At 40.0% G+C, this 103,039-nt stretch overlaps 2 protein-coding genes and 2 long non-coding RNA genes across 4 annotated transcripts; 3 read left to right on the top strand and 1 right to left on the bottom strand.

Annotated features, from left to right (window-relative positions):
- Positions 1–372: 372 nt before the first annotated feature.
- LOC146572651 (uncharacterized) lies at positions 373–3,211 on the bottom strand. Its single transcript, XR_014892734.1, has 2 exons — positions 2,225–3,211; positions 373–1,698 (listed from the first exon to the last, which is right to left on the bottom strand). It is a non-coding gene; the product is annotated as an uncharacterized LOC146572651 (long non-coding RNA).
- A 1,063-nt stretch (positions 3,212–4,274) lies between these two features.
- pgm2 (phosphoglucomutase 2) lies at positions 4,275–15,960 on the top strand. The gene is made up of 13 exons (XM_085276942.1): positions 4,275–4,502; positions 7,142–7,309; positions 7,866–8,057; positions 9,774–9,857; positions 10,013–10,206; positions 10,379–10,568; positions 11,051–11,148; positions 12,211–12,391; positions 12,664–12,757; positions 14,280–14,409; positions 14,505–14,697; positions 14,915–15,048; positions 15,361–15,960. The coding sequence occupies exons 1-13, from the start codon at positions 4,428–4,430 to the stop codon at positions 15,461–15,463; spliced, it is 1,836 nt and encodes a 611-aa protein (XP_085133068.1). The 5' UTR covers positions 4,275–4,427; the 3' UTR covers positions 15,464–15,960.
- A 387-nt stretch (positions 15,961–16,347) lies between these two features.
- On the top strand, positions 16,348–70,282 carry tbc1d1 (TBC1 (tre-2/USP6, BUB2, cdc16) domain family, member 1). The gene is made up of 23 exons (XM_085276941.1): positions 16,348–16,486; positions 17,321–17,975; positions 35,929–36,525; positions 40,790–40,879; positions 40,966–41,070; positions 42,054–42,186; positions 42,352–42,443; positions 43,329–43,445; positions 43,682–43,804; positions 44,634–44,776; positions 45,123–45,383; positions 46,460–46,576; positions 46,891–47,004; positions 47,229–47,362; positions 52,280–52,465; positions 55,379–55,540; positions 56,258–56,416; positions 58,756–58,856; positions 59,039–59,182; positions 61,239–61,398; positions 62,407–62,576; positions 68,641–68,817; positions 68,915–70,282. The coding sequence occupies exons 2-23, from the start codon at positions 17,361–17,363 to the stop codon at positions 69,116–69,118; spliced, it is 4,104 nt and encodes a 1,367-aa protein (XP_085133067.1). The 5' UTR covers positions 16,348–16,486; positions 17,321–17,360; the 3' UTR covers positions 69,119–70,282.
- LOC146572649 (uncharacterized) lies at positions 22,505–24,906 on the top strand. The gene is made up of 2 exons (XR_014892733.1): positions 22,505–22,787; positions 23,377–24,906. It is a non-coding gene; the product is annotated as an uncharacterized LOC146572649 (long non-coding RNA).
- Positions 70,283–103,039: the final 32,757 nt, after the last annotated feature.

Here is a 103,039-nt window from a genome sequence, read left to right as displayed (position 1 = left end):
ACTGTTCACTGAAGCCTCATCACAAATGTTCTACGTGGAAGGGTGGGTAGTAAGAAGCCATTCTTACGGAAATGTGGAGAAAGGATAAGGTATTCCAGATTATACAAACGTTTCACTGAAAATCAGTGGCAGCAGGTCACATGGGGTGGTAAGTGAAGGAAACGGTTTCCAAGGCCTAATCCGTGGATCGACTTCCTTCGAGGCGTGGACGTCTATCAGCAGAGAATGTACCTTCACCTATCAGCAGAGAATGTCCCTTAGTCTGTAACACAGTCAAATATATTCTCAAGTAATATTCAAGCATGCCATTCAGCGTGTTAGTACGAGCTCGGGAGCAGCTTGGGAGAACAAGAAAACAGAGACTGCTTCAGGTTGTCTTCCCAAATTGACTCAACTTTATTCACAAGTACAACAGTTTATATAGAGGGTAAAATTCATGAGACAGCAGATTATCAGTTTAAACCAGTACAGACCAAGATAAGGGAGCGTCTTCCTGCCCTTGGGTGAAGAAGCATCCTTTGTGTAGTGTATCAGTTCAGCTACAATTGTGATTATCTCAGCGACATATTTTCAAGGCACAAAACGAAGAGTTCTTACATTAGTGAAATCTGAAACAAACCATTTGGCCTTCAACAGGCGTCTAAAAGATTAAGAAACTAATGTAGCTGAGGGAGTGATCTCTGTGGTATTTCAACCTTGTACCAGCCTGTGATTCTCACACATCAATTCTTGGGTCAAAGAGAAAAATAACTAAAACAAAGGGGCCTTATTGAATGACAGAGTTTTCCTGTATAATGTCACTATAAAACAATATCCAGTAAATGCTCCCATGGTACTAAAATACCTAACAGTTCCACTCTTTTTTTATTATTATTTTTTTTAAAAAATAATAACTCAAATAGAAAGGAAAAATCACAAATGTAATAACATAATATAAAAAGCAAATCATAAAATGTAATAGTTCACAACCTAATGTTCAATATACACATCAGGAACATCATTGGTAACATCTGGCACATCCTCAGGATCAATTTGTGCTAATTGCAAATACATTGAAGTAGCTGTACTGGTAGCTATATGGGTTATCATTGAAAATGTGGCTTGCAGAAATGTGAACAGGGTTGCACTTTACAATACGAAATAGTAAATAAAAATCCTAAGGTTAATGCAGTAGATATGATTAATAACCTAAATATATAAAAAAGACAGTTCTTTAGTCGTCTCCTGGCCTGGTCCCAGGTTCGAGAGACCCCGTATAAGCGTCGTGTGATGACAATGGGCATTTCATTTTCTCCATTATCAGGATGAAACGAGTCTATCTTTATCAGGTTAGACATTGTGTGGTACTCTAGGCTTTCTGTTCCTGCTGGATGTTCGAGTACCTTGTTGTTGTTCTTTCAGGCGTTGTGTGTTAATCAGTGATTGTGTGTGTGTAGGTGGATTGGATCCGGGCGTTGGCTCGCCTGAGTCGTCATCTACTTGATCCGACGCCTTAGGTGGTTTGGTGGGGCTGGTCTTAACCCTGCTGGCATGAATCCACTGAGGTTGTCCATCTGTTAGGATGCTGGTTCTCGTCACTGCAAGTACAGTCTGGGGGCTGGAACACGCGGCCTCCCCGAGTGCCCTTGGTTTTAGCGACTTTACCAACACCGCATCTCCTGGTTTCCACGGATGGGTTGGATCTATGGAAGGGAGAGGCTGAGAGAGACAAACTTTCTGATAGTTATTATTCAGTGTTTCTACCAGGTTATGAACATAGTCAGACAATGCAGTGTCTATGTCCCCTTCCAATAGCGGTGCCCCTCTGGAGGCTAACCATGGTGTTGGAAACGGTCTTCCCATGATTATTTCAAATGGAGATAATTTGGTTGCTGCGGATGGAGTCATTCTAATCTCGCAGAGGATTTGAGGAAGTAGTTTGATCCAGGTCATTCCTGTTTCTATCATTGCTTTAGTCAGGCGATTTTTTATGGTCCTATTCATTCTTTCTAAAACTCCTGAACTCTGAGGATGGTATGGCACATGATATTTCCAGTCTATTGCTAGAGTTTTAGCACACTTTTGAATTACTTCTGATGTGAATGAAGGTCCTCTATCACTGTTAATTTGGTGAGGTATTCCAAATCTGGGTATTATTTCATTGCATTCTATCATATATTTTTTACAGGACTTTTTAATCAGCCTACTTTCCTTATCACAAATAGTATTTAACATTTCTACTGACCTGTTTTCTGGCGATAATCGTTCGGGATAGGGCTCCGGAAATACATTAGGATGCATTAAACTTATAGTTCTTAAGTTCGAGACGAAATCAGTCACGTAAGCACTTCCGCATGTTCTGGATACGTAATCATGGAAGTCTTCATTGATTCGCGAGCGTGGGTTAAACGTAACCGGAAGTGGGAGTCGTACTGAGCCGCTATTTTTATATTTTATTTTTTTCGGTTTTACAGTTAATTTTGATTTTTTATCGGACCCGTCTAAGGTCTTTGAATTATTCTGACCCATGGTCAGTGATTTCCAGAGGGGTTTAGACGCTTTGAAGGATTTAAGTTAGTTTTTATTTTTGCTGTGGCACACCTGAGGTTACTTGATTTTTTTTTGCTAGCAATTTTATGTTTTTAGTGAGCAACTTCTCACTTTTTAACGAGCAACTTCTCGTTTTATGACCCCAGGCAACTTCCTGTGTCCTTTCTGCTGGTGAGCAACTTCTTAGTTTATGACAGCAGGCAACTTCCTGTGTCCTTTCTGCTTTTATTTACAAAACAACAGGCAACTTCCTGTGTTTCTATGTGGGCCACTAAAGAAGGCTCCTCAGTGTATCCCACTTGTTACTATGTGGGCCACTGAAGAAGGCCTCGTCAGCGTATCCCGTTTCTATGTGGATCACTGAGAAAGGCATAACACAGTCTTATAAAATAAAAGACGAGTGCCTACCTTCGTCAGGATCCCACTTCTGACACCAAAATTGAAGGAAACGGTTTCCAAGGCCTAATCCGTGGATCGACTTCCTTCGAGGCGTGGACGTCTATCAGCAGAGAATGTACCTTCACCTATCAGCAGAGAATGTCCCTTAGTCTGTAACACAGTCAAATATATTCTCAAGTAATATTCAAGCATGCCATTCAGCGTGTTAGTACGAGCTCGGGAGCAGCTTGGGAGAACAAGAAAACAGAGACTGCTTCAGGTTGTCTTCCCAAATTGACTCAACTTTATTCACAAGTACAACAGTTTATATATAGGGTAAAATTCATGAGACAGCAGATTATCAGTTTAAACCAGTACAGACCAAGATAAGGGAGCGTCTTCCTGCCCTTGGGTGAAGAAGCATCCTTTGTGTAGTGTATCAGTTCAGCTACAATTGTGATTATCTCAGCGACATATTTTCAAGGCACAAAACGAAGAGTTCTTTCATTAGTGAAATCTGAAACAAACCATTTGGCCTTCAACAGGCGTCTAAAAGATTAAGAAACTAATGTAGCTGAGGGAGTGATCTCTGTGGTATTTCAACCTTGTACCAGCCTGTGATTCTCACACATCAATTCTTGGGTCAAAGAGAAAAATAACTAAAACAAAGGGGCCTTATTGAATGACAGAGTTTTCCTGTATAATGTCACTATAAAACAATATCCAGTAAATGCTCCCATGGTACTAAAATACCTAACAGTAAGACAGAAATTTATTGTTTTAGTTCAAATCATTTCAGTATGTATGTAGGCAATCAGGAGAGAGTTGAAACAGTGAATGTCTACAGACATCTGTAAAACACCTTGGAGGCTCTGTCTTGATTTGGGGCTACATTTCAGCCAGTGGTGTTGGGGAACTTGTCAAAATGAATGGAATTATGAACACAGAGAGGTCCCTTCAGTTTTTCATCCACCATGCAAGATCATATGGAAAGCATCTGATTGGCAGCAGCTTCATTTTTCTGCATGACAATCACTGAATGTAGTAAAGGATTATCTACTTCCCATTTAAATTGTAAAAATGTAAATAAATGAGAGTGGGTTAAGACTTTTGCACATTACTTTAAATACTGGTACCGTGATTCCAGTGACTGCTGTAGTTGTGTAATTATGGTTTTTTTCCTCTAGGAAAACAAAGATTACGCTTTCTGTAACAGTTTTGAAACAATCTTTCAATTAATTTTCTCTGGTTAAAATCGATGACTGTATAACTGTTTTCTAGAGTCATTGGTTAAAATAGTCCATGAAGGCCTCGCGCTTGTTATTAACCACAGTTACGACAGCTTCTGAATGCAACACGCAGGAAGCTCGTGACGCAGAACGTCGCTCCGCCCGCAGCAGCAGGCAGTGGTGCTAACATCTTCAGTTTTTAGCCAGAAAAAGTTACTGAAGGAGCGCGTTGATCTCCCATGAGCATAGACACTGAGCTGGACAGACTGTTGACTCTGGCCAAGAAGAGAAATGGAGAACGGTACGTCCTCAACCGGTGACGCCCAGCTGGACCAGTCTATACGGCAGTGGCTGCAGTACGACAAGGTGAGCTGACAGCTAGCGTGCTAGCTCAGAGTGCTTCCGCTTTGCTGTAGTCATCAAACACATTCAGGGTTATCTTTGTACGAGCGATTTTATTTATTCTCGGGCGATACATGAAGATTCCAGTTAGTAACTTTGTGAGTTTAGTGGTGTCCTTGACTGGTCCTTTCATTTAAGCATGCATCAATGAACTTTTTGTGATAGTGCTCAATTTAGATTTTAATTTAAAGTTGTAAAAATCTGCTACTTGTTTACTATAATAAGTTGATATAAGTTTATATTGACTTGGGTTTTAATTTATCTGTATTTTCTGTTAAAGAAGTGCCCATTTCCCACGAATTACCTCAAATCAAGTATCTGCCATTGAATTACTAAATACATGATTATTATGCCTAAACCAAGAAGCGCAAAGAAGAACTGGATTCTTCTTTCTCTGTGAGAATTAGATGATAGCCTGTTAATAGTCTGGATAAGCATAACAGAAAGTAGATCTGATCTGTCATTTGAAAGCAGAATCTCATGTGTCTTAGATCTCGGCTTATAAAACACTGTAAAGGAGGATGTCCAGTTTCTTTAGCATTGTTTTGTCTTAAATCACCACGGACTTTCTGCTTGACCATCACCAATTTGCTAGAAGATTTTATGGTCTAATATTTGGACATATATAATGATCAGTGTGAAATTTCAGCTTCATATGTCGTTTACTTTTCAAGATGTATAGTTCTGAAAATTATCTCTTGATTCATTTCCACCATATCTTTTTTTTCACCTTGCGAAATCTGAGGCCATGTTTGAGCATGAATCAGAAACTATTAAAGATAAAAGCCTGAAATTTTTCAAATTCTCACCTTAAAATGAACCAGGATGAGATGGATCAAAAAATGTCTGATTATGACTGGTTAAAGAATAAATAAACAAAGAAAGTAACCCGAATTATAAAGTCCAACATTTGAACATATAGTAATAATTGGAAAAGAAAACACACTGCAAAAAAGACAACTTTGTGAATGGGACATAGATGTATTTTACAAAAAATGCCAAATAAAACTTTGCCAACATGAAAAAATGCTGTTTTCATTCAACTTTAATCTGGATGGAGCAAATATGACAAATTTTTCTACAAAAGCAAAAATATAAGTAGGTCCTCTAATCCAAATAACGCAAAATTCTGGAGTTTAATGTACATTAAATTCTAATAATTTCACATCAATCATTACATGCGTCCAAATTTTAAACCATAAACTTTTCAGGGACGTCAGATGTGGACGAACAGAACATATTGTAGAAATTTGATGCTTTGAGATGAGAAAGACCCTTAAGCATTTTAGCTAGAAACCGTCATAATTCAAACTCTTTTTTTTTTTTTTTTTTTTTTTTTCTTAAATAATCTTTGTCAGCTATTTTACATCCAACCAACAAATCAAGTCAAAGAAGCCCTTGTTCACACAAAAATAGAAGAAGTCGTTCTCCGGGTTGCGTAACTCGTGACCACTCCACGAACACTGACCTGCCCTCCCCTACTAAATTAGTTTGAAGCTATTTTACTTCCAAGAACACGAGAGCTAAATTAAAGTCATCATAGAGCCCTTTTGACATTTCACCCTACAGAATTAATACTGATCTGCAAGGTTTTAACAATTACAGGTAGTTTTTCTCTACTTCTCCTCCTGTCTTACGTGTAAAATTAAACCAGTTGTGGATTTCATGGTAAACTGAACTGTGCCTACTTTATGAAGCCAGTCATCTGCTTGTGAGTGACCAGTGGTGTTCCCCAGGGCTCTGCTCTTAGACTTCTCTTATCTTAGACAGAGAAGTTTCCACTTGGGTTACGTATCCACAAACATTCATCACTGCAGGTTTGCTTTCTTTAAAACCAGAAGTCAACTTGTGCTTGTACTCAAGTGTCTGTTGTTACTGAGTCTTTTTCATTTTAATGATTATAAATCCATAACCCTCTGTTTGGTCCCCAAACGTTTGTCCAAATTTTGCAGGAGACTCTTCCTCCTGTCTGCAAGCATCAGTTGTTCCTAATATTATATTTATTTTTAATATTTACGTCATTATTTTTATAAATACTACAAAATAACAGAATTATTTAGTGGAAAATAATTTGAAATTATAAATCAGTAAAACAGAATATGACTCAGATTTTATAATAACCCAGTCAGCTGCTGGTCATACATTCTGGTATGTTGGTCATTACTGAAACAGAACCAGTCACATGGTCTTAACATGCTTACAACACAAATGTATAACCAAACTAACCCGGCTACTACCCGACTATCAGACCTACACAAACACAGTCATTCTTGGCCTTAAAGACATATGGGATGTCACAAATTAGGTCACACTGGAAAAAGACCCCAGATTCATTAGTCTTGAGATAATTGTGTTACAGCGGCTTCCTCAGGGGTCCACGTGGTCAGAAGTGCCGTCCTGTCTGGACGTTCTCATAGTAATTCCTAAGTAGACTGATTCTTACCCTCTAAACTTTCCTGTTGTCTATAGAAGCTTTTGTGTTGGGTTTTTTAATGCTAACTTTATCATCAAGTGACAACACTGTAGACAAGATTTTAAATCTTTAATTGTGTTCGTTTATTTATTTATTAATTTGTGGATAATAAAACATTTCCCTTCCCCAGAACCCCAAAACGAAATCCATGGTGCAGGATATGGTGAAAGAGGGAAACATGGAAGCTTTGAAGAAGTGTTTCTCCTCCAGGATGGAGTTTGGCACAGCAGGTCTGAGAGCAGCCATGGGGCCTGGCATATCCTGTATGAACGACCTCACTATTATTCAGACCACACAGGTGGGTCAATACTGCAGCTCAATACGTTTCAAGTCGCATGCAAAGTTGAATGTTTCCGTTTTTGATTTTTAGTCTTTGTTTTGTGAAGAAGTTGAGGAATGCAAAGTATTTTATTGTCACCCAAAACCCCCCAAAATCTGGTTCACACTTAATTTTATAGCTGAATTTAAGATCGTATAGATTGCTTTATAGCACTTCATAGTTTATTCCTGAGTTGCTGCCTGTGTGTGAGTCAGACCTTCCCCTTAGTTCTTTTCTGGCTCTAGAATAATGGAGATTGCTGTTTTTGCACTGAAGATCTGACACTGCAGGATCGTGAAACTATATATACAAGCAGTCCTTCAAATCACTGATTTGTATAAAAGCTAGCTCAGTTTTATGATGATTGCTTTTATTCATATTGTTCTGAATATATATCCAACTTCATGTTAAAACCCATCCATAGTTTGTGCCTTTTTTGTGAGAGGTGCTGTGTGTATATATATTTATTTAAAGTTATAATCAACCATTCTCAAGACCTTTCTCTTGTATCTTCTAATCGTTTCCTCCCTGACAGGGTTTCTGTTGCTACCTGGAGCAGAGTATTGGGAACCTCAAAGAGCGAGGGGTGGTGATTGGGTACGACGCTCGCGCCCACCCTCCCAGCGGGGGCAGCAGCAAGCGTTTCGCCAGCTTGGCTGCGGCTGTATTCATCAGCCGAGGAGTCCCTGTCCACCTCTTCTCTGACATCACCCCCACGCCCTTTGTGGTAATCACTTGGTTTCCTGTGTTTTCATCACTTGGGTGTTTTTTTTTTTTTTGGATGTTGCAACACGTATTCAACACAGTCAAAAAAAATTAAAGCAAATTCCAATTTAAAAAAAAAATCCGCTCACTTTCCTTCAGTGTACAGTGCAACATGTTGCATAACACATGTAGCAGTCATCAGATTATGTTCACTTTGAAGAAAGAGGATCTGTGATTAGCAATTTAGGCTTTAGACATCAATACCACTTAAGTCTTGTTTGTATTTCCAGGTGATTATTCAATATATCTATTTATCCACTTATTTTATTCAGTTTTTGCTCAATTTTCCTGTTGCATTACTTATTTTCCTTGTGTAATAGTGAGAGCAGCACGCAATATTTATCTTGTTTTTATATTGCACTTTCCAAAGCCAAGCCGTAAAGTGCTAGTCCAACACATGAAAAAAATAAAATACATAGAACAACAGGTTTCAACAAGTGATTTTAAAAAGCCAGCAGATAAAAATAACTTTTAAGAGAAGATTTTAAAGACTGCCTACCTCAGATGTTCAGTCAGGGAATTCTGTATGGCTTAAGAAACAAGCATAAAATGTTTCAATCACTTCTAAAGCTATGAAGTCGTCAGTGAAGAGCTGCAAAGGCTGCTGTAATGCTCCCTCTGCTTCAGCTACGTGTTAGAAGCCTAGCAGCTGCATTTTCATTTAATAGTAGCCTGTTTATGTTACGCTGGTGTAAGTAGTCAACTCTGGAAGAAATAAAAGCAGGACCTTGTTAAGTCATGCTGAGATAGGAGTGAATGGATTTTAGGTGTCTGTCTAAGCTGGATGAAACAGGACTCCATGAAATTTTAGACACTGTGCATCAAAAGATGTCAGATTCAAAGATTAGCCCTGGGTATGAGCCTACTTAGACCAGAGGAAAGATCCACAATCATTCAGCCTTAGTGAAAATGTAGACTATATCTCTGCAGGATTTGCCCAAAGGCCAGCATGCAAACACACAGCAGTGGTTTAGGCCCGTTCTCAGTAGGCATTCATCGATAAGTCAACCAAATATTAGTATTAGCCAATATCTGCCTTTTTCTACTGGCAATCGTGGCTCAAGAGTTGGGAGTTCGCCTTTTAATCTGAAGGTTGCCGGTTCGAGCCCCGGTTTGGACAGTCTCGGTTGTTGTGTCCTTGGGCAAGACACTTCACCCGTTGCCTACTGGTTGCCTACTGGTGGTGGTCAGTGGCGCCAGTTTCCGGCAGCCTCGCCCCAGAATTTCATAAAAGCGTATTCCTCGTTCTCACTTTTTCATCCTGATTTTATCTTTCACTGCAGTTTTGTGGGAAAGAAAATCTTTGTGTAGCACAGTTTTGTTGTGAGTCTTCAGACAAAAGGAAAACGAGGGAAAACGTCTGCTGCTCAAATTCACCTGATGTTCTCCCAAAGTAATTAAAAAAAAAAAAAAATTATATTGACATTTTCCTTAAGTGCACCTTGATTACGAGTAATTGCCTCCATGATGGCGTTATAGCAGAAAACATTTTAACCATTTGGCTCTCAGTAGAAATGAATCCAATCCCTCATAGTAACCAACTATAACATTGTTTTATTAGTAACATTTTCAAATAGGCTTTCTTTGTATTTCTTAACTTTTTTTTGCTTCTGCATGGTGTTCTTAAAATATTTATCATATATGAGGTACTATTGTCTTTCTCTCATTCTCATTGTAGCCTTTCACAGTTTCCCACCTGGGTCTGTGTGCTGGTATCATGGTGACGGCCTCTCACAACCCCAAACAAGACAATGGCTACAAGGTAAGACCTCATCATTGCCTTGTCTTTCTTCCTTAAATGCATCAATAGCTTACTGATAGTTTTATTTATAATCTCTGCTAATTTAAAAATTACAAAGTTCCAATTTCTTTCCCATAAATTTCTGAAACATTTAGTTTTTTCTGGTTTTGTCCTAGGTGTACTGGGAGAACGGTGCCCAGATTGTGACTCCTCATGACAAAGGTATATCTAAAGCCATTGTGGAAAACCTGGAGCCTTGGCCTGAGTCGTGGAACACGGAGGAGGCTCTGAAGAGCACTTTGCTCAAAGACCCCTATCAGGATATTAACACAGAATACTTCAAAGCCATCCAGAAACACTGCCATCACAGGTGCTGCATAGATACACAACTTGCTGAGCAGCATGTACCATTTAAAACATGCTAGCGATTCTACTGTATAATGTTTTAAATGCATAAGCTGCCATGTAGGCCGTACAAGTACATGATGCTTCGAGGTAAAAACTGTGGATATTCATAAATCATGTTTTGACTTTTTTTGCAGGGAAATAAACAAGAAGTCAGAGGTGAAAATTGTGCATACATCTGTGCACGGTGTTGGTCACACGTTCGTCCAGTCAGCATTCAAGGCTTTCGATCTTCGTCCTCCGTACGCAGTGGAGGAACAGAAGGATCCAGACCCCGAATTTCCCACCGTTAAATATCCTAATCCTGAAGAGGGAGAGGGAGTCCTGGTGCGTAGTCAACATTTGTCACACCCAATCATATGTACAGTTGCGTCCGTAGGTTTTTGGACAGTGACACAGTTTTAATGTTCACGATCATGGTGGATTTTAAATCAGATCATCAAGATGTGATTGAAGTACAGACGGGGAGTCTCAGTTCAAGGGTTTTTACAAAAGTATCGCATTACTGTTTAGGAATGACAGAATAGCCCTGTACACTTAAGAGTTCATCCTGCGCCTGTTTCACTTTGTTTGACGATGACACACCTTCCTCTTTGAGAGTATTCTTGACATTTTGTGAAGTTGTTTTTCTTAACTAAGGAAATAATTTTGTAATCATGCACTTATTCTTCTTGTATTGAGATTTCCAGTGTACAGAAACCAAAATGAAAGTACAACAAATGTTTCACTGGCCTAAAACATATACAGCTGACTGTAGTAGATGACTGGTTTTGGTTGATTGTGTAACAAGTGATTGGTTGTTCTTGCAGACATTGTCATTTGCACTGGCAGAGAAGGAGGGGGCCTCTGTGGTGCTGGCGAATGACCCTGATGCAGATCGACTGGCCATTGCTGAGAAGCAGGAGAGGTGTGTTTGTGTGCATATACAGCTTTAATAGTGTTTGCAGCAGAGTTTGACACAAACTCATTGGGCAGGTTTATTAGGGTTGAATGAATAAAAATTATGGTGACCCACACATTTTAGAGCTACTCAGGACCTCCAGCTGCTCAGTTCCGGGTCTTCTTTGTCATTGTTTTACATGATGATTTCATCTTTTCAGTTGGTGAATGATCAGACCACTCTGCACCCAGACTCTTGTAATAAATGCAGTGTGTAGTTCGGCATCATCTTGCTGAAATATGCAAGGCCTTCCCTGGAAAAGATGTCTAGATAAGAGCATGTGCTACTCTAAAACCTGTATATACCTTTTAGCATTGATCATGCCTTTCCAGATATGCAAGGCACCAATTCAGAGATGCAGCCTTTTGAACTGACTGCTGATAACATGCCGGATGGTCCCTTTCCTCTTTAGGCTAGAGAACAAAATGTCCATTTTTTTTCCCAGAAATAATTTAAAACTTCTATTAATCTGACCGTGGATCAGCCTTTCTGGATCTTCTTCATATGTAGCTTCTCCTGATTAAGCTTTAACCTGAATTTGTAGACGGCGAGGTGAACAGAAGGGGGTTTCTGAGCCCACGCAGTAATTTCCATGACAGATTCATGCATGTTTTTAATGCAGTTCTGCCTGAGACCCACTGAAGATCACAGGCATCCAATACTGACTTTTGGCCTTTTTCACGCGCACATAGAGATTTTTCCAGATTCTCATAATCTTTTGATGACATTATGTGTTGCAGATGAGAAGATGTTAAAAGTCTTCACAATTGTTTCATTGAGGAAGATTTTCGCAGTTTGTAAATGCAGCTTTTTGCAATTTGGTGAATCTCTGTCCATCTTTACTTGTACGAAACTCTGCCCTCTCTAAGATCTTCTTTTTATACCAACTTATGTGACTGACCTGCTGCAATGTAACAGTTTAAACATTGCATATTACAGAATGCTTTGATGATCACAGATCGATGACCCTCTGCATAAGGTATGTTAGCTTGCCTTCACTTCCATAACCTCTGTCTGTGTCTGTGTTAGTGGACGGTGGCGTGTGTTCAGTGGTAATGAGCTGGGAGCATTGCTTGGCTGGTGGCTATTTCGCTGCTGGAGGGAGCAAAACTCCGACGCTGCTGCTGTGAAAAACCTCTACATGCTGTCGAGCACAGTCTCATCCAAAATACTGCGCGCCATTGCCCTGAAGGAGGGATTCCACTTTGAGGTAACAAAGTTGTTTTTAAAATAAGATCAGTTAAATTTCCCCATGCATCAAAAGATTCTGTAAGATGGGCCTAACTGGAGAGGAGTGCTTGTATGGAATTCCTGCTAGTAATCGTATTTAGAAGAAACTGAGATACATTTTTAAAAAAAGGGCTATGAGACTATTTAACAATACTGTTTTAGGTTTCACCACCGCACGTGTTTCAGATTGAATGTTTCAAACCATTCTCCGTGGTTACTGTTAACCAAATTTCTTACATAATGTTTGGACAGGAAACACTAACAGGGTTCAAGTGGATGGGTAACAGAGCCAGAGACCTTTTGGACCAGGACAAGACCGTGCTGTTTGCCTTTGAAGAGGCCATAGGTATTATCACACGCAGCACACACACGAATGACTGTTTTCAAACTGAGACCAGTCCTGATTCATGCTTTGTGGCTAATGCACACAATGATCTCCACAGTGTCACAAGCTGAGTTAATTTTAACTGCCTAAAAGTATTCAAGTAACATAAATTTGTGTGGGATCAGTTGATGACAACAACATTTTTCTGTTTGAGTTTTTGGGAGCTCACAAGATCTAAACTAAAGTTTAAACTCAACCTAAATCTAAACCTTTCAAAAACTTGCTTGAGGATTAAAAAATAGCCTTAAAGTGATGGCAGTAATGAAACTGAAATGTGTAGTCACCTGTTGGTGAACTAAACTAGATATATAAAGTGCACAGTGACATGGAAAAGTAAAGTTACTATGAACGGTTAAGTGAGAGGTGTGTGAGCTGATCGCTGAAAGACATGAAGTTAATTTTTAACTTCTTTTGGGCCTTTCAGCTTCAGAGACCTTTATCCACAAACGTCTTCTGCTGTGGCAGCTGTCAGCAGCCACGGCTTCTCTAAACAGCTACCTGTGTCTATGAAAGTAAAGAAAGCTGGTTCCTCATCTCATAGTTTAATCAAGAAGTGGCAGTTAACAGGAACAGAGGAGGTTAAGTTGAGATCTGTAAGACCAAAAAAGGGAGAATTGCTTGTAGGTTTGCTAAGAAGACCAAGGACAACCCCTGTTTAACTGCAAAAGACCTTCAGAATGAGTCACCAGCAGTGCACTGAGGACTAAACAAATATGACCTTTATGGAAGTGGATGAGCTTTTTGGCTGTAGTTGTTTCCACTTGCAAAGCTGAAAGTATTTGAGTGGGAGAGGGAACAATAGATCCAGTTTAATATCAGCGAATAATTCTGGAAGCAAAGGTCACACCATTTCATCTCTGACAAGGAAAGTATCACAAACTCACCTCAGACTTCACAGTGGACTAATTCAAGAGGTGCAAGATGATGCAGAGCTCTCACAGTCCCCTGAACTAAACACCACTGAAAACTGTGACCAAAGGTTGCATCATTACTGTGAATAGAAGTGCTTCACTTTCTTTGTGCCGTCCTGAAGTATACTTGCATGTATACTGTGCACTGATACTGAAATATTTCTGTGGAAAAAAAACAGTTGCGCTTTACAAGTGAATCTAATCACACAACGTAGCGCAATCTTGGTAATTTGGTTAATGAAAATATGAGTCATCAAAATTAAACATGTAAAAACATCAGATTCATGTGATGTGATCTCAGTCTTGATTATTAAAAGGTTTGAGCCGTGCTGACAGTCAAACACAAAGGCTGAGTTAAAAATAAAAGTTGTTTGGGGTCAATACGATTGTTAGTAAGTCCAACACACACATACAACATAACAGCATAGTTTCCAGCATTCCTATATAATAAGATTATGATACTATAATTGGAATCTCATTCCTTTGGATACACTGCTACTAAAAGAAGTGGCAGCTGACTACAGCAGCTGGAGGTTTATATAGTCTAAGTGAACTCTGTGTGTGTGTTGCAGGGTATATGTGTAGTCCCTCTGTATTGGACAAGGATGGAGTGAGCGCTGCAGCCATAGCAGGAGAGATGATTTCCTTCCTGGCGACTAAAAAAATCAGTCTTTCTCAGCAGCTCACTACAATCTATGAAGAGTAAGATGCACACACTTGCGTACATTTCACCTTAAACTTTGAATAACCTAAAACTGCAGGCTCTAGCTCTGTCTTTGATTATTTCTTATCATCAGGTATGGCTACCACATCAGCAAGAACTCTTACTTTATCTGCCATGACCAGGAAGTGATCCGCAGTCTGTTTGAGCGTCTGCGCAACTATGGTGGCACAAAAGACTCGTATCCCACCGAATGTGGTCGTTTTGCCATCGACGCTGTGCGAGACCTGACCACCGGATACGATAGCAACCAACCCGATAAAAAAGCTGTAAGGGCACAAACTTCACACCTGCAGTTCATACACTGAGAGCATAACAAACCTCTTAATTACACATTATAATTGTGTAAGAGTTTCCTTTTAAAACAGTTGTTAGTTTTAAACTGCAGAAGTTTTGTGTTTTTAATTTTGCTCGTCTTTCCAGTTTTATTTATTTTAGTGTGTCTCTCCCTCTGTCCATCTAACACTCCTTCCTCTCCTCTCTCAGGTTCTTCCCACGTCTAGCTCCAGTCAGATGATCACCTTTACCTTCTCTAATGGGGGTGTGGCCACCATGAGGACCAGTGGCACAGAACCAAAAATCAAATACTACACTGAACTCTGTGCTCCTCCTGGTAACAGGTAGGTTACTTTAGAGGCAAAGCTAATATAAGCAAACTATAGAACTGTTAAATTTTTCTACACCCTGCAAAATGGCTTTATACATCTTCTTTTGTCTGATATCAGCCCAAATCCTGAAGGAATTTAATGATGGGCAAAAACGTTTTTTTTGGGTTGTTTTTTTTTTTTTTTTGTAGGAATAAATAGTTGTTTTATTTTCTCTGAAGATAAAGAAACTCCACAGTTTGAAATGTCATAACTGAACAGTGCAACTCTAGTAATCCCTCATAAATGTCAACGGGTTTTTTGTTTTTGTTTTTTTGTCTCTAACAGTGATGTGCCGCACCTGAAGAAGGAACTGGATGACTTGGTTGATGCCATCATTGAAAACTTTTTCGAGCCAGATAAGAATAAGCTGCAGCCAAAGCCACAGTAGCGCAGATGGGTCTGTAACAACAAGCAGGACAAGCTGGGCTTAATATCTCTGACCAGCATGCCACGTGTTGTCTGAATTCTCCAGACGAGATTCTTTTTAATTCTGGCTTTACATCAATTCATAAACATGTTAGTGACAAGTTAACCATGTGGCTCTTTTACAATTTGGAGAAATCATGTTGTTGTTGATGATAATTAGTCATTTTAAAATGATCTCAAGGGTCATGTGTTCCTATATTTTCAGTAGTCAAAATGTTTCACAGCTTCATGTTTTTGTTTTTTAAAATTCAGTTTACCTCAATGCCGAGATCTTAAAGCGCACAAGTCCAACCATCTTACACCCACAGCCATTCCTGTTTTCACACTATTATGCGTTCTGTATTTCCTGTTTTGATGACATGCATTCCACAGTGTGCTTCAGCATCATTTGCTTTGCTGCTAATGTCAAGAATTAGAGTGTGTAAATGAGAACATTAAAAGTTTATAGCGCCATCAAGTGGAGACACCGACTCCTCGTTTCTTCATACTGTATGTTGTTAGAAGTGTTAGAAGTCAGAGGTTTTTTGTTGTTGTTTTAACTTATTTTCAGTTTAAATTCATTTGATGGAGAATAAATAATGTGCGTGTTCCGGTATTCTTCATGCTGAAAAATACAACTTTACTAAATAAAGATTCTGACTGTACATGTGGAGGTAAACGTGAAGTAACAAAAAAAAAAAAAAACACAAAAAACGAGGGGACACACTATCGATCTGTTTTGTGAGTTCCACGACGCGCACATTTGTCGCCCCTGCATCCTTCGCCAGCGCGCACACTCAGCATGCACTTGTCATGCCCCATCTGAGTACAGAGGCGAGGAGGACGGTAGGATTTGGTCTATCTATATTTAACTCGAGCTGAAGACGGCTCGAGCTGTGTAAAGGGCTCTCTCTCGTTCCTCTGTAGGCAGTTACTCTTACACCATAAGATTTCTCTCGGTGGTGGTTCTGCCGCTAGCCACGACAGACCGGCGTGACCGGGACAGGTAAGGAAGGAGGAGAAGATGAAAATGTTAAACTGATTAAAACCGGACGTTGTGCGCGTTGGGAATCTCGGGGTAAACAATATTTGGTGCGGGGAGCAAATCGCGCAAACCCCCGTGCGTAAAAATAAACGGCTACGTGCGTAAAATGACCAAAACCCCGTTACGATCCGTTGTTTGCCGCCCGCTCCTTGTATAAAAAATAGCTTTCACTTCCGCGTGATGCTCTCGAGCAGCATACAGATCTTGAACGTAGCACCGCTGATGAAGTTAACGATTTATTTATATTAAGGCAGGTATGAAAACGTTTGCCTTTTGCTTTTTCGGGACTTTAACGTGATCGTTTTGGTTAAACGGACAATGTATCTTTACTTAATCTTGTACTCGTGTCCTAGTATTAAGGTTCTGACGCTGTTGTGTAATTTCTCACGGATTTTAAATGAAAAACGTAATGTGCAAACACAGGTGAGCGGTTATGTAGAGCTGTATGATTAGATGAAGTGAGGGGGTCCCTTTCCCCTCTGTGACAACTAACCGGTCAAATATGATATTTGAAGGATTACCATCATTTGTTTGTGTGTCCTTGAGAATGTACCACTGAGTCTCACACACAAATCAGGTGATTCATAGTGTCCTGGGGAAACTGGCCTCATTCTACACTAAAAGCAAAGTCGAGCAAACATCAAGCTACAAGATTAAGTTCTAATTTGCAAAGTAAATGTTTGTGTAGCACATTTGTGTTCATTTGAAATCTCATAAGATCAAGCTAGATTGCAAATGCCTGCGGCTGTCCTTTCAGCTGTTTACTGGCTCTGATCTCTAACTGATATTTTGTAGGTGAAGTGGAGGCAAGCAGCTGCCTCAGGTCACAGACATCATGGAGGGTCTCTACTTTGAAGTGAAGCCAAGAAGGAGTGAAGCTCTTGGACCAGGGAGCTCTGACAAACCCCATTATAATCTAACTCCAAACCACCGCTCATGTCCTTCACTTTCACATCTGACCTCTGCCACGCAGTGTCTTCAGAAGCTTGGGAGGGAGAGGATTGCATCATGGGGGGCAAAGATGGAGGTGGAAGGAGAGGAGGACGAAGTACGATACAAACTGACCATGATTGGTTTTCGGAAAGTCCACCATTTGACCACCATGGCTATGCTACCCTGGGTGGTGGCTGAAATCAGCAGGTCCCAGCCCGGTGAGAGGGAGCAAGGTGGTGGGGTGCAAGCTGGGGGGTCTGGAGGTAGACAGCTGGGTCCTACTTCACGCAGTCAGACAGTTTTTCTGTGTGTGTCAGCATCAAGGGTACGATGTGTGTCCACGCTGGGAGAGAGCCTTGTATGGGACCCTCTGACACACACAGTTCTGTTTGAATGTCTTCCTCACCATGTGACCAAGCTAATTCACAACAGCCAGGAGCCCAGTAGCTTTGCCTGCCTGGTGAAAGGCACACAGACTTGTGCCTGCTATGTCTTCCAGTGCCAGTACAGAACTAAGGTATGTATAAGTGTGTGTGCATGTGTTCTTGGATTTAATTACTTCAATCAACAATCGGGTAGAGCGTTTGAGGCTGTAGAAATAAACTACACATGTATGCAAAGTTACAAAACAAAACGTGTTTCACAATAACACAGAACAGCTTCAGAGCTATGGTAAATAAATGCACATGAGCCAAATTAGAAGTCCAAAAACGTCAAAGGGAGTTCTCTCACGACAAGCAACGGCATATGTCAACCACAAACATATCAACACAAGCTCAGCTAGTCAAAGTATATGGAAACACAGCATGTCAGATAATCTGGAGCACCAAGGTACAGATGAGAATGACACGAGGGGATCACCAGCCGTGTGACGACCTCTTCCTTATGTTTGCACAAATGACAAAAAGCTGCCTGAGCATTCAGTGTGACCGCATCAGTATTTATTATGACAGCCCACAGAGAGAAACTGGATCTGGCTTTGGCTCGCTTGCGGCCCACATGCTCCGTGCTTTTATTCCATTCAGCAACACGAGCAAACACAGACGTGCATTTGATCCACTAACAGTGACACACTGAGGACCAACACACCCCTGACCTCTAGTCCTTTTACCTTTCCTCCACATGACATGCATGGCCAAAAGCCTGTGTGTTCAAAGTGAAGTTGCAGCTGGTGTTAGATCAGGCCCGAGACATTCGATAGCATGCCATGCCCAACATGCCAGAGACTTAAAAGAGTTGGCCAGATTAGGAAGATGGAGACAATGAAGGGTACTCGATGTGAAACGTGATGAGTCAGAGAAGTCAAAATACAAAATGTCACATGTGCACCGCAAGAGAAATACCAGCACGCTTCAGTTATGCCTACAGCCATCATTTACTGTGTGGGGTAATGTAAATATCACTGAGTGTACATCTGTCTTAAATGCACACATGTGTTCTTCAGCATTTGCACAGCGACTGCAGACATGCCTGGATACGCCTGTCTGTTTTGTTGATCAAGAGAAAATGAGCATACTTTACATGAAACGTGCAGGATGTGAAACAACGTTACCATAGAGATCACTTCCTGTCGCACAGATCCTGTTATGATGTTATGTTTGCAGCAGAGTGAGCGCTTGTTGTTTTCATTACCTTTTCGAACATGTGACCATGATGATGTCAGGCTGACCACCTGTTGCTCAGGCTTCTCTCGCAGTTACATACATTCTAATTATAAGTGGCATCTCTACACAGTGCTGCGGGGCTTTAAATAGTGAGATAATACAGTCTTTTCTTTAGTGTTTTAAATGTTGTCAAATAAGTTTTTATTAAGCAGAATAAAAGTGCATACTTTACAGCAAGATGGGAATCTACAATGAACCCTCACCACCAAAAGCACAAAAATCATCAGATTTTGAGTCAAATTAATTTTACATAACCTTACATCACAGACTTCACCCTGCCTCTCGCACTATGACAGCTGGGATAGTTGGCAGGAATGAGACAAGATAAGTTTCTAAATCTTGTGGAGGATCCGGATCATCTGGAACAAGGCACAGACAGCCAGGGGAAGAGAGAGGCATCAGGACAGATGAATGTCAGCACACTGAAAATAGGGCAGAGGAGAGGAAATGGGGAGAATACGGGAGAGGGAGCTTTGAGGACAGCAATTAATCTAATCTCATCTAAATTAGGTGCAATACATTTAATGGGAATGAGACCTGGATTCATAAGCCTCAGCACAAATCCTGATATTCTGATTCCAGAGGAATTGACCGGCTTTGGATAAGGGCATCCAGCCTCGTGTTTTCTTTTCAACTGTGAGGATAGACAGGAGCTGAATATGCTGTGGAAATTACAATGTAATTGTGTTAAAAGATTTGAGAAAATCAGACAGGTATGAGAGGGGCATGCCCAGTCACAAACTGTGTTTCATCCAAAGCATCTCACAGTCTGATGGTGGAAGACGGAGCTGGAAAAAAGTATCTCTGCAACAGGCATGGATCGACTGAGAAAATGACACAGTTGTCAAGAGTCTCTGTTCAACCTGCTGTCTGAGCTGTGTCAGCCACACACACAAACACACACAATATCGCTCTTTGCTTCTGGAGTTCTTGTCACTTGTCACACCGCAGTAACAGCAGTTTCACACAATTTGACACATTTCTCAAATGGGGCATTTCAGTTTGGACTGTTGTGATATGAAATGTGCACCTGAACATACCAGATCAGGGTTGGTTCATGGCTTTCTGGCTTTCTTTATGAGAACCGTGCCAAGTAAAACTTTTGAATCAGAAAAAATATCTGTATTTTTTTCTTTAAGCACATATTCAGAGTCAGAGAAAATAGAAGTTCCTGTTCACTGCAGGGGACAAAGAATGTACCACCATGAAGGATTTGTTCTTGTTGCTGCATTAGTGGTTCCTCTTGACTGGTTACACGGTTATAATTTAACTGCCTCCGGACAGGAAATGCAGCTCTCTGCTCCATGTTGTGCCATGTCATACTGTTATCGCAAAAGAAGCTATTATATTGGATCTCCATATCTGCAACTGAAAAACTGTAGAGTTGCTTAACAGTGCAGTTGAATATACACATCTACTTTTTTTTAGACCACTAATGTTATAGACATTTAAGGTAAGTGTGTTTTTAGATGGTTGTCATTACTATTTCAGGAGTAACACTCTGTTACAGGTGCCACTGTGCTTTGCAGTTTCCCTTGTGTGTTTTGTAAATGTTTGCAGGGACATGGGATCTTTTTGTGGTTAAAAATGAGACATTATGGGAAAAAGAACCACCAGCACTAAATTTAAGTACCTCAGCAAGAAACATAAACTTCCTATTCTCTATCAAGGGAGAGAAATGATCTCAGGAGGTCGGTGGGGCCTCCCCTTTCTGCTGAACTAGTAAATAAGAAAGTAACCACTGGGTGTCACCACAGAGGTGTCTAAAAATCAGTGTTTCGGTGTGAAAATCTGTTTGCATGACTTTGTATTTGTTGCTGTGCTTTTGTGTGATTTCAGCTTTAAATTTACGTTTTACAAGCCAGCTTCTCTTCACTGTAACTGGTGTCCCTGTGCAATCTGTGATTCGTCTGGCGAGTCGAGAGCAGAGACGAAGGTTTGTTTTGTTTGTCAGGTTTAATTTGTTTCTTGTATCTTGGTTGAGAGATGAAGCACAGGGAGATATTATTACATTTTGTTGCAGCTCCAGATCACTTGCATCAAAATGACTAAATAAGACCTTGGAGGAGAATGTGCTCTCTGAGTGCCTTTGTGTTCATTAGCAAAGTTACTAAACCTATTTTTCCTTTAATGTATGGTAGTTACTAAAGAATAGATACTACAGTGCTAGACTGTTTTTATTGGTGTCTACTAATTGAGGAGTTACCACCATTGCACTTACAATATTTTATTTCTTGCTTCGTTGGTAATAAAAAGGTAGCATTCATGAACAGCAAGGGTTTGTTTTAATCACTAATAGGCTACCATTTGTAATGCTGAACAGTAATTTGTGAGAGACTTTGTTGAATAAAATGCATTGCTTTCTTTGGATATAAATTGATGACTAAGCTATGCATAATAAATAGACGAATACGATTTTCATTACACAACTTCCCATTTTATCTTATTTTTATGGGACTGTTATTTTTGCAATTTCAGAAGAATAATTTTAATCCACATTCAGCGATTCAAGTTTATTAGATATCAACAGTGAATGGTAAAAAATGCTATTGCACTTTAATTAATCAGTGCTTAAAATAACTACTTTTTATTTAATCCTATAACTGTATCATTGTACAAGCCGTCCACTTTTCTAGGCATGTGCTGTGAAAAGTAACTAGTTTAAAATGCAGTGTGGTGCTCTAGCAAACTTCAGTATCATCTAACGTTGGTTGTTCGGCGTGACAAAACTGTGTCAAATGTTGACTTTGACGTTAATGAAGACTTGAAACTTTTGCGCCACAAGTGTGCTTTTCATCCCAAATTCTCCTTCAGTGGCACTCCACAAAGGCTGTGCATTCCTGGGTGGAAATGTTGTTTATATCAGCGGTCCCCAACCTTTTTTGCGCCACGGACCGGTTTATGCCCAACAATATTTTCACGGGCCGGCCTTTAAGGTGTCGCGGATAAATACAACAAAATAAAACTAGTACCGGTACCGAAAAAAAATAAGATTTATTCGTAACACACGTGAAAAGACTCAGGAAAACCGAGTTAACGATAAAAACGATAACAAAATAACGATGAAAACCCTGAAAACCATACATTTCACACCTGAGCCTCAACTCTCGCGGCCAGGCCCGGGGGTTGGGGACCGCTGGTTTATATAACGTCATGTCGACGAAAATAACAGATCTGCATTCTTGTAACGGTAATGGGAAATCCACCCTAATTTCTGCCGCCGAAACTTTGACTGCTCCGGGACAGGAACTGTGTCCATTTTCTCAATACGCGGAGGAGGATTTGGCTACGACAAATCACACGCAGTCTGTGGTGAAGGGAAACGGAAGTTACCTATTTGCTTTCAAAATAAAACAGAAATTTCGTTAAAGAGTAAGGGATTTACACGTTGAGCGCTGGAACTGTTTTATTGCGAATGTGTGTACCGGAAGCTGAATGATCTTACGCTTGCGAACCTAACGGCGAACGAACAGCAGGATCCACCTCGGCTTCAGGGAGAAAAATCAACTTTCCAATGAAATGATATTGAAGCGCTTCGCGCTGGCAGGGACGAGTTACGGAGAAGTAACAATTCAGATTTAGTTTTTGTCAAGTTTATGGCGGATGGGATGAAAGCGCGATTCCAGCGATTCAGCCTGTTCAACAACAAACAAGAGTCGAGAGATGTGAGTGGAGTTTGAAGGCGTTGTTTTACTTTGTGTGTCATGCTAAAGTGGACAGTTAGCTAACGTTGAGTAAGCTTTTACATTAGCTAAATTTTCGCAACCTGCTGTTAGCTTTCGTCTGTGGTGGCCTTAGCCTTTTAAAACGACTCCAGCAGAATAGTTGTTACATGTCTAGTAATGTTTTGTGTAGCAGTTAATGTATTTAACACCAAATAATTTCGCTCGTCTTTATTCCAAATGTGCTTTGCGTTGTAGTGACTACTGTACTTCATCCTGTCAACTGGATGCTACCGTTCAGTTCATTGTGACCCTACCATTGGTTCGGGTGTAAAATGGTAGCTTTGGGTGGTCATTCAGGCTCATACAGTTCACAGAAGTTTGATTGAAGCTGGAAAGTGTAATGTGTATTTACAATAGATAAATATGTCTACTTTTGAAACTTCCTCTAAAGTTGTCAGATCAAAATTTCACCTCTACTATGGTGCTTTCATGCGTGTGAGGCCATCTATAGATGTGTTTGTGAGTGAAAATAAGTTGAATTTGAATGTCACATGCACTGTCAGTAATGTATTTACTTTATTCCCTGCAGAGTGCCAAGAATTAAGGCCTGAACACCTCACCTTTTACTCTTCAGAAATGTGATGGGGCTTTTGACACTTTTTTCCTTCTAATTTACATAATGGGCCTAATAAATAATTTGTAAGTGAATCGTCATTCTCCTTACAAGTTTAGAGAAAGATCACTGTGGGGGAACGTTGCTCTTCCCGTCCTCACTCACAGTATTGTTTAGCATAAACCATAACTGTGCTTAAGCACTCCAGTAATAAAACAGGGTTTTTCCTTTCCTAGATGATGTCAGAGCTCCTGCTTCTGTAAATTGTAGGTTACTAATTGTCAGACCCTTTAAAGAGCCGAATACGTGAAAATCCAGTCTGCTTAGCTGCTGCCAACTCAAGCCAAATGTAGGTGTATGTGAGCGTGTGAGTGACTCATGGCGATATCACCTCCAGATCCATTGTGCTCCTGCCAGTGCTGTAGTCCTGGAACAGGAGGCACGTCTTGTATGGCATATTAGTCATAAAGTCTGTCATGAGCTATTACGTCGGCAGTCTGTCTCTTTTGAAACTGCTTTGATTGCATGCAAGCTCAAAAGCTCATACTGAAGTGAAGCTCAACCTTTGTGCTGTAAAATATCAGGGACATTTTACAGAACCTTTGTCACAGCAGCCTTTTTTTGCATGTTATGGTAGGTTGTGGGATTCGTTGGTCTCAGGATCTTGTGTCTGCTTTTTGCTGATGATGTGGTTCTGTTTGCTTCATTGAGCCATGGCGTTCCTTTTGTACTGTGGAATTTGCAGGCAAGTGTTAAGAAGCTGAGATGAGAAGTAGCACCCCCAAGTCTGGGGTGAGGAGTATAAATGCGTTGTTCGCAAGTGGTGCTGACACTGTCACTTCACTAGTTGATTGATATTCCCATGCCTTCGGGAGTGACTGAAAGAGTAAGATCATGCATACAAGCGGTGGAAATGAGCTTCCTCCGAAGAGTGTTTCGGCTCAACCTTAGAGGTAGGGCGAGGAACTATCATTCGGGAAAGGCATCGAAAATGTCCAGTTGAGGTAACGCATCTGATCAGGATTTTTCCTGGGTGCCTCCAAGGTGAGGTGTTTCCAGCATATCCTATGGGGAGGAGGTCTCAAGGCACAATGGAAAGATTAATCTCTCAGCTGGGTTGAGAACAGGGGAGAGGGAGCTCAGACTGCTGTCCCTGTTACTGATCACATGAATTAAAGCTCTGAACCAAAGCAGAAAGTAACAGCTGTGTTTTACCTAGAACTTCATGTCAAAATAGCTGGTGGGAAAAAGGTTGATTTTGATATCAGTAGAAGCGGGAATCTTTTACCATGATAGTAACTCATTATTTGTTGAGTTTTGATTAAAATTATTCTTCAGTTGGAACTGCTAACAAGTATTATCAGGTTATTTTGAACCCAATTCTTTACAGAGCTTAAATTTAACCTTCTCTGGTAAAACAGCTGATTTCTGACTCAGCTTGGAAAGTACCGCACGCAGCCTTTTATTTTTTGACCAAATAAAAAAAAAAAAACAAAAAAAAAAAAACCCCAGAAGTGATTGAAGTTAATGATTATCTAAACTGTCCAAGAGAGCCTTTAGAGTCCCCTTTTCCTTTTTGGCCACCTGCCTTTTCCTCCCTCATTTTATGCGACTTGGCTGCTCTTTTCATGTGACACACTCCATGCTCTGTAGCAAAAACAAGCTAGTAAACTGGAGGCACCTTCGAGTCGTTATATAAATAACATGTCCTTGTGAACTGTCAGACTGCTTTTTGCCTGTTTGTCTGGGAGTCTGTATCTAACCATGTCCATTCAGTGGCTGTTTGCCTCTTCAGTCACTGTGTCAGCTCTAACATTTCCACGCTACAGACATTCAGTCTTCTAAGATGAAAACATTGAAGGTGTCGGGGATCTTTACTGACTTAATTTATTCTCAGTCAAGAGTTCACTCTGCACTGCGTTTAAACAAGTCCTTACATTGTGGGCTTGTTGTTACTATTGAATGAGCTCATTGTCAGGGGTTGTTTTTTGTGCTGAAGTAGTTTTTCAGTCTGTTGAAGTGATGTCAATATGTTGGAAGCTTGTGGTTAACCATTTTCAACCATATAAAATTGCCCTCTTTCTCCTCATTGCGCTTCGCTTTCCGTCAGCAATGCTTCTCGTTTCTTGGTTATACATTGAACTTTGAACTTGGCAGAGCTCCACGAGGCACAAGACTCAAGCACATGATCATGGGAAGCAGAGAAGTGGGACTTTCAGCTGCCTCGTCATCTTTGTTGTTCATTTTCATGTGTCTTGCTGGTGCATTAGTGGGTTTTAAGGGGCATTTCTCCTTAAATTGTAATGTTTTTTCCCAGCTTTTCTAGTTTGAATCATTCAAGTTAAACGTCTGTTTAGGCTCAGTCTGTGTTTAAAGTGAAATTATCAACAAAATGTTTTTTGGTTGGGTTTTTTCCCCCCTCCTCTCACCCCCAGTTATGGCAGATGGCTGCCCCTTCCTGAGTCTGATTCTGCTGGAGGTTTCTTCCTGTTAAATGGGAGTTTTTTTCTTTCCACTGTTGCCAGAGGTCATCTGATTTTGTGGGTTTCCTTGGTTTTCGCTGTTTTATTGTAGGATCTTTACCATACAGTATAAAGAGTCTTCAGGCAACTGTTGTTGCAATTTGGTGCTATATAAATAAACCTGAATTGAAATCAAATTGAAATTATTTTTGTTTTAGAATACATATTGTTGGGTTAAAATAGATACTTTCCTTTGGAGTATAATTAATTAATGAAGTTATATACATTCATCATGGTTTTAAATTGCACTGCTGTGTTTTAGTTATTGGATTTTGGTGGTAAACCAATGATGTGAGTCTCACTGCACTGGAGTTCCTCAAAGTTATAAATAGCCCAGGGGTCAGATAGTTCTGAAAGTCTAGCTATAAAAAATATTTAAAAAAGAACTTTTAACTGAAAAATATTTCCATATTTATAGATTCTTTTAAAACAATAATCTCATTTACAGTCTTTTTAAAGAGTTTCTTATAGGGGCCTCTTTGTGGAAAAAAAAATACATTTTTACAATATTCCTCAGGCGCTTACCCACAATTTTGTCCTGGTTCATGTTATATTCTGATGTTTGAGGTTTATTTTCTCTTTCTGAAAAACACCAACAGGTTTGTTTTGTTTACTGTGCCGACCTGCAGCTTCTCTTTTGCTGTCTTTCTTGTGTAACTTCCTCCTTTTTTGAGGCCATTACTACAGTACTTCTTTTTAATTGTGGTATGGTGTGGGACATCAAACTTTTTCAGTTTTGTTCCTCTGTGAGAGGCCGAGTCTGTGGGTCACTGCCTGAGGCCGTCCAACTGCCTTCCTGTCTGAGATCGGCTTCATGTAAACGTTCCACTGTGAGAGATAATGTGTGCTGTGTGCCTTTAGCAAGGGCTGCACCCTCACAAGCAAAACTTCTGTCAGCTTTGCTTCAAACCTCCAAAACAGATGTGTTAGCATGCTACGAGAAGTATGGAAGAGGAAGGAAGCAGTAGAGGAGTACTCACCAAAAGGTTATATGAGAATAGATTAAAAAGCATGATGACATACAAATGAATTTGACTTTTCATTCACCAAATTTAAATTGAGCTATATTTCTAGAAAGCTGTTTACTGGATTTCTGCATTAAACTTCTAAAAACTATAAATATAGCTTTAGCTGTTTGTCATTCGCCAAATTACGCAAGAATCTCTGCTTCCTAGTTATGTGAAGTGCATTTTACAAGGCAGTGACTACCTGATGTAGAAGAGGGCGATAACATCGCCATGCCGTGCAGTTAAACAGGTTATCAATTACCAAGTGCAGAAAAAATGAAACTCAAGTTGTGTGTAGAAATACAGTAAGATAAAGTCTTAACAAGGACAGTAAAGAAGTGGCTATTCAGTATCTTTTGTCACAGAGAGACACAAAAGAAGTCGGAGGAGGAGAGCCATTGGCAAGGACTAAATGTATCTGTTGGTTGAAGTGTTTCAGAGTCGAGCAGTGAAAGCAGGAGGACGAGGAAGGGGGGTGGGGTGCAAAGCAAAGAGTCTGTTGTTAGTGGACAGATAGCAGACTTCACTCTTCACAGAATGATTAAAAGCAAGTAGGCAGTAGAAAGCAGAGAGTGAGAAACATGGTGTCTAGATTCCTGTGTGAGTGAGTGACAGTCAAAGGAGGAAAGGAAGCGTTGTTTCAAGAGAGAGGACCACAAGATACTCAAAATGATATATAACAAGTATCTTTGAGTCTGAATAAGTAAAGGGACAAATACATTTTAAAAAGAAAGCATTTATTAATTGTGATGGATTGCTGCTGCAGTAACTAGGTTTGCAGTTGGTCGTAGTGTCATTTTGGGGTATTTTTTTCATTTCCCCTGCTGATTAAGTTATTTATTTGAGTGATTCAAGCAAAAATGTAGTTGAAAGAAATATAGTACTGTGCGTAGGTCTTGATTTGGCTCTCATCTCTATATTTTACTTCCAAAGATTCAGACTTTATTGCAGTTTTTATAGTGGCCTTGACAAGTAGCTCTCCAGACTTTATGAAGGTATGTCAGTTTTTATTTGGACATTGGCTGCTTTTTCACTCATTTTCAGTCCGAATTATGTGCTGATGTCAGCGTGGTGTACAGTCTCTCTTTAAAAAAATTGAGGAAAATGGATAAGGGCAGGACAAAAGAAGAAGTGGCAACGCTTACAAAACTATATACAGCACATGAAGAGTATCTGAAAGTCATGTCATTGAGATATAGGAGAGCAGCAGAAACCTGGCACAGGACCTGAGAGATGCATCAGTCTCATCAGAAATGGTCTCAGAGGAATGGAGACTGTCAAGAAGGCATCCTTAAGGAAGAGACACAGGGAGAAAAGCCTGAGGTATGCCAGATGACTCAAAAGCTGGACTGAAAATCAGTGGGAACAACTTTTCTGGCGTTATGAATATAAATTTGAACATTTGGTTTGAATTGTTGCCAGTGTGTACTGAGGTGCTCAGAAGAGATGTACAACAGTGAGTATCTGTTGCTATCTGTAAAACACCATGTAGGCTCTGTAATGGTTTGGGGTTGCATTTCAGCCAGCAGTATTGAGAATCTTTTAAAAATTAATCTTGAAATTAGTTATAGGATAAATTTGTTGCTCGTGTGCTTTTTTTTTTTTAGCGGGCGATTCAACTGGACCCAGTACTTAACTTGTATCTGTATGCCATATATTCAAGAAGAAGAAATGTAGTTGGTGGTATTTAGCTGCATTTAGATGCAACTGGAGAGCAAAAAAAGCTGGAAACCTGGGAGTAAGAAGTAGCCAAGGATTGCAAGTCTGAACTAGGGCTGGCACGATTAGTCGACTATCAAAATCGTCGACGACTGATTTAATACTCGACGCGTCGTTTGAAGCTTTGTAAGATCACAAAAGACGCAGGAATAAGTAGTAGGATTTATGAGTGTAATAACGGACTGAAACAGAAGATGGCAGCACTGCATGTACAAGGATGCCAGCCGGTGTTAAACCCCGAAGAAGAAGTAGCTCTGTCCCAGAATTCATAGCGCAGCCCTGCTCAGTTTCCAACAATGGCGGCAGCTAGTTAGTTTTAATATTACTCTTATTATTCTTTCTGGGTCACAAAATAAACGTTTAACATATTTCAGGCAAGAATGTAACTGTGTAAACCTCAAATATTTGCTCAGTTCATCAAGATACCACATATTTTTAAAAGTGCTCCGACGTTTTCGGAGACGTCTGTTACCCACCAGGTCGATAGCTAGCCGGGGGCAAGGCTCACTAGAGCCGGTGAGAGCACCGGACTCCCGGCAAATCGTTTTCAAACCCACCACCGTCTTTCGCTACTCAGGTTAAACATATATAAGTCACTTAGATAACTTAAAAATGTTATTGTTTGGTTTTTTTCAGTATTTTATTTGTTCCTGAGTAAATCGGTTTGGCTAAGATTAAAGTTCTAGTTTTTACACAGCTGAATAAACGTCAAGCAGACAGCTGATTATCAGAAGTGTGAGATGCTGGAGAATATACTCCGGTGTCCTGTTATATTTTAGATAGCAAGGAGTTTATTAAACTTCACCGAAACAATCTGCAAATTTTATTAAAATTTAAACTATCATCTTGTCCTTATTTTTAGTTAGCACAGACCTTAAACACTTAAAGCTGTAAGCTAATGATAGTTATATAAGAGCAGATGGATGCTGGTGCAATAAGCTGTATGTTTTACGTCCAATGGATGCACGATCTGATTAGTGGACTAATTGCAAAATTAATCGGTGACTAGTCTTACTTACTTAGCACTTAGTTCCTCCTACGCCGGGCGGCGCATCGGGCAGTGATCTCCATCGATGTCGGTCAGCAGCGACTGCTTCAGCCTCGCTGCTGACTAGTCTACTATCAAAATAATCGTTTGTGGCAGCCCTAGTCTGAATTCCTACCTTTGCTTGTGTTTGGTGGCAGGTTGGGGTGGGTACTGAGATAGTTTTGGATCTCGTCAGTAATTACATTTCATAATCATTCCCTACAAAAAGTTGTTGTGCACTTGTCTTTTTAATTTAAACTCTCACCACTAAGACCAAAATGTTTTGTGTACTTGTGTGCTGCAGACACAAATCCGAAAGCTTAAACTGTTGGTGTGTCACCCAGGAATGTATTTGGTAATCCTGTAAGCGCTGCAGTGTTGTGCACAACCTTTAAAAGTGAAGTCCCAAAACTGAACAGTACTTATGAACATACATGGTTATGTTCGAACCCTTCATACAGTTTTTATATCCTTGAAAAAAAGAAAAAGGAAAAGGCAACAAGTCAGAATACTTATTACACATTTGGCTGACACACCTATCCAGAGCAGCTTCCAGGTGAGGACAGAGAGTTATGTGTTTGTTTTGCTAAAAGCGCGCACCTCATGCTGAGGCAAGACACGCCAGGACCTTGCTGGAAGTTTGTCTGTCAGACTGTAGCTGCTCAGGCATCTGTCATTAATGACATCACCAATGTGGCTCAACCGCTGCTTCTGCTTAGCTCATCTGCTTCCTCATTTTTGTTCCTTGGTGTGGTACAATGATAGTGTGGTCCACAATAGGAGAAGGACGTATACTGTAGACAGCAAAAGGTTGTTTTCTGATTTGTATGGCGTTATCTTCTGTCCAGTGCTTGTTTGTAAATAGATTAAAACAAGGAAGTGGGACCAATTATCCAGAGAAAAGCCTCAGGCTGTTTGAATTGATCTCTCTGGTCATGCATAGCTTTTATAACTAGAGCCAAGCAATAAAGTAAGACATTAATCAAAGTGTGTGCAAGAAAATAAAATAAGCCTTGCAAGAATCACAAAATACATTAAGCTACCTGAGTGGCTTAATGAGTTGTTTTGCCTGGATAACAGAACGTTCTCGATGTGCGAGTAATCAGGAAAAGGCTTTAAATTAACAGCACAGAGTGTCCCTGTATAAGAAAATGGTCAAAGAGTGAGCTTTATGTAACAAAGCCAGTACTGAGAATACACCGATTGTGCGACTAGATCACACAGCATCCCAGCTTTGTTAGGCTTTCTTATATTTCTCTCTGTGTCACTTTTCCATCTTTATAATTGGCACACGCAACATGTCAGACTCTTCTAATGGTAATGGACCTTGTGTTAATGTGGAGAGTGTAGCTACAGAAAAGGGCTTTTGTGTGGGGAAAGAACCCAGTTACAGTTCATTTGTTCTCAACTGTCCCCTCTCAACCCTCAGAGCTCTAACCGGTCCAAACGGACACAGCTAGTGAGCTTAACTGAACTTGAGAGACAGATATTTCCCTTAAGAGGTAATCCAAGTCCAACACAGCTAAGAGGAGCCAGGGAAAGAGTGAGTATTAAACTGCAATTGCGAGGTTGCCAGAAATATGTCTTAGATGGACACTTCTGAGCTCTTTATTCTTGATACTTATTTAAATATGCAACTTTTTTCTGAAATGTTCAGCACAACAAGGCCAAACAACAGATAACCTAAAACATTTTGCCTTAAATTGAAACATAATGTCTAAGTTACCTAGGAGTGCTCTTCATTGCTCTGTTGTGTGAGCTTGTGAGTGTATAATATGTTTTGTAGCATTGGAGTTTTTTCTCCTTTTTTTTTCTTTTCCACCCTTTCTCTCTCTGTTATCCTGTGTAGTTATATGGAGGAATAGGAAAAGACTTTTTCCAGTAAAAATTTGGATTGAAATTGTACCACGGGCGATCGTGGCTCAAGAGTTGGGAGTTCGCCTTGTAATCGGAAGGTTGCCGGTTCGAGCCCCGGCTTGGACAGTCTCGGTCGTTGTGTCCTTGGGCAAGACACTTCACCCGTTGCCTACTGGTGGTGGTCAGAGGGCCTGGTGGCGCCAGTGTCCGGCAGCCTCGCCTCTGTCAGTGCGCCCCAGGGTGGCTGTGGCTACAATGTAGCTGCCATCACCAATGTGTGAATGTGTGTGTGAATGGGTGGATGACTGGATATGTAAAGCGCTTTGGGGTCCTTAGGGACTAGTAAAGCGCTATATAAATACAGGCCATTTACCATTTACCATCTACCATAAGATCTCAATACAGTGGTACAGTTTATAGGGCAAGAGAAGAAACTCGAGAAGATTCAGAAAGAAAAGAAATAGGTGCATCTAAAGGGGACAGGAGTACAAAGCCTGCTTTGAGGTCCCAATTTGGCATTTTTTTCACCACCAGAAGACAACACAAGAGCTGCTTTATTCAGGGGTCTCAAAATACTCTTCACACCATTTGGCAGGTTAGCTCATAGTGAGGTGTGGCATCTACATCAATGGATGGAAAAGTTGTTCTTTGGAGTACGCCTTTTGTGTTTGTTTTAGTTTATCCGCTGTTGCTACTGTAGGCAGCCACCTGTTTGTGGACATGCAACCTGAATGCATGAACAGTGTGACGACTCAGTGAAATCACCACTTTAGAAATAATAAGGGAAGTTTAAACTAAAACATTAAGTGTCACGTCGATGCAGTGGTTGGCACTGTCAGCTAATAGGCTGGCTGGCCTACTTTGGCTGCCTTCTACACTCCAAAGACATGAATGTTCAGTAAATTGGTTATTCTAAATTGGCCATAAATATGGATGATTTTCTATCTCTCTGTGTTAGCCCTGCGATAGGTCACCCCTGGTAATCTGTCCACGGTGTATCCCACCTGTTGTCTCGTAGGCAGGCTTCAGCTATATACAGCTGAGGTAGAATCCAGTGACCCTGAATGAATTTATATGGATGAAGGATTCAAAAAATATTATTAGAAGACGAAATTTGATGGTAGTGCTTGAACTCACGCAAGAGTAAAGGTCTCAGTGATGAGTTATTCCCTGTGAAATGTTTACTGTTGCACCTCATGGGGTTTTATTGGTAGTGTTATAAATATTCTTTCAAAAGAAAAAGACAAGTAAGTATGTCAGCAATAGAGGTGGGAATCACCATACACCCCACGATACGATATTATCACAATACTTAACGCACGATACGATATTATTGCAATTTTTTAAAATATTTTGCGATATTCAGATTCTGTACATAAAGGTAAACTTTATCAATATTCATTTTATCTAATATCAAAGTCTCGCACTCAGTCTTTCTCTCATTTCAGTCAGTTTTATTGTTGACAAACTGAACGGTTTGTATTACAGTCTAGTCCAACTTAACTGAATGCAACCATCTGGTACAATTATAGCTATTCTGAACTATGCAATTTATGAAAACTATACAGGCCCTTCAGCAACTGAAGAATTTGAAAGTAAATTAAAACAAAATATAATTTTACATTAAATAAAAAAGTTTTAAACTTAATTAAAATAAAAAATGTCTTAAATTAAAATAAGTAAACTGTCATGTTTATTGCTGCCAAAAAAAAAAGTTAAACACATTTGGACAGTGAAGGAATGTCAGGATTCTTGCTCAGAAAAAGGATCAACATGCTCTCAAGTCAGAGCATGTTCCAGTCCACGAAAAAATTGTTTGTAACAAAATATCGATTTCTGCTGTCCCTGTATCGATACATTATTAGCAAACAAAATATCATGATACTACACAGTATCGATTTTTTCCCCCCACCCCTAGTCAGCAAGCATTGCCGTCGAATAGTAGTAGCAATATCAAATGTCTGAGCTCAGCAGGATTCGTATCAGTGTAAGATCGGTGTAAAATACATTTTACTCAAACGTTCAAACATGTATGTGATGACTTTGGAGTCCACAAACAAAGGACCACACCAGGTCAAAGCATGTGAACAAATGAAATTTATTTTACACAGGTAGCATCCACCCCCACCCCCCCACCCAAAAAAAAAGCATTACTAAACATTAACTTTGAAGATCTCAAACTTAAACATAGTGCTGAATTGCATTGTTTGCACATAGTCAACAGGCTATAATTTCCTAAAGACACGGGCAGTTTTGTTGTTAGATGAAATGTGTATATAATATATATATATATATATATACACACACACACACACACACACACACACACATATATATATATATATATATATATATATATATATATATATATATATATATTAGGGGTGCAACGATACACAAAATTCACGGTTCGGTTCGATATTTTTTCGATACAAAAAAATGTTCATGCCTTTTTAATTTGTCATTTATCAAAATTATAAATATATATTTTAACTCAAAAGTACAGTTTTTAAATTTAACCCTAACCCTTGTGCGTGTTTTTTATTTTGACAGCGAATGCGCACCTGCGGACCACTTATGTGCAGCCCTGGTTATTTAGCTCGTCATATTGCAGCCACAGAAATTCTTTTGTCCATGAAACCATAAAGCTGCACTTTCTTTTTGCCTTATAGTCTGATTTGTCATAACTTCTCCGTTTTGTGGTAAGCTTTTCTTTGGCTGTCACTTCTTCACCCTGACCTGTCTTATTTGGCTCAGCAGAACTGAAATGCTTTTACACACGCATTCACATAAGCTCAGCGATTCTCTGCACGATCAACCTCTCACATGTTTAAGCTGCGGGAGATTTCACTTGTCATGTTTGCATAGTAAGCTAACAATTAATAAGACGATGTCAGAGGAATTGGTGCGCAAATTATCATCACTCACAGATCAGTGCTGTCGCTCTCTATACACAGTTCGCGCGATTGCAAAGTGAAAGCAAAAAAACACAAGCGCAAATTCAAACGCGATTTCAATATGTCACATATTGACAGTGGCTCACCGATGCCAATGACATAATTACCCAGCTACATTTCCGAAAGAATGCAAAAGCATTGACATATATTTTTCCTTCCTACAATAGCCCGACGGGCAGGGCAGAGATAGATTTTGGTAGCCCGACTGAAAAAATCGCTAGCCCCGGGACGTTGGGCTAGCGATATTGCAAGCCCTGTATCTGATTGAGGAATCACTCATCTTTGGAAAAGAGAGTTTATTACAGAGAAATGTCTCTTTCCAAAATAAAAGCTATACTATCCGCTTCTTCTGGGCTATATTCTCAGCAGCATAAGGAGAATCATGTGCTAACAGCTGTCTAAATGACTCGGCTAAAGTTAGTAGCATCCATGCTTGTTGTTTTTGTCTTTGCACTAGGATGATGTCGGCGTAAATGTGCAGTCATATTCGTTGTGTTCCCACTAGTGCTTTCAGGTTAATCTCGTTGAAATGACCTTAACGCCACAACACGGCAAATCTCCGTTAACGAGCTACCGCCGATCGCCCTGTGCATGGGGCTAGACGGCCAACACGTTAACGAGCTAACTGCGCTAACACACTAGTTCCCACCCATGTAATTGAGCATTGCATGGCACATCCAACATACTGTTTTACTTTAGTCCATGACTCGCTTACCTTCAGGGTCATACGTCACATGAAAACCAAAATAATTCCAAACGCCAGACCTGAATGAGGGTGGAGGAGGTCCATGTTGCAAGGAAAGCTTAACTTCTGTCTTGCTAGCTTGCCCTGCGCTCTTCCTTCTGACTATGCTGTCTGTGTTGAGCGCTCAGTGGATCTGCGCTCGACAGTGCAGCCTAGGCGGAGTAGTCGAACGCAGATTCACTGAGCGCTGAACACAGACAGCATCGTCAGAAGGAAAGTTGATAAAATAAATTACAAATGTTGTATTGTTCGATACATATGCGTACCGAACCGAAAGCACTGTATCGAACGGTTCAATATCGATACGAATATCGTTGCACCCCTAATGTGTGTGTGTGTGTGTGTGTATGTATATATATATATATATATATATATATATATATAAAAATACAGTATAGCTGGCAATGTTGATGATTTTGAATAAATTCCCCACTTGGCTGGTTGGGATTGAAGAGAGATTAAATGCATGATTAAATGTTTTTGAGCATTTTGTGCATTTTGAGTTAAGCTTTTTTTCAAAGTTGTTTGTCTTTGCTTAGGCTCAAATGGATGTAATGTGACACTAAGAGCTCGGTTTTCTTCCGCAGTCTCTGTTTATGCAATTAGTCTAAAAATAGGTTTTCTAGCTAAATGCCTTACAATTACATAATGAGTCCTTACAGTACGTCTAATGATGTTCTCGTTATCTTTCCAGGTTCCTGAGATCATCAGTACATTGAGGCAGGCTGGCAAAAGCTCGGCACGCAACAATGACATCACCACCGTTTCCAACAAGGCTTCCACGGGTTCTGGAGGCAGCGATTCCTCTGAAACGTGGATTTGCGCTCTCTCTACTACAACCACCTCCATGGCACCCGCCGCTGCTGTGTCTCCGACAGCGTTTGCCAAAAAGTTTGAGGTATTATACTGCGGCCGCGTTAGTGTTGCTCACAAGAAAGCCCCTCCTGCCCTGATTGACGAGTGCATCGAGAAGTTCAGCCAGCTGCGTGGCTCAGGGACAGCTGATAAAGGGGCAAATGATGGGGGATTGGTGGGTGGGCTGAAGAGGGCATTAACCTTCCAATCCAATGGACTGGGGAGTGGTGCTGTTAGTAACGGTGCAGCAGAGAGCCCAACCACTGGGAAACGCCCAATTCTGTTCAAGCGAGACCCCAGCTTTCCCTGCCTACAGGCCCTGGATGAGAATGGCCTCTCACCAGAGATTTCTAACAGCAACACTACCGATCCTCAGACGCGGTCCGCTGATGTGCAGCCCACCAGCCTGAAGGAGAATAGGACCATGTTGTTTATGGTGGGTGAAAAGGCGCGCGCGCACACACACACACACACACATAAAATTGAAGGCGTGTTCTGAGTTCTCTTTTGGATGCTCCAAACATCTGTATTTGTTCTCTATTAAGGACTTGTAAGCATAATTTTTATTATTATAATGTTACTTATATAAATATTGCATGACAGTGTAATTAGAGGTCAACACGGTGGCGTAGTGGTTGTAAGTAAATGAAGGGCATTATCCTCCATTCTTTTTTTCACTGAGATGCTGTTGTTGATGACACACTCAAACAAGGTGCCACCATGTGACCACATCAGTAATTTCCAGTATTTGTTCCTGTAACTAGCGAGTGTATCTAGCAATACATGCTTGACTCATTTTGTTGAATTTGGGTCACACATCGCCAGCTGCTAGTATCTCCCCTTCAGCCTGGTTATACTTGATCGTGTGCTTTTTGCTTCAAGTGGTGGAACAAGTTTGTTTCCACCTGTAGCAGGAACAGATTTCTTGCATATTTTGCAAAGTATTGCTCTTTGTTCAAGATTGTTGAAGAAGTTCCCCTTGTTAGGTGCTAAACTGCCATTGAAGGCTTGCACACAAACCATTATATGACACTTTTATGTCAAGTAAAAATTTATAACGGTATTACCATGAATGATATGGCACAGTCCTAATAGTTGGCATGTTTTCCATGTGCTTGATGGGGCTTGCTTGGGTGCTTTTTGCCTTCCTTCCACAGTTCGAATGCATGCTTGTTGGGTTAACTAGTGATTCTCAATTCACTGTAGGTCTGAATGTGAGCATGAATGGTTGTCTGTCCCTCTGTGTCGGAGCTTTGATAGACTGGCGACATATTCTGGGCGCTACCCTCTTATCACTGTATGCTGACTGAAATGGTCTCCAGATGCATAGTGTTGATTGTGAGAACAATTAAGACATTTCTGGCTTTCTGAACAGATTTAAATACCAGACTACAGATTCAACGTTGAGTTAAAAAAAACAAAAAACAAAACATGGTCCCATTATCTTTGTTGAATTTATCACCCATAATGCATACCATTTTAAATTAATGTACCAAAATTTATTGAATCCACAGGAAGTTTGATTGTAAAAATTTTTCCAAAGAACATTCATACTCATAAGAATACAAAGTATGTTAGTAGTGCAATAAATTGCTGTTCAAGATTAAAAAATAAAGCCCCTTATCCAGTTGCTCAAGGCCAAAAAGGCAGAGAAGAAAACAAATATAAAGACAAAAATATAATGACTCCGCAATAACAAATGCTGACTGCTGCTCAAAATGAGTCTCCCTAATTGACATTTTCATGACCTCAGTGGTCTCTTGCCAACAGGAATTTCCCTGTTTGTTTTACAGACAGGAAATAGTCACAGGTCAGTGTCCTGCTCTGCTCAGCAGATACAGACACATTATTAACACTAACTATACATCCTGTTACTGCCAGAGTAGCCTCATCCCAGTGCGATCATCGCCTCTCTTTTGCTTCAGTTATAGAGACACAGATCAAATATCTTCATTCCTCTCAAAAGGCTCTAATTATGTTATTAATATTTGATACAGAAAGGCATATTGAAAGAGACGCTGCAGGGAGGGGAATAGCTGTGTTCAGAGAATTTCAAAACTGATAATGGTCGGGGTCGTGGTAGATGTAAATAAAGGCCGTTGTCTACATATACAGGGAGTGCAGAATTATTAGGCAAATGAGTATTTTGTCCACATCATCCTCTTCATGCATGTTGTCTTACTCCAAGCTGTATAGGCTCGAAAGCCTACTACCAATTAAGCATATTAGGTGATGTGCATCTGTGTAATGAGAAGGGGTGTGGTCTAATGATATCAACACCCTATATCAGGTGTGCATAATTATTAGGCAACGTCCTTTCCTTTGGCAAAATGGGTCAAAAGAAGGACTTGACAGGCTCAGAAAAGTCAAAAATAGTGAGATATCTTGCAGAGGGATGCAGCAGTCTCAAAATTGCAAAGCTTCTGAAGCGTGATCATCGAACAATCAAGCGTTTCATTCAAAATAGTCAACAGGGTCGCAAGAAGCGTGTGGAAAAACCAAGGCGCAAAATAACTGCCCATGAACTGAGAAAAGTCAAGCGTGCAGCTGCCAAGATGCCACTTGCCACCAGTTTGGCCATATTTCAGAGCTGCAACATCACTGGAGTGCCCAAAAGCACAAGGTGTGCAATACTCAGAGACATGGCCAAGGTAAGAAAGGCTGAAAGACGACCACCACTGAACAAGACACACAAGCTGAAACGTCAAGACTGAGCCAAGAAATATCTCAAGACTGGTTTTTCTAAGGTTTTATGGACTGATGAAATGAGAGTGAGTCTTGATGGGCCAGATGGATGGGCCCGTGGCTGGATTGGTAAAGGGCAGAGAGCTCCAGTCCGACTCAGACGCCAGCAAGGTGGAGGTGGAGTACTGGTTTGGGCTGGTATCATCAAAGATGAGCTTGTGGGGCCTTTTCGGGTTGAGGATGGAGTCAAGCTCAACTCCCAGTCCTACTGCCAGTTTCTGGAAGACACCTTCTTCAAGCAGTGGTACAGGAAGAAGTCTGCATCCTTCAAGAAAAACATGATTTTCATGCAGGACAATGCTCCATCACACGCGTCCAAGTACTCCACAGCGTGGCTGGCAAGAAAGGGTATAAAAGAAGAAAAACTAATGACATGGCCACCTTGTTCACCTGATCTGAACCCCATTGAGAACCTGTGGTCCATCATCAAATGAGAGATTTACAAGGAGGGAAAACAGTACACCTCTCTGAACAGTGTCTGGGAGGCTGTGGTTGCTGCTGCACGCAATGTTGATGGTGAACAGATCAAAACACTGACAGAATCCATGGATGGCAGGCTTTTGAGTGTCCTTGCAAAGAAAGGTGGCTATATTGGTCGCTGATTTGTTTTTGTTTTGTTTTTGAATGTCAGAAATGTATATTTGTGAATGTGGAGATGTTATATTGGTGTCACTGGTAAAAATAAATAATTGAAATGGGTATATATTTGTTTTTTGTTAAGTTGCCTAATAATTATGCACAGTAATAGTCACCTGCACACACAGATATCCCCCTAAAATAGCTAAAACTAAAAACTACTTCCAAAAACATTCAGCTTTGATATTAATGAGTTTTTTGGGTTCATTGAGAACATGGTTGTTGTTCAATAATAAAATTATTCCTCAAAAATACAACTTGCCTAATAATTCTGCACTCCCTGTAGGCTCGGGAAAAAATAAGAAAAGGACTGTTACATAGGCAGACTGAAGTTTCCCAATAAAAACCTTTTTAAAAAATTAAATGAAATGTCCGCTTTCACACTTTATGGCTGTTTCTGTGTTGTTTTATCAAACTTCGTGCATGATTAGCAACGCTGTCCGATGGCGGGTTCAGTCTACATGGTATAAGCCTAATTATGGCCTGATTTGGATGACAGTTTGGGAATGAAAAAGGTCTTTGTGAACGGCAGTCATTCGTTTTATCTCATCTTTGTGTCATACTGGATGAAAAGACGAAGAAAAAACGACTTTGGTTTCCTTTTCATTCATTTTCTTACTCCTTCCTAATGAAGTCACATACACTGCAAAGGATGGCAGTCATAATTTGTATTGTGTAGTTTGCTGTGTCACTCTTATTCACAAAAAGAGACATAATTCTGTAACTCACTAATCAGATATAGAATTAAATATAACACATATTAACATATGTGTTATATTTAATTCTATATGCATTCATATTTATTTCTTTTTCTGTGTTATCTTATTGTACTTCATGTTGTAAGTTTATATATATTTATTGTCAGGGCTGTATTGTTGTATAGTATGATGGTGTGTTATTTTTCTTATTTTTTGTTTTTGTCTGACCTACCACGGACTACAGATGAATAGTAGGCTTTTGGCTAAGTCTGACATTTCTATTGATATGTTCATAATTATTCACTACCCCTTTTAAATAATTTGCAACAGACAAAAAATGTTGTGTAGTATTTAATCCAGTAAGCAGAGTGATTTGCGACCTCTAATAAAAGCCTGTGAAAACACAGGCATTCTGTTTCCTTCTGCATTTAACTAAATGTTGGCCCTGGACACTATTTAAGGAAACACTGTATGTAACTTCTGTTAAGTAGTTCTGTCAGTAAGATTTATAACTGTAGTCACTGCCACACCACAGTTGTCACACACTACAGAAAGAAAGCTAGTAAGGTCATAAACACACATGCATTAACTGTATTTTCTTTGTGTTTCTTTGTGTTTTAGGTGGGCAGGTCTCAGATCTTCTTGGTTAGTCCAGACACTAAGAAAGTTGCAATAGAGAAGAGCTTCAAAGAAATTTCTTTCTGCTCACAGGTATGATCGCTACAGTCCTACTACTATTCAAGCGTGACTATGATTATGATTTTTTTTTTTTAAACCCACTATTTGTCTGTTTCCAGGGTATTCGTCATGTGGATCACTTCGGCTTCATTTGCAGGGAGACCGTGGAAGGGGGAAACTGCCACTTCGTGTGTTATGTCTTCCAGTGTACAGATGAATCACTGGTGAGACATGAAGTTGATAAGGATTCTTGCTTGTGTCCAGACACAGTTCATTCAATATTCCCATGTAACAGACTCCAAATAACTGAGTCACAGTTAAGATTTTGGACACTAGCGCAGTGTCATTTTGTGTTATTATCGCCAGCTGTTGAGTTTTTACAACAGAAGTGGTGCAGCTACATTTTTTTTTCAATTTTGAATGTGTGCTGAAAAGGAGAATTTTACCCATTGATTTTTTTTAATATCAGTCCCTCCCACTCAGTGTTTGGATTTGATCAGCCTACTTCATTTAAGAGTCAATAAGTTTGCTTTGGATTTAAAATGAAATGCCAGAAGGCAGGAGGGTGAAATTTCTCACAAGTGTTTTCTTTTTTTCTATCACTTCAGATTAAATATATCTGTAAATCATAGGACCTATGACTCAGTGCATCTGGGCTCCACTGACTCATAGTGTGCCAAGTACTCAATTTTGGTTTGGAAAAAAAAAGCTACTGTATGATAGCTAGCTCTGCGCTGTGAGTATACTGTATTTCTTGAAAGAATCAGACACTTGTTCTGTTAAACATCAGCTGCCAGAGTTCATTTTAACAGGTTGTAAAATGAACATTACATAATGTCTGTTCCCATATGGAGCTGGAGTTTTGATTCCAGATGTGCAGTGGCTCTGCTTTCCTGTTTGCAGAGCTAGATTTCCCTTTAGTGTTGTTAAAGACCTTGTACACTCAAAGGGAGATGTTCTAGTGTTGGGGATAGAAAAGGAGCAAATCAGATGCTCTCCGGGGATTTGGCTATTAAAATTAAACAAACTGAACAAAACTGGTTTCACAAACCAAGAATTTAGGAGTTAACACTTATTATGAAGCATTTATTGCTCTGACAATAACAGTGTTGGGGAAAAGACATACATCCTAATATTTATTTGATATTTGCCTAAAAACACTGAAGCTTGTAGAGGGCAATAAATAATTTTATTTCACTCTTCTAAGGTGGACGAGATCATGCTGACTTTGAAGCAAGCGTTCTCTGTGGCCGCCCTGCAGCAAAATGCAAAGACTCAGAGCCAGCAGTGTGACAGCTGCCCGATGCAGCAGCTCCACAGGCTTTGTGAGAGCATAGAAGGTAAGAAGGTGTCCTTAAAGCTATAAGTGGTGTCTCTATGTTGTAGATGTGTACAACTCTTTATATTTAGGCTTTTAGGACTGTCTAAGCTGCTGTATAACAAATCTCTAGTGAGACTAGGCTTGCTTGTAGTGTGTTTATATTCTGTATTTTCTTTATTTTCAGGTCTACACCCATCTAAAACTAAACTGGAGCTTCAAAAACATTTGGCCACTTTGGACAATGATGATCAAGCTTCAGTCTTTGAAAACACTATGGTAATGAGCCTGTTGTGCCTGTTGACCTGAAGGGCGCGGTGTAAATTTTTAAATTTCCCTTCAGGTGGTTGTAACATGAAAACTTCCTAGTAAGCAAGGTCATCGAAGTTTATCGTGGATAAATGAATGTGGATTCACAAGTTTTTTTGAGGGGGATTCACAGAGATACATTTTTCTTTCTTCACAGATAATTTAAATTTTTCTGCCACCTCATTTCTCAGTTTTGCCTTTACAATGTTTTTTTCTCTCTTCACCTTGCTTAGCTTTTTGTTTTGTTTTCAGTAATGGGCTTGAGTACTTTTAATGGGGTCTGCTGATGGTATTTATTGGAAGGGCAGGCACGTTAAAAGGAAACTGCCAGAGTAATAATGCAGATACATTGTGCTGTGTGACTTAGCTAACATCTGCTGGTGGTGTAGTAAAACTGCAACCCAACAGAGCTAAGCATGTCTTTATTAGCTCACTGTGCTGTAGGTGTTAATGTACCTCGATTTCACCATTTTTTGGGAACCAGGTGTAAAAATTATTTTCCAAATGTAAACTTCTGCAGATGAGTTCTCTGAAACTTACCAGCTTAAACAGACTTGTGATCAATTTTAGATTTTTCTTTTTTTCCAGTTGAAACTTTCCATTTCTCATAATAATTTTATATATATATATATATATATATAAGTAGAATAGAATAGAATAATCCTTTAATTGTCCCACAAGGGGAAATGTGGTTGTATCAGCAGCAAAAAAACACACATATACAAAAAGAACAGGACACAGAACAGAAAACAAAAAACATAATTTTTACATATTTCCATCATTTATATATAATAAGTATATATAATATATACAAAAACTCATCAAATATATTGATTAATCTGTCTGTTTGTCCAGAGGGCTCGTCCTAAGAGTGATCAGGAAGAGAATGAGTTGATAATGGCTTCTTTGAGAAATCTGTATGAAGCGAGACAGAAGACCCATCAGCACACAGTGCAGAAGGAGAGCAAACAGGTACCTACTGGACACCCCTATGAAATACATATGCACTTCTGTAGCAGAACACACTCTTAAGTCCTACATTTCCTCTCTATTGTCATTATTGCTATGAAAGACTGGTCCTCTAAGGAAAGACAAAATTCCCTTTTTCTGACACACACAAATTGCCGTCATTGCATGCCTCTGAGGACCTCCCTTCCTCTCGCTCACTGTTGCTTTCTGTGTCTTTTCCTGTCTCTATGTGTATGTAGATGTGTGAGGATGTCGCTCCAGCTGTGGAGGCACAGCAGCAGAGTAGCAGCCGGCAGCGACTCGAGGAGTTCAAGAGCCGAGCCAAGCGCTCTCTCACTGAGTCCCTGGAGGGGATCTGGAAGGTAAGAGTGCTGTTTCTGTTTTGGTTTGTGTGCAGAAGTATGTTCTGGTATGTGACTATATGCAAATTTCATACCTGACCTTTTGGTTTGGTAAGAAGCAAATACAGTTGTTATAATAAATGTCTTTCTCCATGTGTGTGCTTCCCATGTTAATATGTAGGTGTTTAAAAAGTGCAAAACAGTGGGTACCTAACAATTCCCACTCCCACACTCCCAAAGAGTGCTACACCGTTGTAGTCATTTAGCTTAGCTTTTCCACATGCAAGAAGTGCTGTTATTTTATATAAATTGAAATAAATCGTGGCTGTACATTGATATTAATTCATAGGTAGGTGTTTGATTTTCAGTTTCAGGCTTTGGATATTTTTTTAAATTAAATGAGGACCTATAAACTATCAGACTAATTGCTTGCCATCCCTCTCACTTAGATAAAAAGCTCAATAGAACACATGAAGATAAGATAAAAAAAAGCTTAGGACTTGGAGTGAAAACAAGCACAGCAAATATCTACTGACAGAGTGGCTCAGTTTACACATAAAGTGTAGTGAACAGTTCGGGGCTGAAATAAAGCTGAAAGTATAGATTATGCAAACCTGTATTAATATATTTTCATTATTTTATTCATTGTTTTTGCAGTGTAACAGGAAAAAAAGCAGCCCGTTAGGATGAGAGAGTTCATATTTATAATATTTATTTTTAGCAGTTTTTAGTCTTTACATATAGAGTAAAGCACTGAGAAATTGGTTGGGAAGGTTGTGTGTCTTGGTTTGTGATCTTTGCTCACAGGTAAAAACCATGTGTTTAACACACGTGTGTTTGTTAATGGCAGGGAAGCAGCAAGGCCAGAGCTCAAAGGGAGAACAGCGAGGGAAGTGAGAGCAGCTCATCTATTTGTACTGTCAACAGCAGCCAGGATCAGCCCTGTTTAGATGATCCTTTGCCTGCTCATCAGCGATCAACCAGCCCTCTCAGGTAAACGCTCCTATATGCAAAGGCTACCTCATATCTCGGGTTACTCAGTGCTTTAAAGGTGAGAACTTGTTCAAGTCAATATGGGGTGCTGTGTGTACATTAATGAGGAAAAAAATGAACTTAAATGATTTTAGCAAAAGGCTGCAATAAAACAAAGAGTGTAAAATGTAAGGCGGTCTGAATACTTTCTGTACCCACTGTATACTCTCTGCTCAGCGGTACATTGGATTAAGTTTAAAATCACATTAAGCTTTCTCTCACTATGTGGTGCATATCATAGACTTAGACTTGTGTAGAAATGATTGCATTCATGAATTTTTATTCCTTTCCTTTTTATTATCTTCAGGTGTCACAACTCAACAGGAGACCTGAAGCACACTGACACTTCTCTGCCGCTGTCACACTCTTCCTCCTCTTTATCCGGGGATGCTCAGCCACAGGGCTTCCGCCGCCGGGCCAGCACTTTCAGCCACCCTGCCACCCCCTCCTCAGCCGAATACTCACCGGAGCACATACTAATTCACCCACCACAGGACCACACTGCAGCTACCAAGCACAAGCTTGTGCGACACTACTCCGTCAGCACGGACACTCCCCACCAGAGCAAGTGAGTAGAGCATGTGAGTGTTTCTGTGTGTGTGTTTACAGATAGACTAGTAGAAATTTTATTTGGATAGTATTTGTTAAATTTTACTTTGTGCTTTCATACAGTTGACTGTAATAATAAGGCAACTTAATGAATATTATAAGATATCAAAACGTAATGAACATATAAAAGAGAAATAGTGCCACTTATTAATAACAGACAAATACAGTATGATTATTTGTGTCTTCAAGATGCGTACAATGTCATGTGTGTAAAGGAACTCGCTGCTATGAGAAATTTAGAAAAGGATTGGTTTTAGTATTTTATTTAATTTAGATATTTTTTATAGCTTAAAAAGTTGATGGTTATAGTGATGGTATTTTTACCTTGTGGTCTAACACCCTGTATCGGTTTACCTCAGTTCCCAGAATAAGGGTTGCAAAGCCAGTTTGGAGAGTACACATCGCTTTGTCACTTTGAGAAAAAGATAATGAAACTATGGTATTTGCAAGTAGTAATGAAGCTGTGTGTGTGTGTGTTGTCGTTTAATACTGTGGTTCATCAAGTCTATGACAATGAGGAGCAAGCAGTATCATCTTTTCCCAAACGTGTTAAGAGGATTTTTGTCATGTTTGAGTTTTCAGTGACACCAGCATATTTGTGTCAAAAGAAAGTGAAACTTGTACGTGGATTACTGCATCATTCCTCTCCCTGGATGTTGGCTTTACTTGCTCTCTATCTCAGCCTTCTGCAAACCTTTTTCTCAGTTTTCTTTTTTTTTTTTTAAATCTACATGTTTCTAACATTTTTCAGAGTTTGGTAAAAACATGTTCTAAGTGATTGATATCAAATACAAAATGGGTTGATCAAACTCATTTTACTCATATAGACCATATAGAGATAAAAACACAATATTCTGTAGTTTCATGCTTGACAAAAATCTTGTTTATATGATGCATATGCACTTATAGTCACATGTTTTTCTCCTAACTCTATACCGGTTACTCTGAAACTCTCCTTCTGTTTAAATACATTTGTCATTGCCCATTATATTCTTTACTTCCTCTCATTCTCTCTGCACTCGCACTGACTCTCAGACACGTCCCATGCAACTCTGCTCTTCCTCCTGCCCTTCCTTGTCCTTCGTCCCACTCTTCTCTCCTCCTTCATCCTCCTTCCTCACCTTCTTCTGGAGCCCGGCTCAGTAAAAGAAGGTGAGAATCTGTTTTTTAGTTTAACTAATGTTTTTCTTTGTGTTTTTAAATGCTCTCGTACTAACTTTTCATACCTTCCTGTAGTCTTGTGTTCTGTATTTTTCTGTAGTTCGCCATTCAGACAGAGACATGCTAAATTCATCCCTCATTTATAATCGCTGGGCTGTGTTCAGCTTTTTCCACCTCAGCAGAAAATGTCATCATGCTTTTGGTGATATCGATGGAATTACGTCTGCATGTCTCTGTTAGGATGCGATTCCACGATTGTTCTTTCATTTGTTTTTGCCTTCTGTTTATCGCCACCTGCATCTCAGTCCTCTGGGTGGTCTCCGTGCTCGTCTCCACTCCTCCTCATCTGTCCCTAATTTTCTGAAATTTCCATTTCTGGCCACTGTCCGAGAGAATGATTGCCCTGACCCAAAGAACAGGTACACACACACTCGTACCAAAAGTCAGTGTAAATGTCTGTTAGTAATAGCAAAGTCATAATCTGTACTTCTGGTTTCATACAGTCTTTGAAGTGGTTTTGATATGTGTACATGCACATGCATGCATACATGTATGTGTAAAAAGTAAGTTCTATCTATCTATTGACTGTTTATCAGGGCACATCTGTAACTACATCTCTGTATTTGGGTGTTTGTGCTGTCAGTGATGTAGTGGCGCTTTCCACACCAAGTGCAGCTGGTGGGGTCGGGGAAAGCCCTCAGCGCAGCCGCCGCCACTCGTGGAGGCAGCAGATCTTCTTGCGGGTCGCTACTCCTCAGAAAGGCACAGACTCCATCGGTAAGGGACACCCACACACACTTAAAACTTTTGAAATCATGGTTAAAGACATAATTCACTTCATGCTGGACCCCTCATTGTTCTTGAGACTGTAGATAACCCCAACATGCTGTGTTGTCATCATGCTCTAAAAAGCAATTCTTGTGTGAAATTAGTTGTATTCCTGTTTATCTTTGGTATATTAGTCTGTCTAATGGCTAATGTAAATTTTAACTTTGGATCCACTTCTAAGCTGAGAACAGAAAAGCTGACAGCGGCTTGCAAAGCTGAAAGTGAAAACACACTCCATAAAGAGTGTGTGTACATGCTTTTCTTTGCTAAAGCCCAGGTTTCTTAAGCATGACAAATTAGCATGAGGCTAACAAATGCGCTGATGGAGTAGAAAATTATGTGGGTGATCAACTAACAGTATGCTGATTTATATAAACATGACACAGCCACTTCATGTAATGACCAATGCATTCTAGCAATTGCAAATTACCAGGCTGAAAATGAGCAGAACTGATGAGGGAGTGAGTAATGTCTTTACAAAAAGTACTTTTTTTTCCTGCTGTAAATGAAATTGCTGGAGAGGGGTACAAGTGTGTGTTACTAGAGCAAGACTTTTAGCACACTAAAAGTCAAACCTTGTGTGTGTGCACACTGCTGAGTAAAGATAAAGGACAAAGTTTTGTGTAGAAATGACAAAACATATGACAAAAAAAAACAGGGTCAAAGCTTAGGCTTAACATTCTCTGTTCCCAGTTTGCACTCGCATTCTTAACCTCTCCACCTGCCATTTCAGATACACAAACATTCATAGGAGAAACTGTCACAGGAACATGAACATTTGTAGATAAATTGTTTCCTATTAAACCTGACTCAATTGAAGTACCTTGCTTACTGCATACCTTAGTAAATCACGTTATTCAGTTTAATAGTTTTTGCGAGTCTAAACAGGAAGCTCATATGCAAAACTGAGACTGCGCTGCTTCAGTAAGCTGTTACTACACTGTTATTAAATCTGCTCCTGCGGTGCAGACACAAAGCATTTCCACTGTGTGTCACTCTTTCATTTAGTTTTATGCTAAGAACTCTCAGAAGAGTTGAAGGCAGAGATTCATAACTTAAACGTAACTCCCTATCTGTTTATCATAACAGTTTTAATTTCTCATCTCCTCCATTTTGGGGAAGCAGTATACTTTTTATTACTTCTTTATTATTATTATTATTTTTTTAACCTACGGAAGTCATGCATTAAACATATATTTATATTATATTTACTTAATCACAGCTATATTTGTTGTTATGTAGGGCTGTAATGAATTGATTATACTAACAGTTGTTGGCAAAGCCCCAGACCTTTGATATCATCAGTAAATTGATCAGTAAACTGAGCAAATAGTACCCAGAAACCTCTTTCTTGATGTTGAAGTGATACTTTCTAAAATGTAAGGTGAAACTAAGAATTTGTGATATATTCATGTACTTTTTATTTGTTTTGGTTTTGGTTTTTTTACAAATCCAGTATTGGCACTAGATCAGTGGTCCCCAACCTTTTTTGCGCCACAGACTGGTTTTTGTCTGACAATATTTTCAAGGACCGGCCTTTAAGGTGTCGTGAACAAATACAACAAAATAAAACCGATACCAAAAAAAGACGATTCATTCATAACACAAGGGAACAGACCCAGGAAACCGAGTCAACGATAAAAACGATAAAAAAATAATTTAAAAAAACAAACCGCTAAAACCGATAAAAACTCTGAAAACCACAAATTTCATACCCAAGCCTCAACGGTACTAAATGACTCACGGACAGGTACCAGTCTGTGGCCCGGGGATTGGGGACAGCTGCACTAGATGATTATTCTGGTGGAGTGTTAATTTTGTGTTACTGCAGTATAAATTTCTTCACTAATGCTGCTGGTTGATTATTTGAATGCTTGAAAATGAAGATTTGCCTAAAAGCTTGAAAACCTTGAGCAAACAGTTGTAATTGTTGCCTGGGAAATGACAGCTCTTGTCAAATACCGTCAAGGTATGATGGTTACAAGTAGAAAACTGTATAACTTTGGGTAGTGAACAGTTACTTTGACTTCAGATAACTTTGAAATATCAATCACAACATATGTTGACATAAAAATGCCTGTATTTCAGCTTGTGGACATGTCTTAATCATGCTAGTGCTTGCAAGTCTTTGGATTCTGTGTCATAATTATATGTACAGTGCACTCAGGACAGAAGAAGTGTTGACAGTTGAGATTGTTGAGCTTCTCACACTGTAATGCCAGTAAGCACCGAGCAGGAAAGAAGCATGATCCATGTGAGCTGATATAAAACCGTTTTCTCACACAGTGCATTTTATTTACAAAAAGAAGTGTTTTCTGTACTTTGTTATGTCAGTGTTCATTTTGTGTTATTGGAAGACTTGGACTAACAGGGTGTACACTGTTTCTTTCAGTAACATGCATGCATGCATTATTATGATTTTATTTTGTTTTTATGTCCACTGACTCCTTGATTCATCAGCTAATTGCTAAATTGCTGCTTTTCAAAAACTCATTGAGAATAACTAGTTTCACTAGTTTCCACTAGCGGTGTCCTACACTCCCATGTTATTTGGACATGTATGTGCAGCACATAATGTGTTGTTAACTAGAATGCCTGTTGGTTGTTTTGTCTAGATAAATTATTAAAATGTTAACTAAGAGGCCCTCAAGATCTAACCACTGGGGGGTGCCAAAGATCACATTTCCCAATGTTACGCTTTGTGGCTTTAACGGCACATTACAGCTACAAAGATTTCCATACAGTTAAATAATACCTCCCTGGTGCACCTTCAGCAATATTTAAATCCTCACAAAGGTGGTATTCTTCTCAGGAGTAAGTAACATTATGTAGTTTTCCTATTATTATGTTGACTCGTGCACACGCCCAACTGGAGTCTGTTGGGTGGATATTGTATTTCATAAAATCAGATTGGTATGTTGGACTAATGTGGTTGTTTTCTTCACTTTAACACTGAATGTGCAGAGACTGGTGAAGTCTGTCTTTCTGCATGAATTTGCCCTGTAATTGAAGCATGTTAAATGTTTCAGTTAATGAAATGTGCAGCCAAAGTTTACTTTGACGCTCAACTGCAAGCAAGTGAAGGGAAAAACAGGGCTTTTTTTTTTTTTTTAACAAGTCAATGTGATGGGCTTTGTGCTGGCTGAATGCAGTGCTAAACTTGTTGGGTGTGTATTTATGTGTGTGCGTAGATGCATGAGGTCATGGGCGTGGTGTGTGTGTGTGTGTGTGTGTGTGTTTTGCTGGAAGTGGCAGTGTGTCTCAAGGTCATGTTGACAGTCCATACATAGACAGCGCCAGAGGAAAGCGCCAGCCTTGTTGACCCACTTTGCATGGTGTGTGTGTGTGTGTGTGTGTGTGTGTGTGTGTGTGTGTGTGTGTGTGTGTGTGTGTGTGTGTGTGCACACTGCAACCTGGTTCTGACCAGGTTGTTTGCACAGGGAGTGGATTGTGCCACTTTGTGCCAGAGTGTGTGTGTGTGTGTGTGTGTGTGTGTGTGTTTTTATGTTATTATGAGGAATATGCAGTACCATAGTGTTAGTTGGGGTAAGTAGGCGGGGAATTAATGTCATCAAGTATTGCAGTTTGAAAGTTTGACATTTTTTTCACCTAAAGACAAATTGTCACCAGTCTTCTGCTGAAACTGCAGCAGTTGTCTCTCTCTAGTAAGAAACATGAATCTGTTAAGAGAGTTGTGCGCGCGCGTGTGAGTGTCTTAGTGTCTTTCTGTGTGTGTCAGCCATGAGTTTGCTTTGTCTTCACCTCTTTTATAACTGAAGAGCCATAAATTTGTGTGGTGACTCGGCTGGTTTCAGCATGTCTTAGAAACAGATGAGCACTCCACAAATATAAGACTCGTTTTACACAAAGCCCGCCATTGTGGTGTGCGTGAGTGTTTTTTGTAGTATTGAAAGGATGACCTTTACATATTTATTTATTTTTTTTCCTCAGAAGAGTCTTTGACAAGATAAGCCTCAGATTTACATACCTAAGTTAGGCTAAGGTATGTGTGTACGTGTGTATTTTAGTGATCAGGATCAATCGTGATATTCCCGCGAACTGAAAGAGAAGTGCGATCTGGATAGTTGGTATGTCGTTCCTCTAAACAACACAGGGTATTTTGAGGTTTGGGATCCACCCTGTACTTTGAGGTGGAGTCACACAAACGCTTTTTTTTTTTTTTTTTTTTTTACTGTCTGTGTGTTGCACCCAACTGTGTCAAATATATCTATGTTTAGCATTTTCTTGTTGTTTTGCATGAGTGTCCGTGAGGTTCACCGAAAGAGAGAGAAAGAAGAGAGAGAGAGGGGTCTGGAAGGCTACTTGAATTTTTTTAGAGACGATGATTTTGTTCCTTTTTATACCAACACGTTTGAAAGTAAGAAGAAGTTGACACTCGCCTCTGTCAGGTATGAACAAAAGTTTTGTTCATACCTGTAAACAAAGTGAAGTGTTGAACAAATGTAAATGAAATGTAAATTTCTTGCTTATTGTCATTGCTAATGGTGAAAGAATCACAACACATCTAACACACAAACCCAGAACTGTGGGTCTGAATCTAATCGGAAGGCCTGCAGTTCTTAAACGGCGTGTTATCTGCTAGTCCAGATGAAGGAATGTGACTGTGCTGCTCATAAATGTTTTTATTAATAAGCTTCTAACTCCAGAAGATATTTGTGATTGTTTCATTTTAAATTGAAATGACTTGGAGTGTTTATTGCTTTTTTTTTTTTGCTCAACAAAACTGTTTTTAAAGATACATTTCTCAATCTAAATTAAGATCTTTTTTTACATTTGCTACAGTAAACATCTTGTGCAACATAATCTAATGTAAACTAATATGATAATCTTTTAAATGTCTTTAAGATGGGTCTGATGCCTGTCAGGTTGTGGCCCAGATCGTGGGTGGAGGATCTGGGGACTCGGCGATGAGACCGGTGCCTGAGGAGAAGACGAAGAGAACCAAAGAGGAGCTGAGGGATCTCTGGAAGAAGGCCATCCTGCAGCAGATTCTCCTGCAGAGGATGGAGAGAGAGAACCAGAAGCTACAAGGTGAGCTGGATGAATAAAGGGATTTTTTTTTTTTTTTTTAAAACAGATACACGCAATGAGCCCACACTGACTTTTGAGATTTATTCATATTTACAAGTAACAACTCTTAAAAAATAGCCCTAAACAGAGAAGTTAAAATAAACTTCCCTACAGTGAGACATATAATCAAACTTTGCTATCGCATTTCACAGTGTTGTGGTGTTCAGCCCGTAATCTACACAGCAGCTACTCAAGCATCCTGTTGAGGTGGAGAAAAAACTTCAATGTTTGCCTGAATTTGAGATGTACACATCAAAACGAAATGCACACAAAATAGAAAAACTGGATGAGCCAAATGGTGCTTTATTGCTGTGAAAAAGTGTTTTATTAGCCCTTAACTCTAAAATTTTTGAGGTGTGTTAAATATTACTGCAGTTCTGTCTGAATTCGCTCTGTCTACATGATAACATGCAGGTACTGTTTGTTTCACGTGGCTCATCGGTAGTCATTGACTACACGATGAGTTGGTTTCTCTGGAAGCTAAAAAGTAGGACGAGTCTTTGTTTAAGACACTGGCAACACGCCTTTCCAAATGCATGCTCTTAAAGCTTTGCAAATTGAGTATACACATACTTTTCTTTATTTAAAATCACAAACCACAAATGATCAAGTTATATAACAAGTTATTGCATGTGTGTGCGCGCGCGTGCCCAAAAGTGCTTCCTGGTAGGCACATCTATGGGTGTGCCAAGTGCACCACCTTTTTCCTGACCCAGTTGGCTCATATCTACACCCATCTAGCCATGTGTCATACCTCTGCCTCTATTTATGAACCATAAATTGACAAGCACATGGTGCTAGATTAACGAATGAAGGTCAATATTGATGTAAGAAAAAGAAAATACAGTTGGGACCACAGCCTCACAATTCTGCCTCACGCAGACACTCTGATCGCACTACACAAACACACACCAATCCAAACATTGCCAGCGTGTGGCGGCTTTCTTGGCGCTCTGTAGATTTATTGTGTTTTAGTCTCCCACAGCGTGCACTCCACCTTTCTGTCCGTTATTTGTCAGGGTGGAGCCCGACTCCGTATCCTCCATTCTATGAGTTTATCTCTCTCGCTGCCGCCTGGTTTGTGGGTCAACTATGAAAACACGCGCGTGCACGTCCATCCATGTGTGCGTATCTTTGTCAGCTCCAGGGTGGGTTATCCTATCCTGTTGTGTTTTATCAAGGGTGGAGTTTTCCGGCAGCAGTGAAAGAGAAAGAAAAGAAAGTAGGAGACAAGGAGAAGGCTAGACAGAGGAAAGAGAAGGAGCGCTAGCTGGGCTCCTGCCAGTGTGCCACTCCTGAGTGACGAGACACTGCTTGCTCTGAACAGATGATAAGACAGATGGCATGGCCACAGCCTCAGCATCTATTCTTACTATGGGTGTGTCAGCTATCTGCTCCGTCCAAGTTTTTTCCCATTAATCTAGATTATGCCTTCCAGGTCATTCCTCTACATTTCTGATTTATGTCCCATAAAAGGTATTCATACAGCTTTTTTTCAGTTTTTTTCCTTAGACCGTTTATTTTGTGAGTTCAAAGCAGCCCTAAAATTACATTTCTTAGTTTGTTTAATAAAATTGTGCTGCTAGTCTTTTTCTTTCTATGTTTTTTTTAATATTCATTCAGCCTTTTTTCCTCTTACACCTTATTTTCCTAGAGTCCTTTGCAGTGCCGGCTGCGATGGGTGGCCTCCTGTCTCTGTCCTCCTGTAATGATGATATCACTCTCCCGAGCGCAGCCAAGCTGCAGCTGGTCACTGGGTGGACACCACATTTGAACGGAAAGGGTGGGGGCGTCCACAGGGGAAGAGGGAGGGGGTGGTGGTGGGACTATACAGACATGGGATTGACTGAGAAGAAAAAAGAGAGAAGACATGGGTTTTGGGCTAAGAGATTTGGGGAGGGAGAGAGGAAGGGTGTTGTCATAGAGAGAGGAACAGATGAGGGGTGCTGGGTGTGCCCTCACCTTCTTTGATCACTGGTGTCAACATGTTGCAACGGAATTCAGTTTGTGTTTTTCTGTTTGGTTTGTAAACTGTACTAACCTGAAAGTCCAGTGGGAGGTTTTCCTTTACATCGAACCAAAAAAGACAAACAAAAAAGTTTCATAAATAAAGGGGATGTTGCAATTATGTACGTCTCCAGTTATTGCTAATTAGAACGTGTGTGTCTCCATGTGAAAATTAAGGCATCCTCGGGGTATTTTTTTGACTGTGGGTCGTAAACAAGAGCTGTGTCTTTCATAGCTTAGAGCAACACTTTCTGTACTAACTGAAGGGATCTATTGAGAATTCCAGCTACAGGATGTTGCAGAGGGTCGGACAGACAGCTGTGGTCTTATGTTCCTTTGAAGGGGTTGCAAAGAAAACACCCATAGAAGCAGATCTAGTGACAGTAAAGTTTCTATAATCAGCATGGTTAAGCACAGTAGAGTAAATTGCACTCTGGATGCCATGTAAAGGGGACACTTTCCTTAAAGAACCTGAAGAGTCATCAAGCAAGTTGTCACCGCTGTTTAGTGATTTTCTTTTCTTTTCACTCACTATCACCTGTATCTTCTGACCTTTGCTGAGAAGTGTATTAATGCAGTGCAGCTGCATGTTTCTGCTCATCACTTTGCCACAACAAAGAGCGAACGAAAGTCAGGATTAGTAATTTATCAAAGTGCACGGGTGCTATGTGAGGCTCATTTGAATACGCAAAACCAAACTGAAATCGATAGCGCATAATTCCGAGAGTTTTGAGCAGCGCACATAATGATGAGATGATGGGCTCAAGTAGTTCTCAGAAACCGAGTCCTAACACCTCAGCTCCACCAGCAAACGCACAGTGTTGTTGCTTTTTCTCACATGTGTTGTTTGTGTGTTTGTGTTTGTAGCATCAGAGAACGATCTGCAGAACAAGCGCCTGAAGTTGGACTATGAAGAAATCACTCCGTGTCTGAAGGAGGTCACGCTGGTGTGGGAGAAAATGCTAGGAACTCCCGGGAGGGCAAAGGTCAAATTTGACGCCGAGACCATACATACTGCAGTTGCACAAGGTACATACTTGGCTCCACAAACACATGCTCTATATCAGTTCCTCCTGTAAATGTTTATTCTTCTTAAAATCAGCAGAGATTTTCAAATATTGACCAAACCTTAACGCACAAAGCTCCAAAAACTGTAACTTATCTTCATAACTGTTTTTTAAAATGTGGCAAAAGCAAGGTGACTGAATTCCATGAGGCATTCTACTCACTGTTTTTGGGCACAGTGAACTCGGTGTCTATTCCCTTTGACATTTTTATCTCTGGTGCGTGTCTCTAATCATCAGGCCTTTTTGTTCTGTCCATTTTCTAGTATCAGCATGTTCTGCAGCGTGGACAGGAAGGTTATCTACTGTGCACACGGCCTCGAACAACGAGTCCAACACACGTATTTACACACAGAAAGGTCACCATATAACAAATAGCAGTCTGAGAACCTGGTGAATTAGGGATACAAGCTGGATAATCCATCTGAGAGGAAGCTGAGAGTAAATTTTACATGCAAGAAGCGGGCAAGCGGTGATTGAACGATGCTCGGGATATTAGTAGATTAAAATTATGATGGAGACAACTTCTGTTACTAAGTTCTACAGGCATGTACAAATAGTTAATAACTCAAGAAGGGTAGAAATCCCTTTGGACATGGCGGACGCGTTTCACTCAACATGGTAGCGTTCTGTCCCACGTTTGTCCTCATCACCCTCTCCTTCCTTTATCGTTGTCTGGCAGGTGTCCCAAGGCAACACAGAGGAGAGATCTGGAAGTTTCTCGCCGAACAGTACCGGCTAACACAGACAGTCCCTTCCCGGCCCCCTTCTAATCACACTCCATACAAAGAGCTGCTGAAACAACTCACCTCACAGCAACATGCCATCCTCATCGACCTGGGTAATGCATCCACGGTTAACATGGAGGGTTAAACTGCGTGTGGGTTATCTAAATGTGCCTGGTACATTCGCTTTCCCATGTCGTCAATGTCACAAAAGTGATTTTTAACAATGTGTATATTTTACGAATCGCAGTCTAATTCAAAACAGTAAATAAATAAACACATTTTATGTCATCAGTTAAGTCTAATAACTTTAGTCTAATTGCAGTCGTTGTATGCATAAAATGCCTACACACTTTCTTTTACAGCCAAATGTAAGTTGGTTGTTTCTTTAAATAATATATTTTCTCTAAATGCTATGTATGCCACAAACACTGCCAACGCATTATTAATCCCATTTGAACCCCTGATTACCACTGGTGATCGTTGGCCTGCAGGCTGCCTGTTGAAGAACCTGTAATTTAAAAACAAAAAACTCGTGAGCTAAACTTGATTCATTGCCTTTTTTTCTGTTCTTATTTATGCTGTTTTGCAACGTTTGGATGACTCCCTGACAGTCACACTTAGACCACTTGCAGATTCACATTGGCAGTTTCCTCATGACCTTGGACTGATCCTTTAACATTGAAGCCCAATCAGGAGCATTGTTTGTGTTTTTGTGTTTAGACAGTCAGTGTCGAGTTCTACTGGAATGACCCAGAGGCGTCTCAGGTTGAACGTGCAGCAAAACTGTCAAAAGTGTGTATCACAGATTTTCCCCTTCAGGTGTTCAGAATGAGACTTTCGAAGAGTGAGCCAAACATAACAGGAGCAAGCTGAACGGCTATAAGGAGAATGCCTTTAATGGTTTAAGAGCCATATTTACTTAGAAAGTAAAGTGTTTGATTCTTTGTCGTCATACCCTGTACATCTATAACCTTTAATATAGGTGCAACAGCTGATTGTGAGCACGGGAGCCTCTCTAATCCTTTTGTTTGGCGCTTCAGTCAGCATGCATACCAAGCATAATCACTACTTTGTAGCTACAGTGCATAAAGGAAAAGAAACATAAGATTTTAGTAGAACTGTTGCTTTTAAATAATCAATTTGTCAGTCTCTTTGTGTGACGTGTGTGATGTTTATAAATTCACGTAGCCAAACACCTCATTGTTCCCACTGGTTTATGGTCATTCTTTGACAAGTACTGTGAAAAATGTAAATTTCCTTCTGCGTGATACCAAGAAGTCAAACGTACATAGCAAACGCCACATAAACTGCATATATTCTTTTGTATTTGTCAAACCTCATTTTAACACTTTCTCCCTTAAATGCTCCCAACACCTCCCACCCAAAAACCCACATACACTCACTACCTACACCCCACCCATATAACACCCACATATATATATACATAGACACATCCACCCACAGATCTGTCCCTGTAGTGCTTCCCCTCCCTCAGTTTTTGCTTTTGACCCTGTGTTTTTCATGTTATTTACTCTACATCTAATAGGGCAGGGACAGCTGTAACGGCGTGCACATACAAACTGGTGGTTTGCATACATGGTCTAATATAAAGGTGTTATATGCAGTGTGATAAACACAGTGTTTGTCACACTGAAGCTACAAAAATAAGAATGCAGGTAGAAGATTTATGGCAGCTCAAGGCTATTTCCTTCACATAAACAAGCAAAAGAGGAATTTATTTATTTTTTTGGTTAGAATGTAGGTGCGTAACACATTGCATTCCCACACCTTTTATGTAGCAGAATAGACACACTTTCCTCCAGGCAGGGGAGGGAGTCATGACATTATGTTCACCAGCTTAAATCCCCCACGCACATTCCTTTAATATACACTCACACGGTTTTCATTCGGTTCTCTAAAACCTCACATCACTAACTGTAAATCAAGTCCTCAGTCCCCTGACACACACCTGCCAATTACTAGTCTGTCCTTCCTTAGAGTGCTTTTTTGTTTTGTTTTTAAATGGAGCGCATTCCTTATTGTCATTTTTGAAACATACACGTCCAATCCACTAATACACGTTAAGCCTCTGAAGCACGGGGATCATCTGTGCGCTTCTCAAGAACCTGTTTGTAAGCGTGTTTGCTCCAAAAGAGTACGTGCATGCAGCTGCACCGAGCTCCTTTTTAACGTCAACAGCAAAGTGAGAAGTTCTGCATCCACAGCGAAGATCAGCAGTGTATATGCTTTGTTCAAAAACATGGACACACCCAGATGCTGCTGAATAGAATAGAGCGAATTAAAATAAACCATGAGAAGAAAATGTTACACTTCTAAAGCTGTGTCAGTGTTGTTTTCGACTGCGTATCTGGTGCATTAGTTTGAAATAATATTTAATGCAAACTACGGACGTTGCTGAGAGATAATATGCCGCTCCGCTCTTCTCTTCCAGGTCGTACTTTTCCCACACATCCATATTTCCAAGCCCAGCTGGGGGCAGGACAGCTGTCTCTCTATAATATCCTGAAAGCCTACTCACTGCTTGACCCTGAGGTATCATTGAATTCTGTTTTTGCTTTATTTCTGCCTTTCTCCTCTTTCATTCTGCATGTTTCTTTTGATATTCAGTGGAAAAAAGGAAGAAAAAAAAGCCAGCTGTTACCTGTCTTTTAGACTTGAGAGAGTTTCCCTCCCCTGTGTTGTCGGCATCAAGTTTGTGGTTGTCGTTTTTGTAGGTGGGATACTGCCAGGGCCTGTCCTTCATCGCTGGAGTGCTGCTTTTACACATGGGGGAAGAAGACGCCTTCGACATGCTCAAATTTCTAATGTACGATGCTGGGCTCCGCAAACAGTACAGGCCTGACATGATTATCCTGCAGGTACAGTGTTCACCCACACAATATTCTCTTGTCAGTGTCCCCAAACAACTTAATCTACATTATGTTTCCCTTTCTTAAATACTTGAATCACATGAGCAAAGCCCTCCAGTTCCAGTGGTTATGTAGTTGAGTAATGTCACTAACTCACATTTTCTGGAATTTGATGCTTCTTATTCCCCTTTTTTTGTTTTTAGATGACACGTCTGCTTACGTTTTCGTTTTCAAACAAAAACAGTGAATTAATGGCCTCTAGAGCGTTGGTGAGGTTGAGACATGGTCTTAGTGCTTGGCATTGGAATTTAGTTGCATTAGTACTCGCCACACAGTTGGTAAATAGTGCTCGTGTTACAGATAACTACGTCATTGGTTTTGAATTCCAGTGTGGGATTGAATTTCATCTTTTGATAGAACTAGAACCAAAAGAGCTACATACTATGGTTAAATGCTAAACAACCTTGTTATCATGCTAAACATCATGTGTTTTGTTCCTGAATTCAAGCGCAGGTCACGTAACAATAAAAAGCTTGTGAGCTAATCCAGGGAGTCCAACACCAGTCCAACATGCGGCATACTCCACAATAATATTGCACAGGACTGTTGCTTTTTCTCAAGCTTCAAACTATGAATATGAACGAAGTGCTGTTACGATCTTGGTGCTCGTGATCCTTAATCAATAAATTCAAAAGGTCCTTGACGGCTTTCCACTTTGTGAACGTTATACACACCTTTTGTGAACAATCCCTCATTTTACTTTGCTGCTAGAATGAAAGTGAACAAAACCAGATAATAACTCATCAATCATTTTGTGGTTTTTGAGGTCAAAACGAGAAATTCTATATTGTCAAAGCAAATATGATGACGGGATGAGGCAGGTTGTCTGCTGTGGTGACCCCAAGAGGGGAGCAGCTGAAAGAATTCCTGGCGAGTCTGGTTCTTCCACACAAACTGTGCCAAATCTGCTGTTAATCAAAGTGATTACAAGCTTTTACGGCAGCACCATGTGGCTCTTTGTGACCAATTTCACTCAGCGGCAACCAGCAGCTACTCACCAGCTGGTTGAGGTAGACACATTTTTCCCTTGTGGTCTGTGGTGGCCACAGGATCACTATGTTCTAGGTCTGTGTGACTGATTTCATAGTATTTGCAAGGAACCTCATGTAACTGGTTGCATCCTCATTTTCATCCAGGAATAGTGGTTGCCAAGCAGTCAACAACTGGCCTTTATGGCTGAGGCCTAACCTGAAAGTTCTGTGAGGTGCTTAAAAGTTTTTCCCATCCTTGTGTACAAACACTCATATGGCTAACCCCGATCATAAATAACGTGAAATTTAATTAAAGATGGTTTTAAAAATAAACTGTGTTGTTCTCTTTGAGTGTTAAGTGACGATAATACACAGTGAGGCAGCAGCATACACTTAAATGACATCTGCATAATCCAGCACTGGTAAAAAGGCCATTTTCCATAGTGTACCCTGACTAGTTTAAGAGTCACTGTTGTCAGCATTTCAGTTTAACATTAATCTAATCAAAACTTATTTCTTATACCACTTTAAATGAGGCACCTTCGGTAAACTTGGTGTGGATGTGATCTACCACGGATAACGTTGGAGTTGCTCTGTAGAAAGACAAATTGATATGACCTCACCGCAGCACTTTGTATGAGGGAGTTAGGAAAGTATTCACATTTAGTGCAATACTCTATACTTTGCTATGGTGAATGAACGGAGTGGCTCATTAATGATAAGTGAAAAATTGCTTAAAAAATAATTGTCATACCACACAGGAAGCCCTCGTTTTACCCTCCAAGGAGGTGACCTCATAATAAGGTGTCGTGTTATTGGTCCATTCTTAAACTTGTGTTTGCGTCGTAAACTTAAGGGGAAAAAAATCTTTCCATTTTTTACCAAGACGTTTGTCTTCCTGAATACTCTCTATTAAAATCCTACAAATGTTCATGTATAACAGATCCAGTTTTTAAAGCATGTGTGAAATAATAAAAGCCCCTCATACAAAGTCATGTTACACCTTTACGACGAAGTGCTGTTGCTCCTCTCAGATCCAGATGTACCAGCTGTCGCGGCTGCTTCATGACTATCACAGGGATCTTTACAGCCACTTGGAGCAGCAGGAGATCGGGCCCAGCTTATATGCCACCCCCTGGTTCCTCACGGTCTTCGCCTCACACTTTCCCCTCGGGTTTGTGGCCAGAGTTTTTGGTAAGCTTTGAAGGCTTTCTATTTCTGCACAGTGGATTTGGTGGGTCGCCGCCTTGTTTCTTCTTCCTGATAGAAGCACAGCAGTATTGACGCATGACAGGAAAAAGGATGACGGGGCGTTTACAGTGATGTTTAGTTATCTCTACTCCCTAGGTATCTCATCTAATTAGATCTTGAACCCAAAATGCTGAAAGGAAATTGTCAGAGCTAAATGAAATTTTAGTAACTGATTGAAGATAAGTAGTACTATAATCCTGAAAGTTTGGTGAAGGAGTTGGGGAGGGACTTCAGGCAAAGTAAAGGATTCAGTTGAGTCATGTGCACACTGAGACTCAGTTACAGTTACTGTTTATCTGTTAAGTGACCTTTTCCTCATTTGTGTAAATGCCATCACGCCCACAGAGGGTATATGTTTTCTGGAGTTGCCTTTCTCTCTACCTCATTCCTTCCGCACTTTTGTTTTCACGCCTAATTTCTTACATAGTACTCAGTCATTGAACCAGACTCACTGGCTCCTTGTGCTCATCTGAGCATAACACTTCATTTGTGTGTGTGTTGACGTGCACGAGCGTGCGTGTGTTGCGCTTAGCGGCCATCACATTTGCACTGTCAGGTCTTTGATATCATCTGTGGGGCCCACACCTCTGCTGCCATTCCTTAATCTTCTGTATGATCTCATGCAATCCTGCCTAACCCTTACCACACCCTGATGTATTCACAGTATACACACACAAATGCTCTCTGGCTCTGCAGATTCACAATGGCCTACATTTATGTTTGCTTAAACGTTTTCTGCTGACGTCAAATCATTCTTCCCATTAATGAGCCTTTAAGTTGCCATTAAACAGGGTAAGCTCTGCTGTCAGCACATGTCAGTATTGATTTTTACAATATGTAATTTAAGAGTGCCGTCACGCTAGAGCCTTTTTTAGCCTCCTTTCCCTGTGTTTTCTGGGTTTTTTCCCCGCTTGCCTCTGTAACTTATCCTTCCTTTTTGTCCTCTGTCAGATATGGTGTTTCTGCAGGGGTCAGAGGTCATCTTCAAGGTGGCCTTAAGCCTGCTGGGGAGCCACAAGCCTCTGATCCTGCAGCACGACAGCTTGGAGTCTATTGTGGATTTCATCAAGACCATGCTACCCAACCTGGGCCTTGTACAGATGGAGAAAACCATCAACCAGGTTAGACAAGGAGACAAAGTTGTTTAGTAATGTGTAACTACTCATTTTAACTAGGGCTGCTCGATTATGGCAAAAATGATAATCGCGATTATTTTCACTGAAATTGAGATCTCGATTATTTGACGATATTTATTTAACAATAACAATGTATTGAATAATGACTTTAAAAAATAATATAAAATAGTGTGCAAATACTGATAACAGTGCAAATGTTTGCAATATAAAAAATAAATGAAAAATGTAAACATCTATGTTTAGTGAACTTCGCAGTGTTGCTCTGTGGTGCAGCTACGACACTGTAGCAAAGTTTACACACTGTGTCTACTTGATCCACGTCTGACTCCGCGAACCCATAATGTTTCCACACCACTGAAGTTTTCTTTACCTCTCTTTTCAACCAACGGCAGTCACTCTCCTCTCCAAATAACTTCTGCTTAGCTTTCCGAGCTTCCCTCGGGTCCTCTTAATTGTTGTGACACGTGTTCGAAATGCAGAGAGGTGCGCTCGATTTGCCACACGGAGCAGCGCGAGAGTAAAGCACGAGGGAGGGGCTAATAATCGGCTCAGTCATTTTTAATGATCGTTGAAAGCCCAGATCGTAATCGTGATTAAAATTCGATTAATTGAGCAGCCCTAATTTTAACACTGGAGTACAGAAATCTATTTTTTTTTTTTTAAATTTTTTTTTTATCAGTGTGATCTTATGTATTGAGTTTTGGGAGCTATAGAAAGGTTGTGAGCCATCGTCCTATTGACAGGGTTTTAATAGTTTTGCGATTTTATTAGTTTTTATTTTTATTTAGTTTTGACTTCAGATTTTCAATTTTATATCAGTTTTAATTAGTTTTTACCAATTGTTTGCTAGTTTAGTTTAGTTTTTATTTTATTTGAAAATCCTTAGTTTCAGTTTAGTTTTGATTAGTTTCAGTTATAGTTTTAGTTGTGTTTGCAATAATTAAGTGTAACAAAATCCCAGTTTCATCATATCAGTCATGCTCTTCTGCTTATCCTTGGGTATGTTGCTATTCCAGCTACCATACCCTGCACCCTGGACAGGTCGCCTGCCTGTCGCAGGGCTAACATGCAGAGACAGACAACTCACATTCCCAGCTATGGGTTCTTTAAATAAATAAATAAATAAATAAAGGCAGATGAACAACCATTGATACCAGGCAACTATAAAATGTATATCTTGGCCCCAATAAGACTATTAACTCTTGCAGCACCGGGTGTTCATAATTTTGGTTCATATGAATTGATAAACTTTTTGAAGGCAATTGACTCACACAGTTATGTAGATATCTCCGTCCTGTTGTCTCGGGATGCATCACGCTGCCTTGCCTGGGGTTAGCTTCTGTTTCTGGGGATGAGGGTTGAGTGTGCTCCCTTACCTTCTCAAGGTAAGCTAGGTTAGCCTTCTTGTGTGAGCTTTTCAAGTGCACTTTAAGGTTTGTGGGATTTTTTTCCCTTTAGAAATGCCCCTCATAATTTGTCTCTTTCCACTACAAGACACTTGCTTCATCCAAAACACAGTCATGTTCAAAGTAATCCCAAATTTGACTCTGGCGCTTTCTCCCGACTTTTCCTGACATGATTCTGCGCGTGGACGGAGCAGCAACACAGACGACTCGACTAACGTACTGCCACCTGCTGGCATAATGAGACAGCAAGAGAAAAATCTGGAAACTAAACTTATTTTCACCCTTGACTATTGTATGACACGCACACATCAATGAAAACTAAACACATTTTTGCTATAAATTCAGGTAATTTTAGTTAGTTTTGTGAACACTCATTACAGTTTTAGTTAGTTTTCCTTTTTTTGTTTTTATTTTTGTTTCCGTTAACGAAAATGTTTTTTCACTTCTAGTTTTCGTTATTTCGTTAGTTTTCATTAACGATAATAACCTTGCCTATTGAGATAATTGAGTCATTGCTGAACAATTGGTCTGGCGTGATTTTTAATTTTCATGTTTGAAACAAAACTAACAACTAGTTGGATGTAGGACAGTGAGAAAGACTTTCTCTATGAATTCCTAAAGAAATATCTGTTCACAATGTACGTGTGTACTTTCATTTTAAAGAGCGAGTGATGCATAACTATTCTAGATAAATGTTAGTCAGCGGTAAAAAGTAACTTCTTTTTTTTTCCCCAGTGTTTTCTATCAGACTCTTGATATTTGGTCTTTTCTATGGTTGAAAATAGGGCTGGGCTATATCATACCGTTCACGGTAATACTGGCGCATGCGCAGTGCCTTTGTTTACATACGCACATGGCGGCGACGCAGAATGAGAAGAGCGAAAGTTGATCGTTAAATGAAACGGATGAACCAGAATTGGTTTGTAAAATTGCTGCAACTTCAGTGGTGTGGAACTGGTTTAGCTTTCGTCCATCAGATACACAACAAAGCACTATTTTTGGTAGTGCATGCTAGCGGGCCGTCGTTATTACCGTGTTTTTTGGAAAATCAATCCTTAGATTTTTCTGAAAATCGACAGTGCCCCTTATAATCCCGTGTGCCTTATGTATGAATTCTGGTTGTGTTTACTGACCTGGAAACAATTTTATGTCGTACATGGCGCTCGAAAATCGGTCAAATGTTTCAGTACGACTTTGCTAAGCTACGAACCCGCACCTCTTGATGGATTGTCGGAGCATTACGGCTATCGTAGGAAGGAGCCTCGCGGAGTGATACGTACTGCGCTTCAACATAATATTACCCTATTATGTGTATAACCTCTTTTTAAGTTTTGTGGATACATGGTTATGCTGAGGATATGTTGGCCAATTTCCACTGGAAATGCCTTTAGGTTAAACTGTCAGCAAGGATTTTGCATTTGCACTGTTAAATTTTTATATAACTTTAATGCACATAAAAAAACAGCTGCTTGTTTAAGTGAAAATACATTCATGGTTGTTTTTTTGTTTTTTGTTTTTTTGCACTAATAAAGTTGAGGAGTTGTAAAGTATTTTGTCTAGTGTCAATTATATCGTTAGTTATATTGTTATCACAAATTTTCAAATGTATATCGTGATAAATATTTTTGGTCATATCGCCATGCTCTAGTTGAAAATGCAGAAACGCTGATTCTACAACAGCCGGTGTGACAAAAATACTGATCTTTTGCACAATTTGATGCCTTTATAACACAAACATTCTATTTAAAATGATCTGAACTTCGTATGTGAAAACAGAGGAACGCCTGTTACTTCCTGTGGGACCTAATGCTACAGATTTTTGCAGCTTTCAGTTTTCTTTCTAAGATCTATATTTGACATATGGCAAAAATCAGCTCGTCTTCAATCCAAAGTTTTAACAGATAAAACTTTGGATTGAGGAGGTGGAGAAGATTTATGTAATAAAAAAACGTTTTCATTTATCTCCATAATTCTCCTCGTAACATCTTTGATCCGTTGCTCATACCGAGGCTGCTGGCTTGTGGCTGGCTCTGAGCTCTGGATAGCTTTAGCTTTAGCCAGTTTGCCTTTGTTTGTCTTTGAAATGTCCTCCATGTTCAGCTGTGAGGTTTGTTATAAAAAATTTCCTGGTGGTCCTCCTGCAGTTTATTTTGGCGACTTTGTGCCTTTACTCACGCTCATACCAGACATCGTTCACACGATAACCAGCACCGAGCTCATCAGATTAGCTGTTGTAAAACTGGACGTTCTTTTCTTGTCTGTTGTTGCTCTAAATGAGCTCACGAAACTATTAAAACATTTTTACTAAGTTCACGGAACAGATGTTTCATTTTGAGATCTGGTTTTACAACTCGCAGCAGTTAAAGGAGACAGTTTAATGGCTTCACAATGAGACAAAGGAGAATGATATCCTGCTTGAGTGACAGAGGCTATCAGGGCCAGCCACACCCTGCCTTTACAACAGTGATGAGAGCAGCTGATGGGTGGAGTGTGTGTGTGTGAAGTTATGTAAATTTTACCTCATGCGTCACCATTTGGAAAAATACCACGTCAGTAAGATGGGCCTCTCACGCTGATCGACTCGAGTGGGTAAAATCTCATAGTCTTGGTCAGGTTTCACTTTTTAGTGTAATTTATGGTTGCCATGAGAAAATGTTAACCATTAAGGTGCGCGGTAATGTGGCTGTCAGCTATCACTAGGGATGGGTATCGTTTAGGTTTTATCCGATACCGGTGCCAAACCGGTACTTTTGAAATGGTGCCGGTGCTCAAACGGTGCTCAAACCGGTGCTTAAAGAATGGAGAACACAAAATTGGTCCAAAAACCTCTCATGTTCAGCTGTTTTTTTTTGTAAAAAGATAACAATGTTAGCCTTTTCTGCAGCTAGAGGGCATATATGGTATCACTCTTGGCTGGAAGCAGTGCTTAAACAATGGAAAAAACACAAACTTTGTCCAAAAACCTCTCATGTTTAGCTGTTTTCCACTTTTTCTTTGGTCATTTTAGCCTTTTTGGCCAGGGTGAAGGGAGTATCTGCCATCAAACAAGAGGACAGCTGCATGTAGCTATGATGATGTTTGCTAGTTCACCTTACATGCATTAATGTAATAACGTGGTTAGCCTACTCAACGTAAATTACACACGAACAACATTAAGCTACTCACGCAGAGAAGAACGGCTGCTGCTGCATCATCATCCTCATCATTTCTGCTACACTGACAGGGCTAGGGGCCAGGACTCTATTCTTCGGGTTTTTGGGGGATGTTGCTAACTCCGGGTCCGATAACAGGCAACCCACGCACAGTAGATGCGCTCGGTGTGAGCTCTTGCAGCAAGCTATCAAATACGGCGCATTTCTCAGCTTTTAAAAAAAACGCTACGTCGCCAGGTGTTTCATCGGATTTGAGGTGTTACCTCCTTTGACAGTATCACAGTATCAGCTTAAAGCACTTGTTGCTGCTGAGTTTGCATCTTTTGCTGTGAAGTACAGCCAGACTTTTGACCGCTTCGCCTTGGACATTTTTAATCTGTAGCTCTGCTCTAAAAGAACGTACGTACCTGGGCCCGCCTACTATCCTCGGAAACGTAAAATGATTGGCTAGAATCTAAAGTGTATCACAGCTTAGGAAAAAAAAAGCACCGAAATAAAGCACCGAAATGTGCGCTGCTTTTCGGTCTGGTTACTACCGTTTATGTCAGAACCGATACCGGTACCCATCCCTAGCTATCACAGATGACACAGAGCTAATAACTCATGGTAAGCTATACTTTAGAAGGTACGCGCTTATCTTATAATTTCTATGAGATGGCAAACTGCTTACTTGCCGGTACTTTCCCTCCAGTGCCACTTTTTCATATCGGATTATGTATATGTTACATGTGTTATGACTCACAGTTTCATCTGAGAAAAAAAAAAAGAAAAGTGGGAGTGAACATACTGGATGTGTGGAGACTCCAGGTCAGTTCATTGTTTTGTAATGCCGAAATGTGAAAAATTCTTTGGTCTGGACAACAGCAGCCTGCTCAGTGTGTGTAATGTGTTGACATTGTAGAGTAAACATCCCCAGTTTCACACGAGGCTTTGTTCCTAGTTTTGACCACCATTGCTGTGAGTAATGATAACGTAATTTTGCTGAGAAACACAAAGTGCCCTCAGTGAAATAAAGGGAATACACGTGAGCAAAAGACTATTTTTTTAATTTAAATATATAGATATATATGAGAAATCTCAGTTAATGAGCAGCTCTAAACCGAATGTGTTTGAAGTCTTGTTGAATTGTGTGATTGTGCGGCTGCTTTTGTTTACTGCCTCCAAATGTTGTCTTTGGTGAGAACAATTAGGAATAACGACCGAGCTGCAATAATGAGAGCCGAGTTATAAACAGCAGTGCTAAACTTGTGGAGTACTTTGAGTTTCCATTATTACTCAGTTAAATAGTTACAAAGCCAAAGCAAGAGTTTTAGATCAATCAAATCAGTAAAAATAACAATTAAACCCACTTTTAACCTGGTCATATTCCTTTTATATCCTCCTCACATACATTCTTTTATAATGGTATGACACGATGGAAACACGATTCTCCTGTTTGCAAGCAGTTCAAATGTTCACCCAGCTGAGAGTTATTAAATGCCTCTGCTTCAGGTTTGTGAGATGGATGTGTCCAAGCAGCTCCAAGCCTATGAGGTGGAGTACCACGTGTTGCAGGATGAGCTGCTGGACACGCCCCCGACCCTCAACCAGCACCAGCGAGCTGCGCAGCTGGAGAGGACCAATCAGAGCCTGCGACAGCAGAACCTCGACCTGCTCGAGGAGCTCCAGGTACACACACACACGCACGCTTGCACAAAAGAAGAAAAGCTGCCTTTGCCCGTTCTTTGTTCCATTAGGTCACCGCTCCCTCGCTGTTCTCACCCAGGTGTCCCACGCTCGAGTGTGCAACCTGGAGAGTCGAGTGGAGGCTTTGGCCCAGGCAGAGGGGCAGCTGAAGGAGCAGGTTTCTGCACTGGAGGAGGAGAAGAAGCAGCTGCTGAACACCATCACACACCTCCAGGGCCTCCTCTCCAACCTCGGGATAAACGCCAACCCCGACGGACAGGCGCTGCCTTCACTGTCCGTCTGACAGACAGTCACAGCAGCATCAAAGCTGGAGGGCAGAGAGCAGCACGATAGCAGGACTGTGGACTCGCTGCTTCACCTGCTGGCGAGGGTTGATTAATGAGTCTCTGCCTCGATCCTGCCGCCTCTGGAATGTTTTAATAATAATGATGATGATGATGATAAGAGGACAGATGAAATAGTGGCAGAAATGGGATTGAGGTTGAAGGATAGTACTCTCTTCCTGTGCTCTAATAAATAAACATAAATAATCCCCAAAGATGGCGCTGACTGTACCGCCGGGCCTCGGCTGTTAAAATACTTTTGCACCTGTGTGTGTGTGTTTGTGTGTGTGTGTGTGTGTGTGTGATAAATGGAGTTTGTTTGTGTTTTTGGATGCAGCAAAAAATGTACAGCAAGCTTGTAGAACAAAGACTCCACTCTGCAGTATTCAGAGCACTGTTACAAATATCACATTAATTAAGAAACACAAGTTCCTCCCAAAGAAAATGAGATTGTAAGGAGGTGAGATGAAGGGATGGGTGAAGAAATAAACGGCAGCAAAATGTTTTGGGGGGGGTTTGTAATGCAAAGGTTAAATATAACATCGGCTAAATGATGATGATGGTGCTCATATTCTGAGATCAGGGGTGAACTATTTTTGATTCTTCCTAGGCTTTCCTGGCCCTGCGCAATTTGAACTTGAACTTCATTTAAGTTACAGCAGCTTCCAGGAAAAGCAACACAATAAATCCAGTTCATTTCACATCCTGTTGTTTCACCTTTAAACACATGTCAATTCATCTGCATTGATGGGAAAAATCTGATATCTTAGCCGTGCCGCTCCAGCGAGGGGAAGTCCACACATTTACTGAGGAGCTACTCAAAATTACGGCAAAAGACGCTAACTTTAAAGAGGAAAACTTCTGCTGTTGAGACAATCTGCCACCCGTAAATCATTTACTGTATGCAACACACTGAATTCTTCAGCCCGAGCTGCAGCTTGGTGTGCCTGTACGTGAGTGTTTGAATGTCACTGCGTGTCAATGTTCTCACTGATTGCAACAAACCTGTCGGTTTACACTGTAAAGATATTTTTCTTTTACCCCTGACTCTCTTTGCACATGTTCTGTTTTACTATGATTATTGCTACTCTGTACTTTAAAATACATTTCATATTCTTCCAGCACGTCTGAAGCCAGCTTTCTTTGTGCGTGTGTGTGTGAGTGAGTGTGTTGCACTCCAGACCAACATGTGTCGGATGTATAGATTCTTCCACCTCCTGTCTAAACATGTCAGTCATTTTTGAATACCAATATAAGGTTTCCAGTATATAGACGTGCGCTGTACACCGTACTTAAAACACAGACACGTATTTGTTAACAGGAACTCCTCCTGAGGTTGGAGAAGCGGCGTGTTCGGGCAAGTTGTGACCCTGTTAGTTTGCATATAGTGTGAGAGTGGGTACATGAAACAGGAAAGCCAAAAAAAACACCAACAGCAAGACCCCAGACAAGACAGAAAACGGAATTTCTGCAAAATATTTTGTAGTGCGTGTACATGCATGCTTAGTTTTTGTTTTGTTTTTTGCCCTCTGTGATTGGGTTGTTCTGTTAGTCAAGCAGAATGCAAGAGGACTATACGATTTCACCGAGAGATCTTTTTCTCCTTCCATTCCTAAACCTGTTCACGGGCCTCTCCAAGCATGTCTTAATCAGCCACCCAGTCGGGTTGGAGCCATTCTTGGATGGGTTTTTTTGTTGTTTTTTTTTGCTTGTTTGATTTTGTGTTTTTAATCACAGAAATGTCACTCATGGAGTTTGCTACAGGTTATTTGTGTGCAAGAGTAAAATGTGCTTATTCAATTTAAAGAAAAGAAGCACATAAATGGTGCGTTTCTATATACCACGCTTAAGTTGGGATGTTAATGAATTAAAAATTAGCTACAGTTTGATACGCTATGCAATGATCATATTACAGTTAGGTCTATAAGACACTTTTTTTTATAGTTTGGTGAACTGTGTACACCACCAAAGTGAATACTGAATGAAACAGGCCGCGTGTGATTGAAATGCAGACTTCCAGCTCTAATTCAAGGTGTTTTACAAAAGTTTTGCTATAGAAGTCTGACAGAATATCTCAAAGGAGGAAAAACAGTCTTTGATGACGTCCCTGAGTTATAGACTTCAGGCAGTCACTGACATCAATGGATTTCCAAGTGTTAAAAGCAATCCTGGAATATCCTGAAGTGTATTAATTACTTTTGAGCATGGCCAAAAAACCACCCAAAATTAAATTATAATTAATTAATGTTGGCAATAGATGACATGGCTGCAAACAAAGGACTGAAAAATGGAAGAAAGCCACAGGTGAGTGTGCTGTTTTTTTCTGCCTCAAATATTAATAAAATAATGTTTTATTTTAATAAGTAATATAAAAAATACAGTTAAACGTGTACCTTCAGCTGCCCCTATCCCTAGCATCCTCGTCCAGTATATCCACTATCCCTCCTCTGCACCTGTACAAAGCATCCCAGCTTTGCCGCTCTAACTTTTGTCACCCTAATAATAATAATTTAAAAAGTGGTTGAAGCTCATTCAGAAATGTCTTTCCCAGTCAAACTTCAACACCTGATTATTCTTTTTCCCAAAATATGTTGGACTTTTTTCTGGTTGTGGAGCCCTTTGGGCCCTATAAGTGGCATTCAGTTGGAGTGCAGGGCATCTGTTTGCATCAGCTACTCCCTCATAATCAAATACACCATGAATTTGAGAAAGCCAGGCCTTCCAGGTCCAGAAGTGGTGCTGCTCTGTAAATGACCTCTGACCGGCCATGTGAGAACAAAGACTTTGCCTGAGCCTCAGGGATCAACAGAAGAATTGCTAATACTGTCTGTTAACTGCTTCGCTGATCTGTGGGGTGAAGGCACAGCTCATGTCTTGATCCAAACCAAACACTGCAGCTGAGTGGAGATTTCCATGAAGCAGCAACAAAGAGAGTCATGTTCTCTACATAACATCCAGAAGCCAGACACACCTTCGTCTGTAAATGTCACTGATTAGCATGACTGCTCCTTACGTGGCCACACCTCACAGCCCACCAGAACCGCCTGATAAATGAGGTTTCTTATGTTGCAATTATGGGGTTTTGTAACAGTGGTGTGTGCACATGTGTGTGTGTGTCGCACCTGCTGTGTCAGAGCTCCTAATGTTACAGGCTGAAAAGGGAACAAGCTTCTTCTCTGTTGGGGAAAGATGATTTGTCACATGACTGTGGTTGAAACTCGGCTTACAGATTTTCTCTGGTTGAGTGAGCTGCGATGGAGCTGGATCACCCCGCGTCTGCTGCGCTGCCTACGCTGTGTGTAAACAGTCTACTGAATGTGTACAAAGTGTGTGTGTTTGTGTTAAATGTGTCCTGCTGCCCAGAGCTGTTCCATTGCAGAGTTTTATTTGACTTGGCATCTGTTTACTTGTCCACACTCCGCCTCAGCCCGGCCGTGCCCAGCCCTTCCCAGCAGGATCAGCTACACCACATGCCTGTATCCTCCTTAAAACCTGACGCGAACTCCCGCCATCCAAGAGCCTGATGGAGGAATTTTAAGCTATTATATTTCAGTAATAATGAAGAACCTGTGTGTTAGTTTCGAGATGATCTGTTTAGCTTTGTTTACCTTTGGGAAGCCACTGCTCTAACGTATGGCTTCTGCTTATGGTTGTAATAAAATATGAGTGAATACTCAGGGCCCACTTTGCTTTTTTTGTTTCTATCACTGTTGTATTTGTGCATCAGCGGTTTGAAATATATATATTTATTAGACTCCAATTTATACTTGGTATTAATCTCTGGCTCTCTTCCACAGCATGTCTTTTATCCTGTCTTCCTTCTCTCACCCCAACCTGAGCCTGGTTCTGCTGGAGGTTTCTTCCTGTTAAAAGGGAGTTTTTCCTTCACACTGTCGCCAAAGTGCTTGCACGTAGGGGGTCATGATTGTTGGGTTTTTCTCTGTATGCATTATTGTGGGGTCGACCTTACAATATAAAGCACCATGAGGCGACTGTTGTTGTGATTTGGACCTATGTAGATAAAATTTAATTGAACAGAAATTCATTGTAGACTGTTCTGTTTTTATTCTTTCCTGCTGCTGCAACAAAAAAAATCCCTTGTGCCATCAGTAAAGGATGTGTGCAGGAGGAACTAAACCAACCCCTGAAATATGAAGAAATATATCAGGGTAGGATGTTATCTGCTCACCTTTATGCACCAGCAAATATAAATTTCACGCTTTCATGTGCTTTATAAAGTAATTTAGATGGTTTATAATCATCAGTGATGCTCTGTTTAAAGGACTGTAACAGCACATCAAGTGCCGTGATGAGGGTCAGTACAAAAGGTCAGGCAGTGTCAGTAACAGCCCATAAAGCACTGCAGCAGCACTAAATATTGATAAGCAGCTACTTTCCCTTTAGCGCCCAGGTAATTCAGAGCGATGGAGGCTGTAAAGTCAGGTCCTGATTAAACAAGACCTTTGAAGCTTCTCGCTTTACTTTCACCCTCAAGCCTATTTAAAAAAATAATAATAATCTGAATGTTTGTTTTAACTTGCTTAAGAATGATTTTCCTATTTTCTCCCCATTCATTATTCGTTTGATCTCACTTTGAATAGGATTGTGAGAGGAAACAGAAGAAGTTAATGACATTTGTTCCTTTTGGATGTTTTGGAAAAAACAGAAATATCCACAAAGTCCATTTAATGTTAATGTCTCAGACTATTAAAACACACGTCATTATCAGTATTAGTGCACTCACCGCTGGCTGAACGAGTCTGTGACAGGCAGGAGCCTCTCCTTGACCCCACCTCTGACACGTGCTCTGCTGCTGTAAGTGAAAAGAAAAAGTTGCTACCAGACTTTAAATGTAATATTAATATTGATTATGTAACAATCAAAGCAAAACTGATTTGCTGTAATCTGTATCTGCTTGTGTTACTGATGTTCAAAAAGTGGCTGGACAACTATGCTGTTTAGCAAACATTGCTAGATAACAGTAATGTTTCTAATCAAAAATAATGTTGTGATTTATGTGGACTTGTTTTATTGGTTGTTTCATTAGTTTGTGAAATAAACACTGATTATTTTAAGGTTCATTTTTAATAATATTTATTGTGCTGAAAGTTTAACGATGGCATTTTGATAGCATACTCACATATAATATTTCATACACTGTCCACATATATGCATTTGTTAAAGATGACTGTTTTTCTTTATCGTCTGTAAAAGATTTCGATCAGTGTTTTTATTCTCCGGTGCATTAAATCCTCCTTGGAGATACAGATAAGGTGTTGCTTGTAATGCACTGGGTACCCTTAAAGTGTATTCAGTGTGCAGATTTAGGCTGTGAACTGGTGTATTTTAATCCAAAACGACGATCTTTTCCTAAACCTAACAAGGCAGCCTTAATCTAACCGAACAGGGAGTGAAAGTGAAACAGGACTCAGTTAAAGGTTCTTTAAACCAAGTTTTATAACAATCCTTTATGAAAGCCATCCAGATAGTGTTTATAGATGCACTGCAGAGAATTTATCAAGTTTCCTGAATGTAATTTACAGCTTTACAGTAACAATGGAGATCATTTTTCTACATGGTTATTAAAAATGTATTAACCATAAGGCTAAAGGTTCAAGTCCGATTCAAGGCCTTTATCTCCTTCACCCTGAGTACAATGTGGTCGTAAAGGGATAGACGTGGTCAGCAGCAATGCTCAGGTATGCTGTGGAAATAAAAATAAAACATAAAACAACAAATTAATTAATTAAACAAATTAATTAAACGCTCATCAGCGGAGTCTGTACAGCGTAAAGACAGTTTAAATGATGCTCAGGTGGTACTGAGGGCTCCAAAGTGTGGCAAGATTCCCCCCCCCCTCCCCCCACACACCGTTACACTCCACCAGGCTGAAACTTTGACACTCAGTAGGATGGATCCAGGCTTTCATGTTGTTTGCACCACGTTCTGACCCTACCATCTGAATACTGCAACAGAAATAGACTCTTCAGGCCAGGAAACATTTTTCCAGTCTTCTATTGTCTAGTTTTGGGAATTGTAGCCTCAGTTTCCTGTTCTTCGCTGACAGGAGTGACACCGGGTCACCGGTCAAGTCACTTAAATTACATTTCTTCCCCATTCTGATGCTCACTTTGAACTAAATGCATTGAGCTGGTGAATATAACACAGTAAAATAACCTTAGTTATGGATTGTGTATTTATTTTTGGTAATTAGATTCAATGTTGCAAATGCTGGATAGTAGCTTTTGCTCTATTATTTTATGATTTTAAATGGCTGACTTCATTATATAATTAACCTCATTTTGTATTTTATCTGTAACATTTAAGTGTGTGTGTGTCAGGTAGACAACAGCGTAAAAGTTTGTATTCATTATGGAAGCTAGTTTTACCACCAGCGAGAGAGGAGAACTCTACCACACCAGAAGCGAGAGTAACACTCGCATTATATTTATTAATCTTTTGTAATATAAGTTTTATTTTTAATGAAGTCTCGCTATCGCTGCACTTTATTTCACGTCATCCATCCACCCTGCATTACAGGAACCTTACCAGAAATCATGTTTGACACAAATCTGTCACAGGGGTTTGTTTTGGCAGATGCCTCAGATGAGTTCATTCTTCTTTACAGCACATCTGGGTGTGTCAGAAAGTCTAAATGTAAATTAAAAAAGGCTTTGGTAACAGAGCAACAGTAAGTCGCTTCTAAGAAATTTCATTCTTGGCAAGGAAATTGCACATATATATTCCACCCAGTCTGTTTCAACATCGCCGTCTCTACGTGTGTGTGAGTGTTTCATCACGCCACCCAGACACTTCAGATCCAACTGTTAGCTAACATGTCAATGTTGTGCAATTCTGCATGCAGATGCCTCTTATTTTACTTTGTTTTGTTTCTTCCTCCCAGTCAATGGAAACATGTTGTGTGTGTGTGTGTGTGTGTGTGTCATATTTACAGTTTAGCTGCAATTTATATTTTCAGTCTACCAATTATTTGAGCACATGTCAAGTTAACACTTTTTTTTTTTGTGAGATCTCTTAGAGCCAATCAGATGATGGCATGCAAAGAACCAGCCAGTGAATGCAGTCTTGGATTGAATAATTCTCTTAGAAATCATTCATTTCCTTTTTTCTCCTGTTATTTAAAAGTCTGAATAAATTATTCAACTGTGCTCCAAAACCATCAACTAGAGTATATATAGTCAAAATAAGTAAAATTATCTTTAAAAATAATTAATATAAAGTGCCTCAAAATAAGCAGCAAAGCATTTTTCTTATTCATTGTTCTCATTCCACATATCGAGTTTATCAGAGTATAAAACAGTCAGGGCGTGTTTGTTTAATAAACTGTTATAAATCAAAGCAGCAAAAATGCCAATCGGTGCTTTGAGGATGCGGCAGGTTGCATTTTAAAAGAACAATGATTTATTACCGCTTATATCAGAGCTGTTTAGGACTTAAGTCATAAAAGTTTGACCTCTGTTTGGTCAAATCCTCTGTAGTTATTATAACACACTCTTTATGATTAGCAGTAGATGACAGCATAGGAAGTGTCAGCATATGATTAATTTCTTGGTGTGAGTCACTAACGGTACGCTTCAAGGCTTTCAGGTTCTCTGACTCTGACCTTTAACCCTGATTAAACCCTGAAAGGAACTCTGTTTTTACTTAGCTCTCTTAAAGTATTTACAGTGGTGAGGAAAAATATTGAACTCGTAAAAAAATATCAAAATTGATCAAAAGATCCAGGTAAAATTAAAAATTAAGTGCAAACTTACACTGAAGACAGCTGCTAATCTTCCCAGGACATGATACCCAGCAGGTTCAACCTCAGGTACAAAGGAGTTGTAAAAATAAACCCAAGAATTACATCTCAGGGTCTACAGGCCTCAGCTGGCATATGTAAAATGTTAAAGTCAATCACAGCACCATCAGAAAAACACTCAACAAGTTTGTCTTGTTTGGAAGAGTTTGCAGGAGAAAGACAATTTTCTCTAAAAAGAGCATGACAGCACAGCTCAAGTTTGTAAAGCTACATCTGAACAAACCACAAAACATCTGGAACGACGTTATTTGGACAGAGCAGACCAAAGTGGAGACGTTTGACCTTAAATGCACAGCGACAGAACAATGGTGCGAAGCACCGGAGCAAATCCGCAACAGAACGGCTGAGAAAGAAAAAAAAAATCAAATCTGACTAAAATGCTGTGGCGAGACTTTGAGAGAGCTGTGCGTTAACAAATGCCTTCAAACCTTAATAACCTTAATGAAATGTGATCATGTGAGGCTGATAAAGTCACCAAGAAAGTGACTACTTCAAAGTTATTGCTAGTAGACGTGGCTTTACAGTCACTGAGACCTGTGGAAACATTCATTTTCACTGTATCGTACTGTGTTTACAGTGATGAGGATCATTTCGTTCAGACCATTTTAGATGCTCCTTTGGAGTTCAATGTAAATTTTTATAAAAACATCACATGGTTGAAAAACAGTCCTTAGCTGCAAAGTTACACATATCTCTGAAAACTATTGGAGACACAGTCATGAATGCACCATTAATGGAAATACCCAGGTAGCTAGTTACAGTACTCGAGTAAATCTGAAGAGTGCAGTGCGTTGCTGAGTCTGTGTGAGCGACCTCTGAGTAAGACAGAGGCATGGATTATAAAAGAAACAGATTGTAGTTATCCTGCTGAGTCACAAACTGCTAACATGGAGCTGAACACAGCAAACACGACCTGCAACACCAGGGAGGATGATGTTACATGAGTGTGTGTGTGTGTGTGTGTGTGTGTGTGTGTGTGTGTGTGTGTGTGTGTGTGTGTGTAAGGCCGCCTCTGTTTGTTGCAGGAGGTCAGGCGCCACAGTCCGGGTGTGTCCACCACTGTCCTGTCAGCACATCAAGTGTCCACAAACCCCTCCCTTTAACCCCCCCCCCCCCCCAGCTCTCTCTCGCTCTCTCCCTCCCTGTTTGTGCATCCCTCTCTCGCCCTCCCTCGCTCTCTCCTTCTTCCTCCCTTCCTCTGAGCCAGGGTGTAACCAAGACTTTACTTGTCAGTTGCACAGATCTGTGAAAGGGATGGGGTCTTTGTGTGTGTGTGTGTGTGTGTGTGTGTGTGTGTGTGTGTGTGTGTGTGTGTGTGTGTGTGTGTGTGTGTCAGAGAGAGAGACAGCAGGCAGGTTCTCGAACAATAAAGCTGTCTGTTGGTTATTTCTGAACCCTGGAGAGGAAGCACTACTCCCTGCAGGGTGGGGAAACGATTCATAGAGACCCCACCCAAAATACACACACACTTACGCACTCAAACACTGCACTGTGCACACAAACGTGCACACACTGATCCATGGACACGCAGCTCACAAGCTGCACATACTGGCAGTCTTCAAGCCCCAAGTTACCTCAAGAAGCTTTTTTGCTTTTAATGATTGAAACGTGGGGTTTTTTCTGCAGAAAAAGAAATCAGTTAATTAGCGCAGAAGAAATACTTGATTTTAACATGCATGTGACCTGATCTGCATAATGTCTTTAAATCTGTTTTGATGCAGAGAAAAATATATGCACTATTCTTTTAATTACTTCTTTATTTGTTTGGTTTGTTTTTGTTGAACAAGTTTTGAATGTGTAGGAATGTGGCTGAATCTTTACAATCACTGGCCACACACACACACACACACACACACACACACACACACACACACACACACACACACACACACACACACACACACACACACAGGGCTTTAATCATGCATCAATAATTTAGAAAAATGCCGTCTTGTAGAATCCTTAAATAATCATCAAGGTGGGTTTTCATAATGCTTAACTTGGAAGTGTGCTGCAAAGAATCCAGTAAACAAACACACTCTGCAGTAGTATTGGAGAGGTTTCTTCCTGGTAGCTCAAAATGAAAGCAGCTCCTGTCATCACCATCCATTCATCACAAAGGCTTTTTCTGAGCAACTCCTCCTGCTCTGACTTTTTTAAAGGTATATATTTTTGTGACAGTTTAATTTAAGATTGACACCTACCACACACACCCTCAGGTGTTGTCGAATATGCCCAAGGCACATTAACATGACTAAGACGCTTACTTTTTCACGCCAGCATTTGATAGTGCTCTTTTTTTTTAACTGAGCCATTAAAAATAATTAAAGAAACTGGACAAAGAAACATATACATACATATAACTAAATATATATATATATATATATTCGGTGTAATATCTATCTATATAGATAGATATTACACCGAATTTCATGGTAAGCCATTCAACAGTCATAGTTCAGTGTAGTGTAGTGTGTAGTGGTACAGGTGGCAACCATTTCCATGAATGGGTAACTTTTACCTGCTTTTTGGCCACTAAAGAACTAATATTTCCCCTGCCAGTGGCGGACTCCCTCAGGCGTCGGTGCGTTGGTGGTTCTTTGTGTCCGGGGATGGGCGTCCAGGTACACACCGGCTCACTCCTTGGCGGCCGCTTATCGGGGCCTGGAGCCTGGGGCTCGCTCGGGCCACTTCGGAGGTGGGGTGCCCCCGGCCTCTCGGCCTGGGGCTCGGTCACTCAGGCACGGCTGGCTGCCGGCGGAGCTCACGGGCGCGTCACTGCAACCCCCCCCCCTGGCTTCTGCTCCGCGGCTGCTGAGTGAGCCCTCATCTGGGACTCTCCTCAGCTCTTTCTGGGACAGTGGCGCGGCTGCCCCTCTGTTGGTCTTCCTTGGTCTCTTGTGTTCTGGGGGCCTCTGGATGTCTGGAGTTTTGATCTCCTCCATACCTGCTTCATACCCTGGAGGTCGGGGCTGTGGCCCCCCCACACCCTCTAGCAGATCATTACATGAAGGAACCTTTTTAAAAAAACAAAAAAACAAGCGCGTCCATGCTCACAGGTGTACACACGGGTGATCACACCCACAAACTACACCCTTTTTGGCTCCTACCTCAAAGCACACTGTGTTCTGTTGATGTTATGTGCTGCACAATAATGTTTAATATTTAGTATTTACTGTCATATTCCCATATATCATTGTGATGTTGTTTATTCTATTACTCTTGTTCTCTTCTGCTTGTTTTCTTTTTTCTTTCTCAGCAGGTGATCCAGGTGATTGATAGATGCTTTTTTTTCTTTTTTTTTTCTGCTCATTCTGTTGGTTTTTGTCTTTTGCCCTTCTCCCCCGTCCCTCTTCTCAGCTGTTTCTCTTTCCCTCTTTCTTTCTCCCCTTCTTTCCCCCAGTCAAGTCTGTCCCGTATTCAGTAAGTGAAAATAAAATAAACAATAAAAGGTGAATCAAATGGACCATTACGGCAAGGCTGGGATGGTCAATTTGGTAAAGTAAATCCGTTGGGCATCTTTCTTTGCCTTTAGACAACAATTCTGATGGCAAAAGAGCCAAACGGGACAGGCAAAAAGAAAAAAAAAAAAGAACTAATATTTAGAGTGCTAATAAATCCTCCTTTGTACTCTAAATTGACTTGTTTGAATCTGGAATTACTGAAAGCCAATCGTTTATTTCACCCCACATGTGCATTTTTATTAAGATCACATAAGACATATCTGTGGCCATGATGCTATTTGTGCAATGCAGCTTACATACTGAACAACAAACCACTGCTTATATGCAAATCAGGAGCAAAAATGCAAGTCAAGGGTGGTGGCGGGGCGGGAGCCGGTAACAGGTGGGTTTATCTTGCTCGGTATCAGTTTTAAAGCCTCATTACCTCAAAGTGCTGAACTGACAACTGCACAGAAGGTGACAAATATGTTGATTTATGAGCAGCTATCGGAAGACTGGGAGTGGCGTCAGCACACACACCACCTGACTGAATTTCTGTCACTTAGCAATGAATATTTAAAGCAGGGTAAAAATAACTTTCCAAAATGCCACAGGTGCGCTGCTTTTAATCTTACTCATAACTACTCATCTGATCAAAGCAGGCAGTTTTCTTGAACAACTAGTTATTTCAGGAGGTCTATTCAGCATAGAAAAAATCTATAAATCTGTAATTGCATTTCTTTCTTTCTTTTTTCCTTCTCATGCTTTGTTTTGAAACAAAAGGATGAGACACGAAGACATAAAGCTACAAAATAAGATATTTGTATAAACATTAAAATGAGTGTGTGTGGTCTAAGGATGTGTGCAGATCTATCTTAAGCAAAAGAGGGAAAAATAAAAACTTTATGAGGTGAACATGTTTTTTTGTTTTGTTTTTTGAGATAAGGAGGTAATAGGGAGGAACTAAAAAGGTTTATCATTTATTATTTTTCGAGGTAAAAGTCTCACTGAGGTGAAAAATTTCTGACATGGACGAGAGGGCAGCGGTATCTGCATCTATCACAACCTGGACTTAAATGTAAATGTATGTGCAGTGCTGTGAATAATTATGTGCCCCCTTCTTGATTTCTCAGTTTTTTGTTTATATGTCAGACTTAAATGTTTCACATTATTAGACAAAGCAAATACAGAATGCATTTTTTTAAATGATGCTTAAGAGGGAAAAAACTATAAAAATTCTACCTGACCCTGTGTGAAATGTCATTTTCCCCGAAACCTAATAAATAGTTGTGTCACCTTTGGCGGTAAGAACTGTTAGTGATAACTGGCAAAGAGTCTTTCACAAATTTTTGCCCACTCTTCTCTTTTGTTTTTAATTTAGCCACACTGGAGGTTTTCCGAGCATTAACGGTCCGTCTAAGGTCACACCAAAGCATCTCCATTTGATTTAAGTCCAGACTTGTTTGCCACTCAGAGGTGGACTTGCTGGTGAGCTTCGACTCATTGTGCTGCTGTATCACCAGGGTGCTCTCGAACTTCAGTGCCAGAGCTGATGGACGGGGATTCACCTTCAGGATTTTCTGGTACGGAGCAGAATTCACGGTTGTATCAATTACTGCAAGTCGTCTAGGTTCTAAAGCAGTAAAGCAGCCACAGACCATCACACTAAGACCACCATGTTTGACTGGTGCTATGATGTTCTTTTTATGAAATGCTATGCTAGCTTTACATCAGGTGTAACGGGACTCAAACATTCCAAAAAGTTCATGTTTTCCCAAACGTCATGGGAATCATGAAGATGTTTTTTTTGGCAAATGTGAGACGAGCCTCTTCTGTGGATGGCGTTTTTGCCTAATCTCTTTGTTATGACTGAATCATGAACATGAACTCTTTTGTGACTGTCAAGGCTGATTAAGCCAAGTGTTGCAAGTGGACTCAAATGCAAAGCTAATAAAGATGACAGATTAAGTTTTACAATCTTTATTTAAAGACGAGGAAAGGTTAAGCAACACGAGGAGCACAAGATGATCACAGGTGAGCTTTCCAGTTCTCCAGGGAGTTGACTGATGGGAATAAATCTGTAAATTCTGTAAATGTAAAAGCTAATGTCTAATTAGTTCATCCAGGGGAATGATTTTCAAAGTATCCACAGAGACTTGCAGAGATTAAAAACCAAAACAAACCACGACAGTGTCCTTCTGGATGTGTTGTGAATGTGTTGGAGCAACATTGGTAGGCTTGCCCCACCCAGGAAGGATCGCTATTGTTCCAGGTTTTCTTCTTTTGTGGAAAAATACTATAACTGTGGTTTATCGGAGTCATGGGCTAAGAAATGGCTTTCTAATCCCTTTCATAGTCAATTCTGCAGCAACTCTGGAAGAGAATCTTTCAGGAATGTTTCCAGCACCTTGTTGAATTTATACAATGAAGAACGAAGGCAGTTCTGAAGGCAAAACACAGTAAGCTAGTTGCGTAAGTGTCCATATCCTTAAACTAACAGTTTGCTGAAGCACCTTTTAATTTGATCATAGCATTCAGTCTTCTTGTGTAGGAGTCTATCAGCATTTCACATCTTGACTTGGCAATGTTTGCAAGACAGCAAGAGCAGCTCTTGTGCACTGCCGTCTTCAGGTCACACCATAGACTTTCTATTGGATTTAGATCTGCGCCATTCTTTTTTTGTGCTCTTGGGGTTATTGTCGTGTTTAAAGGTGAAATGATTTTTCTGTATTGTTCTACTTTCTATAAGTTACCTGAAGGTTTTGGAATATCAGTGACTTGATATCCCCCCAAAATGAATGAACGTAGGCAAGAAAGCTACTGCAACACCAAAGGAGCTACGTTAATTTCTGGCAAGCACTAGTTTTGTATTCTGCATATGTCTGGACTAGGCAGTACATTTGCAAGATGGAAGTCTTTTCTAGGAAAATCACCTCCATCCAAGTGCAGCTACAATTTGCAAAAACACAAATACACCAAATCTCCCAAAAGCATGTGGGAAATGTGTTATGTTTGGTCCACTTTACAATAAAATAACACCAGTGGTAGCAGTTTCATACTTTTGGGATCCTTTCTTCAGCTGTAACTGGGGCTTTAGTAGCTATTAAGGGAATTATGCATGGTGCCAGTCACTTTTTGCCCTGTATCCCTTTCACAATCAGAGCAGATGTGAGGTTTGGTCCCAAAAATCAATCATGACAATGTTTGCGTTTAAGAAATATGGCTTTGAAAAACAGGGGGTAGTGGGACCATGAGTTTATCACTGAGAAATAATGACATTTTATGGGTTTTTTACACTGTTAAATGACGTGGTCGATACATGTGGACTAACTTGTCTGATATTTGGCACGCTATGTTTGAATCATATCTAATAAAAGACAAGTCATTTATTAGATAAAAGAGCAGAAAACAAGAGGTAAATAAAAAAGGAATGGCTATAAGGTCATGCAAAAATTGAAAGTGAACTGGATGCACTTGAGGATTTGGATTTTCTAGTGTGTCTTTGAAAACTACCAAACTGAACCAGGAAAAAATACATGAACAGTCTAATACACACGGAGGCTGTGACTGAGCTCCTACCTCATGTAAATATGTTTTAACAAGGACAACTCATCTCCTCAGTTCATCCACTTGCATTTTTAGCCCCTCCCCCTTTTTATGTGTGTGTGTGTGTGTGTGTGTGTGTGTGTGTGTGTGTGTGTGTGTGTGCATGTGTGTGTGTGTGTTTTTTGTGTGTGTTTTGTGTGCATGGTTACATTCTTTATTTGGGCGGACTGACTTCCCATCAGGCTGACTTCATATTTCAGTTAGTGATAGTTTGAATGTCTTATGGCCACAAGGCAACCTCACTTTCAAATAACACCCAGACGCACGTATACACACCCTCCTGATACACCTGCACCTGAAAAACCTAGACAAAAAGTACATAGGAACAATTACAGTGTTTGTTCCTACAACGGTGTGTGCAATTATGCCATGTCTCCTGGCTGCTTGTAGTGAACACAGAGATGTGATTGTTCCCTAAGTTGCCCAAGGAGACGATATACCATAATATATCTCAAAGTGAGAGTCACCACCTGATGGCGCGCGCACGCGCGCACACACATACACACACAATATGAGTCTAATATGAGGCTGGAAAACAGACGTCATAATGAACGTAGATCAGATAATCACTCAAACACTTATTGTAATTTATGGCAGTCAGAGTGCTGCAAAGCCATCTGAGAGCTGGCAGATAAGGCAGAGATTATATCCATGTGCTCCTTGGTTCGTACTGGAACTTTTTAAAAGATGCCGTAAACAAGAAACGCATAAATTTGTTCTTTACATAGCTGGCAGTCTGTACTTGCATGTCTGCCAGTTTAAATCAGAGGCATCAATATATGTTTTTGTCATAAATCATAATGATCCATATCAGTCTGCAATCAGATATAAATAATAACGCAGGGACAGGTGGAGAACAAAGACAAAGGTGTGTCACGTCGGGTACAATTAATGAGGTGCCTCGTAACATTTTATGCGTAATGAGAGACAGCGAGCAGGTACACCTGGAGTGTGTTTAAAGTGTGACTTTTGCTGGGTTTGATTTTGAAATGAAAGGCCAGAGGAAAGCAGCAGCTTCGCGCCGCTGCTCTTTCTGTTTTGTGTCATTGCTGCGAAGGGAGCGACTCTTCACAAAGAGAAACCTCAGACATACAAACTGTCTACAAGGATGCCAAAAGAGAAGCATGTAACACAGTAGACTCTCCGAAAATCATTGTTTTCCATAACAACCCCAGTCTGTGTGTGTGTGTATTGATACAGTAATGAACCCACAGTGAAAGTTCAACAAAGTGATAATTATGGTTTATGTTTTTATTTCTGTCTGAGCATGTCATTGCTTTCCACAGATCACACCCTGCACTAACATTTTGTGTGTGTGTGTGTGTGTGTGTGTGTGTGTGTGTGTGTGTGTGTGTGTGTGTACTTTTATTGCTCATATTGTGGGGATATAAATCTGTTTAACTACAGTTCCACTGTGGGGATCTGTCTTCATTTTAGGGTATAAAAAGCAAGTTGTGATTATATAAATCATTACAAATTTTTATTTGACTAACAGCTCCACCTCGTTGTAATCACCTTTTTCTAAAGAAAGACAAACAGTGGAGAAGCAAAATGCGGCACGTCTTTGAATAGATCGTTTTTATTATGTGTACTTTCTCCAGAACAAAGAAATAGATTTCATTTCAAAAAACTTCTACTGCCCAAACAAATCATTTCATAATGGAGTCAGAACTGATACACATGATGTCTAAATATTTATAATTAAATAGAAAATACTAAACTACATACATTTAGTTAAATTAGTTTGTGAACCATCTATGAACATCTATGAATCTGGATATGAGTGTAAACAAACTGCAGAGCATCTATAAAGGCTATAAAATTTAAATTGGTATTTGTAACATTTGGTTAAAAGAGCAAATAAGAACACTGCTTTGGTGCCTGGTGGTGGAAATCATGAAATTCTAATCATTAACTGTTTGATTATGTTTAGCCACCAAAACTTCAACATTAACCCAAAATGTTGAAAAATGACACTTAAGTGTATCAAGAGCATTAACGTGATAACATAGGGGTTCCTGATCAATTGTGTGCTGTATATGAGGAGGTTGGAAATGTGTGCAGAATGAGGATGACTGAGCAGTAGCGAAGCCTTTATCTCTCAAATAATACCGATCTTTGGTAACTGTAAACAAAAACAGAATATAGATTCATTGGCCAGTTTATTAGGTGCGCCTGTTTAACAGCCCCAGAGTGAAAATATCCAATCAGCCAGTCTCATGGGAGCATTTTAGTTTGTAAACATGCTCAAGGCGACGTGGGGATGTTCAAACCAAGCATTAAGGTACTGGGTACCACTGTGTCAGCTAGCAGCAGGAAACTAAGGCTACAGTCAGTTCACAACCAAAGTTGGAAAACAGAAGACTGGAAAATTGGTCTGATGAGTGTCAATTTCTGCTATGACATTCAGATGGTTTGGACAGAATTTAAAGTAAACAGCATGAATGCATGGATCCATCCTGTTGTGTGTCATTGATTTCATGCTGCTGGTGGTGTAACGGGGTGGTCAATTTTCTTGGCACACTTTGGATCCTTTTGTACCAACTGAGCATTGTTTAAACACCACAACCTACCTCTGTATTGTTGCTGACCATGTCTGTCCCTTTATGACCACAGTGTACCAGTCTTCTGATGGCTGCTTCCATGTCAAAAAAGCACAAATAATCTCAAACTAGTTCTTGAAAATTTAGTGAGTTAGTTCATTGGCCTCAAATGGCCTCCACAGTCCAACAGAGAACCTTTGAGATGTTGTGTAACTAAGATTCAGTCATGGATGTACAAACAAATCTGCAGCAGCAACATCAATATGGACCAGAATCTCTGAGGAGTTCATACCATGAAATATTATGGCAGTCCAACCCAGTACCAGCAAGTTGTACACAATAAAGTCACTGGTGAGTGGAGTACATCCAGTGTTCTTTGTGCCTGTGCAATTCTTTGATGTAACACATAATGTAATATAGAATTACTAAAATCTCATCAGTAAACATTATTTATAATTGTATGGCATAGTATGGTAAATTTGTTGAATGACAAAAAAATTGCTGAGCTCTGTTCCAGCTTGCTATTTTACTGCTGAACTAGAGCTGTGACGCTGCAGTGATCTATATCTAAACTGCACGCACCATCCAAGAAAGCAGTTGACAAACTGATTAATGTATTTATAACCAAAGATAAGGGAAAAACATGTTGTTCCCCGTCATGTACTGGATCATAGTCATTATCAATGTCAGGGTGGGTTGATGCCACAGCAAGCTAGCAGCAAGTCGGAGCATTTAAACAAACATGCAACATATGAGGACCAGTGGTGAGCCAAACTCTGTTTCATCACAGAGAAAGATATAAAATATAAATCTAAGTTGTTAGAGAATGAACCTATATTTGGCAGTAATGAATATCACACCTAGCAAGAGCTCCGTTCGGTTGTTTACTTTGGCAGTGGAGGAATGAAGTATGTATCGCCATGTTTCATCTCACCTGTGTGTTTTGAGAGGCTTGTGATTCCTGTGAAATCTTAACAGCCATCTGCCCACTGTCAGTCTCTGTGCCTCCATCTGCTTCCACAGAACTACCTTTGTTTTTAAAAAGAAAAAAAAATCTGTTGTGCATTTTTGCCATTGTTTACCTTTCAAGCTCTACTACATTCATACGAGTGGTGGTATTGTTATTGCTATGGCACCTAGTTGGGCAAGTAATACAAGGATACTTTCAAGAAAATACTAATAAGGGATTAAAACACATCCCTGCACTCCATGAATTCTAACTCAACGTTTGCTCTAGTAAAAAGGCCATTGTGAGATTTGTTATGATTCTGACGGTCTCACGCTTCGATTGCCAAGATGTCTCCAACTACAGATAGTGAAAAAGTTGTTATGACTCTGCGAACTGACTCACCAGCAAAAAATAAAAATAAAAAATTGTAAATGCTTGCTGCTGACAGAAAATGAGCTGGGCGTAAACTGCTCTTTAAATTCAGTGCAGCTGTAGGTGTTAAAGATGCTTTCTTATTGTTTCTCTTTGAACCAAAAGAGACATGTTTCCAATCCTGTGCCAGCAATGTGCGATCCAAGAGTTGCATCAGAGCTTCTTTTTTTTTAAACTTTGGGTGTGACCTGCACTAGAGGTGGGGGGGGGGGGGGGTGTCAAGTTTTCTTTGAGTTCAACCCAGCCCAGTGTTGGTGTGTCTCTGTGCCTTCAGGAGTCAAATGCTTCATGCATGAACAACTTAGGCTATTTTTTCCTAGAATTCCCCGTGTCAAGTGCAAATGATGCCAATAGGAGGATTCAGTTTTATAGATATAAGTGATGGACAGCATACATTTGTGGTCAGAGGTTTACATCATGGGGACTGTTCTTTTTGCAGGCAGGAATTATTTTACAGCATACATCTTTAATGACTTTAAAACACAAGAATTCAGTGGACAAGTTTGATTTTAGCTTGGATTGAAGGATACATACTGTACAGGCTCAAATATATAAATACACCCCCACTAATATTTGGTTAAATGTTCCTTAGCCAGCTGAACTTGAACCAGGTGCTTCTGGTAGCCATCAACAGGTTTCTGGCATAATTCTGAATATGTGATTACTCTTCAATTCAATGTTATTTATATAGCGCCAAATCACAACAAAAGTCGCCTCAAGGCGAAGTGGTGGAGTTCGTTTAAATTGGTTAGTTTCCTGGCAAGCGCCAAATCACAACAAAAGTCGCCTCAAGGCGAAGTGGTGGAGTTCGTTTAAATTGGTTAGTTTCCTGGCACAGACCCTGCTTTTGAGCGTAGACCTCATATTATTAATAAGGTTGAAGTCGGGACTTTGGAAAGGCCATTTCAGAAGTTTAATGGACCATTTTGATCACCAGTTTGAACAACTGTACGTAAGTACAAGATTATTTTATATATATTTTTGCCAAGGTCTAGAAGAAAAACCCAAACTGTCATCCTCAGATGAAAATAGGTTAGGGTTTTCAGGCACAACCCAGGAACCACCAAGGCTCAAGCCTGTCATGAGACGGAAACTGCTGGAATACCAGCGTCACTGTCCACAATGAAGTAAGTTTTACATCACCATAGACTGAGAGGATGGTGATTAAGAAAGATGCTCTTGCTTTCCAAATCAGTATCTTCAAGCTCCACTAAAATTTTTAGCTGCCCACATGGACAGGCCAAATACCTTCTGGAGAAAAGTTTTTTTCAGACGAGACAAAGAATGAGCTATTTGGCCTCAATGACAAGAGGTATGTTTGGAGGAGTAAAGGTGAGGCCTTTGAACCCAAGAACACTGTACCAGCTGTCAAGCATGGTGGTTGACAGCTGTGAGCACTGGGGCTGTTTTGCTTCCAGTGGTACTGGTACACTGCACAAAGTGGATGTAATAATAAAGAAAGAGGAACACCTCCAAATTCTTCAACTTCACCTGAAATCAACAGCTAGATGATTGAAACGTGGACATAGAAACTTCTGACATAGAAAACATTTCAGAAGCTTATAAAATTATTTAGTGCTTTACTAATAATTTTAGCAGTAAGTTAGAACCACTCAGTGCAACATAAAAAAAAAGAAATATATACATACATATACATACACACACACACACACACACACACACATATATATATACATATATATATATATATATATATATATATGAAGAGAGAGAGAGAGAGAGATGCCCCAAATGGCAGCCTTTAAAACAATTTCCCTCGGGATAAATAAAGTATTATTTATCAATCAAATCTATTTTTAGGTAATTTGACTACAACTAAATTTTCCATGTAGTGTTATTACATAGGAACAATAAGAGATGTGTCCCACTCATCCCACAGACACAAAAAAGGAAGTTTTTGCATTTGTAACTGTTGCTGCTCATTAACATGATAATGAATACATTGTTTAACGCGTGATTTGCTCATCGTATCAGCATTCCTGCACTTCAGTTACATCATTTAGCGCACATTTAGCCGTGACAAAAGAAAAAGCAAGGTGACGAGTAGATGCCATCTTTTGCCAGCTTTTTTCTAATCTCTGTGTCTCTGCCATGCACAGCCAGGTGTTTAACACATGCATTTTATTCTTGTGCAACTTCTCTCACACCCTCACTAAGTAAATGTAATGAGCATTAAAGAAAGGCAGAGGGTGTTTTTATGGTTTTATGCATCTTTGCACAGACGTAACCACTCTTTTTCTATTGCAGCTGCAGTTTTGTCAGTCTTGTGGGACTGCAACCACTGGCAGCCTTTGAAAATGGGAGCCGTGATGTTGTTTGGATATGTGGGATGAGGGATGGCTGATAAAAAAAAGCAATGAGGCCACACATAAAGCAGAACACCTAAACACCTTAGACAGAACTATCCTTCCGGTAACAAAAAGGGAAATAACAGTAACACTCATTCCTCTGTAAATGTGTGCCCAACAGGGTTAAACACAATCTATGATCAAACTGGCATTCCTGGAAACAAGCATTCATATGAGTGTAGCCAGTTCAGACCCTCTAGGAGCATGATGGTCCTCCTCATAGATGCATTACTTATGAACTAGTTTTTCTATTGTCACAGTCATGGTTTAGTTCCAGCTCTGGACAAACGTGGTAAAAACATTGCTGGAGAGCAATGGATTGACAATGTTACTGATTAGATGTTTGATTTAAATAGCTGGCTGACAAATTTGATAATAATCTCTCATCAGTGTACAAATCTTTTTATTGTTTGAATGACAGATAGATCAAACAGTTTCAAAGGAGCAGGCTGTCGTTGTGTTGCAATGATAAGTGGTTTTCCTGACCTCATACAAGCTTCTGCTTTTAATGTGTGTGCCTTGTCGCTGGAATTACTTGTTATGGCTTTTGGTACGGGATGGGCTTTCAGAATGAGCAGTGAGCAAAACAGCATATTGTTTCGTTTCTGACACATATTAATGACACTTTGTTGAGGCACAGGGTTACATTTATCTGCAGGAGTAAACTAAACTAGCCTGAGGTGTCAACATCAGGACAGTTGGGGTTTTGCAAGGTACTTCTGTCTAGTCCTCTGGTTTTAGTTTCCTCTCTGCTTTCTCTCTCTCTTGCATCCATTAGCTTAGATACAACTGGGAACTTTATGTTGTACAATTTATGTTGCAAGCAGCTATTAATGGAAGGCCCCAGTCACACAGGTGCAGAAACCAGTCAGCATCCATCAGGCAACCATGTTGAGGGAAAATGTGTTTTCCTTGATCTGTTAGTGAGAGGCTGTTGGAGGTTGTTTGTGGCCACTTGAACTGGTAAAATTAGTCACAAAGAAGTATACGATGCTGCACCAATAATCTGCTTATGATTTATGGTGGCCCATAGTTCCCATAGAGGATTGTCCATAACCACTAAAACAACTCACTATTTGAGATGGAGAGCATTCACCTTCATAGTAAAAGTTGCCCCTATGCCTTGCCAGCATAGTGTTGACTATGCTGGCAAGGCATGTCTTTTACTTTGAAGGTGAACCTTCTCCATTTCCAGTTTGATTTGCTCTTTTTCGAGATTTTGAAGCCAGTATCTGCTGAGTGTTTGCAGTCAAGTCGGCTTCCGTGCAAACCACAGGCAACCACAGCAATCTGCTAGCAGAAGTTGGTTTTAGTTTTAGTTGCAGAGCTTGTTAAGGAAGCATATTTTAGTAACAGTGAATTTATTATTAGCTAATTTCACAACTCCAGAAAGTTGGCATAATTTAATCTTGTATTGCTGTAATTGGTAAATATTAGAAAATGTGTGCTTGCCTTAAACATGTTTGGCATCTGCTAAAATGGCATCACAAGGCTAGATTAGCTTCAACTAATTATTATTATTATCATCATCATTATCAGTATTATTCAGTTTCTTTTATTTGATTTTATTACCCTGAAATCCAGTGACTGTCTCTGTGTGAGCTGTCCAGTCAAATTGAATGTTGAAAAAGAAAAAGAAAATGTTTTTACTTTATTAATCAGGGAAGTGTGTTGCAGCCATTCAAGTCAGGACTAAATATGTTATCAGTGATTAAGTTGATGGAGTATTTTTGCACACACTGGAATAAAGGACCAAACTTTTTTATCTTATTTATTAATTTTATTGATCAACTTGTGTTTCCATCACTTTTGAGCCTGACTCAGCCTAACCATACCTACCCCTTATCTTATCTTACGCTAACCTTACACCAAGTCTGGACACTGAAATGTAATCATTTTGAGGATTTCTTTACTTTTTGTAACTAAACGGAAGAGGACTAGACTGCCCACAATCATAAAGAGACTTGTTTTTCCGCTCTATGAATAATGACCATGTACACTTTTGCTTTCTCTTCTTATTCTTGTGAAAGAGATGTTAGGTAATAGAATAGCCCTTTATTTTTGTATGAGATCAGTTGTGCTGCTTTAGTAAAGAGATTCATGGTCCTGAGCTGATGAACCTTTACTGCTAATCCTCTGAATTTTTTTTTAGTGTAACACTTGAGATGGAAAGTGCGTTCATGTTTTTGCACTGATTTTTCTAAACTCTTCCACACTAACTAAATACAAAACTTTTAAAATAGGAAAAATGTCTTTCTTTTCAACAGGGGAAAGGAAAATGTTTTCTTCTATTTTGGTCTAATTGGACTTTGTCCATCCATGCAATTCATGTTTTGGTGATTCAAAACTCAACTACAGTCAGCTCAAAATAAAGGAGTACATTATATCACTTTCTATTCAACTATTCATGTCAGAAAACATATATACAGCTATAGTACCTGTAGATATCTGATATAAACGTGTCATATGGTGTTCCAAACGCCAAAAAACAGGAACAAAAAAATGAAATTTCAGAATGAGTTACCTTTCAATATATATTAATATATATTAATATTAAATTTAGGCAGTTTTTTTAAGGTAACATGCAAAGCAATTTTGCTCAACAAAATGAAGTGTACCACATAAAATGGTTTAATCATAAATGTAGTGTATATATAGATGTGTGTATGTATCCATGCAAGTGTGTGTATATATATATATATATATAGCGTAGTGGTTAGACTACACGCCTTTGGAACTAGACCCCCTATGCTAAGCAAGCCTACCGCAGACATGAGCGAGACAGATAAATATGAAGGCATGCCGGCTCGGACGTCGCCCGGATCAACAAGGTCCGCGTCAGGTGTTGAGGAACCAGGGCACCCTGACGAAAAGTGGGCTACTGGAACAAGAAGGCATCGGTGGGCAAGAGACGAAAACAGGGCGTTGTTGGAATGCTACTATGCAAGTAACCCCGGCAGAAGGGGCTACTTGGAGGGACCTATGGATTCTTCAATACCCAACATCCACAATGACGGCGAAACAACTAGTAGCTCAGTGTTCCAACATTCGAAAGAAGGGACTGCTCTCACAGCTAGAGATTGACGAGGTACAACATAAATGCTACGGCAAGGAGGAGTCAGGACGCCAGGTCAGGGGGGAGATATCATCACCCCCACCCGAGATTGGGTACATAGCCCCAAGTGCGATAGGAGAAGGATCGTTGAGTGCGAGAGGAACTGACCTGAAAAATAGGATCCCCCGTAGCCGGTTACCAAGATTACGTGAAGTACCCTCAGAAGGTCTGCTAGATGATGTTAATGCAGCACTACGGGCAATACCTACAACCACGATTACCGACACTAACAAGCTGATCTACAATACGGCAGCAGTGATCAGTGAGATGCTTGGCTACAAGTTGAACAGCGACAAGGGGCAGTACCCTCCATGGAGAAGGAGGTTAGAGGACAAGATCAAAGTAGCACGGAGGGAGGTTAGCCAACTAACGGAGTTGCAGAAAGGTGCGACAAATAAGGTGCCTAAGAAATACAGCAAGCTGTCCATACCTGAGGCCTTGGAAACTGCCAAGCAAAGACTCACAGCCTTGGCCAGCCGCTTGAGGAGGTACACCAGAGAGATAGAAGGCAGGAGAATAAACCAGCTGTTCTCCACAGAACCAGCAAAGGTGTACTCTCAGTGGCAAGGGAACAATAAGAGAACAGCACCACCAAGGCTGGAGACGGAGCAATACTGGAAGAGCATATGGGAGAAGGACGCAACCCATAACGGCAATGCTCAGTGGCTAGAGGATCTGAGGGCAGACCACAGCGACCTCCCTGAACAGGGTCCAGTAACCATCACAGTGGCAGATATCCAAGAAAGGGTCTCCAGTATGAAGAGTTGGACAGCACCAGGGCCCGACATGGTTCACGCCTACTGGCTGGACAAAGCTGGACTGAAAGACAGCACAGAGGCACTAATCATGGCAGCACAAGAACAAGCTCTGAGCACAAGATCCATAGAGGCTGGGGTCTATCACACCAGGCAAGACCCCAGGTGCAGGCTGTGTAAAGATGCCCCAGAGACAATCCAGCACATAACAGCAGGGTGCAAGATGCTAGCAGGCAAGGCATACATGGAACGCCATAACCAAGTGGCCGGCATAGTGTACAGGAACATCTGTGCGGAGTATAACCTGGAAGTCCCGAGGTCAAAATGGGAGATGCCCCCAAGGGTGGTGGAGAATGACCGAGCTAAGATCCTGTGGGACTTCCAGATACAGACGGACAAAATGGTGGTGGCTAACCAACCGGACATAGTGGTGGTAGACAAACAGAAGAAGACGGCCGTAGTGATCGATGTAGCGGTTCCGAATGACAGCAATATCAGGAAGAAGGAACACGAGAAGCTGGAGAAATACCAAGGGCTCAGAGAAGAGCTCGAAAGGATGTGGAGGGTGAAGGTAACGGTGGTCCCCGTGGTAATCGGAGCACTAGGTGCGGTGACTCCCAAGCTAGGCGAGTGGCTCCAGCAGATCCCGGGAACAACATCGGAGATCTCTGTCCAGAAGAGCGCAGTCCTGGGAACAGCTAAGATACTGCGCAGGACCCTCAAGCTCCCAGGCCTCTGGTAGAGGACCCGAGCTTGAAGGATAAACCGCCCGCAGGGGCGTGCTGGGTGGTTTTTTTTTTTATATATATATACACATATAAATTTTTTTAAAATTCCCCACTCGCCCCTGTGGGTGGTTAATCCTTCAAGCTTGGGTCCTCTACCAGAGGCCTGGGAGCTTGAGGGTCCTGCGTTCCTAGGACTGCACTCTTCTGGACAGAGATCTCCGATGTTGTTCCCAGGATCTGCTGGAGCCACTCACCTAGCTTGGGAGTCACTGCACCTAGTGCTCCGATTACCACTGGGACCACCGTCACCTTCACCCTCCACATCTTCTCAAGCTCTTCTCTGAGCTGGAGCTTCTCGTGTTCCTTCTTCCTGATGTTGCTGTCATTCGGAACCGCTACATCGATCACTACAGCCGTCTTCTTCTGTTTGTCTACCACCACTATGTCCGGCTGGTAAGCCACCACCACATTATATATATATATATATATATATATATATATATATATATATATATATATATATATATATATATATATATATATATATATATAACGCAACAAAGATCAGAGTGAGGCACAGACAATATATACACAGGAGGGTAATTAAGGGAAATGGAGACAAATGAAAACACAGCTGAACTTAATCATAGCTAACGAAACAAAGCAGCATTTGACCAGGACAAAAAATCGGCCCTGCCATTTTTGGTCCATGCTCCAACTAGACCAATCTCTTAATTTCAAAATAAAGAATCACCAGACGAAAACAAACTCAAAATACTGAGTCAAAGATCCAGGACCATGACGCAATCAATCAATCAATCAATCAATCAATCAATCAATCAATCAATCAATCAATCAATCAATCAATCAATCAATCAATCACTATTTTTCCACTGATGTCTCATCGCATTACTTGAATTATTTAAGTAAAGAAAAAAAGTAAACAAATTGAATAATTAGAGCTTTATGCAATTAATATTGTGTCAAGTCTTCACTGAAGCCTCATTCAGCAAATTTTAGAAATGAATGACATTATTAATGATTCTGTTGTAACATACTTTATGTGGAACATTTTTTCTGTGCCCGTCATACAGGATCAAATATCCTCCAACTGAGACCAGCTTTGTTGGTGCGGCTCATCAGAGAAAATCCCACTCTGCCTTTTCTTCAGAAAAATAATATGATATCACACCTAAAACCGTTTGCGTGGTATACTCCCACACCCACGATGGACAAAGAGTATCTGCTGACTGATTTCCCTTTTTTAAATACCCGAAACCTGAACAATGACACATCTTCAGTTAAAGACAGGCAAGTACCCCTTTTTCAAACACAAACACACACACAATGTAATTGACAAGGTAAACGCTGTGGATCTCAATTTTTCCACCTCAGTGGGAATTTTTTTTAACTGGTTTTTTTTTTAGTGTGACACAAATTTAGAGGCAGAATCTGTGTACTCTTTTGGTTTGTGTTTTTCTTACTCCAGTCAAACCACAGAAACTTACTGGTTGAACTGATGAACTTTCACAGATTGTGGTCCAAGTGCTAGTTTCACTGAAAGCACAGATTTTAGCCATGTATTTGTGCCCGAAGCAAACTGCTGCTCTTATTTGTACTTGTTTTCTAACAGTAATGTTGAAACTACAGTAATCATGTATTATTATTATTATTACCTTTATATGTTTAGTGCATTTCATTTGGTTTCATTAACAAAATTGCTTCACATTGTGATCAATCAATAAGAAAGCAAGAAACATAAAGCAGTCAAAGTCTGTGTTTGTGAATCTAACACCTGGGGCATGTCATTGACTAAAATAGCTTTTTCATTATCTTATCACTTCAAGATGACAGCATGCTGTCAGGACCATTGAGCCTGGCCTTTGCGCTTACTTAAGCTGCTGTTGATATGGATGATGCACACAATATATGCATTCAGAATTGTAAGGGAAGTCGTTTCCATCGAGACCAGTGAGGTCACGTTGTCAGTATATTTCCTAGGAATTTGGGGGAGGATTTGCAACCTAAGGGTGGGGCAAAGAGAGGCATGTCAAGTAATACTTCCAGTGAAAAGCCACAGATTACTTTTTGGTATGTGGTATGTGCATTTTCACTATGCAACACTTTTTTTTCTAACTAAAAGTTACATAAAACCTTTTATAAATGACTGACTGAACTGGACATTCATTCAAATAAAAGATTTTAAATCTCCGTCATATTGCTCAACTTTTACGGATAAAATAAATGTTTGCATTTACAATAAAGGCTGCAGGTTGCTTAAGTGCTAGTGTGTCTGCTTGCAGATACAACATGGGATATATGCAGCGTAGTTTCACATAAAGAATCCATTGTCATGCAGGAATGCTGAAACACAAGAGACACGAGAAGTAAACAAGAAATGAAGAATGTGGCTGTAGATTAATGGAAGCAACAAAATCTTAATCAGAACAAAGACTTAAAGAGTGTGGTTTAAAGAAAGAACTTATTAAAAATAATGTGTCTATCATTTAAAAAAATCCCTCTCCAAAGCAACTTTGAGATACCGTTTTATAAAAGTGTTATATAATTTTTGTTGAGATTTTATTTTTATTTTTTTTTACTTCCTACTACTTAAAAAAAGAAAAAAAATCAAATGTTTCTAGTAACTTTCTAGTAGCTGGAGTTCTACGCTGACTCCACAACAGATAGATGGATTCTTTTGAAGAATAAACAAACAGGTTCCCTTCAAGTTCACCATCTGATATGTATGTATTTGTGTAAATGCATCTGAACTTGATGTTTTAGTTTTGATTGCTGTGACCAAAAACAAAGATTGAGAAGAAACGATTACAAATCGAGCTGTTGCCCCTCTTTGACAATTTCCTGTAGACTGATGCAGAGGTGGAAAACTTGTTCCAAGCAGTATTTGCATTGGCAGTTTGCACAGAAGATCCCGTCATGTGCGGAACTTGCCATGCGCAGTGCCTTTGTGACACAGCGGTCTAAAGGTGTGTAAATTTTCAAATATAGAAAATTATAAAGATTACAAATCAGAAGATCTGGTCTAGTGTTATTTGGAAGAAGATGTCTTATGAATGCCACATGAATGTGTTGTAAACAAATTCCACAGTTTCCGTTTTAGAGTAGGTTGTGGAGTCAAACACACCTACTTTTCCCTAAGTCACTTTTGATTCAGGAACACACTTACAACAGCTCATCCTGCCTGACCTGCGCTGTAAGCCACCATCATGTCTGATGCGCCACTTGACATCATGCTGAGAGAGCTAGGTGAGCGTATGCGGATGTGTGTTCAGACTTGAAAGCCTTGCACTATAACAAATACAGAAACCATCCATAAAACATAAATTGTCATATCAGCTATGCCTTGCCTCAATGCATAGCGCATAGATCATGGATGACAGAAGTGATGACAGATGTCACAGTGTGTGCGCATTACAACTTCTTTGTTTACAAGACAAACTTTATAATCCTTTGCTCCGTGTCGCTAATTCTGCTGAACTCTTTAAAAATGAGTAAAGGCAAACGCATTTATGAGAGCAAAGCATATAAAATAGAGATGTGATGGAAAAAGTGGTGGAAAAAGTGTGATTTTGTAAACCACACTAAGAGCTGTCTTAGAAAACTGATCAATCAAAAGAAATATGAGGTGTGAGGCCAAAATATAAAGTATCGCATTTCTGATAATGAAAGAGCCTATTAAAATTTTAAACAACTGGAGTGCTTTGTTACAAGTGCATATCACAGTGACACTGAGGATTACTGAGATTAAGACTGAGAAAAACCTAATGAAAGACACCTGCCACCTGATCATCCGCGTAACACTCATTCCGGTTGTGGTGTTGAACTGTTTTACCTTATTCAAAGTGTACACTGTAGATGCAAATGAAATGGAGAATCAAAGATTTCTAAAGAAAAAAAACACATAGATGCTGATAAAGTTTCACTCTCAGGATGATTCATCTTTCTATTTGTTTTAACTCTTTCCTCCTTGGATGCCTACCAGGAGCAACGTTTGTTTCTCATTTCTGAACTGAGCAGTTTTTGGTCTTACCAAGGCTACTCTTGAAAAAGAGTACCCGGACCCTAATGCTGGTTGAACCACATCTTTATTGACATATATACTTGTTCATTAAGGGAACAGGGGAGGTTGTCGAATGTCGTTTTCATAGGGGAAACAGTTACGTTTGTGCTAGCAGTGTTTGGTAGTTAGTGGAGAAGAGGTCACGTTACATGGATAGTTTGTAGTAGTGAAATACATTTTGCACTTTGAAGGATATTTCTTTTGATACATCTGTGATGTACAGTAGGTTACACACCGAGTATTTCTCTTGGCTTGATGAAAGCAAGCTGGTTACACAATCAGCTTTACCTCTGAATTCCTGGGAAGATATCTGAAATGTGTCTGACCTGGAAGATAAATCTAGATCGAGGATTGTCAAATTACCACCATTGCTTGGACGAATGGAAAGAATGCACTACGCTACATTTCATTTATCCACAGTTGGGCTTTGATAAATGAGCTCAGAATGTGAAACAGAGGGCAGTGCGCTTACTGAAAAACTAGTTTTAAAAAACTATATATATGTATATATATGCATCTGGTGAATAACCATAGGAAATTAACAATATTCTATTTAAATAACTTTTAAATATTATTGAAAACTTCCAGGGTCACTATACTGTTCAGGTAGTAAAACAAATCAGGGCTCATTGTTTAGATCTTTGAGTTTCTGTTTGTGCCGATACTCAGTGGGTTCCACAAGATTTATTTAGCGTTACCTTAAATACCTCAAATATAGTGTAAAGGTCTTTATTTGGAAATGAAAGTGTCAAGTGTAGGTGTTGTTGGCACATTGCAGTTTAACACAAACAGCTAATCTATTGACATCGACTGTGGCTTAAATTTATGTGCACTTGGCAGCCAATCAAAGATTTGCATTTTCTGTCATTGATAGAAGAATTTTAATTTCAGTCTTATGCTCTGCTCTGCAGCTCCACCCCTCTCATCTTACGTAAACATTTTTCTTCTTCCTTTTGGGAAGAGCTTGTTCCTTGCCAAACCCAGGCTATTGTCTTCCTCCTATATGCATGTGCGCGCGCACACAAGACCGGAGTCAATTGGATTATTTCCATTTCTAATCTTTAATCTATACATAAATATATGTATATTACACAATAAATATATATTGTGTAATATATGAATTACACACACACACACACACACACACACATATATATATATATACACATATATAATTTATGCTCCATTTTAATGTTTTGAAGCATCGCAAAATATCTGGCCCAGTGTTTAGCTTACACACAAAATGCTCATGTTATCTAAATCCAATTTAAACCCTTCCACTTAAGATGCCAGTATGCCAAAAAAAAGTGATGTAAAAGCAAAGAGATTAACAAACACAAATTTTGCTGGAAGGTCTTTATGTTAATGATAATGTCTAATTTTAAATCAGCATTGGATTCATTCTTAAAATGCACACACCACTTACTGTGAATTATTGTCACACTAAAAACTAAAGTCACTAAAGTCACTGTCAGATGCTTTCCAGGTGCTGTTCCATGTTGGATCCATCAATTTTGACAAGCTCTCCAACACCACTGGCTGAAATGCAGCTCAAAGCATGACAGAGCTTCCACCGTGTTTTGTGTGCACTAACCTTAACTCTCTCCTGACTTACCCCATTGATATTGATGTTTTGAACCACAAGCACTTAATTTTCAGTCAAGTTCTTTTGTAATCTAGTATACCTCAGCATTTTTGTCATGTTTCCCTTCATTACAATGGATTCTTGACAGCCACCCTTCTATTGAGACCATTTCACTGAACGGTAAATTGATCGACAGAAGGGCCAGACGCATCTCTCATGTCCCGCGTCAGGTCTTTGCTGGATTTTTTTAAGGATAATGACTCCCTTACTGTTCATCTGCTGTAAATAGTTTTTAGGCGTACACTTGTTCAGTTTCTTCAGATTTTTTAAGGACGCACTATACGCAACCTGCTGGGACATGTCAACTTTTCTGTAAACAGTTCCTTAGAAATCACCATTTAGAAAAAAAAAAAAAAAAAAAAAAGAAATCACCCTGTTGGGTTTTTTTTCATAGATTCAACCAAAGAAACAGGAACAAACCATGTGTTTTTGTGACGGGCTAGTAACAGAGTTTCTAAAGATATCATTTAAACTTGGTTTCTTGCTAAATTGTTTGTTATGTGGTTCATCTTTTGTTTTACAGCATATGTGCCTGGAATGATTCATAGGTCAGTGTTGTGTCAAGTGGCTTAAACAAAAGTTCCCTGAAAATGATCAGGTACAAGGACTGAACTAAAATCAAGTGAAAAAGAAGCCAGTGTCCAAGGAAAAACTTTGAAAGGCCTTCAGAAAACCTGGAAAACAAGCTCACTTTAAAAAATACAAGAAAGTCTTGGAAACAAAATATAGAGGAGTCAGTAAATCTTTATTAACATCACCAATGAGGTTGTATTTTTATGTTTTTGTTGCTGCTTGTTGATTGGCCATGCTGATTTTCATGAACCTAGAGGAGTGGAGACAAAGAAGGAATTGTAGAACTTTTCCAGCATCTCTAGTTTTGCCTTAGAATAGTGTCATACCTTTCGCCTTTCCTGCTAGTTTATACTTAATATTTTTGTTATCGTTATTATTATCAGGACAGCTGTTTCCATGTAAGTCCCAATTAAGTGGAATATTGAAAAAAACTTTATTACTAACTACACCTTAGATCATATTTTTAAACTGCGCATTATGTTTTATACTCTTGTAACTGTGAAGCATGTGCAAAAAGAAGACGCATTTACATTTTAGGACTTTTATAGAGTATGTTTTCAGAAAAACAAAAAGTTGAGATAAGCTTTCACAACAAGCACAACTATAGCTTGTGGAAGTGAAATATTAGCGGTTTCTTATGATCAAATTATAGTCAAGTTACAGAAGTAATGTAATACCAGGCTCTTTAAATATGTTGTAATACAGTCTAAACACGTTACAATTTATATAATAATAATAATAATAATAATAATAATAATAATAATAATGCCTCACCTTTGGTAAGATAAACATGCATTTAGGGATGGGAATCGAGAACCAGTAGTCCAATTCCTTGGAGTTAGTCTACCTGCCTATTGATCCCGCTTAGCAGTTTTTGCGCTTGTGCTAGTCATCTGATTTCAGCTTAACTGTGAGAGGAGGAAATAGCAACACAGTCTAGAGCATGGATATGGACATTTATTTTATTATTATTGCACAAAAGGACGAGATAAATGGTAAAGTGGAAAACTGCATCCAGGACAGAAACAACCGCATTATGCTGCTAACACAACTTTGTTTTTTGCAAGCATCTGCACAGATAGCATGCTAATGCTAAGCTAGCCAAGAACCCAGAGGGAAAGCTGAGTGAATGCTGACCCCAGCAGCCAGACCCTGAACTTCAACGGGTAACAAGCAGATAAGCAGTCAGGCTGCAGTCTCACTTTTTACCTGTTCACGTTTCTAAAGCAGAATCACTGTGACAATCGCTTTTTTGTGCTGGTTTTCATCTTTGAAAATTAAGTCATTAAGTAGCTACTGCATTATTTTTTAAGAAGAGTGTTCTGTGTAATATGCTTAATAATTATTTTTTGAGTAAGACTCCAACACTGATCACAACAAACATGCACAAACATTTGACCCACAGCATAAAATTAATTCACATGAATGTAATTTCTTTATTGCTACTTAGCAATGGTGGTGACCTTAAAAAAACCAATGATAACTCAATGAGAATCGATAAGTGATATCGATATCACATCATGCATCCCTACATCAATTAGTTAAATACAACATGCTGCAACACTGAGGAAACTCTATTGTGGTGGGGTGTTTTGCAACAACAGAGCAAAGTTGTGACAACATCAAATTGGGCTTTGCAGTTTTTGTTTGTGCGGTTAGTTTAGGGTGCAGTCTCAGGTCTTCTGCTTTTCGCATCCCCTACAAAATAAAAGCACAAAGCTAATACAGGACAAATGCTCAGAGATGGTAAGAACCTAAATTAGTAATAAAATAAAATAAAATTAGATCATGAAAATATAATGAAATGAAACTTGTAATAG

Source organism: Mchenga conophoros, linkage group LG6, assembly GCF_057382185.1.
Source record: "Mchenga conophoros isolate Kocher_MC1m ecotype Shallow Benthic linkage group LG6, M_conophoros_male_GT1.1, whole genome shotgun sequence".
In the NCBI taxonomy this organism is placed as follows: domain Eukaryota; kingdom Metazoa; phylum Chordata; class Actinopteri; order Cichliformes; family Cichlidae; genus Mchenga; species Mchenga conophoros.
Note: the sequence above shows the minus strand (reverse complement) of the source record. Positions and strands in the feature narration are given on the sequence as shown.

What these genes read in the sequence shown, in the direction of transcription:
- tbc1d1 (XM_085276941.1), top strand. Translation starts at nt 17,361, where the DNA reads ATGGAGGGTCTCTACTTTGAAGTGAAGCCAAGAAGGAGTGAAGCTCTT. An exon ending in AAATTTCTTTCTGCTCACAG is followed by an intron (nt 40,880 to 40,965) that starts GTATGATCGCTA and finishes GTCTGTTTCCAG; the next exon opens with GGTATTCGTCATGTGGATCA. An exon ending in GACACTCCCCACCAGAGCAA is followed by an intron (nt 45,384 to 46,459) that starts GTGAGTAGAGCA and finishes ACTGACTCTCAG; the next exon opens with ACACGTCCCATGCAACTCTG.
- pgm2 (XM_085276942.1), top strand. Translation starts at nt 4,428, where the DNA reads ATGGAGAACGGTACGTCCTCAACCGGTGACGCCCAGCTGGACCAGTCT. An exon ending in AGTGGCTGCAGTACGACAAG is followed by an intron (nt 4,503 to 7,141) that starts GTGAGCTGACAG and finishes TCCCTTCCCCAG; the next exon opens with AACCCCAAAACGAAATCCAT. An exon ending in TGTGCTCCTCCTGGTAACAG is followed by an intron (nt 15,049 to 15,360) that starts GTAGGTTACTTT and finishes TGTCTCTAACAG; the next exon opens with TGATGTGCCGCACCTGAAGA.